The 144,179-nt window shown below is 45.1% G+C and overlaps 4 protein-coding genes and 1 long non-coding RNA gene across 7 annotated transcripts; 2 read left to right on the top strand and 3 right to left on the bottom strand.

The window, feature by feature from the left end:
* Positions 1–1,075: 1,075 nt before the first annotated feature.
* On the top strand, positions 1,076–14,788 carry RAC3 (Rac family small GTPase 3). Its single transcript, XM_056550312.1, has 6 exons — positions 1,076–1,233; positions 8,444–8,515; positions 11,107–11,224; positions 12,156–12,218; positions 12,641–12,800; positions 14,111–14,788. Exons 1-6 carry the CDS (start codon positions 1,199–1,201, stop codon positions 14,239–14,241), a joined length of 579 nt encoding a protein of 192 aa, XP_056406287.1. The 5' UTR covers positions 1,076–1,198; the 3' UTR covers positions 14,242–14,788.
* Positions 14,789–14,925: 137 nt separating this feature from the next.
* Positions 14,926–15,929, bottom strand: LOC130297626 (uncharacterized). Of its 2 annotated transcripts, none has more exons than XR_008849634.1 (2): positions 15,822–15,929; positions 14,926–15,752 (listed from the first exon to the last, which is right to left on the bottom strand). It is a non-coding gene; the product is annotated as an uncharacterized LOC130297626 (long non-coding RNA). The 2 variants fall into 2 exon arrangements; XR_008849635.1 differs by having other exon boundaries at positions 14,926–15,775; positions 15,822–15,913.
* Positions 15,930–17,680: 1,751 nt separating this feature from the next.
* Positions 17,681–25,509, bottom strand: DCXR (dicarbonyl and L-xylulose reductase). Its single transcript, XM_056550311.1, has 8 exons — positions 25,355–25,509; positions 25,189–25,286; positions 22,667–22,821; positions 22,499–22,541; positions 22,321–22,420; positions 21,940–22,004; positions 21,516–21,633; positions 17,681–18,407 (listed from the first exon to the last, which is right to left on the bottom strand). Exons 1-8 carry the CDS (start codon positions 25,404–25,406, stop codon positions 18,304–18,306), a joined length of 735 nt encoding a protein of 244 aa, XP_056406286.1. The 5' UTR covers positions 25,407–25,509; the 3' UTR covers positions 17,681–18,303.
* A 13,861-nt stretch (positions 25,510–39,370) lies between these two features.
* RFNG (RFNG O-fucosylpeptide 3-beta-N-acetylglucosaminyltransferase) lies at positions 39,371–56,128 on the bottom strand. The gene is made up of 9 exons (XM_056550310.1): positions 55,981–56,128; positions 54,227–54,664; positions 51,979–52,027; positions 47,658–47,760; positions 47,396–47,549; positions 45,153–45,238; positions 44,908–45,073; positions 41,884–41,969; positions 39,371–41,811 (listed from the first exon to the last, which is right to left on the bottom strand). Exons 2-9 carry the CDS (start codon positions 54,608–54,610, stop codon positions 41,742–41,744), a joined length of 1,098 nt encoding a protein of 365 aa, XP_056406285.1. The 5' UTR covers positions 54,611–54,664; positions 55,981–56,128; the 3' UTR covers positions 39,371–41,741.
* Positions 56,127–108,983, top strand: GPS1 (G protein pathway suppressor 1). 2 transcript variants are annotated; one of them, XM_056550307.1, is made up of 15 exons: positions 56,190–56,276; positions 79,124–79,276; positions 79,713–79,805; positions 85,439–85,620; positions 86,517–86,681; positions 88,063–88,198; positions 88,311–88,388; positions 91,165–91,225; positions 100,119–100,204; positions 101,013–101,107; positions 101,188–101,293; positions 104,220–104,300; positions 106,330–106,467; positions 106,545–106,679; positions 108,276–108,983. In XM_056550307.1, the coding sequence occupies exons 1-15, from the start codon at positions 56,244–56,246 to the stop codon at positions 108,348–108,350; spliced, it is 1,617 nt and encodes a 538-aa protein (XP_056406282.1). In that variant the 5' UTR covers positions 56,190–56,243; the 3' UTR covers positions 108,351–108,983. The 2 variants fall into 2 exon arrangements, with proteins under 2 accessions (XP_056406284.1, XP_056406282.1); XM_056550309.1 differs by lacking the exon at positions 79,124–79,276 and having other exon boundaries at positions 56,127–56,276; positions 108,276–108,981.
* Positions 108,984–144,179: the final 35,196 nt, after the last annotated feature.

The following is a 144,179-nucleotide window of genomic DNA, read 5'->3' as shown; positions in this document are numbered from 1 at the left end:
GGCTATTTACGTCATTATTCAGACTGGGGGACTCTGCTATTTCCGTCAGTATTCTGACTCGGGGACTCTGCTATTTCCGTCAGTATTCTGACTGGGGGACTCGGCTATTTCCGTCAGTAGTCGGACGCGGCTATTTCCGTGAGTATTCAGACTCGGCTATTTCCGTCGGTATTCAGACTCGGCTATTTCCGTCGGTATTCCGACTGGGGGACTCGGCTATTTCCGTCAGTATTCCGACTGGGGGACTCTGCTATTTCCGTCATTATTCCGACTGGGGGACTCGGCTATTTCCGTCATTATTCTGACTGGGGGATTCGGCTATTTCCGTCAGTATTCCGACTGGGGGACTCTGCTATTTCCGTCAGTATTCTGACTGGGGGACTCTGCTATTTCCGTCATTATTCCGACTGGGGGACTCGGCTATTTCCGTCATTATTCCGACTGGGGGATTCGGCTATTTCCATCAGTATTCCGACTGGGGGACTCTGCTATTTCCGTCAGTATTCCGACTGGGGGACTCTGCTATTTCCGTCATTATTCCGACTGGGGGATTCGGCTATTTCCGTCATTATTCCGACTGGGGGACTCTGCTATTTCCGTTATTATTCAGACTGGGGGACTCGGCTATTTACGTCAGTATTCAGACTGGGGGACTTGGCTATTTACGTCATTATTCAGACTGGGGGACTCTGCTATTTCCGTCAGTATTCTGACTCGGGGACTCTGCTATTTCCGTCAGTATTCTGACTGGGGGACTCGGCTATTTCCGTCATTATTCTGACTGGGGGACTCGGCTATTTCCGTCAGTATTCTGACTGGGGGACTCGGCTATTTCCGTCAGTATTCTGACTCGGGGACTCGGCTATTTCCGTCAGTATTCTGACTCGGGGACTCGGCTATTTCCGTCAGTATTCTGACTCGGGGACTCGGCTATTTCCGTCAGTATTCTGACTGGGGGACTCGGCTATTTCCGTCAGTATTCTGACTGGGGGACTCGGCTATTTCCGTCGGTATTCTGACTGGGGGACTCGGCTATTTCCGTCAGTAGTTGGACTCGGCTATTTCCGTCGGTATTCAGACTCGGCTATTTCCGTCGGTATTCGGATGTGTCAGTTCTCATCGCTCCGGCTCCCACAGCCTTCCCAGCTCCCGGTTTCTCCGGTGTTCTGCCTTTAGCCCCTTCACAGTCGCCCGTGAAATGCAGGCCATCAAATGCGTGGTAGTGGGAGATGGGTAAGTGTCTGTCCAGCAGGCAGCTGTGCGGTGACCCGCCGGGTGTACGGTGATGCAGAGGCGGAGCCCGGGTGTAATGATCCTGGATCCTCCTGGCTGCACCCACTTGTATTCAGTATCCAGTAATGCCCGGGTCATCATGTATGCCCGGGCTGTGTGATCGCACATCTGGGCTCCATCCATAGCATTGTCATCTACACACATTGCACATGGACATCTCACCCTGTGGGATCACTATGGCAGAACACTACAGCCTGCAAATCCTATGCAGACATGAACCTGCTGGAGCTCACTATACTGTCTGCACAGGGGCAGGGGTATCATGTGCTAGGAATATATATATATATATATCATTGGGGTAGGGGTATAATGTGCTAGGGATATATATATATCATTGGGGTAGGGGTATAATGTGCTAGGGATATATATATATCATTGGGGTAGGGGTATAACATGCTAGGAATATATATATAACATTGGGGCAGGGGTATAACATGCTAGGAATATATATATATATATAACATTGGGGCAGGGGTATAATGTGCTAGGAATATATATATATATATCATTGGGGCAGGTGTATAATGTGCTAGGTGCTAGGAATATATATATATATATATATATATATATCATTGGGGCAGGTGTATAACATGCTAGGAATATATAAATATATCATTGGGGTAGGGGTATAACATGCTAGGAATATATATATATCATTGGGGTAGGGGTATAATGTGCTAGGAATATATATAGATAACATTGGGGTAGGGGTATAATGTGCTAGGAATATATATATATCATTGGGGCAGGGGTATAATGTGCTAGGAATACATATATATCATTGGGGCAGGGGTATAATGTGCTAGGAATATATATATAACATTGGGGCAGGGGTATAATGTGCTAGGAATATATATATATAACATTGGGGCAGGGGTATAACATGCTAGAAATATATATATATAACATTGGGGCAGGGGTATAACGTGCTAGGAATATATATATATCATTGGGGTAGGGGTATAACATGCTAGGAATATATATATATATATATATATAACATTGGGGTAGGGGTATAATGTGCTAGGAATATATATATATATATATCATTGGAGGAGGGGTATAACATGCTAGGAATATATATATAACATTGGGGCAGGGGTATAACATGCTAGGAATAGAATATAACATTGGAGGAGGGGTATAACATGCTATGAATACATATATAACATTGGAGGAGGGGTATAACATGCTAGGAATATATATATATAACATTGGGGCAGGGGTATAACATGCTAGGAATATATATATATAACATTGGGGCAGGGTATAACATGCTAGGAATATATATATAACATTGGAGGAGGGGTATAACATGCTAGGAATATATATATATCATTGGAGGAGGGGTATAACATGCTAGGAATATATATATAACATTGGAGGAGGGGTATAACATGCTATGAATACATATATAACATTGGAGGAAGGATATAACATGCTAGGAATATATATATAACATTGGAGGAGGGATATAACATGCTAGGAATATATATATAACATTGGAGGAGGGATATAACATGCTAGGAATATATATATATATCATTGGAGGAGGGATATAACATGCTAGGAATATATATATATCATTGGAGGAGGGATATAACATGCTAGGAATACATATATAACATTGGAGGAGGGGTATAACATGCTATGAATACATATATAACATTGGAGGAGGGATATAACATGCTAGGAATATATATATAACATTGGAGGAGGGATATAACATGCTAGGAATACATATATAACATTGGAGGAGGGATATAACATGCTAGGAATATATATATATCATTGGAGGAGGGATATAACATGCTAGGAATACATATATAACATTGGAGGAGGGGTATAACATGCTATGAATACATATATAACATTGGAGGAGGGGTATAACATGCTAGGAATACATATATAACATTGGAGGAGGGGTATAACATGCTATGAATACATATATAACATTGGAGGAGGGGTATAACATGCTAGGAATATATATATAACATTGGAGCAGGGATATAACATGCTAGGAATATATATATAACATTGGGGCAGGGATATAACATGCTAGGAATATATATATATAACATTGGGGCAGGGGTATAACATGCTAGGAATACATATATAACATTGGAGGAGGGATATAACATGCTAGGAATATATATATATCATTGGAGGAGGGATATAACATGCTAGGAATACATATATAACATTGGAGGAGGGGTATAACATGCTATGAATACATATATAACATTGGAGGAGGGGTATAACATGCTAGGAATACATATATAACATTGGAGGAGGGATATAACATGCTAGGAATATATATATAACATTGGAGCAGGGATATAACATGCTAGGAATATATATATAACATTGGGGCAGGGATATAACATGCTAGGAATATATATATAACATTGGGGCAGGGATATAACATGCTATGAATACATATATAACATTGGAGGCGGGATATAACATGCTAGGAATATATATATAACATTGGAGGAGGGGTATAACATGCTAGGAATATATATATATATATATATAACATTGGAGGAGGGATATAACATGCTAGGAATATATATATATAACATTGGGGCAGGGATATAACATGCTAGGAATATATATATAACATTGGGGCAGGGGTATAACATGCTATGAATACATATATAACATTGGAGGAGGGATATAACATGCTAGGAATATATATATAACATTGGAGGAGGGGTATAACATGCTAGAAATATATATATATAACATTGGGGCAGGGATATAACATGCTAGGAATATATATATAACATTGGGGCAGGGATATAACATGCTAGGAATATATATATAACATTGGAGGAGGGGTATAACATGCTAGGAATATATATATAACATTGGAGGAGGGGTATAACATGCTAGGAATATATATATAACATTGGAGGAGGGGTATAACATGCTAGGAATACATATATAACATTGGGGCAGGGGTATAACATGCTAGGAATACATATATAACATTGGAGGAGGGATATAACATGCTAGGAATACATATATAACATTGGAGGAGGGGTATAACATGCTAGGAATATATATATAACATTGGAGCAGGGATATAACATGCTAGGAATATATATATAACATTGGGGCAGGGGTATAACATGCTAGGAATATATATATAACATTGGGGCAGGGGTATAACATGCTAGGAATATATATATAACATTGGAGGAGGGATATAACATGCTAGGAATACATATATAACATTGGAGGAGGGGTATAACATGCTAGGAATATATATATAACATTGGAGCAGGGATATAACATGCTAGGAATATATATATAACATTGGGGCAGGGGTATAACATGCTAGGAATATATATATATAACATTGGGGAAGGGATATAACATGCTAGGAATATATATATATAACATTGGGACAGGGATATAACATGCTAGGAATATATATATATATAACATTGGAGGAGGGGTATAACATGCTAGGAATATATATATAACATTGGAGGAGGGGTATAACATGCTAGGAATATATATATAACATTGGAGGAGGGGTATAACATGCTAGGAATACATATATAAATAACATTGGAGGAGGGATATAACATGCTAGGAATATATATATATAACATTGGAGGAGGGATATAACATGCTAGGAATATATATATAACATTGGAGGAGGGGTATAACATGCTATGAATACATATATAACATTGGAGGAGGGGTATAACATGCTAGGAATATATATATAACATTGGAGGAGGGGTATAACATGCTAGGAATATATATATAACATTGGAGGAGGGGTATAACATGCTAGGAATACATATATAACATTGGAGGAGGGGTATAACATGCTAGGAATACATATATAACATTGGGGCAGGGGTATAATATGCTAGGAATATATATATAACATTGGAGGAGGGATATAACATGCTAGGAATATATATATAACATTGGAGGAGGGGTATAACATGCTAGGAATATATATAACATTGGGGCAGGGATATAACATGCTAGGAATATATATAAATAACATTGGGGCAGGGGTATAACATGCTAGGAATATATATATATATATATAACATTGGAGGAGGGGTATAACATGCTAGGAATATATAGATAACATTGGGGCAGGGATATAACATGCTAGGAATATATATATATATAACATTGGAGGAGGGGTATAACATGCTAGGAATATATATATAACATTGGAGGAGGGGTATAACATGCTAGGAATATATATATAACATTGGAGGAGGGATATAACATGCTAGGAATATATATATAACATTGGGGCAGGGATATAACATGCTAGGAATATATATATATATAACATTGGAGGAGGGGTATAACATGCTAGGAATATATATATAACATTGGAGGAGGGGTATAACATGCTAGGAATATATATATAACATTGGAGGAGGGGTATAACATGCTAGAAATATATATATATAACATTGGGGCAGGGATATAACATGCTAGGAATATATATATAACATTGGGGCAGGGATATAACATGCTAGGAATATATATATATATAACATTGGAGGAGGGGTATAACATGCTAGGAATATATATATAACATTGGGGCAGGGATATAACATGCTAGGAATATATATATATAACATTGGGGCAGTGATATAACATGCTAGGAATATATATATAACATTGGGACAGGGATATAACATGCTAGGAATATATATATATATATATATATATATATAACATTGGAGGAGGGGTATAACATGCTAGGAATATATATATAACATTGGGGCAGGGATATAACATGCTAGGAATATACATATATATAACATTGGAGGAGGGGTATAACATGCTAGGAATATATATATAACATTGGGGCAGGGGTATAACATTCTAGGAATATATATATAACATTGGGGCAGGGATATAACATGCTAGGAATACATATATATATATATATATATATATATATATATATATATATTCCTAGCATGTTACATCCCTCCTCCAATGTTATATATATTCCTAGCATGTTATATCCCTCCTCCAATGTTATATATATTCCTAGCATGTTATACCCCTGCCCCAATGTTATATATATATTCCTAGCATGTTATACCCCTCCTCCAATGTTATATATATATATATATATATATATATATATATTCCTAGCATGTTATATCCCTGTCCCAATGTTATATATATATTCCTAGCATGTCATATCCCTGCCCCAATGTTATATATGTATTCCTAGCATGTTATACCCCTCCTCCAATGTTATATATGTATTCCTAGCATGTTATACCCTGCCCCAATGTTATATATATATTTTCCTAGCATGTTATACCCCTGCCCCAATGTTATTTATATATATTCCTAGCATGTTATACCCCTCCTCCAATGTTATATATATATATATTCCTAGCATGTTATACCCCTGCCCCAATGTTATATATATATTCCTAGAATGTTATACCCCTCCTCCAATGTTATATATATATTCCTAGCATGTTATACCCCTACCCCAATGTTATATATATATTCCTAGCATGTTATACCCCTCCTCCAATGTTATATATGTATTCCTAGCATGTTATACCCTGCCCCAATGTTATATATATATTTTCCTAGCATGTTATACCCTGCCCCAATGTTATTTATATATATTCCTAGCATGTTATACCCCTCCTCAGTAGTGGGGTCCTCCTGGGTCTCCTGCCATAGCATTTCATTTCATTTAAATGTCTACGGATAGTTTTCACTGACACTGATGCTCCCTGAGCCTGTGGGACAGCTTGAATATCTTTGGAACTTGTTTGGGGCTGCTTATCCACCATCCTGCATTGACACTTTTCATCAATTTTTCTCTTCTGTCCACGCCCAGGGAGATTAGCTACAGTGCCATGGGTTGCAAACTTCTTGATAATGTTGCGCATTAGTGTATGAAATACACTAACTTTACATCCCCTGTAGCACAGTCAAATAAATAAAAATTCTGGTATACCCCTTTAACTTCCTTCTCCACAGAATAGTGACGTATAAGACCACGTTCACATGTGATGCAGTTGTGAAGGTTTCTGTACAATGCATTTGGAAAGTCTTCACTTTGTTTACATTTCCTGCTAAAATGATTCTTCACTCAATACCCCATAATGACAAAGTAAACTACAATTAAAAAACATTTTTATGGCAAATTTATAAAATAAAGCACAAAAATTTGTCATGGACATAAGTATTCAGACCCTTTGCTGACGCGTGTAGTTTAGATCTGGGGCCTTCCATTTCTCTTCATGATTTTTGAGTATTTTTGGGTATTGAGTGCAAAATGATGGGGAAACTATATGGAGGAGATTTCTGAAAACCTGTACAGAGGAAACGTTGCTGAGTTGCCCATAGCAACCAATCAGATCGCTTCTTTCATTTTTAACAAGGCCTCTGCAAAATGAAAGAAGCGATCTGATTGGTTCCTATGGGCAACTGGTCAACTTTTCCTTGATAAATCTCCCCCTATAGTTTTTTTTATTTTTTAAAAGGCTGCAACATAACTTAGGCCGGGTTCACACCACGTTTTTGCAATACAGTTCCCGTATCAGTTTTTTGATAAAAAAAATAAAAATAAAAAAACGATTCCTCAAAACCTGATTAAGGGTGCATGCACACCACGTTTTTACTATACAGTTCCTGTATACGGTTTTAAGTTAAAAACCGTATGGAACCGTATAGAAAACCATATGCATTGACTTAACATTGTAAACCGTATGTCAAACGCATCATCCGGTTTAGTCCGTTTTGTGTCTTATATGGTTTTGTCCAGTTTTTTTACCCGTACCTAAAACCGTAGTCTACCACGTTTTTTGGTCCGGGTGAAAAACCGTATTAAACCGTATACGTTTATTTTTTTTAACATGGGAGTCAATGGGAACCGTACAGAACCGTACGGTTCCATGAGGTTTGCACCATACGGTTTTTGACTTTGCACAGTTTTTTTTTCTTGGAATTTCAATCAAACAAGTGAAACTTTATTCAAAATGGAGTGAAAAGTTAAAACGTATACATTTTTTTCTTATAAAACAGATGCAACAACTTTTCCTCTGGACATGCAATTAAATATAATATTGGGTAATTTGTATGGATGCCAATGCTTGTGTTTGTGTCTCCTCAGAGCCGTGGGGAAAACCTGTCTCCTGATCAGCTATACAACGAATGCGTTCCCTGGGGAATACATCCCGACTGTGTGAGTATTCAGACCCTTCGTGTCAGAGGCTTTGAGGACTGGAAACCCGGCATGTGTAGTCATTTAAAATCGACAAAAATGTTACTCTAAATACCAAACTCCCTTTTGTTACGCTTAAAAGGGTACTCCACTGCCCCAGCGTTCAAAACATTTTGTTCCGAACGTTAGGTGCGGGCAGCGGGGTCGTGAAGTCATGGCCACACCCCTCGTGATGTCATGTCACGCCCCCTCAATGCAAGTCTATGGGAGGGGGCGTGGCAGACGCCACGCCCCCTCCCATAGACTTGCATTGAGGGGCGTGGTCATTACATCACGACCACGTTGCCCACACCTAGCACTCGGAACAAAGTGTTCTGTACGCTGGGGCAGTGGAGTACTCCTTTAATAGGAAACTAAGGTGGGGCCCTCACAATTCAGAGTTGCCTAAACTAACCCCATGCCTCTGCCTGTAATGGAAAAAAACATTGGAAGCAAATGACCTACCATTGAGACCGTAGATTTCAGTCACTGGCGGACAGCATTGATGCTGATGGGTAGATTTCTCTCAGTTTTTGTATAGGGAAAGACCATTAAAGAGGTACCCTGGTGGCAAACTTTTTTTTTTTTTTTATCAACTGGTGTCAGAAAGTTAAACAGATTTGTAAATTACTTCTATTAAAAAATCTTTACCCTTCCTGTACTTATTAGCAGCTGTATGCTACATAGGAAATTCTTTTATTTTTGAATTTCTTTTTTGTCTTGTCCACAGTGTTCTCTGCTGACACCTCTGTCCGTGTCAGGAACTGTCCAGAGCAGGAGAAAATCCTCATAGCAAACCAATGCTGCTCTGGACAGTTCCTGACACGGACAGAGGTGTCAGCAGAGAGCACTGTGGACAAGACAAAAAAGAAATTCAAAAAGAAAAGAATTTCCTCTGTAGCATACAGCTGCTAATAAGTACTGGAAGGGTAAAGATTTTTTTTATAGAAGCAATTTACAAATCTGTTTAACTTTCTGGCAACAGTTGATTAAGAAAAAAAAAAAATTCCACCGGAGTACCCCTTTAACTAAGGCTGGTAGGACAGGCTGGTAGGACCTCCCTGATGACATCTAGTTCAGGTAGCATGCAAGTGATGACAGGATCCCTATAAAGTTTACTGGTCATTTATAGAAACATAGAATGTGTCGATTCAGCCCATTTAGTCTGCCCAATATTCTAAATAGTCCTTGGCCCTATCTTACATGTAGGATAGCCTTATGCCTATCCCCAAAATTTTCATCTTGCAGGGTTTGATCTTGTGAGGCGCTGAGACCCCCACCTGTGCGCAAAACGAGGAGGGTGAAGTGTGTTTTAGCACACTTTACTCCCCAGCTTGCAGTGATCTCATCCACCTTCTCCTGATAGGTGGGGGTCTCAGCACTGAGACCCCGACCAATTAAACATTTTAAACATGTCTCTGTGACACGTTAAAAGTTTGCCGGGGAGGAAAACGTCACACTGCCGCTCAGCCTATCGCTGGCCGAGTCGGGACTTTGCTGTGGCCGGTGATTGGCTGAGTGCAGTATGACTCGCCAACCACCGGCAACCAGGAAGAGGACCGCGGCGGAGGCCGGAGACAGTTGCCAGAGGCACCGGGGGAGCGAAGGAAGGTATGTACCTGCTTATTTTTTTTGTGTCGGCAGTATGAACAATGATTTTTCTTTTCTGGAGTTCTCCTTTAACATCTTCATCTTTTTACTATAACTTTGTTTTGGGATTAGTAATCTTTCTTTAGTCTTCTGCTCCTGCATATCTGAGATTCCGGATTATCTTGAGGATCTGTACAATTGCATTTTACTGTATATTAGATTTCACTTTACTGCATTTATGGTAGAGAAATGAACATTCAAAAAATGCTAAATCTCCATCCCTCATGGGTCGCTCTTTAAAGGGGTACTCTGGTGGAAAACATTTTTTTTTAATCAACTGGTTACACAGATTTGTAAATTACTTCTATTAAAAAATCTCAATCCTTCCAGTACTTATCAGCTGCTGTATACTACAGAGGAAGTTCATTTCTTTTTGAATTTCCTTTCTGTCTGACCACAGTGCTCTCTGCTGACACCTTTGTCCATGTCAGGAACTGTCCAGAGCAGAAGAGCAAATCCCCATAGCAAACCTCTTCTGCTCTGGACAGTTCCTGATACGGACAGAGGTGTCAGCACTGTGGTCATGACAGGAAAGAAATTCAAAAAGAAAATAACTTCCTCTGTAGTATACAGCAGCTGATGAGTACTGGAAGGATTGGGATTTTTTAATTGAAGTAACTTACAAATCTGTTTAACTTTCTGGTGCCAGTTGATTTAAAATAAATTATTTTCCACCGGAGTACCCCTTCAATAAGATCTTGAAGTATTAAAGTAGTACTCCGTTGCTAGACATCTTATCCCCTATACAAAGGATAGGGGATGTTTGATCGCGGGGGTCCAGCCGCTGGGACCCCCCCACGATCTCCGTCCAGCCACCCGGCGTCACGCCACACCCCCTCCATTCATGTCTATGGGAGGGGGCGTGACAGTAGTCAAATTCTTTTTTATTTTATTTCTATAAGTTAAAGTGAAATGTTTCCTAGGTTTGATAACTACTCCGCCAATGTGATGGTAGATGGAAAACCAGTCAACCTTGGTCTGTGGGACACAGCAGGTCAAGAAGATTACGACAGACTCCGGCCCTTGTCCTACCCTCAGACGGTGAGTGAGGCATTGATGTTGCTTAGCGTCCTGCAAGAAGTGTTTAGAGGTCACATAGAGCTTTGTATGACTGACGGGATGTTATTACAAAGTCTGCAATGGAGCAGCAGGAATGGATCGGGAGTTATGTATTATGTGTATGAGACTGTCCAAGGCTTTATTATAAAGAGTTATCTCCCTTCTTAAAGAGATACCGGTGCTGACCCCATGGGTCCAGCTTCTGCTACCATTGGTGATCAGTTGTGATAACTCTTTTATGCTTAAAGGGGTACTCCGCCCCTAGATATCTTATCCCCTATCCAAAGGATAGGGGATAAGATGTCTGATCGCAGGGGGTCCCAGCGGCACCCCAGACATCTGATGTCGGATGACTTGCGATGCAGGGCGGAGGCTCGTGACACCACGGCCACGCCCAGCTCGTGACGTCGCGGTCATGCCCCCTCAATGCAAGTCTATGGGAGGGGGCGTGACGGCCGTCACGCCCCCTCCCATAGACTTGCATTGAGGGGGCTTGGCCGTGACGTTATGAGTGGGCGTGGCCGTGATGTCACGAGCCTCCGACGCTGCTCTAAACGAACGCCAGGTGCAGCAGGGAGATTGCTGGGGGTCCCCAGCGACAAGACCCCCGTGATAAGACATCTTATCCCCTATCCTTTAAATAGGGGATAAGATGTCTAGGGGCGGAGTACCCCTAGCGCTACTTGCTTCAGGTAAATGGCCACCCATGTAATTCTGTATTGGGTCCTCCAGAGCAGGAGTTGCTTTTACAGGCCCATTGGACTGGGGTTCATTTCGTGAGACTACTCCTTTAACTCCACAGTGTGCAAGGAAACAAGTAAACTGTAAATTGAGCTCTAATATTGATCTATTTATTGACTATAGTATTGATCCTCACCAATATATGTCATATTATTAATCTTGTCTCCTCCAGGATGTCTTCCTGATTTGCTTCTCCCTTGTCAGTCCTGCTTCTTTTGAGAACGTTAGAGCAAAGGTAACATGCAGTTAATATACTCCTGTGCTGTATCTTCATGGACAGTCAGATGACATAAACATACATACACATCGTCCCCTGCAATAGCATAAAGTGACAAAAATGGGCAAAAAATTTGTGAAATTTTGCCAGTCTGTGCTGATGCAGGGAATGATAAATTCCCCTTCAGTGTACTGCAATGCAGTGCAGATGGGAGGCAAAGATAGGTCAACTTTACTGGATAGGACAACAGGTTTCGAAGGTAGCATGCGCCTTCTTCAGGTCCACCATTCATTACCTTCCACATGCATATTTTGTGCTAACACAACATTTTGCATTCTGTATTTGGTATAACTTGCATTCTGTATTTGCTCCTAAATATATGTGATCTGAGTGCTCAGCCAATGGGATAAAAGCTTCTAAACAGGCTTATTTATTTGTAGTGGTATCCAGAAGTGCGACACCATTGTCCCAACACTCCTATCATTTTGGTGGGAACAAAACTGGATCTGAGGGATGACAAAGACACCATTGAACGGTTGAGGGACAAAAGACTATCTCCAATCACTTATCCCCAGGGTCTTGCCATGGCTCGAGAAATAGGTAAGATGCACAAAGGAAACTGAAGGTATTCAGGGGGAAAAGGACACACCTGGATTAAAATGAATTATTTGTTTTATCTCGAAGGGGTATTCCAATTAGAGCTGGGTGTATGACCAAAAAATGTGTATCGCGGTTATGGCGGTTCCACGGGACCCCCACGATCAGACATCTTATCCCTATCCTTTGGGGGATAAGGGGCGGAGATGTCTAGGGGCAGAGTCCTCTTTATGATTGAATCTTGGCCCTGCCTACTTGGTAGTTTTCCATTGTAGTTGCGGGGGTCCAGCTCTTCCTACTACCACCCCTTCAACCCCTGTTTCTGAGGCGAATGATTACATGTGAAAGGTTAGCTGGAGACGGTTTTCTCAGTCCTGAGCAAGGATTCCTGAATAATGTGGATCAACGCGTCTTAGGGCCCTATTACACGGCCCAACACAGGCTGGAAACAATCCCCAGTCTCGTAGGGAGAGCCACACAAATGATTGCTTGCCGGATCATGTAACTCATTTGATGACGGTTGTCAATATTCAGCCCGTGTAATAGGGCCTTACTCTTACATACTAGGTTGTGCTAAATTCTTTCAAAATATGCCCAGTCAGCATAAAGTGTTCCCCCTCCAGTCACAAGAACAGACGTCTTTTGTCTTAAATTTAAATGGAGCTGCCATTCCATTTAAAGGGGCACTCCACTGGCCAGCGTTTGGAAGTAAATGTTCCGGGGGTCGGCCACGCCTTTCGTGACATCACGTCCACGCATCCTCAATGCAAGTCTATGGGAAGAGGTGTAGCTGACCCCCGCAGTGCAGAAACAGCTTTCAGAACATTTACTTCCGAACGCTGGCCAGTGTAGTACCCCTTTAAAGTCTATGGGACTCCAACAGTCCTGAGCAGTTTGTATGGAGCCACAGTGCACATTTTCGTCCACCCGTACATTTAGATGGGACAGGAGCTGCCTGTTCTTGTGATCGGTGGGGGTCCTAGCAGATAGACACATCTCAAATCATATTGTTTATGACCATGACAGATATAAGAAATGGCTCAATTGAATTTTTCCCAAAAAATTGATGGGAGGGTCTAGCTAATCTTGAAGTTATGTGTCCTAAAACCTCTAGATCAGTGTTTCCCAACCAGGGTGCCTCCAGCTGTCGCAAAACTACATCTCCCAGCATGCCCAGACAGCCTTCGGCTGTCTGGGCATGCCGGGAGATGTAGTTTTGCAACAGCTGAAGGCACCCTGTTTGGGAAACACTACTCTAGATTTAAACTGCATAACTGGAACCAGATGGTAACTATGACTGTTCTGTGTGTAAGGTTCTGTCAAGTACTTAGAGTGCTCGGCCCTCACCCAGCGTGGTCTGAAGACTGTGTTCGATGAAGCTATTCGTGCCGTCCTCTGTCCTCCCCCCGTGAAGCGACCCGGCAAGAAATGTACAGTTTTCTGAGCACCGATAGACTGGAAGCTGGACCAAACTCATACCATCTCTTTCCAAAGACGTGAAACCCCACCAGAGCAGAACGTGGGGTGGACGGAGACCTGCAGATGTTTTCCGTGGTTTAGTGTTTTGTGAATGTACGGAGCATGGGGTGGGAGGGGGATGGGTGACACAGCGAACCACTCAGAGGTGGGCGACTTCTACTATACTTCCAGTGCGAAGTGGTGGGTCTAGACTTGGGTGACCCCCCTCCGCATGAATATGCCATACCTGACACTGTGTATATGGCACAGCAGTAGGATTCCTGTTGCAGAGATGCTTTATGGGACGGTTCACCACCTGCAAATGAACTTTAGTGGTCCCGGAGGAGGGTGGTCTGCCTGTGTCATGGTGCATTAATAATCACCGGCCATCTATTTCTATTGCATGGGGATAATGTCTGGTTTTCTTGTTCTGTGTCCTGGTTACAAGAAATCTGTGAATCATGTAGTTTATGTTATCAATTTGGTATTAACTTGTGAGTATATAAACACCTTGTTGAGTCATGATGCTTTATGTACAAGCCATGGTAATAGTGTAAGGCGGCCAACGTACCGACAGATAAAACAACATTGCGAGGGTGCAAGCTGTTTGTATAGAAAGGCACACTTTAATATCTATGGGTGTACTTCAAATAACATTTTGTTTAAAAAAAAAAAAAAAAAACGTGGTCTCAACTTTATTGACTCTGATTTTCTGTCCATCTGGTGAGAGTCGTGCTCGGTGGCTATTGGTGCATGGTACGTTGTCACAGCGTACTGAAAAACAAGATCAATGCCACCACCACATGACACGTTGCTGGCCTCCACTCCACATTAAAGGGGGAGATTTATCAAAACCCGTCCAGAGGAAAAGTTGCCCATAGCAACCAATCAGATCGCTTCTTTCATTGTTAACAAGGCCTCTGCAAAATGAAAGAAGCGATCTGATTGGTTGCTATGGGCAACTGGACAACTTTTCCTCTGGACGGGTTTTGATAAATCTCCCCCTTTATGTTTTTCAGAACCAGGCTTGGCCCGTATACTCGTGGTTTTTCGGTGGGAGAAAAGAACCACATCACAGGACTTATGAATTTGATTGAATACATTGAATGTTCCGTATTACCAACCCCATGATGTTTTTAATGGCGTATTCTTCTTTGCTCATATTGATCAATGTAATACAGTGTAATACGGTGGTCTTCAAACTGTGGACCTTTAGATGATGCAAAACTACAACTCCAAGCATGTCCCGACAGCCATTGGGTGTACAGACATGCTAAGAGTTGTTGTTCTGTAACATCTGGAGGTCCACAATTTGGAGACCGCTATATCGGTGATCTATTAACTGATCAATATTTTCTCCCTTCCCCGTGCCACATTATTCTCACCCCTGATCGCCCCCGTGTCAATTTGACACGGGGTCGATCATATTGATCAGTTTGATAGTTGGTCTGCTTGTACAGCCTGCACAGATGACTTATGGCAGCCGCCCCTGATGACCTATGGCAGCCGCCCCTGATGACCTATGGCAGCCGCCCCTGATGACTTATGGCAGCCGCCCCTGATGACTTATGGCAGCCACCCCTGTCCCTCTACTACCACCTACCAAGTGCTGCATAACTGTTTAAATTCCAATGTCAACTCTGACAGTGACATTTAAATTGATAAATAGGCAACAATGAAGAAGTAGCACAGGTGAGATCGGGCGGGGGGGGGGGGGGGGGAATGAAGTGACACAAGTGGGGATCAAGGGGAGGGTAAATTAAGGGTGATCAAGGTGGGGGTGAAGTGGCACAGGAGGAGATCAAGGAGGAATAAAGTTTTAAGGGGGGGGGATCAAGGGGGAGAATAAAGTGGCACAGGGGGCATCAAGGAGGGAATAATGTGGCACGGGGGGAGAATAAAGTGACACTGGGGCATCGAGGAGGGAATAAAGTGGCACAGGGGAGAATAAAGTGACATGGGGCATCAAGGAGGGAATAAAGTGGCACAGGGGGCATCAAGGATGGAATAAAGTGGCATGGGTGAAAATAAAGTGACATGGGGGCATCAAGGAGGGAATAAAACGGCACAGGGGGGCATCAAGGAGGGAATAAAGTGGCACAGGGGGCATCAAGGAGGGAATAAAGTGGCACGGGGGGAGAATAAAGGCACACGGGCGATCAGGGGTGAGAATAATGCGGCACAGGGGAAGGAAAGGGAGAAAATAAAATGGCACAAAAAAACCTCAGCAACAGTTCAGTTCACTGCCTGGTCGGCTGCCAGATCTGACTATTTTGCTCTATTATAGTCTATGGAGTGAATGAGTCTTACAGGGCATCTGGCCAGGCAGTGAAGTGCCCACTTCACCAGTTAACAACTCAGGACTGAGACCTGGTGCTATCCAAACTTTTGAGATGTCTGAACAACATGTTAAAAAAAGTTTTTTTGGGTGACAGTGCCCATTTAAAGGTGTATTCCGAGTTTATACATCTTATCCCCTATCCAAGGGTAGGGGTTAAGATCTATGATCGCAGGGGTCCCGCCGCTGGGGACCCCGGTGATCTCGGTGCAGCCCCCGGCATTCTGTGCCAGGCACTGCTTCAGAGACGGGGACGTGACGTCACGGTCATGCCCCCTAGTGATGTCACGCCAAGCACCCTCCATTCTTGTCTATGAATACCCCTTTAACAACATGCGTGTATAATACTGAGTAGCTTTTGCTCTGGACTGTTTTAAAGCTGAGTAAAAAGAAAATGCCCTTACATTTCTTTCATATGTTACTGTTTATTTGGAATAGCTACCCTAGTTATCATTCTTCATTCCTGTATACAGGCTGGTGTTTGCTGGGGCTAGTTTACTTTTAAGGGTACGTCCATACTAAATAATGTCTGCACGCCGAATTGTACTCAGGGATTCCGCTGCATGAACCTAAACATTGGTGTGAATGGGTTTTCTGCTGACCCAATTACAATATTGAATTTCTGCGGTGTAGAATTCTGCTGCCGAAATTCACACTCCGAAAGAATGAACATGTTCGTTCTTTCGGGGGAATTACACGCGGACCGCATTGCCATTAATGGTAACACTGCAGTTCTGCACAGTCCTAGCGCTAAAAGAATTCGGCGGCGCATGCTCAGACTGAATCTTCAAATAGAATTCCGGATCGGAAATCCATAGTGTGAACATACCGAGATGTATCCTAATGCATTTTATCTGGGCATTAAAGGGGTACTCAGCTGCTCAGTGTTTGGAACAAACTGTTCCGAACGCTGGAGCCGGCGTCGGGAGCTAATGACGTCATATCCCCGCCCCATCAATGCAAGTCTATGGGAGGGGGCGTGACGGCTGTCTCGCCCCCTCCCATAGACTTGCATTGAGGGGGGCGGCGTGTGACGTCATGAGGGGGCGGGGCTGTGGCATCACGGACCGTCGCCCGAACACTCCCCCATCTCTCTGTTCCCTCAGGGGCCTTATGAGGCGCACATTGTGCAATACGGACCGGATGTGTTATTATGTGACTGTAGACACCATTCACCTTCAGTAAAGATAGAGGGGGAGATTTATCAAAGCCTGTCCAGAGGAAAAATTGCTGAGTTGCCCATAGCAACCAATCAGATTGCTGCTTTCATTATTTACAAGGCCTCTGCAAAATGAAAGAAGCGATCTGATTGGTTGCTATGGGCAATCTCTCCCTGTACAGTTTGGAGACAAGAGACAATACATTATAAATCTAACCACGTTGCTCTGGGCTCCTCCCCAAACCCGAGGCCATCTACTCAATTATCCAGGCCCCAGAGTGTTTCCAGTAATGGTTTATTGATCATCTTGTGAGGCGGGCAGAGCTGCGATCCATTCGCTGGTCCTACAGATATATACGTTTTCATTACATAACCTTGTCCTGGCTATAATCACATTTCCTCTCACAGGGAAAGCCTAAAGGACAAACAAATCTATCCAGCATCAGGGGCTGAGCTGAGGCACAATATCTTCTATCTGAAAGCTTCCAGGGTTGTTTTACAGCACAGACACCGCGGTTCTCCGCCAAGCTGAGGAATCAGTTTTCTGTCGGTCAGGTTACCAGGTATCCTCCATCCACAGGGAGACACGAGCCGGTGATCATGGCACTTTTATCACTGAGCAAGAAGAGAATGCTGTGAACCACCTCCTCCACCTCTGAAAGACAGCAAGAAACAGCACATGAGCTGCCCATACAAGGGTTAACAAGGGTAGTTTACCCCGACCCAGAGTACCCTTATTATACAGTGATCCCTCAAGTTACACTATTAAAGGGGTACTCCACTGGAAAACCTTTTTTTTAATGAACTGGTGCCAGAAAGTTAAACAGATTTGTAAATTACTTATATTAAAAAATCTTAATCCTTTCAGTACTTTTTAGCAGCTGTATGCTATAGAGGAAAATCTTTATTTTTTATTTTTTGTGTTGTCCACAGTGCTCTCTGCTGACACCTGATGCCCGTGTCAGGAACTGTCCAGAGCAGGAGAAAATCCCCATAGCAAACCTATGCTGCTCTGGGAGGTTCCTCATACGGACAGAGGTGTCAGCAGAGAGTACTGTGGTCAACACCAAAAAGAAATTCAAAAAGTAAAGAATACAGCTGCTAAAAAGTACTAAAAGGATTACGACTTTTAATAGAAGTAACTTACAAATCTGTTTAACTTTCTGACACCAGTTCATTAAAAAAAAAAAAGGTTTCCACCAGAGTATCCCTTTAACCCTTCCAGTACTTGTCAGCATCAGTATGTTCCAGAGGAAGTTCTTTTCTTTTTAATTTCATTTCTGTCTGACCACAGTGCTCTCTGCTGACACCTCTCTCCATTTTAGGAACTGTCTAGAGCAGGAGCAAATCCCCATAGCAAACCTCTTCTGCTCTGGACAGTTCCTGACATGGACAGAGGTGTCAGCAGAGATCACTGTGGTCAGATAGAAAAGAAATTCAAAAAGAAAAGAACTTCCTCCAGCTGATAAGTACTGGAAGGATTACGATTTTTTAATAGAAGTAACATACAAATCTGTTTAACTTTCTGGCACCAGTTGATTTAAAAAAAATGTTTTCCAGTGGAGTACCCCTTTAATCCGTTCCAGGACGACCATTGTATGTTGAAACCATAACTCTTGTTATTGGTTCTGAAACTCCCAAAATGTCATCCACAAATAGGAAAAATTGAGGATTAATGACAAATAAATAGATAACTAATAGAGATAAATCAAGTCCTTATAAATAAAGGTAATAAAGATCTGCTGGGAGCTGTAATCACTGTGTATGTAGAGGACAGGAGCTTCTTCAGGGTCCTGTACAGAACACACAGGCCCTCATTTACTATTCTAAACCCGACTTGTTTTGTCAGGTTTTTTTGTCGCATCTTTGTCTGCGCCATGTCGCAGACATCGTGCGCCAGTCTGCGACACGATGCAACATTTTTTCCCGGGCGTACCCGATGTGGATTCTCCCAAACCCGGAAAAGGGGCGTAACCCGACATTTCTGAGCTTTCCCACGTATTTATAAAGGTTTCCAACCCGAATTTGTTGAATTGTTGTGGATTTTTTCCGACAACTCAGAGGAGTTGGAAACCAAAACCTACAAAACCCACGTGCGACAAACAGGATGCGACATAATAATAAATACCAGGGGAAAAAAGCAGTCGGGTAAGAAAGCAAGATAGACTTACAACCCGATTTTCTAAGTAAATGAGGGCCACAGTGTCCATAAAAAGGAAAATGGAGCCGCCCTCACCTGGTGACCAAAGGAGCAGCTAACCGTGGTACAGGTAAAGAGTAGTACAGAACATGTAATACCTTCCTGTACTGTAGGGAGGCGCTACCATTGACACATTTTGCAGATCTGGTATGTCTGTACATTGTATAGTGAGTCTGGTTTCAAGTTACAATGGTTCAGAAAAGCCCATTTAACCTGAGGCCATTGTAAGTTGAGGGATCCCTGTACTGCTTGATCAATTTCAACTTCTATCATACACTGAATAAATATAGCTGTCTGGCTGCTCTATAAAATCCATATGCATTAAAGCGCAACTGTCATGAAATTTTGGTGCAATAACCTGCATATAGCCTTTGTACTGTGTGCAGGTGGAGTGTATAGCAATATTTTTACCTGAAATTAACAGGCTTTCATGACGCCAAAAAATGCTTTTATTCAAAGCCACTGACGGTCGGATAGGCGTGGCACGAGGTACGCAATGCCCGCCGCCGCCACGCCCACCCCCACACCTACCCTGTATGTCCGTGCTGGGACCTCTGTGTGATTGACACACAGGTCCCAGTGCATGCGCCCATCAGCTAATCTAACCTGCGCGCCGCTGTGTGTCATCCAGCAAGCGCTCGCTCGCTCCTGCCGCCATCTACCTCCTCAGTGCGCCTGCGCAGTGCTAGGTGCAGAGAGCACGATTCTTCTCTGCACCTAGTATCGAGAACTAACCTGATTGCGCGCTGCTCTGCGCAGGCGCACTGAGGAGGATGATGGCAACGGGAGCGAGCGCTTGCTGGATGACACACAGCGGCGCGCAGGTTAGATTAGCTGAAGGGCGCATGCACTGGGACCTGTGTGTCGGCGGCGGGGCATCGCGTACCTCGCGCCACGCCTATCCGACCGTCAGTGGCTTTGAATAAAAGCCTTTTTTGCAGTCATGAAAGCTGCCAAATTTCAGGTAAAAATATTGCTATACCCACCACCTGCACACAGTACAAAGGCTGTGTGCAGGTTATTGCACCAAAATTTCATGACAGTTGCGCTTTAATAACATATCAGGTGCTGATGTATGGTCCATAAACATTAAAGGGGTACTCTGCTGCTCAGCGTTTGGAACAAACTGTTCCGAACGCTGGAGCCGGGAGCTCGTGAGGTCATAGCCCCGCCCCCTAATGACATCACACCCCACCCCCTCAATGCAAGTCTATGGGAGGGGGCGTGACGGCTAAAGTTGGAATTCACCTGGAGTACCAATTTATTGTTGTCTATATCCTATGGCTCCATTCACACGGCAGAATTTCCGCTTGCGGAATTCCGCCTCCAATGAAAGCCCATAGACTTGTGGAAATTCAGAAGTGTGAATGTGAGTGCGGAATCCAATAGAAGTCTATGGGCTTTCATTTGAGGCGGAATTCCGCAAGCGGAAATTCTGCCGTCTGAATAGACCCTAAAAGTCCTAGATTCTCCTAGGGGAAGTAAAAGTACTAAAATTGGATGTTACTCTACATTTCTTTTGCAAAATCCCTGCGGGTTCTGTGATCATTTGAGACTACTCACCTGCAAAGCGACCTAAGGGGATTCGATTCAGCATCGGAGCAGCTTTGTGAGCGTCACTCCAGTTAGCGCGTCCCATGTTGGTCATCACTACGGTGGGATTCACACAATTTACACGAATCTGAAAACAAATATTGTATAACACAGAGGAGGAATCCGCTGTATTGCAGAGAGACCTGTGAGAGTTGTCCTTCTGGGCAGTTTATATTACGGTAAGTTATTTGTTAGATATACCCTACTGAGGATGTATCCAAGGAACAATCTATACAGTTAATTGTTAAAGGGTAAGTCTGGTGCTTGTCTGGCAGTGGTGGAATAAGTACAGCTGATGACATCACTACAGGATGTGATATCGAAATATGGAATTGTCACTTGTTATCATGGGGAAGGTATCAATTTACACAATTAATTAAAAACAGATACTTACCTTCTTGGGTCCCAGTTCAAGAGCCATCGTCTTAGTTAACATGTCGAGAGCTCCTTTGGTGGCACCTGTGGATATAAAAAGTTACTCTGAATGTTTCATTTAAGGGCTGAGGCTCCTATCTGGCGATTGAAGAAACTGGCGCTTGGTCAGAACAGCCAATTGATAAAAATGGTCATGCTTTTACTCTCGGTCCAATGATGTCCCCCTCTCAAAGTGCGCAAAATGAGCTCATTGTAGAGGCATTTACACTACCCAAAAGTAGCCTCTTACAGATTTCTATACGGCAGTGAAGGAAGCACTTTTTCGCTTTCTTGTGGCAGGACCCCATCCCCCCAAAAAATCCTTTACGCCTATATCCTGAGAGCACAATGTTCTACCTACAATAGACAGAGTGGTTCTGTAACGCTACTTGTGATGCTTGGCTGGACACGTTGACAATGGCTCCACCAACTCCGCGCTCAATCATCTGACGGGCAACAATCTGGAGGGGAATACAAGAGGGATTCACAATGGGGACCTCAATGTCTCTGTACTGAGCTGTACTGTGCCAATGGCTCACCTGTGACACCAAGATGGCCGCTCTCACATTCACATCAAAGCTCCTAGAAAATATCACGTACATGAGAGAAAACATCATAGCGGGAGCTGCCATTACAGTCATCACTTATATGGAGACATGCAGGACATATACTTATGTATATAATGTAGAAACCAGACGAGAATTTACCTGTCAAATGCTTCCTGTGTGACTTCAAGAAAAGGCTGAAGCAAAGCTACCCCGGCATTATTTACCAGAAGGTCCACCGCTCCAATATTACCCAAGGAGGCCTCTGTCGCTGACCAGTCCCCCAAGTCCACGCACACAGTCTCCACTCCTGGGCACTGTGGGTAGAAAAGTCTTCTGTATTGAGCAGTGATCTACAGACTGTGGCTTAAAAACTGTGGTCTACACACTATAGTCTACAAACAGTGGTCTACAAACTGATCTACAGACTGTGGTCTACCAACTATGGTCTACAGACTGTGGTCTACAAACTGATCTACAGACTGTGGTCTACAAACTATGGTCTACACACTGTGGTCTACACACTGATCTACAGACTATGGTCTACAAACTGTGCTCTACACACTGGTCTACCAACTATGGACTACAAAATGTGGTCTACAAACTGATCTACACACTGTGGTCTACAAACTGATCTACAGACTATGGTCTACAAACTGTGCTCTACACACTGTGGTCTACCAACTATGGACAACAAAATGTGGTCTACAAACTGATCTACAGACTGTGGTCTACAAACTATGGTCTACACACTGTGGTCTACAAACTATGGTCTGCAAACTATGGACTACAAAATGTGGTCTACAAACTGATCTACACACTATAGTCTACAAACTGATCTACACACTATAGTCTACAAACTGATCTACACACTATAGTCTACAAACTGATCTACACACTATAGTCTACAAACTGATCTACAGACTATGGACTACAAACTGTGGTCTACAAACTGGTCTACAGACTTTGGTCTAGAAATTGTGGTCTACAAACTGTGGTCTACACACTCAAAGATGCCAAGGAAGTGCCCCTGATACTGCAAGTGCCCTATACCAGCATCACTGGTGCCTTGTTCAGGTATTAGAATCACCTCCTGGACCACTAGAGAGAAGAACCATGTGACTACCACCCAGGCCCTCAAGAGGACAAATATCATATCGAAATTAGATCTGGATCCACTAGAGGGCAGTATAATAATGTGATTACCTCCCGGGCCGCTGGAGGGCAGTATAATAATTTGATTACCTCCCGGCCCACTAGAGGCCAGTATAATAATGTAATTACCTCCCGGCCCACTAGAGGGCAGTATAATAATGTGATTACCTCCCGGGCCGCTAGAGGGCAGTAAAATAGTGTGATTACCACCCGGCCGCTAGAGGGCAGTATAATAATGTGATTACCTCCCGGGCCGCTAGAGGGCAGTATAATAATGTGATTACCTCCCGGGCCGCTAGAGGGCAGTATAATAATGTGATTCCCTCCCGGGCCGCTAGAGGGCAGTATAATAATGTGATTCCCTCCCGGGCCGCTAGAGGGCAGTATAATAATGTGATTACCTCCCGGGCCGCTAGAGGGCAGTATAATAATGTGATTCCCTCCCGGGCCGCTAGAGGGCAGTATAATAATGTGATTACCTCCCGGGCCGCTAGAGGGCAGTATAATAATGTGATTACCTCCCGGGCCGCTAGAGGGCAGTATAATAATGTGATTACCTCCCGGCCGCTAGAGGGCAGTATAATAATGTGATTCCCTCCCGGGCCGCTAGAGGGCAGTATAATAATGTGATTACCTCCTGGGCCGCTAGAGGGCAGTTTAATAATGTAATTACCTCCCGGCCCACTAGAGGGCAGTATAATAATGTGATTACCTCCCGGCCGCTAGAGGGCAGTATAATAATGTGATTACCACCCGGCCGCTAGAGGGCAGTATAATAATGTGATTACCTCCCGGGCCGCTAGAGGGCAGTATAATAATGTGATTACCTCCCGGGCCGCTAGAGGGCAGTATAATAATGTGATTCCCTCCCGGGCCGCTAGAGGGCAGTACAATAATGTGATTACCTCCCGGGCCGCTAGAGGGCAGTATAATAATGTGATTACCTCCCGGGCCGCTAGAGGGCAGTACAATAATGTGATTACCTCCCGGGCCGCTAGAGGGCAGTATAATAATGTGATTACCTCCCGGGCCGCTAGAGGGCAGTATAATAATGTGATTACCTCCCGGGCCGCTAGAGGGCAGTATAATAATGTGATTACCTCCCGGGCCGCTAGAGGGCAGTATAATAATGTGATTACCTCCCGGGCCGCTAGAGGGCAGTATAATAATGTGATTACCTCCCGGGCCGCTAGAGGGCAGTATAATAATGTGATTACCTCCCGGGCCGCTAGAGGGCAGTATAATAATGTGATTACCTCCCGGGCCGCTAGAGGGCAGTATAATAATGTGATTCCCTCCCGGGCCGCTAGAGGGCAGTACAATAATGTGATTACCTCCCGGGCCGCTAGAGGGCAGTATAATAATGTGATTACCTCCCGGGCCGCTAGAGGGCAGTACAATAATGTGATTACCTCCCGGGCCGCTAGAGGGCAGTATAATAATGTGATTACCTCCCGGGCCGCTAGAGGGCAGTATCATAATGTGATTACCTCCCGGGCCGCTAGAGGGCAGTATAATAATGTGATTACCTCCCGGGCCAGGCTCTCCAGGTCCTCAGAGCTCCTGCTCAGGGCGACCACCTCTGCCCCGGCCGCCCGCAGCGCCTTCACTGTGCTCCGCCCGATCCCTGAAGGGAGAAGCCGTAGTCACTCACTGCACTGCCGGCACCTTAGATCCCTCCGGCCCCGCACTCACCCTTCCCAGCCCCGGTGACCAGGGCTCGGTGTCCCGCGAAGCTGATCTCCATCCTGGCGGCAGTGAGGGGAATGGGGGAGGAACCGCGGATGTTTATTAACTAGAGGAGCGGAAAATGGCAACTCTGCAGAAAGTGAGGAAGACCGCCCTGTAACCTGTATACAAGGGGTGTGTTATACCAGGGGACTGCAGGATAAGCCATTGCTTCCCTGTATACAGCCATTGCCTCCCTGTATACAGTCACTGCCTCCCTGTACTGCCCCCCCCCTGTATACAGTCATTGCCTCACTGTACTGCCCCCCCCTGTATACAGTCATTGCCTCCCTGTACTGCCCCCTGTATGCAGCCATTGCCTCCCTGTACTGCCCCCTGTATACAGCCATTGCTTCCCTGTATACAGTCACTGCCTCCCTGTACTGCCCCCCCCTGTATACAGTCATTGCCTCACTGTACTGCCCCCCCCCTGTATACAGTCATTGCCTCCCTGTACTGCCCCCTGTATGCAGCCATTGCCTCCCTGTACTGCCCCCCCTGTATGCAGCCATTGCTTCCCTGTATACAGCCATTGCCTCCCTGTACTGCCCCCGCTGTATGCAGTCATTGCCTCCCTGTATACAGTCATTGCCTCCCTGTACTGCCCCCGCTGTATACAGTCATTGCCTCCCTGTACTGCCCCCTGTATACAGTCATTGCCTCCCTGTATGCAGCCATTGCCTCCCTGTATACAGTCATTGCCTCCCTGTACTGCCCCCCCTGTATACAGTCATTGCCTCCCTGTACTGCCCCCTGTATACAGTCATTGCCTCCCTGTATGCAGCCATTGCCTCCCTGTATACAGTCATTGCCTCCCTGTACTGCCCCCCCTGTATACAGTCATTGCCTCCCTGTACTGCCCCCTGTATACAGTCATTGCCTCCCTGTACTGCCCCCTGTATACAGTCATTGCCTCCCTGTACTGCCCCCTGTATACAACCATTGCCTCCCTGTACTGCCCCCTGTATACAGCCATTGTCTCCCTGTACTGCCCCTGTATAGTCATTGCCTCCCTGTACTGCCCCCCCCTGTATACAGTCATTGCCTCCCTGTACTGCCCCCTGTATACAACCATTGCCTCCCTGTACTGCCCCCTGTATACAGCCATTGCCTCCCTGTACTGCCCCCTGTATACAGCCATTGCCTCCCTGTACTGCCCCCTGTATACAGTCATTGTCTCCCTGTACTGCCCCCTGTATACAGTCATTGCCTCCCTGTACTGCCCCCTGTATACAGTCATTGTCTCCCTGTATTGTCCCCTGTATACAGCCATTGCCTCCCTGTACTGCCCCCTGTGTATACAGTCATTGCCTCCCTGTACTGCCCCCTGTATACAGCCATTACCTCCCTGTATACAGTCATTGCCTCCCTGTACTGCCCCCCTGTATACAGTCATTGCCTCCCTGTATGCAGCCATTGCCTCCCTGTATACAGTCATTGCCTCCCTGTACTGCCCCCCCTGTATACAGTCATTGCCTCCCTGTACTGCCCCCTGTATACAGTCATTGCCTCCCTGTATGCAGCCATTGCCTCCCTGTATACAGTCATTGCCTCCCTGTACTGCCCCCCCTGTATACAGTCATTGCCTCCCTGTACTGCCCCCTGTATACAGTCATTGCCTCCCTGTACTGCCCCCTGTATACAGTCATTGCCTCCCTGTACTGCCCCCTGTATACAACCATTGCCTCCCTGTACTGCCCCCTGTATACAGCCATTGTCTCCCTGTACTGCCCCTGTATACAGTCATTGCCTCCCTGTACTGCCCCCCCCTGTATACAGTCATTGCCTCCCTGTACTGCCCCCTGTATACAACCATTGCCTCCCTGTACTGCCCCCTGTATACAACCATTGCCTCCCTGTACTGCCCCCTGTATACAGCCATTGCCTCCCTGTACTGCCCCCTGTATACAGCCATTGCCTCCCTGTACTGCCCCCTGTATACAGCCATTGCCTCCCTGTACTGCCCCCTGTATACAGCCATTGCCTCCCTGTACTGCCCCCTGTATACAGCCATTGCCTCCCTGTACTGCCCCCTGTATACAGCCATTGCCTCCCTGTACTGCCCCCTGTATACAGCCATTGCCTCCCTGTACTGCCCCCTGTATACAGCCATTGCCTCCCTGTACTGCCCCCTGTATACAGCCATTGCCTCCTTGTACTGCCCCCTGTATACAGTCATTGTCTCCCTGTACTGCCCCCTGTATACAGTCATTGCCTCCCTGTACTGCCCCCTGTATACAGTCATTGTCTCCCTGTACTGTCCCCTGTATACAGCCATTGCCTCCCTGTACTGCCCCCTGTGTATAGTCATTGCCTCCCTGTACTGCCCCCTGTATACAGCCATTGCCTCCCTGTATACAGTCATTGCCTCCCTGTACTGCCCCTGTATACAGCAATTGCCTCCCTGTACTGCCCCCTGTATACAGCAATTGCCTCCCTGTACTGCCCCCTGTATACAGCCATTGCCTCCCTGTACTGCCCCCTGTATACAGCCATTGCCTCCATGTACTGCCCCCTGTATACAGTCATTGCCTCCCTGTACTGCCCCCCCTGTATACAGTCATTGCCTCCCTGTACTGCCCCCTGTGTATACAGTCATTGCCTCCCTGTACTGCCCCCCCCCTGTATACAGTCATTGCCTCCCTGTACTGCCCCTGTATACAACCATTGCCTCCCTGTACTGCCCCCTGTGTATACAGTCATTGCCTCCCTGTACTGCTCCCTGTATACAGCCATTGCCTCCCTGTATACAGTCATTGCCTCCCTGTACTGCCCCTGTATACAGCAATTGCCTCCCTGTACTGCCCCCTGTATACAGCCATTGCCTCCATGTACTGCCCCCTGTATACAGTCATTGCCTCCCTGTACTGCCCCCCCTGTATACAGTCATTGCCTCCCTGTACTGCCCCCTGTGTATACAGTCATTGCCTCCCTGTACTGCCCCCCCCCTGTATACAGTCATTGCCTCCCTGTACTGCCCCTGTATACAACCATTGCCTCCCTGTACTGCCCCCTGTATACAGCAATTGCCTCCCTGTGCTGCCCCCTGTATACAGCCATTGCCTCCCTGTACTGCCCCCTGTATATAGCCATTGCCTCCTTATACTGCCCCCTGTATACAGCCATTGCCTCCCTGTACTGCCCCCTGTATACAGCCATTGCCTCCCTGTACTGCCCCCTGTATACAGCCATTGCCTCCCTGTACTGCCCCCTGTATATAGCCATTGCCTCCTTATACTGCCCCCTGTATATAGCCATTGCCTCCCTGTACTGCCCCCTGTATATAGCCATTGCCTCCCTCTACTACCCCCTGTATACATCCATTGCCTCCCTGTACTGCCCCCTGTATACAGCCATTGTCTTCCTGTACTGCCCCCTGTATACAGCCATTGCCTCCCTGTACTGCCCCCTGTATACAGTCATTGCCTCCCTGTACTGCCCCCTGTATACAGTCATTGTCTCCCTGTACTGCCCCCTGTGTATACAGTCATTGCCTCCCTGTACTGCCCCCTGTATACAGTAATTGTCTTTCTGTACTGCCCCCTGTATACAGCCATTGTCTTCCTGTACTGCCCCCTGTATACAGCCATTGCCTCCCTGTACTGCCCCCCTGTATACTGCCCCCTGTATACAGCCATTGCCTCCCTATACTGCCCCCTGTATACAGTCATTGCCTCCCTGTACTGCCCCCTGTATACAGTCATTGCCTCCCTGTACTGCCCCCTGTATACAGCCATTGCCTCCCTGTACTGCCCCCTGTATACAGTCATTGCCTCCCTGTACTGCCCCCTGTGTATACAGTCATTGCCTCCCTGTACTGCCCCCCCCCTGTATACAGTCATTGCCTCCCTGTACTGCCCCTGTATACAACCATTGCCTCCCTGTACTGCCCCCTGTATACAGCAATTGCCTCCCTGTGCTGCCCCCTGTATACAGCCATTGCCTCCCTGTACTGCCCCCTGTATATAGCCATTGCCTCCTTATACTGCCCCCTGTATACAGCCATTGCCTCCCTGTACTGCCCCCTGTATACAGCCATTGCCTCCCTGTACTGCCCCCTGTATACAGCCATTGCCTCCCTGTACTGCCCCCTGTATATAGCCATTGCCTCCTTATACTGCCCCCTGTATATAGCCATTGCCTCCCTGTACTGCCCCCTGTATATAGCCATTGCCTCCCTCTACTACCCCCTGTATACATCCATTGCCTCCCTGTACTGCCCCCTGTATACAGCCATTGTCTTCCTGTACTGCCCCCTGTATACAGCCATTGCCTCCCTGTACTGCCCCCTGTATACAGCCATTGCCTCCCTGTACTGCCCCCTGTATACAGTCATTGCCTCCCTGTACTGCCCCCTGTATACAGTCATTGTCTCCCTGTACTGCCCCCTGTGTATACAGTCATTGCCTCCCTGTACTGCCCCCTGTATACAGTAATTGTCTTTCTGTACTGCCCCCTGTATACAGCCATTGCCTCCCTGTACTGCCCCCCTGTATACTGCCCCCTGTATACAGCCATTGCCTCCCTATACTGCCCCCTGTATACAGTCATTGCCTCCCTGTACTGCCCCCTGTATACAGTCATTGCCTCCCTGTACTGCCCCCTGTATACAGTCATTGTCTCCCTATACTGCCCCCTGTATACAGTCATTGTCTCCCTGTACTGCCCCCTGTATACAGCCATGGTCTCCCTATACTGCCCCCTGTATACAGCCATGGTCTCCCTGTACTGCCCCCTGTATACAGCCATTGCCTCCCTGTACTGCCCCCTGTATACAGCCATTGCCTCCCTGTACTGCCCCCTGTATACAGCCATTGCCTCCCTGTACTGCCCCCTGTATACAGCCATTGCCTCCCTGTACTGCCCCCTGTATACAGCCATGGTCTCCCTATACTGCCCCCTGTATACAGCCATTGCCTCCCTGTACTGCCCCCTGTATACAGTCATTGTCTCCCTGTACTGTCCCCTGTATACAGTCATTGTCTCCCTGTACTGCCCCTGTATACAGTCATTGTCTCCCTGTACTGCCCCCTGTATACAGTCATTGTCTCCCTGTACTGTCCCCTGTATACAGCCATTGCCTCCCTGTACTGCCCCCTGTGTATACAGTCATTGCCTCCCTGTACTGCTCCCTGTATACAGTCATTGCCTCCCTGTACTGCCCCTGTATACAGCAATTGCCTCCCTGTGCTGCCCCCTGTATACAGCCATTGCCTCCCTGTACTGCCCCCTGTATATAGCCATTGCCTCCTTATACTGCCCCCTGTATACAGCCATTGCCTTCCTGTACTGCCCCCTGTATACAGCCATTGCCTCCCTGTACTTCCCCCTGTATATAACCATTGCCTCCTTATACTGCCCCCTGTATACAGCCATTGCCTCCCTGTACTGCCCCCTGTATACAGCCATTGCCTCCCTCTACTACCCCCTGTATACATCCATTGCCTCCCTGTACTGCCCCCTGTATACAGCCATTGTCTTCCTGTACTGCCCCCTGTATACAGCCATTGCCTCCCTGTACGGCCCCCTGTATAGTCATTGTCTCCCTGTACTGCCCCCTGTATACAGTCATTGTCTCCCTATACTGCCCCCTGTGTATACAGTCATTGCCTCCCTGTACTGCCCCCTGTATACAGTCATTGCCTCCCTGTACTGCCCCCTGTATACAGCCATTGTCTTCCTGTACTGCCCCCTGTATACAGCCATTGCCTCCCTGTACTGCCCCCCTGTATACAGCCATTGCCTCCCTGTACTGCCCCCTGTATACAGTCATTGCCTCCCTGTACTGCCCCCTGTATACAGTCATTGCCTCCCTGTACTGCCCCCTGTATACAGCCATGGTCTCCCTGTACTGCCCCCTGTATACAGCCATGGTCTCCCTGTACTGCCCCCCTGTATACAGCCATGGTCTCCCTATACTGCCCCCTGTATACAGCCATGGTCTCTCTGTACTGCCCCCTGTATACAGCCATGGTCTCCCTGTACTGCCCCCTGTATACAGCCATTGCCTCCCTGTACTGCCCCCTGTATACAGCCATTGCCTCCCTATACTGCCCCCTGTATACAGACATTGCCTCCCTGTACTGCCCCCTGTATACAGCCATTGCCTCCCTGTACTGCCCCCTGTATATAGCCATTGCCTCCCTATACTGCCCCCTGTATACAGCCATTGCCTCCCTCTACTACCCCCTGTATACAGCCATTGCCTCCCTGTACTGCCCCCTGTATACAGCCATTGCCTCCCTGTACTGCCCCCTGTATACAGTCATTGTCTCCCTGTAATGCCCCCTGTATACAGTAATTGTCTTTCTGTAATGCCCCCTGTATACAGCCATTGTCTTCCTGTACTGCCCCCTGTATACAGCCATTGCCTCCCTGTACTGCCCCCCTGTATACAGCCATTGCCTCCCTGTACTGCCCCCTGTATACAGCCATGGTCTCCCTGTACTGCCCCCTGTATACAGTCATTGTCTCCCTGTACTGCCCCCTGTATACAGCCATGGTCTCCCTATACTGCCCCCTGTATACAGCCATGGTCTCCCTGTACTGCCCCCTGTATACAGTCATTGTCTCCCTGTACTGCCCCCTGTATACAGCCATTGCCTCCCTGTACTGCCCCCTGTATACAGCCATTGCCTCCCTGTACTGCCCCCTGTATACAGTCATTGCCTCCCTCTACTACCCCCTGTATACAGCCATTGCCTCCCTGTACTGTCCCCTGTATATAGCCATTGTCTTCCTGTACTGCCCCCTGTATACAGCCATTGCCTCCCTGTACTGCCCCCCTGTATACAGCCATTGCCTCCCTGTACTGCCCCCTGTATATAGCCATTGCCTCCTTATACTGCCCCCCTGTATACAGCCATTGCCTCCCTCTACTACCCCCTGTATACAGCCATTGCCTCATTTCCAGGAGCATGTAAGGGAACCTCCTGCTGCCATTTTTGCTCAGCCCGTGACCACATCCCAGGGGTCCGATGAGCGGTGCAGTTTCCCATAGTACTCAATCACACGTTATAAAAAGTAATAATCTCCGGTATCTTCATCTCCGGGCCCGGCTTGGGACACGGGCAGAGCTTAGTGATGTCATCGCTGCTGCTCCCTGCTGGCTCCTGCTGCTAGAGAACAGCAGCGGTGACGTCACTAAACTCCACCCGGGCCCCAAGTAGGGCCCGGAGATGAAGATACCAGAGAAGATTACCGGAGATCCCCCTGTACGGAAGGGGACAAGGTAAGTACTGTTATCTTCAGTGTCACCTGCATCTACTGGTACCGACAGGTTAGTGCCGGTGACACTGGTGACAGATTTCCTATAATGACAGTGCCCATTTAGGCATGGGGTGTGACAAGCTCCCGGCGACGGCTCCAGCGTTCGGAACAGTTCCAAACGCTGAGCAGAGTACCCCTTTAATGCCACTTTAGCAGAGCGCTCACCTGGCCGCAGGCTATCGTCACTAGGGTGTGAGAGGGATAAAAAATGAATATTGTGTCTCCTGTACGGACCCGGCGCTCACCGCTCACTCCTGAGTAGGATAGGGGGTAAGTTATAGATTGCGGGGGTCCGACCACTGGGACCCCATGCGATCTCCTGAAGGGGCCCCGGCAGTCCGCTGCAAAGGGGCGGGGGTCAGACATACATGGAGGGGGCGTGTTGACCGCGGCTTCCTGCGGGGGTCGGAACGGCGCTTCCAGCAGACTACTGGGGCCCTGTTCAGGAGATCGCGGGGGGTCCCAGGAGTTGGACCCCCGCGATCTATAACTTATCGCCGAACCATTTGTCCTTTATTCTATAGGGTCCGGCGACATCTCAATTCATTACAAAGAGGTGATGTTTAATATTTATTGCACATATGAAGGTAATGCATGGGGTGTTAGTAATGGGTTAAAGGGGTACTCCGGTGGGAATCTTTTTTTTTTTTTTTCTTTAAATCAACTGGTGCCTGAAAGTTAAACAGATTTGTAAATTACTTCTATTTAAAAAAAAATCTTAATCCTTCTAGTACTTATTAGCTGCTGAATACTACAGAGGAAATTCTTTTCTTTTTGGAACACAGAGCTCTCTGCTGACATCATGACCACAGTGCTCTCTGCTGACATCTCTGTCCATTTTAAGAACTGTCCAGAGTAGGAGAAAATCCTCATAGCAACCATATGCTGGTCTGGACAGTTCCTAAAATGGACAGAGGTGCCAGCAGAGAGCACTGTGCTTGTGATGTCAGCAGAGAGCTCTGTCTTCCAAAAAGAAAAGAGTTTCCTCTGTAGTATTCAGCAGCTAATAAGTACTGGAAGGATTAAGATGTTTTAATAGAAGTAATTTACAAATCTGTTTAACTTTCTGGCACCAGTTGATTTAATAAAAAATGAAAAGTTTTCCACCGGAGTACCCCTTTAACCCCTTCAGGACGGAGCCCATTTTGGCCTTAAGGACCGGAGCGTTTTTTGCACATCTGACCACTGTCACTTTAAACATTAATAACTCTGATGCTTTTAGTTATCATTCTGATTCCGAGATTGTTTTTTCGTGACATATTGTACTTTAACATAGTGGTAAATTTTTGTCGATACTTGCATCCTTTTTTGGTGAAAAATCCGTAAATTTGATGAAAAATTTGAAAATTTAGCATTTTTCTAACTTTGAAGCTTTCTGCTTGTAAGGAAAATGGATATTACGAATACATTTTTTTTTGGTTCACATATACAATATGTCTACTTTATATTTGCATCATAAAATTGATGAGTTTTTACTTTTGGAAGACACCAGAGGGCTTCAACGGTCAGCAGCAATTTTCCGATTTTTCACAAAATTTTCAAACTCAGTATTTTTCAGGGACCAGTTCAGGTTTGAAGTGGATTTGAAGGGTCTTCATATTAGAAATACCCCATAAATGACCCCATTATAAAAACTACACCCCCCAAAGTATTCAAAATGACATTCAGTCAGCGTTTTAACCCTTTAGGTGTTTCACACGAATAGCAGCAAAGTGAAGGAGAAAATTCACAATCTTCATTTTTTACACTCACATGTTCTTGTAGACCCAATTTCTGAATTTTTACAAGGGGTAAAAGGACAAAATTTTTACTTGTATTTGTAGCCTAATTTCTCTCGAGTAAGCACATACCTCATATGTCTATGTAAAGTGTTCGGCGGGCGCAGTAGAGGGCTCAGAAGCGACAAGGGGATTTTGGAGAGTACGTTTTTCTGAAATGGTTTTTGGGGGGCATGTTACCTTTAGGAAGCCCTTATGGTGCCAGAACAGCAAAAAAAAACCACATGGCATACCATTTTGGAAACTAGACCCCTCGGGGAATGTAACATGGGATAAAGTGAACCTTAATACCCCACAGGTGTTTCACGACTTTTGCAAATGTAAAAAATAAATAAAAAAATTTACCTAAAATGCTTGTTTTCCCCCAAAAATTTTATTTTTAAAAAGGGTAATAGCAGAAAATACCCCTAAAAATTTGAAGCCCAATTTCTCCCGATTCAGAAAACACCCCATATGGGGGTGAAAAGTGCTCTGCTGGCGCACTACAGGTCTCGGAAGAGAAGGAGTCACATTTGGCTTTTTGAACGCAAATTTTGCTCTGGGGGCATGCCGCATTTAGGAAGCCCCTATGGTACCAGAAGAGCAAAAAAAACCCACATGGCATACCATTTTGGAAACTAGACCCCACGGGGAACGTAACAAGGGATTAAGTGAACCTTTATACCCCACAGGTGTTTCACGACTTTTGCATATGTAAAAAAAATTTTTTTTTTTTACCTAAAATGCTTGTTTTCCCCAAAATTTTACATTTTTAAAAAGGGTAAAAGCAGAAAATACCCCCCAAAATTTGTAACACAATTTCTCCCGAGTACGGCGATACCCCATATGTGACCCTAAACTGTTGCCTTGAAATACGACAGGGCTCCAAAGTGAGAGCGCCATGCGCATTTGAGGCCTAAATTAGGGATTGCATAGGGGTGGACATAGGGGTATTCTACGCCAGTGATTCCCCAACAGGGGGCCTCCAGCTGTTGCAAAACTCCCAGCATGCCTGGACAGTCAACGGCTGTCCGACAATACTGGGAGTTGTTTTGCAACAGCTGGAGGCTCCGTTCTGGAAACAGTGGTGTACCAGACGTTTTTCATTTTTATTGGGGAGGGGAGGGGGGCTGTGTAGGGGTATGTGTATATACGTAGTGTTTTTTACTTTTTATTTTATTTTTTGTGGTAGTGTAGTGTTTTTAGGGTACAGTCGCACGGGCGGGGGTTCACAGTAGTTTCTCGCTGGCAATTTGAGCTGCAGCAGAAAGTTTGCGGCAGCTCAAATTTGCAGCCCGATACTTACTGTAATCCTCCGCCCATGTGAGTGTACCCTGTACGTTCACATTGGGGGGGGGACATCCAGCTGTTGCATAACTACAACTCCCAGCATGCCCGTTGGCTGTCGGTGACTGCTGAGAGTTGCAGTTTTGTAACAACTGTAGGCACACTGGTTATGTATCACGGAGTTTGTGACCTAACTCAGTGTTTCACAACCAGTGTGCCTCCAGCTGTTGCAAAACTACAACTCCCAGCATGTACGGTGCATGGTGTACGGCGACTGCTGAGAGTTGTAGTTTGCAACAGCTGGAGGCACACCGGTCGTGAAACACTGAGTTAGGTAAAAAAAAACTGAGTTTCACAACCAGTGTGCCTTCAGCTGTTGCAAAACTACAACTCTCAGCAGTCACCGACAGCCAACGGGCATGCTGGGAGTTGTAGTTATGCAACCAGCAGATGCACCACTACAACTCCCAGCATGCACTTTAGCTGTTTGTGCAAGCTGGGAGTTGTAGTTATACAACAGCTGAAGGTACACTTTTCCATAGAAAGAATGTGCCTCCAGCTGTTGCAAAACCATAAGTCCCAGCATGCCCATAAGGGAATGCTGGGAGTTGTGGTGGTCTGCCTCCTGCTGTTGCATAACTACAGCTCCCAGCATGCCCTTTTTGCATGCTGGGAGCTGTTGCTAAGCAACAGCAGGAGGCTGTCACTCACCTCCAACGATCCAGATGCTGCAGCTGCTCCTGGGGCCCCGATCCCAACAGGGGCGCCGGGGATCGGGGTCCCCAGCACCCGGGGTGCACGTCCCGCACCCGCTCACGTCCTCCAGAAGAGGGGCGGAGCGGGTGCGGGAGTGACACCCGCAGCAGGCGCCCTGATTGGTCGGCCGGTAATCCGGCCGACGAATCAGGGCGATCGTGAGGTGGCACCAGTGCCACCTCCCCCCTGCACTCTCTGGCTGTTCGGGGCCGTCAGAGACGGCCCCGAACAGCCAGTAATTCCGGGTCACCGGAGACCCGATTGACCCGGAATCGCCGCAGATCGCTGGACTGAATTGTCCAGCGATCTGCGGCGATCGCCGACATGGGGGGGCATAATGACCCCCCTGGGCGATATGCCGGGATGCCTGCTGAACGATTTCAGCAGGCATCCGGCTCCGGTCCCCAACCGGCTAGCGGTGGGGGCCGGAATTCCCACGGGCGTATGGATACGCCCTCGGTCCTTAAGGACTCGGGATTCAGGGCGTATCCATACGCCCTATGTCCTGAAGAGGTTAATTAAGGTTCTTAGTAGAGATGAGTGAATTTACAGTAAACTCGATTCGTCACGAACTTCTCGGCTCGGCAGTTGATGACTTATCCTGCATAAATTAGTTCAGCTTTCAGGTGCTCCGGTGGGCTGGAAAAGGTGGATACTGTCCTAGGAAAGAGTCTCCTAAGTCTGTATCCACCTTTTCCAGCCCACGGGAGCACCTGAAAGCTGAACTAATTTATGCAGGATAAGTCATCAACTGCCGAGCCGAGAAGTTTGTGACGAATCGAATTTACTGTAAGTTCGCTCATCTCTAGTTCTTAGGTTTATTAAGGGTATTGTTATACGGTATCGGCATACAAGACTTCAGGCGGAAGCGATATGGATCATTCACATCGGGGCTACAGGTATTTCTGCTTTTAATGACCGTAATGATTTGTCCTCTTTTGTATTTAGCGTCTGGTTATTTGTCATATGTTCTGGATATCCATGGACTCTTCTTATGTATATTCCTCCTGTTGTCTTCCCTGTCTGGAGATTAAGCGGTTAAGAACCCTCCATCCACATTGAGGCAGGATCCGGTGATCATGGCGCTCTTGTCACTGAGCAGGAAGATTATGGCATTGACCACATCTTCAACCTCTAGGGGGGGGGAGCAAATGTATTAGAGCCATAGACAAGTATGACAAGGGGCGAGGATAAGAATCATAACAGTTTAAAGGGGTACTCCGCTGCCTCAGCGTTCGGAACATTTTGTTCCGAATGCTTGTAGCAGGCAGTGGGGGTTGTGGTGTCACTGCCATACCCCTCGTGACATGTCACGCCCCCTCAATGCAAGTCTATGGGAGGGGGCGTGGCAGCCGCCACGCCCCCTCCCATAGACTTGCATTGAGGGGGCGTGATGTGACATCACAAGGGGCGTGGCAGTGACTTCACAACCCCTGCTGCCCACTCCAAGCGTTCTAAACGAATGCCGGGTACTGCACAGAGATCACGGGGGTCCCAGCGGCAGGACCCCCGCGATCAGACATCTTATCCCCAAGAAGGCTGGAGGGGGCATGTTCTCGAGATCCTGCGGATATGCCATCAATGTTTAAGATGGGAGAACCCCTTTAAAGGAGATATCCAGTGCTGGAAAACGTATCCCCTATCCTAAGGATAGGGGATAAGTTGCAGATCGGGGGGGGGGGGGGTCCGACCGCTGGGGCCCCCCCGCGATCTCCCGTACGGGGCCCTCGCACCACGTAGGAAGAGGGCGTGTTGACCGCTACACGAAGCAGCGGTTGATACGCCCGGTCAATACAACTCTATGGCAGAGCCGGAGCGCTGCCTTCGGCAATCTCCGGCTCTACCATAGCGCTGTATTGATGGGGGCGTATCAGCCGCTGCTTCGTGTAGTGGTCAACACGCCCTCTTCCTACGTGGTGCGGGGGCCCCGTACAGGAGATTAAATATTACCTCCTGAGCCAGGCTCTCCAAGTCTTCTGCAGTCCGGCTCACCGCGATAACTTCGCCTCCTGATGTCCACAGACACTTTGCGGTTTCTCGACCTATCCCTGCAAGAAGAAGCCGCAGCGATCCAGATTGTCCACACATGATGAAGTATTAGCCAAAAAGTTGATCAATAGTTATGTTTTCCAGCTACATTTATCCATTGAAATAGCAGGATGGGAAACCATATTCTTAGAGCTTTGTCTATGGTCTCTTTTGGTAAAAGTGTTTAGGCATGACCTTTAATCCATATCCCTTTAACTTATCAGCAAAACTGACCCATGAGTAAGGTTACTTGGTGCCAATATGTTGGCATACTTACCCTTCCCTGCTCCGGTCACTAGGGCTCGATGTCCTTTGAAGCTGATCTCCATTACGGCAGGATTCACAAGACTGTGATGAAAGTAAAGTGTAATAGGAAGTTGGTTGGTAAATGCTGGAATAGTCATGGAGTAGGTAGCTCTTCCCTCAGGGGTAAACAAAACAGGCGAGTACATGACCTATCAGGAGGCATAATTACAATGCCATAGACCCTCTAGGGTAGCTAACCAATTTCCATAAAAAAGGGGCAGAGCACCATCCCATAGATAAACCCTGAGGACATATGGAGTCTCACCTCAAAAGTTCAAATAATCACATCAATGCAATATGAAAATTCTAGGATTTTTATATGTTGTACATCTTGGCAAAAAAATTCTTTTTTTAATGTATTTAAGAAAAGTTGTTTCTCCTTTTTATAAAAATAAACTAGCTGTGCCTTCAGCCCTGCGATCCCGTTGCTGCTGTGCTTATAAGGCCGGCACGAGTCCAAAATCACTGAGCCGGCACATGTAGGGAGACCCCTAGTGGTCAGTTTTTCAAAGTAAAAATAATTATATTTATAATATATATATACATACATACACACACATACATTTGTTAATCACATGGTATTAGAAACTTGTTTCTAATACATTGATTGTTTATTGGAGAGTGCACAGCTGCAATACTAGACAACTCATGGAAAAAAAAAATCGTTCTGTTTCTAGGAGAGAGAAAAAAAAATACACTTTTTTCTACTTTCGAAAAAGCCACCAATGTACCTTCTGCCCATATTTGATCTGGGAGACAAACTACCCCATAGCAAACATATGCTGCCCTGGACAGTTCCTAAAATGGACAGCAGAGAGCACTGTGGTCGTGACAGGAGAGAAATCCAAAAAGAAAAGCATTTCCTCTGTAGTATACAGCCGCTAAGAAGTACTGGAAGGATTTAGATTTTATAATAGAAGTAATTTACAAATCTGTTTAACTTTCTGGCACCAGTTGATTTAAAAAAATTAAGTTTTCCATCGGAGTACCCCTTTAAATGCGATGTGAATGGCCAGCTTAAAGAGCCACTGGTATGAGACCACAGCTGGACATGAAGCACCTACAGCAGTGTTGGCTATAATATGTGGAGGGTGTTGATCTCTTCTTACTGACATTGCAAAGAAAATAATGAAACTTCTGACAAAAGGGAAAAAATACATTTTTATTTACAATAAATGCTGTACAGATGATTAGATTCAATAAATTACATTATTGACAAAATGACATCAAGTATATTGTACTGAGAGGAAATAAAAATGGACTGGAGTTACAGAAAGTATGACTGGGGGGGGGGCAGCTTTTATTCACCATTTGGGACTATAGCTGCTGCTTCTGAGGATGTGAGGCTGGACCTCCAGCTACTTGTGATATAGGACACATCAGAAAACACAATAATTGGAAAACCATTTAAAGGGGTATTCCAGGAAAAAAAAAATGTATATAGATCAACTGGCTTCAGAAAGATAAACAGATTTGTAAATTACTTCTATTAAAAAATCTTAATCCTTCCAGTACTTATGAGCTGCTGAAGTTGAGTTGTTCTTTTCTGTCTAAGTGCTCTCTGATGACACATGTCTCGGGAACTGTCCAGAGAGTAGAAGCAAATTTCCACAGCAAACCTCTTCTGCGCTGTGCAATTTCCAAGACCAAGCAGAGATGTCAGCAGAGAGCACTGTTGCCAGACAAAAAACAACAACTCAACTTCAGCAGCTGATAATTATTGGAAGGATTAACATTTTTTAATAGAAGTAATTTACAAATCTGTTTAACTTCCTGGAGCCAGTTGATACATAAAAAAAAGTTTTTTACTGAAATACCCCTTTAACATGGAGGATTTTATTTGGGAACATTAAAGGGGAACTCTGCTCTAAACATCTTATCCCCCATCAAAAGGATGGGAGATAAGATGTTAGTTTGTGGGGGTCCCGCTGCTGGAGACCCCAGTGATCTCCGGGCCAACAGCGGCGGTGCCCAGAACACAGAAGCTTGCAGTTTCCACGTTCGTGACATCACACCACGTCCCCTCCATTCATGTCTATGGGAGGGGGCATGACAGCTAGTACATAGCCATCACGCCTTCTCCCATAGACTTAAATGGAGAGGGCGTGGCGGCTGGCATCGCCAGTCATTGGGCACGGAGTGGAGTTCATTCCGTGCACCGAATGGCAAGATCCCCCGTGATCCAACATCTTATCCCCTATCCTTTGGATAGAGGATAAGATGTTTAGAGCGGAGTACCCCTTTAACAGCTGATCAGAGGTCTCTTATGAAAACCCCTCTAGGGAATATGCTCACAATACATCCTATACGAGCCAGATCAAAGACCAGTGCAAAGATCTGCTTTTATCCATTACTCATTAAAGCTCTAATATTTGGCAGTAACAAGGGAAAAGGATTTCTGACATTACAAGACGGTAATATTTTCGATAACCTGAGATAATAAAAAAAACAAACATTACAGAACATGGCTGTCTGAAATGGCTGATAAAAGGGAGCAACAGAGAACACTCAGCCACACACCCGGTGAACATAAGAGACTGTTTAGCAAAGTAGAAAATGGGAAGGAGCCTGCTCTTTCCTAGGACTGTGGGCCAACATAGTACAGAAGTTAAAGGGGCACTCCAAAGGATAGGGGATAAGATGTCTGATTGCGGGTCCCAATGCGATCTCGGCTGCGGCACTCTGTGCTGGATGACTGGCGATGTGGGACGGAGGCTTGTGACCTCACGGCCATGCCCCCTCAATGCAAGTCTATGGGAGGGGGCGTGGTTGTGACATCACAAGCCTCCGGCGCTGCACCTGATGCTCTAAACGAATGCCGGGTGCAGAAGGGGGGGGAGACCGCGATCAGACATCTTATCCACTATTCTTTGGATAGGGGATAAGATGTCTAGGGGCGGAGTACCCCTTTAATGAAGTGGAAGACATAGGAGTCCAGGCTGGGGATCACTTCAAGATGAAGGCTTCTTGTGAGAACACCAGCTTGTGTCTGGATATAACAGACAATGGACCGATTTGAACCTGTAGAAAAGAGATCATATTAGCTCTGTATATTTCAGAGACGACAAATCTGTTTTATATGACTTTACTTACCGAGTGGGATCTTGTTCCAGGTTGAAGGACCCAGATACTCGCACAACATTCCTCCTGTTTTCAGGACCACCATAACTGAGAGTCACCTGAAAAATGGTTAAATTCAGCATTCCTGGACAGCAAGGATTACAGTGAAGCTTTGGAGACTAAGCACATTGAGATGTCTGACGTTTTCGGACAATAGGAGATCCCTTAGGCGAAGTTTCTACTTGGTTTTTTGTCCTGCGTTTTTTGGTTTGAAAAAAAAAAACGCAGGAAAAATTTTTTTTAAAAATTTTAAAAAATTGCCTGAAAAACCCCAGTGCAATTTCCTGCATCTGGCGATTTTTCATTTGTGTGGAAATTGCACTTTTTTGGTATCCAAAATTTGTTGGGTAAAAAAAAAAAAAAATGCAGTAGTGATGGAAACATTTTTATTGAATAAAATGAATATATTTTATAACAACATTTTTATTCATTTTTAATAAAGTGAGTGTGTTTCACTTTTTTTCCCCTCTATTTTTAAAATGTTTAGGTAGTACTACTACTCCCAGCATGGAACAGACTTCCATGATGGGAGTAGTAGTACCTGTACTAATAGACATATCGCCCCGGGTGTCAGTCGTGACACCCGATGTGATCATCCATAATATGGCAGAGATGAGGAGCGGCTTTACACAGCGCTCGCATCTCTGCTCTGTACTCCGGCCAGTGATGTGAATAGAACATCACTCACTCATATTTCCCTCAGAGAGGTGATTGGCTGCAACCATCCGGCCAATCACCGCTCTAAGGGAAATATGAATGAGTGATGTTCTATTCACATCACCGGCCGGAGTACAGAGCAGAGATGCGGAGCGCAGGAGAAAGCCGCTCCATCTCTGCAATAGACAGGACCCCCCAAGGAAACAAGGAAGAATGTGCTGATAATATATCTATATATATATCTAGCACAGGGATAACAAAAAAGTTTCTACATGCAAAGATTTTTTTTTTTATATATAGTCCGTCTCGAAAGTAGCAGCCTGAGTGTTCAGTGGGGGACTAAGGGGGAGATTTATCAAAACCTGTATAGAGGAAGAGTGGTGCAGTTGCCCATAGCAACCAGATTTCAGATTTTTTCATCTTAAAAGAGGTCTGTGAAAAATGAAAGAAGCAATCTGATTGGTTGTTATGGGCAACTGCACCACTCTTCCTCTACACAGGTTTTGATAAATCTCCCCCTAAAAGACTTCACAGGGGAATCCCTATGAGCGCAACCACAGCAATATATCTGGTTAGGAGATGGGTCTTCACCAGACATGACTAGTTCATCTAAGGGGGCTGCCATATTTACTGATGAGCCATGTGACATTCATGCCCTATACATAGCACTGAACAGTATAAGCAATCAAGTGATTGCTATAAATAGTCCCCTATGGGAACTATTAAAGTGTAACAAAAAAAATTTTTTTTTCCCCCATTTTACCCCCCAAAAAAGCGTAAAAAAAAATAAATAAATTCAATAAACATATTTGATATCGTTGTATGCGTAAAAGTCTGAACTATCAAAATATATTGATAAATATACTGTACGGTGAACGGCGTTAATTTAAAAAAAAAAATCCAAAACTGCTGCTTTTTCGGTCACATAATATTCCAAAAAAAATCATAATAATTAAAAGTTTCATATATGAAAATGGGGTACCAAAAAAAAAGAAAAGTACAGATCACGGCACAACAAAAAAAGCACCAAAAATTCCAAAGTCCAAAATAGCGTATTTTTGGTCACTTTTTATATCATGAAAAAATGAACAAAAAGTCTGATCAATACAAAAATTGTATTGTTAAAAACTTCAGATCACGGCGCAAAAATGAGCCCTCATACCGCCCCATACGCGGAAAAATAAAAAAGTTAGGGGTCAGAAGATGACATGTTTAAACGTATACATTTTCCTGCATGTAGTTATGATTTTTTCCAGAAGTGCGACAAAATCCAACCTATATAAGTAGGGTATCATTTTAATCGTATGGACCTACAGAATAAAGAGGTGTCATTTTTACTGAAAAATGTACTGCGTAGAAAGGAAGCCCCCAAAAGTTACAAAATTGTGTTTTTCTTCAATTTTACTTTCTCAAATTTGGGCTTGCGCCTTCCTGGGACTAAATTCCCAAAGCTAGGGAACCCTACAATATAACATTTTACTTTTATTTATCTCAAATAAAATTGTGAATTTTTTGAGAAATCAAAAATAGTGGATTAAAACCACAGACATTGGGTCAGATTAGGGTTATTGTTATTCATTCCCATTTATAATTTTCAGGTAGTTGGATATATAACTCCTCTCATTTGACTCCTCTCATATGACTCCTCCCACTTGACCCCTGATAAAGCCAGTTACGGCCGGCAAAACGTCGGGGGGTGTCAGTGTGTCTAATTTTAACAGCAGCATTGGGACAGTCTATACAATATAATTAATAGAGTTGGATCCAAAAGGAAATTAATCCGATAAAAATAAGAAGTGGCAATCAAATGAGAGGAGTCATATATCCAACTACCTGAAAATTATAAATGGGAATGAACAACAATAACCCTAATCTGACCCAATGTCTGTGGTTTTAATCCACCATTTTAGATTTCTCACAAAATTCACAATTTTAATTGAGACAAATAAAAGTTCAATTTTATATTGTAGGGTTCCTTAGCTTTGGGAATTTAGTCCCAGGAAGGCGCAAGCCCGAATGGGAATTTGAGAAAGTGTCATATATCCCTGGGAGACACCTTATGGGTAATTTTGATTAATATTTTCTTCAAATTTCTTCTTGATTTTTTTCCCGTTTCGTCGTAGATTTTTGGGTAAAATGACTGATGGCATCACAAAGTCGAATTGGTGGCGCAAAAATAAGCCATCATATGGATTTTTAGGTGCAAAATTGAAAGAGTTAGGATTTTTTAAAAGGTAAGGAGGAAAAAATGAAAGTGCAAAAAACGGGAAACCCCCGGTCCTTAAGGGGTTAAGGCGTTAAACACATCCCTAGAACTAAATCAAACAACAAAGTACCTACCTGCTGAAGCAAAGAGTTATGTGGAAGCCGCTGAAGGTTTTCTAGGTGTGAATGGAACAGGTTACTGTGCTGCAGTTTCACTTCCAGCAGCCCCTCAATGATGTAGCCGATAGTGCAGTCATCCGGTAGACGGACCTTCTCCGCTGTGCTGATGAAGTTCCCCATACTAAAGGAGAGGGTGATGGGATTGATTTCATTTTTGTGGAACATCAACCAAAATGCACTGACAGGCTCAAACCACTCACCTAGCCCAGGGACTCATCTTCAGGGCAAGTCCTCGGCTAATACAGAAGCCAGCACCTCCAGTAGCAAACCAAAACTTCAATGATGCCTTAAATGAATAGATCACAATAAGTCACAGGATACGAGCCCGTTTACTAGAGTCACAAATATGAAAACTAAATCTGACCATTACCCTTCAATTGCTTTCAGACCAAGAAAGCTATTCCTAACTAACCTCCCATACATGAGCATGCCACGTTCATGCATGTGTTGTCAATAGGGAGAGGAGAATATGCCGCTGCCAGTCACTTGTGGCAGCAATTAAGGATCAGGCAAATCCACTAAATGCCAAATAAATGTCTATCAGACATTTCCGAACTCATGCCAGTCTAGCTCATGTTGGCAGATTTACGTTTTGTGTATGGCACTTTAAAGGGGTACCCAACAAACCGTTCCAAACGCTGGAGCCGGATGCTCCTGACGTCATAGCCCAGCCCCCTCATGGAGTCATGATCCGCCCCCTCAATGCAAGTCTATGGGAGGGGGCGTGACAGCCGTCACGCCCCCTCCCATAGACTTGCATTGAGAGGGCGGGGCGTGACGTCATGAGGGAGGCATGGCTATGACGTCAGGAGCACCCGGCTCCAGCGTTCGGAACAGTTCGTTCCAAATGCTGAGCTGCGGAGTACCCCTTTAAAACAATCTGAACATTATTATAGCTGGAGGCCGCTACCTTATACCCTGATTACTATTTACTGCTGATTTATATGCAATTCAATGGCCTCAGCTGCCTTTCACAGCTGTACACAATGGCCCTGGTTTACTAAAGTCCAACCGACTTTTTTTCTCGGTTTATGCACCTAAATTTTTGTCGCACCATCCGTGCGACTAATTCTGCGCCCAAATTTTACACTGCACAACCTATGCTTCTGATAACACCCGGAATGTTTTCTTATTACAAGAAAATGGGCGTGGTTAACAAAAAAAAAAAAAATGGAGCGTGTTCCCGACAAAAAGTAGTTTCAAAATCACTCCAGAAAGTGTGTGAGTTTGGCTCACAGAATAACCGACAGCCAAGAGGATGTGTAAAAACTACCAAAAGCGAGTGATTTTGGCAAAGGCACAGCTTAACGTGGTGATGATAACCGGACTCTGGATAACCGGCCCCGGTTGTTTTGTAGGGACATAGGGAAGATTTAATCAAAACCTGTACAGAGAAAAATTTGACCAAAAGGCCTCTGAAAAATTAAAGACGTGATCTGATTGGTTGCTATGGGCAACTGGTCAACTTTTTCTCTGCACATGTCTTGAAAAATCTCCCCCATGAGGTTTGGATCTCCACTGAGGACCTATCCAAAAGGAAATTCCGTCATCTGAAAGTCCCACTTTATCCCTTTAGGACTACCGTATTTTTCGCCGTATAAGACGCACTTTTTCTTCCCCAAAACTGGGGGGGAAAAGTTGGTGCATCTTATACGGCGAATACACCCCTATTGCGGCGGTCCCTGCGGCCATCAACGGCCGAGACCCGCGGCTAATACAGGATATCACCGATCGCGGTGATGCCCTGTATTAACCCTTCAGACGCGGCGATCAAAGCTGACCGCCACGTCTGAAGCGAAAGTGACACTAACCCGGCTGCTCAGTCGGGCTGTTCGGGACCGCCGCAATGAAATCACGGCATCCCGAACAGCTTACAGGACACCGGGAGGGACCTTACCTGCCTCCTCGGTGTCTGCTCCGTGCCGGGATCCCCTGTATGGCGGCGATCTCCTTCGACGTCATCACGCACGCCGTCCCTTCATCCAATAGGAGCCGCGTGCGTAGCGACGTGATGATGGCGACGTGATGACGGCGACGGAGAGCGTGGATCCCGGGGAAGAAGATGTCCGGAGCGTTGGGGACACCCCGGGGATGCGGCGACAGCGATGGGAGTGACAACCAGGGCAGCGGTGACGGGTCCGGAGCGCCAAGTACACACGTGTATTACCTCCTATCCAGTGGTCTTCAACCTGCGGACCTCCAGATGTTGCAAAACTACAACTCCCAGCATGCCCGGACAGCCAGCGGCTGTCCGGGCATGCTGGGAGTTGTAGTTTTACAACATCTGGAGGCCCCAGTTTGAAGATCACTGTTGGGTGCAGAATCTTTTTTTTTTTCTAGATTTTGCACCTTTAAAATTGGGTGCGTCTTATATGCCGGTGCGTCCTATAGGCCGAAAAATACGGTATATAGCTATAGATCATCAATAAAAACGTATGCTTACTGAACCATCTCCTTTCACTCTGTCCAGGGTCTCTACAGGATGATCTAGACTCGGCCGTCCCACGTAGATGTCAGCATTGTGAGGGAACGCAGACAGAAGGTTTAGCAGGGCTCTCAGGTTCAGATAATTGTCATCATCCAAGTGACAGAACCACCTGCAACAAGAAAGTATGGGATTTATATCGAACCAATCACCCTGATTTATCAATCTGCCTAAAACCAATCACATTTTGCATAAACCTGATCTACAGATCAGTTCTTACTTTTTGGATGACAAAACAAACTTGTCGTACTCCACCGACATCTTACAACAAAGAGCTTGGCGAGTGTGAACTGCAGTACAGTTGGTGTTCACCATCTGGTTCCCTGCAAATGACACAAGATCATGACAACTGTGTCCTTACAATAAAATATTACAATTGTTAAAGTGTATGTGTCCACTCTGTGTCTTAACCCCTTAAGGACCCAGCCCATTTATACCTTAAGGACCCGGCCAATTTTTTAACATCTGACCACTGTCACTTTAAGCATTAATAACTCTGGAATGCTTTTACTTTTCATTCTGATTCCGAGATAGTTTTTTCGTGACATATTCTACTTTATGTTAGTGGTAAATTTTCGCCGATACTTGAATCATTTCTTGGTGAAAAATTCCCAAATTTTATGAAAAAATTTTTTTTTTGAAAATTTAGCATTTTTCTAACTTTGAAGCTCTCTGCTTGTAAGGAAAATAGACATTCCAAATAAATTATATATTGATTCACATACACAATATGTCTACTTTATATTTCCATCATAAAGTTGACATGTTTTTACTTTTGGAAGACACCAGAAGGCTTCAAAGTATAGCAGCAATTTTCCAATTTTTGTCAAAATCGGAATTTTTCAGGGACCAGTTCAGTTTTGAAGTGGATTTGAAGGGTCTTCATATTAGAAATACCCCATAAATGACCCTATTATAAAAACTGCACCCCCCAAAGTATTCAAAATGACATTCAGAAAGTTTGTTAACCCTTTAGGCGTTTCACAGGAATAGCAACAAAGTGAAGAAGAAAATTCAAAATCTTCATTTTTTACACTCGCATGTTCTTGTAGACCCAGTTTTTGAATTTTTACAAGGGGTAAAATCCCCCCAAAATTTGTAACCCAATTTCTCTCGAGTAAGGAAATACCTCATATGTGTATGTCAAGTGTTCGGCAGGCACACTAGAGGGCTCAGAAGGGAAGGAGCGACAATGGGATTTTGGAGAGTTTTTGGGGGGCATGTCGCATTTAGGAAGCCCCTATGGTGCCAGAACAGCAGAAAACCACCTCATGGAATACTATTTTGGAAACTACAACCCTCAAGGAACTTAACAAGGGGTCCAGTGAGCCTTAACACCTCACAGGTATTTCACGACTTTTTGTTAAAGTTGGATGTGTAAATGAAAAAAAAAAAAAAGGCGCTCCTTCTCATCTGAGCATTGTAGTTCACCCGCAGAGCACTTTACATCCACATATGGAGTATTTTCTTACTCAGAAAAAATGGGGTTATAAATTGGCGTTTTTCCTATTTTCCCTTATGAAAATGAAAAATTTAGGGTAACACCAGCATTTTAGTGAAAAAAAAAATTCTTCTTCATTTTCCCATCCAACTTTAATGAAAATCTGTCAAACACCTGTGGGGTGTTAAGGCTCACTATTCCCCCATGTTACGTTCCGTGAGGGGTGTAGTTTCCAAAATGGGGTCACATGTGGGTATTTATTTTTTTGCGTTTATGTCAGAACCGCTGTAAAATCAGCCACCCCTGTGCAAATAACCAATTTAGGCCTCAAATGTACATAGTGCACGCTCACTCCTGAGCCTTGTTGTGCGCCCGCAGAACATTTTACGTCCACATATGGGGTATTTCCGTACTCAGGAGAAATTGCGTTACTAATTTTGGGGGTCTTTTTTTGCTATAACCGCTTGTGAAAATAAAAAGTATCGGGCAACACCAGCATGTTAGTGTAAAAAATTTTTTTTTTTTTTTTTTTTTTTTTACACTAACAGGCTGGTGTAGCCCCCAACTTTTCCTTTTCATAAGGAGTAAAAGGAAAAATGCCCCCCAAAAATGTTAGTGTAATTTCTCCCGAGTACGGAAATACCCCATATGTGGCCCTAAACTGTTTCCTTGAAATACGACAGGGCTCTGAAGTGAGAGAGCGCCATGCACATTTGAGGACTAAATTAGGGATTGCATAGGGGTATTCTGTGCCAGTGATTCCCAAACAGGGTGCCTCCAGCTGTTGCTAAACTCCCAGCTTGCCTGGACAGTCAGTGGCTGTCCGGAAATGATGGGAGTTGTTGTTTTGCAACAGCTGGAGGCTCCGTTTTGGAAACACTGCCGTACGATACGTTTTTCATTTTTATTGGGGGGCAGTGTAAGGGGGTGTATATGTTGTGTTTTTTTTTGTGTTAGTGTTGCATTTATTTTGTGTTAGTGTAGTGTTTTTAGGGTACATTCACGGTGAGTTTCCCGCTAGGAGTTTGCGCTGCGGCAAAAAATTTGCCTCAGCCCAAACTTGAAGCAGAAAACTAACTAAACTCGCCCGTGTGAATGTACCCTGTACATTCACATGTGGCCCTCCAGATGTTGCAAAGCTACAAATTCCAGCATGCCCAAACAGCTGTCTGTGCATGCTGGGAGTTGTAGTTTTGCAACATCTGGAGGGCTACAGTTTAGAGACCACTGTATAGTGGTCTCAGACTGTAGCCCTCTAGATGCTGCTAGGCAACTCACCAGCTTCCGTAGGATCCAGGGAGTCGCATAGCCATCCTCTTTTGCCACCACCTATCACTGCCATCGCTGATGGGTGAGTGGACTTCGCCCCGGTCCCCAGTCGGTTTCTCAGTCCTGCCCCGCCTATTGTGGGTGGGCAGAACGGAGAAACCGAAAGTTACCCCCCCGCCCCCGATCTGCTATTGGTCATCGCGTCTAGACCACCAATAGCAGGGATCAGTTGAGTTCAGGGGGATCGAGGATGTCATGGACAACCGCGATCCCCCTTATATTCCGGGTCACCATAGACCCGTATGACCCAGAATCGGCGCAAATCGCAGGTGTGAATTCACGATTTACGCCAATCGCCAACATGGGGGGGGGGGGGGTCTGGTGACCCCCCTGGGCATTTGCGCGGGGTGCCTGCTGATCGATATCAGCAGTCACCCTGGTCCGGTCCCCGCAATTCCCACGGGCGTACAAGTACGCCCTGGGTCCTTAAGTTCCAGGGACCGAAGGCATACCTGCACGCCCTGGGTCCCTATGTGGTTAAAAGGGGTACTCCAGTGGGGGAAAAAAAAAAAAAATTTTAATCAAATTTGAGCCAGAAAGTTAAACAGATTTGAAAATTACTTCTATTAAAAAATCTTAATCCTTCCAGTACTTATTAGTGGCTGTATACTACAGAGGAAATTATTTTCTTTTTGGATTTCCTTTCTGTCTGTCCACAGTGCTCTCTGCTGACACCTCTGTCCATGTCAGGAACTGTCCAGAGCAGGAGAGGTTTCCTATGGGGATTTGCTCCTGCTCGGGACAGTTCCTGACATGGACAGAGGTGTCAGCAGAGAGCACTGTGGAAAGACAGAAAAAAAAATCCCAATAAAAAAAATAATTTCCTCTGTAGTATACAGCTGCTAATAAGTACTGGAAGGATTAAAAAAAATTTAATAGAAGTAATTTACAAATCTGTTTAACTTTTTGGCATCAGTTGATTTAAAAAAAAAAAAAATTTATATATATATATATTTCCACCAGGGTACTCTGCCCACAGATATCTTATCCCCTATTCAAAGGGCCTCCGTCTCCGTGCAGCACTCATCACACCATGCCCCCTCCATTAATGGCCATGGTAGGGGCGTGACATACTGTTTAGAATGCTGGGTGCAGCCAAAACTTGCTACCATGACTACTTACCGGGACCCCGCAACATTTTTAAACTATGAATATTTTGAAACCCACGTGAATATCCAGAGTAATTTGTTGTGTTCGGGCATCATGCTGCCTGCACCAGTTCTTTACTGCCTGCGATATGAGCAGCATAAAACCAATGACAATTTAATACAATAACATACCCAACCTAAGCAATGGTAATTGATAGGAAAACCCTAAGGCTATGTTCACATGGGTAGTATCCATACAGAAAATGTCCGCAAAGACATTGCCCCAGCACAACATGGCAGCACTAGGACCGCCCTGTCACATAGATGGCAATGCATTTCCGTGTGAAGTCCACAGAGAGAATAGACAAGTCTATTATTTCGGCAGACACAGGAATTTCCGTGTCAGATGTTTCCAACGCAGAAATTCTGTTGCTATGTGAACAGGTCCACAGAATCCCATTAAAATTCCATCCTGTGAACATAACCTAAACCATGTTACGTCTAGTGAAAAGTTTTCCCATAAAAGTGGATGATACTATAACTGAATGATGGAAGAACACTATGGATGTGCTGATCTGATCTATACAAGATTGGTCACGTGGCGCACACACACACGCACACGCACGCACGCACGCACACACACACGCACACACACTCACACTAGCCATCATCTAAAGTCTTACCCACTTTCTGCCGCAGTTCTTGGTCTTCCCAATCCGTAAATATGAAGGTCTGTTAGAACAAGGTTTCATTATAAACTTGCTATTATATATTAATTTACTACGTTATGTAATACAGTTGGCAAAGTTTAAAGCGTTACTATCATTAAAACAAACTTTTGCCATGTTATAGGGGTACTCTGCTGCTCAGAGTTTGGAACAAACTGTTCAAACGCTGGAGCCGGGAACTCGTGATGTCATAGCCCCGCCCCCTCATGACGTCACGCCCCATCCCCTCAATGCAAGTCTATGGGAGGGGGTGTGACAGCCGTCAGTATCGCTGATGTGCGCCATTACCGGCGGGTCCCTGGCTGCTGATAGCAGCCGGGACCTGCCGCGCATGACATGAGCACCACTCTGGTGTTCGCAGTCATGTACAGGATGTACATGTACGTCTTGGTGCGTTAAGTACCAGGGCACCAGGATGTACATTTTAAGGGGTTAAAATCACAGACTGATCATTATAACTCTTTCCTTTACTGTAACTGATTACATGTCAAAAGGTTAAAAGGGGTATTCCAGGAAAAAAAACTTTTATTTTTTATATCAATTGGCTCCAGAAAGTTAAACAAATTTGTAAATTACTTCTATTAAAAAAATCTTAATCCTTCCAATAATTATCAGCTTCTGAAGTTGAGTTGCTCTTTTTTGTCTGGCAACATTGCTCTCTGCTGACATCTCTGCTTATCTCGGGAACTGCACAGAATAGAAGAGGTTTGCTATGGGGATTTGCTTCTACTCCGGACAGTTCCCGAGACAGGTGTATTCAGAAAGCACAGAAAAGAACAACTTAACTTCAGCAGCTCATTAGTACTGAAAGGATTAAGATTTTTTAATAGAAGTAATTAATATCCAAATCTGTTTAACTTTCCGGAGCCAGTTGATATATATCTCACACACACACACACAGTGATCCCTCAACATACGATGGTAGTTTGTTCCAAATGAACCATCGTTAGTTGAAACCATTGTCACTCTTCATTGTAGTCATCACGCCGCTGCGCACGCCGCTCCTATTGGATGACAGGACAGCGCGTGGGGCGACGTGATGACGACAAAGGAGAAGAGGACGGTCCGGAGCGCCGGGGACAGGTAAGTGATCATCACCGGACCACACTGGGCACCGTAAATGGCTACCCGGTGGCAGCTGAAGCAGTCTGCGCTGGCGGATAGCCGTTTATGCGATGGCCCCGACATACAAAAGCATCGTATGTTGATGCTGCCTCTGAGAGGCCATCGTATGTTGAAATGATCGTATGTCGGGGCCATCGTAGGTCAGGGGGGTTCACTCTGTGTGTGTGAATATATATATATATATATATAATATGAGAAAAGTGTGCGCCGGACTACTCCTTTAATAGCCAGCCGCGGATATAGATATATAAATAGAGATATCTCTCTATCTATATATCTATATCCGCGGCTGGCTATTAAAGGAGTACTCCGGCGCACACTTTTCTCATTTTATCCCGTCCGGGCTGCAAAATAAAAGAAAACACACTTTCTCTTACCTGCCAACGAGCCCCCGAAGCTCCGGTACACTCCGGTACAGGTGTTCGGTCCCCGGGCTGTATTCTTCTTACTTCCTGTTAGCCCGACACGTCACACGGAGCTTCAGCCTATCACCGGCCGCAGCGATGTCCCGCCTCAGCCAGTGATAGGCTGAAGCTCCGTGTGACGTGCCGGGCTAACAGGAAGTAAGAAGAATACAGCCCGGGGACCGAACACCTGTACCGGAGTGTACCGGAGCTCCGGGGGCTCGTTGGCAGGTAAGAGAAAGTGTGTTTTCTTTTATTTTGCAGCCCGGACGGGATAAAATGAGAAAAGTGCGCGCCGGACTACTAGATCGCCGCTGTCAAAGCTGACAGCGGCGTCTATTGGGATCTATGAATGCTCCCAGGTGGGCGATGTATCGGGATATATCGTCACCTAGGCGGTATCGCGATATATCGGGATATATCGAATCGCCACACTGGTATCGCGATTCGAATCGTATCGCCAAATTCTTGGCGATTCACACCCCTAATATAGTGCGTGTGTGTGTATATATAAAAAATAAAAAAAGTTCTTTCCAGGATAACCCCTTTAATGACAGGAACGCTTTTAACAAAAGACTTCAAACAAGAAAAAAATAATAAAAAAAATAAATAAATTAAAAAAAAAAAAAAGAGAGAGTTAAAATGCATTTTGGGTAGAAACACTTGTCCCTCACCTGCTCCTTAGCTTCGGAGATCCAAGTTTGCAGGAGGAGGTCTAAGCGACTTCTGTGATATTTCCTTGTGGTCTTTACTGCAATAAATACATCTCCAATCTGTAGACGTTCCTTTACATGACGGACGTCTTTCCGGCCACTTCCGGTACTGTACTTCTTCCATCCCTGGAGACGATGGCTTTGGTTGTGGCCATGGGGGGACAGTCTGACTACTTCCAGCTGAGACACAAAGTACCTGTTGCTGCAGGTGAGGTTACAGGCCAGGAGCGGCTGAGGTGTCAGGGACCCGTACCTTATCCATGGCATAAAGAGGAAGAACACAACACATACAGACACAGAGAGCACGAAACACATCTTAGTCCCCCCAATACAGGAGATCTTCATTCTTCAGGCCATTAGGGGTTGGGCCCAGGTCCACCAACTCCAGCATTGCAGACACTAGAAAATATTACAATATTCGTTTTTTTTCCCCACAGCTTTCACGTATCGAACATTTAGTTTTGAGTATTTCTATCTTAAAGGGGTATTCCAGGAAAAAAAAACACACACACACATATATATATATATGTTTAAAAATGTGAATAAGCCCCTCCACAGAAAAAAAAAGAAATATATATAATTTTATATATATATATATATATATATATATTTATATATTTTCTTATTTTTTTTATTATTATTTTTTTTATCATAATAATAATAATAACCTCTTTTTACAAATAAAATAAAAAATGTAATAAAACAACATAAACATATTTGGTATCGCCACATGCGTAAATGTCCAAACTATTCAAATATAATGATCCCGCACGATGGAACAGCGTAAACGTAAAAAATACAAAGTCCAAAAGTGCTGACTTTTGGTCAATTCACATTTCAGAAAAAAATGAAATAAAAAGTGTTCAAAAAGTCACATATACGCAAAAGCGGTACAGATTACGATGCAAAGAGCCCCGTGTATGAAGAAATAAGATGGTTATAGGGGTAAGAATGGGGAAATAAAAAAATGTATTTCCTTACAAAATGTTCGACTTTCATGGACACCATGTTCTCCGCCCACTATACCAGTGGTCTACAAACCGTGGACCTCCAGCTGTTGCAATACTATAACTCCCAGCATGCCCGGACAGCCGAAGGCTGTCCGGGCATGCTGGGAGTTGTAGTTTTGCAACAGCTGCACGGAATGTTCGGTCTAAGACAGTGTTTCCCAACCAGGATGCCTCCAGCTGTTGCAAAACTACAACTCCCAGCATGCCAGGACAGCCTTTGGCTCTCTAGGCATGCTGGGAGTTGTAGTTTTGCAGCAGCTGCACGGAATGTTCGGTCTAAGACAGTGTTTCCCAACCAGGATGCCTCCAGCTGTTGCAAAACTACAACTCCCAGCATGCCAGGACAGCCTTTGGCTCTCTAGGCATGCTGGGAGTTGTAGTTTTGCAGCAGCTGCACGGAATGTTCGGTCTAAGACAGTGTTTCCCAACCAGGATGCCTCCAGCTGTTTCAAAACTACAACTCCCAGCATGCCAGGACAGCCTCTGGCTCTCTAGGCATGCTGGGAGTTGTAGTTTTGCAGTAGCTGCACGGAATGTTCGGTCTGAGACAGTGTTTCCCAACCAGGATGCCTACAGCTGTTTCAAAACTACAACTCCCAGCATGCCAGGACAGCCTCTGGCTCTCTAGGCATGCTGGGAGTTGTAGTTTTGCAGCAGCTGGAGGTCCGCAGTTTGGAGACCACAGCAGGACACACATAGACATACCTGCGCCCTCACACCGTACACAACGCCATGACAGCAAAGCCTCAGGAAGCCCGGGTCACACAGCTGAGCCGGCCCGGTGACGTCATCCCTGCGATAAAAAATGACGCAGCTGGCGTCACGTGACGAGCGCCGCTCTCCGAGTCGGGACCTCACGTCATGACGTCGACACGCTCGCCTCTTGACAGGCTACGCCGGAAGTGTACTTTGCGCATCCCGGAAGTAGTTCGAGGGTCCGGGCCGGAGGAGCGGAAAACGAGGGGAAGATGCCTCTCCCGGTGCAAGTGTTCAACCTGCAGGTCAGAAGCCGTCCTGGGTGTATGGTGGTGCCAAGTCACACTGTGCGGAACCTGACGTGCGGTAGTGTGCTGGGCATGAGACTGGCATGTCACTCGCTGATCTGTCACTGATCTTCCTAACAGGCAGAGCAGGGCTGGTAATCGATCACCGAGACGGGTGCATAGTATAGAGTGACTGAGCAGGGAGCATGCAGTCCTCTTATATGTTTATATATGACCTTAGGAAACGCACAGTGTGAACAGGCTTCAGTGGAAAGGAATGCAGCTTTCTCATAGACTTCTTCTTGTTTCAAGGTCTTAGTTTGATCACTGTGAATGTAAATATTGCTTATAGGATGGATTAAAGTTTTATAAATGTTGCTGTCCTGACTGCTGAATGAATGATGGTCGGGAGCCCTCCACAACAAATGATCCTAAAGGGGTTATTAGGAATTACCAATGGGATGGCTTGTCCGCAGGATGGGCTGGTAATATGAGATCAGTGGGGACACCTCAGAATAGTCCGACAGGATTAGATCAGTGGGTCCTCATGATAGACGGGCAGTATGAGATCAGTGGGGTCCCTTGGCATAGACCCGCAGTATGAGATCAGTGGGGTCCCTTAGGATAGACCTGCAGTATGAGATCAGTGGGGTCCCTTAGCATAGACCCGCAGTATGAGATCAGTGGGGTCCCTTAGGATAGACCCGCAGAAGGAGATCAGTGGGGTCCCTTAGGATAGACCTGTAGTATGAGATCAGTGGGGTCTCTTAGGATATACCTGTAGTATGAGATCAGTGGGGTCCCTTAGGATAGGCCTGTAGTATGAGATAAGTGGGGTCCCTTAGGATAGACCCGCAGTATGAGATCAGTGGGGTCCCTTAGGATAGACCTGTAGTATGAGATCAGTGGGGTCTCTCATGATAGACTGGCGGTATGAGATCAGTGGGGTCCCTTAGGATAGACCTGTAGTATGAGGTCAGTGGGGTCCCTTAGGATAGACCCGCAGTATGAGATCAGTGGGGTCCCTTAGGATAGACCTGTAGTATGAGATCAGTGGGGTCCCTTAGGATAGACCTGTAGTATGAGATCAGTGGGGTCCCTTAGGATAGACCTGTAGTATGAGAGCAGTGGGGTCCCTTAGGATAGACCTGTAGTATGAGATCAGTGGGGTCCCTTAGGATAGGCCCGCAGTATGAGATCAGTGGGGTCCCTCATGATAGACTGGCAGTATGAGATCAGTGGGATCCCTTAGGATAGACCTGTAGTATGAGATCAGTGGGGTCCCTTAGGATAGACCTGTAGTATGAGATCAGTGGGGTCCCTTAGGATAGACCTGTAGTATGAGATCAGTGGGGTCCCTCATGATAGACTGACAGTATGAGATTAATAGGGGTCTCTTAGGATAGGCCAACAGTATGAGATTAGTGGTTTTTTTTCAGGAAAGGTCAGCAGTATGAGATCAGTGGGGTCCCTTAGGATAGACTGGCAGTATGAGATCAGTGGGGTCCCTTAGGATAGACCTGTAGTATGAGATCAGTGGGGTCCCTTAGGATAGACCTGCAGTATGAGATCAGTGGGGTTCCTTAGGATAGACCCGCAGTATGAGATCAGTGGGGTCCCTTAGGATAGACCCGCAGTATGAGATCAGTGGGGTCTCTCATGATAGACTGGTGGTGTGAGATCAGTGGGGTCCCTTAGGATAGACCTGTAGTATGAGATCAGTGGGGTCCCTTAGGATAGACCTGTAGTATGAGATCAGTGGGGTCCCTTAGGATAGACCTGTAGTATGAGATCAGTGGGGTCCCTTAGGATAGACCTGTAGTATGAGATCAGTGGGGTCCCTTAGGATAGACCTGTAGTATGAGATCAGTGGGGTCCCTTAGGATAGACCTGTAGTATGAGATCAGTGGGGTCCCTTAGGATAGACCTGTAGTATGAGATCAGTGGGGTCCCTTAGGATAGACCCGCAGTATGAGATCAGTGGGGTCTCTCATGATAGACTGGTGGTGTGAGATCAGTGGGGTCCCTTAGGATAGACCTGTAGTATGAGATCAGTGGGGTCCCTTAGGATAGACCTGTTATATGAGATCAGTGGGGTCCCTTAGGATAGACCTGTAGTATGAGATCAGTGGGGTCCCTTAGGATAGACCTGTAGTATGAGATCAGTGGGGTCCCTCATGATAGACTGGCAGTATGAGATTAATAGGGGTCTCTTAGGATAGGCCAACAGTATGAGATTAGTGGGGGTTTTTCAGGAAAGGTCGGCAGTATGAGATCAGTGGGGTCCCTTAGGATAGGCACGCAGTATGAGATCAGTGGGGTCTCTCATGATAGACTGGTGGTATGAGATCAGTGGGGTCCCTTAGGATAGACCCGCAGTATGAGATCAGTGGGGTCCCTTAGGATAGGCCCGCAGTATGAGATCAGTGGGGTCCCTCATGATAGACTGGCAGTATGAGATCAGTGGGGTTCCTTAGGATAGACCTGTAGTATGAGATCAGTGGGGTCCCTTAGGATAGACCTGTAGTATGAGATCAGTGGGGTCCCTTAGGATAGACCTGTAGTATGAGATCAGTGGGGTCCCTTAGGATAGACCTGTAGTATGAGATCAGTGGGGTCCCTTAGGATAGACCCGCAGTATGAGATCAGTGGGGTCTCTCATGATAGACTGGCGGTATGAGATCAGTGGGGTCCCTTAGGATAGACCTGTAGTATGAGATCAGTGGGGTCTCTTAGGATATACCTGTAGTATGAGATCAGTGGGGTCCCTTAGGATAGGCCCGCAGTATGAGATCAGTGGGGTCCCTTAGGATAGACCCGCAGTATGAGATCAGTGGGGTCCCTTAGGATAGACCTGTAGTATGAGATCAGTGGGGTCCCTTAGGATAGACCCGCAGTATGAGATCAGTGGGGTCCCTTAGGATAGACCCTTAATATGAGATCAGTGGGGTCCCTTAGGATAGACCTGTAGTATGAGATCAGTGGGGTCCCTTAGGATAGACCTGTAGTATGAGATCAGTGGGGTCCCTGAGGATAGACCTGTAGTATGAGATCAGTGGGGTTCCTTAAGATAGACCCACAGTTTGAGATCAGTGGGGTCCCTTAGGATAGGAAAGGGGTATAAGATCAGCGAGTGTTCCTCAGGATAAGCTCAGTGGGGGGGGTCCCTCAGGATAGACCAGCAGTATGAGATTAATAGGGGTCTCTTAGGATAGGCCAACAGTATGAGATTAGTGGGGTTTTTTCAGGATAGGTCGGCAGTATGAGATCAGTGAGGTCCCTTAGGATAGGCCCGCAGTATGAGATCAGTGGGGTCTCTCATGATAGACTGGTGGTATGAGATCAGTGGGGTCCCTTAGGATAGACCTGTAGTATGAGATCAGTGGGGTCCCTTAGGATAGACCTGTAGTATGAGATCAGTGGGGTCCCTTAGGATAGACCTGTAGTATGAGATCAGTGGGGTCCCTTAGGATAGACCTGTAGTATGAGATCAGTGGGGTCCCTTAGGATAGACCCGCAGTATGAGATCAGTGGGGTCCCTTAGGATAGACCTGTAGTATGAGATCAGTGGGGTCCCTTAGGATAGACCTGTAGTATGAGATCAGTGAGGTCCCTTAGGATAGACCTGTAGTATGAGATCAGTGGGGTCTCTTAGGATAGACCCGCAGTATGAGATCAGTGGGGTCCCTTAGGATAGACCTGTAGTATGAGATCAGTGGGATCCCTTAGGATAGACCTGTAGTATGAGATCAGTGGGGTCCCTTAGGATAGACCTGTAGTATGAGATCAGTGGGGTCCCTTAGGATAGACCCGCAGTATGAGATCAGTGGGGTCCCTTAGGATAGACCTGTAGTATGAGATCAGTGGGATCCCTTAGGATAGACCTGTAGTATGAGATCAGTGGGGTCCCTTAGGATAGACCTGTAGTATGAGATCAGTGGGGTCCCTTAGGATAGACCCGCAGTATGAGATCAGTGGGGTCCCTTAGGATAGACCTGTAGTATGAGATCAGTGGGGTCCCTTAGGATAGACCTGTAGTATGAGATCAGTGGGGTCCCTTAGGATAGACCCGCAGTATGAGATCAGTGGGGTCCCTTAGGATAGACCTGTAGTATGAGATCAGTGGGGTCCCTTAGGATAGACCCGCAGTATGAGATCAGTGAGGTCCCTTAGGATAGACCTGTAGTATGAGATCAGTGAGGTCCCTTAGGATAGACCTGTAGTATGAGATCAGTGGGGTCTCTTAGGATATACCTGTAGTATGAGATCAGTGGGGTCCCTTAGGATAGGCCCGCAGTATGAGATCAGTGAGGTCCCTTAGGATAGACCTGTAGTATGAGATCAGTGAGGTCCCTTAGGATAGACCTGTAGTATGAGATCAGTGGGGTCTCTTAGGATATACCTGTAGTATGAGATCAGTGGGGTCCCTTAGGATAGGCCCGCAGTATGAGATCAGTGGGGTCCCTTAGGATAGACCTGTAGTATGAGATCAGTGGGGTCCCTTAGGATAGACCCGCAGTATGAGATCAGTGGGGTCCCTTAGGATAGACCTGTAGTATGAGATCAGTGGGGTCCCTTAGGATAGACCTGTAGTATGAGATCAGTGGGGTCCCTTAGGATAGACCTGTAGTATGAGATCAGTGGGGTCCCTTAGGATAGACCTGTAGTATGAGATCAGTGGGGTCCCTTAGGATAGACCCGCAGTATGAGATCAGTGGGGTCCCTTAGGATAGACCTGTAGTATGAGATCAGTGGGGTCCCTTAGGATAGACCTGCAGTATGAGATCAGTGGGGTCCCTTAGGATAGACCCGCAGTATGAGATCAGTGGGGTCCCTTAGGATAGACCCGCAGTATGAGATCAGTGGGGTCCCTTAGGATAGACCTGTAGTATGAGATCAGTGGGGTCCCTTAGGATAGACCTGTAGTATGAGATCAGTGGGGTCCCTTAGGATAGACCTGTAGTATGAGATCAGTGGGGTCCCTTAGGATAGACCTGTAGTATGAGATCAGTGGGGTCCCTTAGGATAGACCCGCAGTATAAGATCAGTGGGGTCCCTTAGGATAGACCTGTAGTATGAGATCAGTGGGGTCCCTTAGGATAGACCTGTAGTATGAGATCAGTGGGGTCCCTTAGGATAGACCTGTAGTATGAGATCAGTGGGGTCCCTTAGGATAGACCTGTAGTATGAGATCAGTGGGGTCCCTTAGGATAGACCCGCAGTATAAGATCAGTGGGGTCCCTTAGGATAGACCTGTAGTATGAGATCAGTGGGGTCCCTTAGGATAGACCTGTAGTATGAGATCAGTGGGGTCCCTTAGGATAGACCCGCAGTATAAGATCAGTGGGGTCCCTTAGGATAGACCTGTAGTATGAGATCAGTGGGGTCCCTTAGGATAGACCTGTAGTATGAGATCAGTGGGGTCCCTTAGGATAGACCTGTAGTATGAGATCAGTGGGGTCCCTTAGGATAGACCTGTAGTATGAGATCAGTGGGGTCCCTTAGGATAGACCCGCAGTATAAGATCAGTGGGGTCCCTTAGGATAGACCTGTAGTATGAGATCAGTGGGGTCCCTTAGGATAGACCCGCAGTATAAGATCAGTGGGGTCCCTTAGGATAGACCTGTAGTATGAGATCAGTGGGGTCCCTTAGGATAGACCCGCAGTATAAGATCAGTAGAGGTCTGACACCTTTCACCCATAATGATCAGCTGCTTGAAGAGGCTGCGGTGTTCAGTAACTTTCCCACCTTGCAGCAGTGGTGTCCCCTCTGTGCCTGACTTTAGATCGGGAGGGAGAAGTTGGACGACCCCTTTAGGATGTATTCACATGTACAATATCCTGCACATAGTTGAAGCTGCAGATTTACATTAAAATATACCGGCAGATGTCAATTTCTGACTTGATTTCTAGGCTGTATCTCAGGCTTGGTTGCAGCTAGAGCCAAGAATCTTCAAAAACTGTAGCTGCAGCCTAGAGATAATCATAAGGGAGCAGAGGGGAAGACAGTCTGCAGAGGTGTGTGTGATATACAGTCTGTAGAGGGGGGTGTGATATACAGTCTGTAGAGGGGGGGGTGATATACAGTCTGTAGAGGGGGGGGTGATATACAGTCTGTAGAGGGGGGGTGATATACAGTCTGTAGAGGGGGGGTGATATACAGTCTGTAGAGGGGGGTGTGATATACAGTCTATAGAGGGGGGTGTGATATACAGTCTATAGAGGGGGGTGATATACAGTCTATAGAGGGGGGTGTGATATACAGTCTATAGAGGGGGGTGTGATACAGTCTATAGAGGGGGGTGTGATATACAGTCTATAGAGGGGGGTGTGATATACAGTCTATAGAGGGGGGGGGGTGATATACAGTCTATAGAGGGGGGTGTGATATACAGTCTATAGAGGGGGGTGATATACAGTCTATAGAGGGGGGTGTGATATACAGTCTATAGAGGGGGGGGGTGATATACAGTCTATAGAGGGGGGTGTGATATACAGTCTATAGAGGGGGGTGATATACAGTCTATAGAGGGGGGTGTGATATACAGTCTATAGAGGGGGGTGTGATATACAGTCTGCAGAGGGGGGGGTGATATACAGTCTGTAGAGGGGGGTGATATACAGTCTGTAGAGGGGGGGGGGTGATATACAGTCTGTAGAGGGGGGGTGTGATATACAGTCTGTAGAGGGGGGTGTGATATACAGTCTATAGAGGGGGGGTGTGATATACAGTCTATAGAGGGGGGTGATATACAGTCTATAGAGGGGGGTGTGATATACAGTCTATAGAGGGGGGGTGTGATATACAGTCTATAGAGGGGGGTGTGATATACAGTCTATAGAGGGGGGGTGATATACAGTCTATAGAGGGGGGGGTGATATACAGTCTATAGAGGGGGGTGTGATATACAGTCTATAGAGGGGGGTGTGATATACAGTCTATAGAGGGGGGGGGGTGATATACAGTCTATAGAGGGGGGGGGTGATATACAGTCTATAGAGGGGGGTGATATACAGTCTATAGAGGGGGGTGTGATATACAGTCTATAGAGGGGGGTGTGATATACAGTCTATAGAGGGGTGTGATATACAGTCTATAGAGGGGGGTGTGATATACAGTCTGCAGAGGGGGGGGTGATATACAGTCTGTAGAGGGGTGTGATATACAGTCTGTAGAGGGGGGGGGGTGATATACAGTCTGTAGAGGGGGGGGTGATATACAGTCTGTAGAGGGGGGGGGGTGATATACAGTCTGTAGAGGGGGGGGGGGTGATATACAGTCTGTAGAGGGGGGGTGATATACAGTCTGTAGAGGGGGGGGGTGATATACAGTCTGTAGAGGGGGGGGGTGATATACAGTCTGTAGAGGGGGGGTGATATACAGTCTGTAGAGGGGTGTGATATACAGTCTGTAGAGGGGGGTGATATACAGTCTGTAGAGGGGGGGGGGTGATATACAGTCTGTAGAGGGGGGTGATATACAGTCTGTAGAGGGGGGTGATATACAGTCTGTAGAGGGGGGTGATATACAGTCTGTAGAGGGGGGGTGATATACAGTCTGTAGAGGGGGGGGGTGATATACAGTCTGTAGAGGGGGGTGATATACAGTCTGTAGAGGGGGGTGATATACAGTCTGTAGAGGGGTGTGATATACAGTCTGTAGAGGGGGGTGATATACAGTCTGTAGAGGGGGGGGGGTGATATACAGTCTGTAGAGGGGGGGTGATATACAGTCTGTAGAGGGGGGTGTGATATACAGTCTGTAGAGGGGGGTGATATACAGTCTGTAGAGGGGGGGTGATATACAGTCTGTAGAGGGGGGTGATATACAGTCTGTAGAGGGGGGGGGTGATATACAGTCTGTAGAGGGGGGGGTGATATACAGTCTGTAGAGGGGGGGGGGGTGATATACAGTCTGTAGAGGGGGGTGTGATATACAGTCTGTAGAGGGGGGGTGATATACAGTCTGTAGAGGGGGGGTGATATACAGTCTGTAGAGGGGGGTGATATACAGTCTGTAGAGGGGGGGGTGATATACAGTCTGTAGAGGGGGGGTGATATACAGTCTGTAGAGGGGGGGGTGATATACAGTCTGTAGAGGGGGGGGGTGATATACAGTCTGTAGAGGGGGGGGCGGTGATATACAGTCTGTAGAGGGGGGGCGGTGATATACAGTCTGTAGAGGGGGGGGGGGGCGGTGATATACAGTCTGTAGAGGGGGGGGCGGTGATATACAGTCTGTAGAGGGGGGGGTGATATACAGTCTGCAGAGGGGGGGGTGATATACAGTCTGTAGAGGGGGTGTGATATACAGTCTGTAGAGGGGGGGGGGGTGATATACAGTCTGTAGAGGGGGGGGTGATATACAGTCTGTAGAGGGGGGGGGGGGTGATATACAGTCTGTAGAGGGGGGGGGGTGATATACAGTCTGTAGAGGGGGGGTGATATACAGTCTGTAGAGGAGGGGGGTGATATACAGTCTGTAGAGGGGGGTGATATACAGTCTGCAGAGGTGTGTGTGATATACAGTCTGTAGAGGGGGGTGTGATATACAGTCTGTAGAGGGGGGGGTGATATACAGTCTGTAGAGGGGGGGGTGATATACAGTCTGTAGAGGGGGGGTGATATACAGTCTGTAGAGGGGGGGTGATATACAGTCTGTAGAGGGGGGTGTGATATACAGTCTATAGAGGGGGGTGTGATATACAGTCTATAGAGGGGGGTGATATACAGTCTATAGAGGGGGGGTGTGATATACAGTCTATAGAGGGGGGTGTGATACAGTCTATAGAGGGGGGGTGTGATATACAGTCTATAGAGGGGGGGTGTGATATACAGTCTATAGAGGGGGGGGGGGGTTGATATACAGTCTATAGAGGGGGGTGTGATATACAGTCTATAGAGGGGGGGTGATATACAGTCTATAGAGGGGGGGTGTGATATACAGTCTATAGAGGGGGGGGGTGATATACAGTCTATAGAGGGGGGTGTGATATACAGTCTATAGAGGGGGGTGATATACAGTCTATAGAGGGGGGTGTGATATACAGTCTATAGAGGGGGTGTGATATACAGTCTGCAGAGGGGGGGGGTGATATACAGTCTGTAGAGGGGGGTGATATACAGTCTGTAGAGGGGGGGGGGTGATATACAGTCTGTAGAGGGGGTGTGATATACAGTCTGTAGAGGGGGGTGTGATATACAGTCTATAGAGGGGGGTGTGATATACAGTCTATAGAGGGGGGTGATATACAGTCTATAGAGGGGGGTGTGATATACAGTCTATAGAGGGGGGTGTGATATACAGTCTATAGAGGGGGGTGTGATATACAGTCTATAGAGGGGGGTGATATACAGTCTATAGAGGGGGGGGTGATATACAGTCTATAGAGGGGGGTGTGATATACAGTCCCTATAGAGGGGGTGTGATATACAGTCTATAGAGGGGGGGGGGGTGATATACAGTCTATAGAGGGGGGGGTGATATACAGTCTATAGAGGGGGGTGATATACAGTCTATAGAGGGGGGGTGTGATATACAGTCTATAGAGGGGGGTGTGATATACAGTAGTCTATAGAGGGGGGGGTGTGATATACAGTCTGCAGAGCGGGGGGGGTGATATACAGTCTGTAGAGGGGGGTGTGATATACAGTCTGTAGAGGGGAGTGGGGGGTGATATACAGTCTGTAGAGGGGGGGGGTGATATACAGTCTGTAGAGGGGGGGGGTGATATACAGTCTGTAGAGGGGGGGGGGTGATATACAGTCTGTAGAGGGGGGGGTGATATACAGTCTGTAGAGGGGGGGGTGATATACAGTCTGTAGAGGGGGGGGTGATATACAGTCTGTAGAGGGGGGGTGATATACAGTCTGTAGAGGGGGGGTGATATACAGTCTGTAGAGGGGTGGTGATATACAGTCTGTAGAGGGGGGGTGATATACAGTCTGTAGAGGGGGGAGGGGGTGATATACAGTCTGTAGAGGGGGGGGTGATATACAGTCTGTAGAGGGGGGTGGTGATATACAGTCTGTAGAGGGGGGGGTGATATACAGTCTGTAGAGGGGGGGTGATATACAGTCTGTAGAGGGGGGGTGATATACAGTCTGTAGAGGGGGGGGTGATATACAGTCTGTAGAGGGGGGGTGATATACAGTCTGTAGAGGGGGGGGGGTGATATACAGTCTGTAGAGGGGGGGGTGATATACAGTCTGTAGAGGGGGGGGTGATATACAGTCTGTAGAGGGGGGTGATATACAGTCTGTAGGGGGGGTGATATACAGTCTGTAGAGGGGGGGGTGATATACAGTCTGTAGAGGGGGGGTGATATACAGTCTGTAGAGGGGGGGGTGATATACAGTCTGTAGAGGGGGGGGTGATATACAGTCTGTAGAGGGGGGGGTGATATACAGTCTGTAGAGGGGGGGGGTGATATACAGTCTGTAGAGGGGGGGGTGATATACAGTCTGTAGAGGGGGGGGTGGGGGTGATATACAGTCTGTAGAGGGGGGGGGTGATATACAGTCTGTAGAGGGGGGGGTGATATACAGTCTGTAGAGGGGTGTGATATACAGTCTGTAGAGGGGGGGGGCGTGATATACAGTCTGTAGAGGGGGGGGTGATATACAGTCTGTAGAGGGGGGGGGGTGATATACAGTCTGTAGAGGGGGGGGGGTGATATACAGTCTGTAGAGGGGGGGGTGATATACAGTCTGTAGAGGAGGGGGGGTGATATACAGTCTGTAGAGGGGGGGTGATATACAGTCTGTAGAGGGGGGGGTGATATACAGTCTGTAGAGGGGGGGTGTGATATACAGTCTGTAGAGGGGTGTGTGATATACAGTCTGTAGAGGGGTGTGATATACAGTCTGATAGAAGGGGGGGGTGATATACAGTCTGTAGAGGGGGGGGGTGATATACAGTCTGTAGAGGGGGGGTGATATACAGTCTGTAGAGGGGGGGGTGATATACAGTCTGTAGAGGGGGGGGTGATATACAGTCTGTAGAGGAGGGGGGTGATATACAGTCTGTAGAGGGGGGGGTGATATACAGTCTGTAGAGGGGGGTGTGATATACAGTCTGTAGAGGGGGGGTGATATACAGTCTGTAGAGGGGGGGTGATATACAGTCTGTAGAGGGGGGGGGGTGATATACAGTCTGTAGAGGGGGGGTGATATACAGTCTGTAGAGGGGGGGGTGATATACAGTCTGTAGAGGGGGGGGGTGATATACAGTCTGTAGAGGGGGGGGCGGTGATATACAGTCTGTAGAGGGGGGGGCGGTGATATACAGTCTGTAGAGGGGGGGGGCGGTGATATACAGTCTGTAGAGGGGGGGGCGGTGATATACAGTCTGTAGAGGGGGGGGGCGGTGATATACAGTCTGTAGAGGGGTGTGATATACAGTCTGTAGAGGGGGGTGTGATATACAGTCTGTAGAGGGGGGGGGGTGATATACAGTCTGTAGAGGGGGGGTGATATACAGTCTGTAGAGGGGGGGGGTGATATACAGTCTGTAGAGGGGGGGGGGTGATATACAGTCTGTAGAGGGGGGGGGGGTGATATACAGTCTGTAGGGGGGGGGGTGATATACAGTCTGTAGAGGGGGGGGTGATATACAGTCTGTAGAGGGGGGGGTGATATACAGTCTGTAGAGGGGGGGTGATATACGGTCTGTAGAGGGGGGTGTGATATACGGTCTGTAGAGGGGGGGGGTGATATACGGTCTGTAGAGGGGGGGGTGATATACGGTCTGTAGAGGGGGGTGATATACGGTCTGTAGAGGGTGGGTAATATACGGTCTGTAGAGGGGGGGTGATATACAGTCTGTAGAGGGGGGGGTGATATACAGTCTGTAGAGGGGGGGTGATATACAGTCTGTAGAGGGGGGGGGTGATATACAGTCTGTAGAGGGGGGGGGTGATATACAGTCTGTAGAGGGGGGGTGATATACAGTCTGTAGAGGGGTGTGATATACAGTCTGTAGAGGGGGGGTGATATACAGTCTGTAGAGGGGGGGGTGATATACAGTCTGTAGAGGGGGAGTGATATACAGTCTGTAGAGGGGGGGTGATATACAGTCTGTAGAGGGGGGGGGTGATATACAGTCTGTAGAGGGGGGTGATATACAGTCTGTAGAGGGGGGGGTGATATACAGTCTGTAGAGGGGGGGTGTGATATACAGTCTGTAGAGGGGGGTGTGATATACAGTCTGTAGAGGGTGGGGGGGTGATATACAGTCTGTAGAGGGTGGGGGGGTGATATACAGTCTGTAGAGGGTGGGGGGGTGATATACAGTCTGTAGAGGGTGGGGGGGTGATATACAGTCTGTAGAGGGTGGGGGGGTGATATACAGTCTGTAGAGGGGGGGGTGATATACAGTCTGTAGAGGGGGGGTGATATACAGTCTGTAGAGGGGGGTGATATACAGTCTGTAGAGGGTGGGGGGGTGATATACAGTCTGTAGAGGGTGGGGGGGTGATATACAGTCTGTAGAGGGTGGGGGGGGTGATATACAGTCTGTAGAGGGTGGGGGGGTGATATACAGTCTGTAGAGGGTGGGGGGGTGATATACAGTCTGTAGAGGGTGGGGGGGTGATATACAGTCTGTAGAGGGGGGGGGTGATATACAGTCTGTAGAGGGGGGGGTGATATACAGTCTGTAGAGGGGGGTGATATACAGTCTGTAGAGGGGGGGGTGATATACAGTCTGTAGAGGGGGGGGTGATATACAGTCTGTAGAGGGGGGGTGATATACAGTCTGTAGAGGGGGGGGGTGATATACAGTCTGTAGAGGGGGGTGTGATATACAGTCTGTAGAGGGGGGGTGTGATATACAGTCTGTAGAGGGGGGGGGGTGATATACAGTCTGTAGAGGGGGGTGATATACAGTCTGTAGAGGGGGGGGGGTGATATACAGTCTGTAGAGGGGGGGGGGGTGATATACAGTCTGTAGAGGGGGGGGTGTGATATACAGTCTGTAGAGGGGGGGGGGGGTGATATACAGTCTGTAGAGGGGGGTGATATACAGTCTGTAGAGGGGGGGGGGTGATATACAGTCTGTAGAGGGGGGGTGATATACAGTCTGTAGAGGGGGGGGTGATATACAGTCTGTAGAGGGGGGGTGATATACAGTCTGTAGAGGGGGGGGTGATATACAGTCTGTAGAGGGGGGGGGTGATATACAGTCTGTAGAGGGGGGGGTGTGATATACAGTCTGTAGAGGGGGGGGGGGTGATATACAGTCTGTAGAGGGGGGGTGATATACAGTCTGTAGAGGGGGGGGGTGATATACAGTCTGTAGAGGGGGGGGGGTGATATACAGTCTGTAGAGGGGGGGGGTGATATACAGTCTGTAGAGGGGGGGTGATATACAGTCTGTAGAGGAGGGGGGGTGATATACAGTCTGTAGAGGGGGGGTGATATACAGTCTGTAGAGGAGGGGGGTGATATACAGTCTGTAGAGGGGGGGTGATATACAGTCTGTAGAGGGGGGGTGATATACAGTCTGTAGAGGGGGGTGATATACAGTCTGTAGAGGGGTGTGTGATATACAGTCTGTAGAGGGGTGTGATATACAGTCTATAGAGGGGGGTGTGATATACAGTCTGTAGAGGGGGGTGATATACAGTCTGTAGAGGGGGGGGGGGGTGATATACAGTCTGTAGAGGGGGGTGATATACAGTCTGTAGAGGGGGGTGTGATATACAGTCTGTAGAGGGGGGTGATATACAGTCTGTAGAGGGGGGGGTGATATACAGTCTGTAGAGGGGGGGGTGATATACAGTCTGTAGAGGGGGGGGGTGATATACAGTCTGTAGAGGGGGGGGGTGATATACAGTCTGTAGAGGGGGGGGGTGATATACAGTCTGTAGAGGGGGGGGGCGGTGATATACAGTCTGTAGAGGGGGGGCGGTGATATACAGTCTGTAGAGGGGGGGGGGGCGGTGATATACAGTCTGTAGAGGGGGGGTGATATACAGTCTATAGAGGGGGGGTGATATACAGTCTGCAGAGGGGGGGGTGATATACAGTCTGTAGAGGGGTGTGATATACAGTCTGTAGAGGGGGGGGGGGGTGATATACAGTCTGTAGAGGGGGGGGTGATATACAGTCTGTAGAGGGGGGGGGGTGATATACAGTCTGTAGAGGGGGGGGGGTGATATACAGTCTGTAGAGGGGGGGGTGATATACAGTCTGTAGAGGAGGGGGGTGATATACAGTCTGTAGAGGGGGGGGGGTGATATACAGTCTGTAGAGGGGGGTGTGATATACAGTCTGTAGAGGGGGGTGTGATATACAGTCTATAGAGGGGGGTGATATACAGTCTGTAGAGGGGGGGTGTGATATACAGTCTGTAGAGGGGGGGGGTGATATACAGTCTATAGAGGGGGGTGATATACAGTCTATAGAGGGGGGTGATATACAGTCTGTAGAGGGGGGTGTGATATACAGTCTGTAGAGGGGGGGGTGATATACAGTCTGTAGAGGGGGGGGGGTGATATACAGTCTGTAGAGGGGGGGGTGATATACAGTCTGTAGAGGGGGTGTGTGATATACAGTCTGTAGAGGGGGGTGTGATATACAGTCTATAGAGGGGGGTGATATACAGTCTGTAGAGGGGGGTGTGATATACAGTCTGTAGAGGGGGGGGGTGATATACAGTCTATAGAGGGGGGTGATATACAGTCTGTAGAGGGGGGTGTGATATACAGTCTGTAGAGGGGGGGTGTGATATACAGTCTGTAGAGGGGGGGTGATATACAGTCTGTAGAGGGGGGGGGTGATATACAGTCTGTAGAGGGGGGGGTGATATACAGTCTGTAGAGGGGGGGGTGATATACAGTCTGTAGAGGGGGGGGTGATATACAGTCTGTAGAGGGGGGGTGATATACAGTCTGTAGAGGGGGGGGGTGATATACAGTCTGTAGAGGGGGGGGGTGATATACAGTCTGTAGGGGGGGGGGGTGATATACAGTCTGTAGAGGGGGGGGGTGATATACAGTCTGTAGAGGGGGGGGGTGATATACAGTCTGTAGAGGGGGGGTGATATACAGTCTGTAGAGGGGGGGTGTGATATACGGTCTGTAGAGGGGGGGGTGATATACGGTCTGTAGAGGGGGGGGTGATATACGGTCTGTAGAGGGGGGGTGATATACGGTCTGTAGAGGGGGGGGTGATATACGGTCTGTAGAGGGGGGGTGATATACGGTCTGTAGAGGGGGGGTGATATACAGTCTGTAGAGGGGGGGTGATATACAGTCTGTAGAGGGGGGGTGATATACAGTCTGTAGAGGGGGGGGTGATATACAGTCTGTAGAGGGGTGTGATATACAGTCTGTAGAGGGGGGGTGATATACAGTCTGTAGAGGGGGGGGGTGATATACAGTCTGTAGAGGGGGGTGATATACAGTCTGTAGAGGGGGGGTGATATACAGTCTGTAGAGGGGGGGGGTGATATACAGTCTGTAGAGGGGGGGGTGATATACAGTCTGTAGAGGGGGGTGTGATATACAGTCTGTAGAGGGGGGTGATATACAGTCTGTAGAGGGGGGGGTGATATACAGTCTGTAGAGGGGGGGGGTGATATACAGTCTGTAGAGGGGGGGTGATATACAGTCTGTAGAGGGGGGGTGATATACAGTCTGTAGAGGGGGGTGATATACAGTCTGTAGAGGGGGGGTGATATACAGTCTGTAGAGGGGGGTGATATACAGTCTGTAGAGGGGGGGGTGATATACAGTCTGTAGAGGGGGGTGATATACAGTCTGTAGAGGGGGGTGTGATATACAGTCTGTAGAGGGGGGGTGTGATATACAGTCTGTAGAGGGGGGGGGTGATATACAGTCTGTAGAGGGGGGGGGTGATATACAGTCTGTAGAGGGGGGGGGGGTGATATACAGTCTCTACTCCTTCTGTCTGCTCTTTTATTTACTCCATGACCTGGACACTTACCAGCGTCTTGTTGCCGGTGTCGAATAAGCTGGAAGATATATTTTTGCAACAGCTGGAGGCACCCTGGTTAGGAAAACTAGGTATAGAATAATGGAAAATGATATAATATACAATTATATATGACCTCATCACATCTTAAAGGGGTACTCCGGTGGAAAACTTTTTTTTTTTTTTAAATCAACTGGTGCCAGAAATTTAAACCGTTTAGTAAATTACAATATGTATAAAGACAAGAGAGGGGAGAGCACTCTAAGGGTATATATCACCTGGACTGGAGTGCGGCCAAACCCCGGTACCTATCTTCGTATCTCCTGCGGGGTGCACACATACAAGCATCAAGTATCAGAAAGATTCAATAAAGAAAAACGTAGGTGCACTCACCGCTAGGCGGAGACTACTGCATGTCGGGGTCCGGTACACGGGGAGCTGGGTCTCAGCAAAGGCGCAGGAAGTGTGGCGCTCGGAGGCTACGCTGGCAGTTTCGCACGTAAGTGCGGGCTTCTTCCGGCCTATAAGTGACGTCATCGCCAGGTATTTATCACGGTTTATCAGATTAGTAAATTTCTTCTAATAAAAAATCTTAATCCTTCCTGTACTTATTAGCTGCTGAATACTACAGGGGAAATTGTTTTCCTTTTGGAACACGGAGCTCTCTGCTGACATCTCTGTCCATTTTAGGAACTGTCCAGAGCAGCATATGTTTGCTATGGGGATTTTCTCCTACTCTGGACAGTTCTTAAAATGGACAGAGATGTCAGCAGAGAGCACTGTGTTTGTGATGTCAGCAGAGAGCGCTGTACTCCAAAAAGAAAATAATTTCCTCTGGCGCATACAGCAGCTAATAAGTACTGGAAGGATTAAGATTTTTTAATAGAAGTAATTTACAAATCTGTTTAACTTTCTGGCACCAGTTGATTAAAAAAAAAAAATAATAATTTTCACCGGAGTACCCCTTTAATGTTTTCTCAACAATACATTTTTTTTTCACAAGCCTCTTAAATACGTCCTTTAGCTATTTCTAATGTTTTTTTTCCTATTCAGTGATCCCTCAACTTACAATGACCTTAGGTTACAATGTTTTCAACATATAATGGTCTTTTCTGGACCATTGTAACATGAAACCAGACTCACCATACAATGTACAGACAGTCCAAATCTGTGAAACGTGTCACAACTGGAGGAACTGACCAATCAGAATGGACGAATCAATGGTAAAGCCCCTGTATTACTGAAGTGTATGCACTGACTGGTGTCTGGTAGCGCCCCCTACAGTACAGGGAGGTATTACCTGTTCTGTACTCTTTACCTGTACCACGGTTAGCTGCTCCTTTGGACACCAGGTGAGGGCGACTCCATTTATTTTTTTTAGGACATTGTGTGTTCTGTACAGGACCCTGAAGAAGCTCCTGTCCTCTAGATAGACAGTGATTACAGCTCCCAGCAGATCTTTATTACTTAGGATTTGTTTTATCTATATTAGTTATCTACTTATTTTTCTTTAATCCTCACTTTTTCCTATTTTTGGATGACATTTTGGGGCTTCAGAACCAATTACCAGGTTTCCATAGAGTTCTGGTCTCAACATACAATGGTCGTCCTGGAACCAATTAATATTGGAAGTATACGGACCACTGTATCTGATGCAATGTTGCATAAGGGTGATTTAGTATAACAACATTTTTTTATTTTTTTTTATACGTGGTATGCTGTACAATCTCAAAACATTTACATTTTGGTAGCTTACAGTGGGGATCAAAAGTTTGCCCCCCCCCCCCCAGGTAAAAACTTGTATTAATGTACATAAAGAAGTCAAGGAAAGATGGAAAAATCTCCAAAAGGCATCAAATTACAGATTAGACATTCTTATAATATGTCAACAAAAGTTAGATTTTATATCCATCATTTACACTTTAAAAATAACAGAAAACAAAAAAATGGCGTCTGAAAAAGTTTGGGCACCACAACTCCAGTGTCTGTCAGATATTTCTGGGAGGGATTGTGCAGTCAAACGTGGGTTTTGAATAGTTTTTCTCACAATCCTGCGAGCTGTTCTGTCTGATATTTTTCTTGGTCTTCCAGATCTTGCTTTATCTTCCACTGTTCCTGATGACTGCCATTTCATAATTACATTCCGAACAGAGGATTTTGACATCTGAAAACGTTTTGCTATCTTCTTATAGACTTCTTCAGCTTTGTGAGCATCAACTATTTTCAGTTTCAGATTTCTAGACAACTGCTTAGTAGAACCCATGGTGCTGATTGTTGGGGCAAGGTCAGATGAGTCTGGGCATTTAAAACCTTTGAGATTGACATCACCTGGTCTTCTCAGAGGATGATTGAGAACAATCCATGACACTGGGGAAGGTCTCAGCTTTGCAAAGGAGACAGTGCATGCTATAAATTCTGCAGGGTGCCCAAACTTTTGCAAACGCCATTTTTTTGTTTTCTGTTATTTTGAAAGTGTAAATGATGGAAATAAAATCTAACTTTTGTTGACATATTATAAGAATGTCTAATCTGTAATTTGATGCCTTTTGGAGATTTTTCGATTTATAGCTTGTACCCCACTGGGTCCCTATAGATCCCATTAGCTTAAAGGGGTATTCCAGGCAAAAATATTTTATCCCCTATACAAAGGATAGGGGATAAGATGTGTGATCGCGGGGGGCCCGCTGCTGAGACCCCCTGTGATCTCCCTGCTGAATCTCCAGTTTCGGAAACCTCCAGGTTTCTGGGACTGGGGACATGAGGTCACACCACGCCCCCTCCCATAGACATGAATGGAGGGGGCGTGGCGTGATGTCACGTCCCCGGAAACCCGGAGGTTTTCGAAACTAGAGATGCAGCACCTGCATAGAATGCGGGTGCTGCAGGGAGATCGCAGGGGGTCTCAGCAGCGGGCCCCCCGCGATCACACATCTTATCCCCTATACTTTGGATAGGGGATAAAACTTTTTGTCTGGAATACCCCTTTAAATATGATCTGTCTGGATCCGGTATTTTACCAGAAAAATAAAAATAGCACCTACAGTATTTTATTTTTTTTTCTGCTGAACTCCCATCGTTTTGACGGACTGACTGTTGGAGCTCCATGTACCGGCGCATGACGACAATGTGAACGCGCCCTTAAAGGGGTACCGAACGCTGGAGCTGGCCCCAGGAGCTTGTGATGTCCTAGCCCCGCCCCCTCATTACATCACCCCACCCCCTCAATGCAAGTCTATGGGAGGGGGCGTGACATCCGTCACGCCCCCTCCCATAGAGTTGCATTGAGGGGGCGGGGTGACGTCTTGAGGGGGCGGGGCTATGACGTCACTAGCTGCCGGCTCCAGCGTTCAGAACAGTTTGTTTCAATGTACCCCTTTAAAAACAGGTTTGTGCCTTTGACCGTTCCGGTGGCTTTTCTGAAGATGTGTGCAAGACATAGGACAAAGTGATATGTAGAAACTTGTATGAAACTGTTGAACTTTTGTTATAAGGACATGTGGAATATATAACTTTCTACTCGGCTCACACTTTTAGCCCAAATCATCAATTGTTATTAGGGATGTTTCGATACCGATTCTGGTATCTGTATCGGTGCTGATAGCGGACCGTACTTGTACTCGTGCAAATGTCCCTGCTCCTGTAGATCACACGGAGGCCACATGATCAGAGGGCAGAGGGATTTACATTCCCCCATAGATAAAAATAAAAAAACTCCCTCTCCCCTTTCTTCATCCTTTGTTCTTTTATCTGGAGTCCTGCAGGACCTGCCACTTGATAAAATGACATCATTGCACGGCAGGTCCTGCAGCACTAACAGCGCAGGATGCGGAGGCCGGAGTGCAGGAGGGAAAGGAAGGTGAGTAGTTGTTTTTTCTTTTCTTTTGGAGGTGACTTACTGAGGAAAACTAATGAATTGGGGCATTTATCTAATAGGAGGTTCTACCTACCTACCTAACTACTGGGGGCTTCTACATAAAAGGGGCAGATTCCCTACCTACCCATCTTCTGGAGACTTGTACCAAATGGGGGGGGAGATGTACGGCAGATAGCAGCCGGGACCTGCCATGCATGACGCGAGCTCCACTACGGTGCTCACAGCCATGTACAGGACGTAAATGTATGTCCTGGTGTGTTAAGTACCAGGGCTCAGGGACGTACATTTAAGTTCTGTTTCATTAAGGGGTTAAAGGGGTTAAATGTTTTCAAATCAACTGGTGCCAGAAAGTTAAACAGATTTGTGAATTACTTCTATTAAAAAAATCTTAATCCTTCCAATACTTATCAGCTGCTGTGTACTACAGAGGAAGTTGTGTAGTTCTTTCCAGTCTGACCACAGTGCTCTCTGCTGACACCTCTGTCCGTGTCAGGAACTGTCCAGAACAGAAGAGGTTTGCTATGGGGATTTGCTTCTGCTTCATATTAGAAGTACTACAGAATTTTGGCACATACTGTGCCACATTTAGGCCACTTCCATTTTGTCATACTCGGCTGTAAAGTGTCTTAAAATTAAAAAACAAATTAATGTGGCGCAAGTCATGTAAGGCAGGGTTCACACCACGTTTTTGCAATACAGTTCCCGTATACGTTTTCAATTTGAAGACCGCACATAACCGTATTGAAAACCGTATGTCAAAGATGCATCAGTTTGTGTCAGTTTTGCATCCTGTACGGTTTTGTCAGTTTTTTCCCGTACCCAAAACTGTAGCCTACCACAGTTTTTGATCCGGGTGAAAAACCGCTTTGAAACGTATACATTTTTTAATTTTTTTAACCTGGGAGTCAATGGGAACCCGAACAGAACTGTATGTGCGTACGGTTCCATCCGGTTTTCACCAAACGGTTTTTGACTTTGCACAGTTTTTTTTTCAAACAAGTGAAACTTTATTCACAATGGAGTGAAAAGTAAAAAACGTATACTTTTTTTTTTCTTAAAAAATGGATGCAACCGGACATCAGTTTTTTAAACTGTATACGGATTTACATTTGTACACACGCTTTGATACAGTTTAGTAAAATTTTGAGGAATCCGTTTTCTATCAAAAACCTGATACGGGAAATGTATTGCAGAAATGTGGTGTGAACCCGGTGTTTGTTTTTTTCAGGGCTGTGGAGTCGGTAGATAAAGGTTCCGACTCAGACTCCGGAGTTTCTTGTACTTCCGACTCCTCTGTATTAATATGTGAATGTATTTTATACATTCCTTGAAGGAAAGAAAGGTAACATACCGTATTTTTCGTCCTATAGGACGCACCGGTGTATAAGACTCACCCTATTTTTAGGTGCAAAATCTAAAAAATTAAAGATTTTGAACCCAATAGTGGTCATCAACCTGCGGACCTCCAGATGTTGCAAAACTACAACTCCCAGCATGCCCGGACAGCCAACGGCTGTCCGGGCATCCTGGGAGTTGTAGTTTTGCAACATCTGGAGATCCGCAGATTGAAGACTACTGCATAGAAGGGAATACTCATCTGTCCCCGCCGCTCTGGACCCGTCACCGCTGCCCTGGATGTCGCTCCATCGCTGTCGCCGCGTCCCCGTCGCTCCAGAACGTCTCTGCTGCCGGCCGGGTATCCTCGCTCTCCGTCGCCGTCATCACGTCGGTACGCACACCGACACACGTACGCGACGACGTGATGACGAGGAAGGAGAGCACCGGCCATACAGGGGATCCCTGAACGGAGAAGACACCGAGGAGGCAGGTAAGGTCCCCCCCGGTGTCCTGTAAGCACTAACCCGGCTATTCAGTCGGGCTGTTCGGGACCCCCGCGGTGAAATCGCTGCGGTCCCGAACAGCCTGACTGAACAGCCGGGTTAGTGTCACTTTCCCTTCAGACGCGGCGGTCAGCTTTGATTGCCGCGTCTGAAGGGTTAATACAGGGCATCACCGCGATCGGTGATGTCCTGTATTAGCCGCGGGTCCCGGCCATTGATGGCCGCAGGGACCGCCGCGATAGGGGTGTATTCGCCGTATAAGACGCACCGACTTTTCCCCCCCAGTTTTGGGGAAGAAAAAGTGCATCTTATACGGCGAAAAATACGGTAACTGTCATTACCACAGGTCTACTGGCTGGGAAGCCAACAGTCTACTGTAATGAACAGTTTAAAGGGGTACTCCGTTACCTTGCTGTCGGCGCTCCGCTTTCCAGTGTCCGGAAGTTATTGTTCTGAACGATGTGTGTGCGGGCTTCCGTGTCCAGGGCCGCCCCTCGTGACGTCACGCCCGCACCCCTCAACGAAAGTCTATGGGAAGGGGGCGTGACGGCACTAGGGGGCGGCCCTGAACACGGAAGCCCGCACACACATCGTTCAGAACAATAACTTCCGGACGCTGGAAAGCGGAGCTCCGACAGCAAGGTAATGGAGTACCCCTTTAAGCAAATGACAAACACAATGAAAACAAAGTTTTATATTCATTTTTTTAATTAATTTAATTTTAAGTTTTTCCAATGGTTTACAGCTTCAGTCTTGAACTATTGACCTTCCATTCCCTTCACTTATACAAGTGTCTCTAGTCCTGCAAAAAAACATATTTACTTAACCCCTTATCAGTGAGAGGCTAGGTTACCCATGGGTTCCCTGTAACAGCAGGACACAACACCATGGAAAGTATAAGTATTACCGCTCCTAATTGTGCGTTGCGTGCCATATAGTGAAGCACATGAAAAGCTTCTTCACAGTCACTTAACGTGTTCGTTTTGCGGTTACGTGAGGCACTGCGTGCATTGGTCTTTTAGTCATTAATTATAACTTTTTGTGAATTGAGACATTTAAACTTGCTTTTTTTTTTTTTAATTCCAATCTAAATTTAGTAGGAGTCGGTGCATTGTTTGCCGACTCCAGGTACCCCAAATTTCGTCCGACTCCTCGACTCTGACTCCACAGCCCTGTGTGTAAACGTGTACAGCTGTGTTTGCTTCCGGCAGGAATGGATAAAGAACTCACACAGTCAGGACAGAATGAGACCTAGCCCAAGTCCGAGCTTGTCTTCTTTGTCAGGGACAGGTCCCTCCATGCAGGGGGCTTCTGGAGAATGGACCCCGAGCGCCGGCCAGCCCAGCTGCACACTGATGTTGGAGGTATCAGGGAGGGACAGGCTTTAGGACCACCTGCAGTTAGCTCAGTACTGATATGTACAGAAATGAAAATCTGTACAATGAAATCCTTCTTTGCTTAGACTGGGTTCACACTGCAGAATTTCTGCCAGAGATCAAGCCGGCGGCGCTAGGACCGAGTAGACTGCAATGCATTTCTGGGTGGATCTTTTGGGAGATCTGCTCAGAAATGCATTGCCATCTATGGGGACGGCAATGTAGTCCGTGCGGTCCTAGTGCCGCCGGCTCGTTCTCCGGCAGAAATTGTGCCTGGAAATTCCACCGTGTGAGCCCAGCCTTACATTGTTTCCTTCTGTCTTTCCTACTCTACAGGGCTGTAAGGTTTGCTCTGTTGAATTATGTAAGCTCAGGTATGGGCTAACTCCTAACATTTCTTGACAATTCTGTATTGTGCCACCAGGGGGCTGTAGAGCCTATGCAGATTGATGCTGACCCCCAGGATGACCAGCAGAACGTCCCAGACATCAATTACGTGGTGGAAAACCCTACCCTGGTGAGTGTGTGCCGACAGCTGTTACCTATTGATATGGTGTATAGGTCCGTGTTTCCCAACCAGGGTGCCTCCAGCTGTTGCAAAACTACAACTCCCAGCATGCTGGAAGTTGTAGTTTTGCAACAGCTGGAGGAACCCTGGTTGGGATACACTGGTATAGGTACATGCAGGGATTATATAACACTGGTATAGGTACATGCAGGGATTATATAACACTGGTATAGGTACATGCAGGGATTATATAACACTGGTATAGTACATGCAGGGATTATATAACACTGGTATAGGTACATGCAGGGATTATATAACACTGGTATAGGTACATGCAGGGATTATATAACACTGGTATAGTACATGCAGGGATTATATAACACTGGTATAGGTACATGCAGGGATTATATAACACTGGTATAGTACATGCAGGGATTATATAACACTGGTATAGTACATGCAGGGATTAGATAACACTGGTATAGTACATGCAGGGATTATATAACACTGGTATAGGTACATGCAGGGATTATATAACACTGGTATAGGTACATGCAGGGATTATATAACACTGGTATAGTACATGCAGGGATTATATAACACTGGTATAGTACATGCAGGGATTATATAACACTGGTATAGTACATGCAGGGATTATATAACACTGGTATAGGTACATGCAGGGATTATATAACACTGGTATAGTACATGCAGGGATTATATAACACTGGTATAGTACATGCAGGGATTATATAACACTGGTATAGGTACATGCAGGGATTATATAACACTGGTATAGTACATGCAGGGATTATATAACACTGGTATAGTACATGCAGGGATTATATAACACTGGTATAGTACATGCAGGGATTATATAACACTGGTATAGGTACATGCAGGGATTATATAACACTGGTATAGTACATGCAGGGATTAGATAACACTGGTATAGTACATGCAGGGATTATATAACACTGGTATAATACATGTAGGGATTATATAACACTGGTATAGTACATGCAGGGATTAGATAACACTGGTATAGTACATGCAGGGATTATATAACACTGGTATAATACATGTAGGGATTATATAACACTGGTATAGTACATGCAGGGATTATATAACACTGGTATAGTACATGCAGGGATTATATAACACTGGTATAGTACATGCAGGGATTATATAACACTGGTATAGTACATGCAGGGATTAGATAACACTGGTATAGTACATGCAGGGATTATATAACACTGGTATAGGTACATGCAGGGATTAGATAACACTGGTATAGTACATGCAGGGATTATATAACACTGGAATAGTACATGCAGGGATTAGATAACACTGGTATAGTACATGCAGGGATTATATAACACTGGTATAGGTACATGCAGGGATTATATAACACTGGTATAGTACATGCAGGGATTATATAACACTGGTATAGTACATGCAGGGATTATATAACACTGGTATAGTACATGCAGGGATTATATAACACTGGTATAGTACATGCAGGGATTATATAACACTGGTATAGTACATGCAGGGATTATATAACACTGGTATAGGTACATGCAGGGATTATATAACACTGGTATAGTACATGCAGGGATTATATAACACTGGTATAGTACATGCAGGGATTATATAACACTGGTATAGTACATGCAGGGATTATATAACACTGGTATAGTACGTGCAGGGATTAGATAACACTGGTATAGTACATGCAGGGATTATATAACACTGGTATAGGTACATGCAGGAATTATATAACACTGGTATAGTACATGCAGGGATTATATAACACTGGTATAGTACATGCAGGGATTATATAACACTGGTATAGTGCATGCAGGGATTATATAACACTGGTATAGTACATGCAGGGATTATATAACACTGGTATAGTACATGCAGGGATTATATAACACTGGTATAGTACATGCAGGGATTATATAACACTGGTATAGTACATGCAGGGATTATATAACACTGGTATAGGTACATGCAGGGATTATATAACACTGGTATAGTACATGCAGGGATTATATAACACTGGTATAGTACATGCAGGGATTATATAACACTGGTATAGGTACATGCAGGGATTATATAACACTGGTATAGTACATGCAGGGATTATATAACACTGGTATAGTACATGCAGGGATTATATAACACTGGTATAGTACATGCAGGGATTATATAACACTGGTATAGGTACATGCAGGGATTATATAACACTGGTATAGTACATGCAGGGATTAGATAACACTGGTATAGTACATGCAGGGATTATATAACACTGGTATAATACATGTAGGGATTATATAACACTGGTATAGTACATGCAGGGATTAGATAACACTGGTATAGTACATGCAGGGATTATATAACACTGGTATAATACATGTAGGGATTATATAACACTGGTATAGTACATGCAGGGATTATATAACACTGGTATAGTACATGCAGGGATTATATAACACTGGTATAGTACATGCAGGGATTATATAACACTGGTATAGTACATGCAGGGATTAGATAACACTGGTATAGTACATGCAGGGATTATATAACACTGGTATAGGTACATGCAGGGATTATATAACACTGGTATAGTACATGCAGGGATTAGATAACACTGGTATAGTACATGCAGGGATTAGATAACACTGGTATAGGTACATGCAGGGATTATATAACACTGGTATAGGTACATGCAGGGATTATATAACACTGGTATAGGTACATGCAGGGATTATATAACACTGGTATAAGTACATGCAGGGATTATATAACACTGGTATAGGTACATGCAGGGATTATATAACACTGGTATAGTACATGCAGGGATTATATAACACTGGTATAGTACATGCAGGGATTATATAACACTGGTATAGTACATGCAGGGATTATATAACACTGGTATAGGTACATGCAGGGATTATATAACACTGGTATAGTACATGCAGGGATTATATAACACTGGTATAGTACATGCAGGGATTATATAACACTGGTATAGTACATGCAGGGATTATATAACACTGGTATAGTACGTGCAGGGATTAGATAACACTGGTATAGTACATGCAGGGATTATATAACACTGGTATAGGTACATGCAGGGATTATATAACACTGGTATAGTACATGCAGGGATTATATAACACTGGTATAGTACATGCAGGGATTATATAACACTGGTATAGTACATGCAGGGATTATATAACACTGGTATAGTACATGCAGGGATTATATAACACTGGTATAGTACATGCAGGGATTATATAACACTGGTATAGGTACATGCAGGGATTATATAACACTGGTATAGTACATGCAGGGATTATATAACACTGGTATAGTACATGCAGGGATTATATAACACTGGTATAAGTACATGCAGGGATTATATAACACTGGTATAGTACATGCAGGGATTATATAACACTGGTATAGTACATGCAGGGATTATATAACACTGGTATAGTACATGCAGGGATTATATAACACTGGTATAGTACATGCAGGGATTATATAACACTGGTATAGGTACATGCAGGGATTATATAACACTTGTATAGTACATGCAGGGATTATATAACACTGGTATAGTACATGCAGGGATTATATAACACTGGTATAGTACATGTAGGGATTATATAACACTGGTATAGTACATGCAGGGATTAGATAACACTGGTATAGTACATGCAGGGATTATATAACACTGGTATAGGTACATGTAGGGATTATATAACACTGGTATAGTACATGCAGGGATTATATAACACTGGTATAGTGCATGCAGGGATTATATAACACTGGTATAGGTACATGCAGGGATTATATAACACTGGTATAATACATGTAGGGATTATATAACACTGGTATAGTGCATGCAGGGATTATATAACACTGGTATAGTACATGCAGGGATTATATAACACTGGTATAGTGCATGCAGGGATTATATAACACTGGTATAGTACATGCAGGGATTAGATAACACTGGTATAGTACATGCAGGGATTAGATAACACTGGTATAGTACATGCAGGGATTAGATAACACTGGTATAGGTACATGCAGGGATTATATAACACTGGTATAGTACATGCAGGGATTATATAACACTGGTATAGTACGTGCAGGGATTATATAACACTGGTATAGATACATGCAGGGATTATATAACACTGGTATAGTACATGCAGGGATTAGATAACACTGGTATAGTACATGCAGGGATTATATAACACTGGTATAGGTACATGCAGGGATTATATAACACTGGTATAGTACATGCAGGGATTATATAACACTGGTATAGTACATGCAGGGATTATATAACACTGGTATAAGTACATGCAGGGATTATATAACACTGGTATAGTACATGCAGGGATTATATAACTCTGGTATAGATACATGCAGGGATTATATAACACTGGTATAGTACATGCAGGGATTATATAACACTGGTATAGTACATGCAGGGATTATATAACACTGGTATAGGTACATGCAGGGATTAGATAACACTGGTATAGTACATGCAGGGATTATATAACACTGGTATAGGTACATGCAGGGATTATATAACACTTGTATAGTACATGCAGGGATTATATAACACTGGTATAGTACATGCAGGGATTATATAACACTGGTATAGTACATGCAGGGATTATATAACACTGGTATAGTACATGTAGGGATTATATAACACTGGTATAGTACATGCAGGGATTAGATAACACTGGTATAGTACATGCAGGGATTATATAACACTGGTATAGGTACATGTAGGGATTATATAACACTGGTATAGTACATGCAGGGATTATATAACACTGGTATAGTGCATGCAGGGATTATATAACACTGGTATAGGTACATGCAGGGATTATATAACACTGGTATAATACATGTAGGGATTATATAACACTGGTATAGTACATGCAGGGATTATATAACACTGGTATAGTGCATGCAGGGATTATATAACACTGGTATAGTACATGCAGGGATTATATAACACTGGTATAATACATGTAGGGATTATATAACACTGGTATAGGTACATGCAGGGATTATATAACACTGGTATAGTACATGCAGGGATTAGATAACACTGGTATAGTACATGCAGGGATTATATAACACTGGTATAGTACATGCAGGGATTATATAACACTGGTATAGAACATGCAGGGATTAGATAACACTGGTATAGTACATGCAGGGATTATATAACACTGGTATAGTACATGCAGGGATTATATAACACTGGTATAGTACATGCAGGGATTAGATAACACTGGTATAGTACATGCAGGGATTATATAACACTGGTATAGTACATGCAGGGATTAGATAACACTGGTATAGTACATGCAGGGATTATATAACACTGGTATAGTACATGCAGGGATTATATAACACTGGTATAGAACATGCAGGGATTATATAACACTGGTATAGTACATGCAGGGATTATATAACACTGGTATAGTACATGCAGGGATTATATAACACTGGTATAGTACATGCAGGGATTATATAACACTGGTATAGGTACATGCAGGGATTTTATCTGCTTTCTGTCTCCTCAGGATCTTGAACAATATGCTTCTAGCTACAGCGGCCTCATGCGCATTGAGAGGCTACAGTTTATTGCAGACCGGTGCCCTCAGCTACGAGTTGAAGCGCTGAAAATGGCTCTGTCGTTTGTGCAGCGAACTTTTAATGTTGATGTGTATGAGGAAATCCATCGGAAGTTGACAGAAGCATCCAGGTGACTAAAGATAAGGCGACCTGAGAAATAAATGGGGCTATCCCTGTAATTCTCTTATTCCTCCTTTATAATTATCCCCCCCCCCTTCTGTTCCCTGTCCCTGGTATACAGCAGCCTCCTCCTTTGATACCTTCTCTCCTCCTTCTTCAACATTTCTTCTCTTGGTCCTTCTGCAGCTCTTTGAGTCCTCTGCCTAACACCTTAACTGCGACTTCTGTCTTGGTCATACAACATCCACCTTGTTTTATCCACTAAGGGTCCTTAGTCTTAGTCTGGTTGTGCAGCCAGGGCCACATGAATGATTGAAGTCCTTCACTTAACATCAGTGTTCCCCAACCAGTGTGCCTCCAGCTGTTGCAAAACTACAACTCCCAGCATGCCCGGACAGCCTTTGGCTGTCCAGGCATGCTGGGAGTTGTAGTTTTGCAACAGCTGGAGGCACCCTGATTGGGGAACACTGATTTACATCATTGCCAGCTCCACATCCCCTGTTTACATAGGGAGATGTGCAGCCGACAAGTGATATTTTAAAGCCTTACAATCCCAGTGATCAGCCAAACAACAAACTTTGCTCAATTGGCACTCTTACACAATGCAGTTTTGAAATAAGATGATATAAAGAACAGATGCTACTTCTATTTTTTTTTCTCTTTTTGATTCCGTTCCAAACCAGAGTAGAAGTAGCATCTGTTCAGTATTTATTTTATTTTTTTCATTATGATCAACACCTTGTTTTGGCTGCAAAACTGTATTGTGGAAGAACAACCTTACACAGGACAGTAATTGGCCTGTTCAGCCAATGATCACCCTGTGTTAACATTTCTGTCACCTCACGCTTTCAATTCATCTACAATATTTCTACTTTCTAAACCACTCACACATTGTCTTTTGTATAGGGAATTGCAAAATGCACCGGACGCTTTGCCTGAGGGCTCCCTGGACCCCCCTCCACTGGACACGGCCTGGGTGGAGGCAACACGCAAAAAAGCACTTCTAAAACTGGAAAAATTGGACACTGATCTCAAGAATTACAAAGGGAATTCCATTAAAGAAAGCATCAGGTACCAACTAAACCTTCTGCAGATTAGTGACAGGAGCAAAGGTATTGAAAGAACTTTATTCATCATTCAGTCGTCATTACAAGTCGTACAAGGAATTACAATCGCACAAAACATGACCGTACAATATTCAGCACAGGTTCCCTAAGCTATACACCGTACCACATGCTACACTAACATTCCACTCCATCACTCGATATCGAAGAAACAAAGTAAAAAAACAACATCACATTACAGTCTGTGATCGGGGAGGGCATGGGATCAATCAATATTTATGGGTAAAGGTATTGAAAGAACTTTATTCATCATTTAGTCTTCATTACGAGTAGTACAATAAATTACAATCACACAAAGCATGACAGTCCAATATACCGCACAGGTTCCCTAAGCTATACACAGTACCACATGCTACACTAACATTCCACTCCATCACTCAATATCGAAGAAACAAAGTAAAAAAACAACATCACATTACAGTCTGTGATCGGGGAGGGCATGGGATCAATCAATATTTATGGGTAAAGGTATTGAAAGAGCTTTATTAATCATTTAGTCTTCATTACAAGTAGTACAATAAATTACAATCGCACAAAGCATGACAGTCCAATATACCGCACAGGTTCCCTAAGCTATACACAGTACCACATGCTACACTAACATTCCACTCCATCACTCGATATCGAAGAAACAAAGTAAAAAAAACAACATCACATTACAGTCTGTGATCGGGGAGGGCATGGGATCTGGGCAAACGTATGGGGAGGTAGGGGAAGCAGAGGGGCGTTAATCCTCTTCTTCATCGATGTCCAGACAGTCTATGATGGAATAGTCTCTAAACCGGCTGTGGACCAGCATGCGGCAGTCCTGGACGGACATGTCCTCCCTGTTGTAGATGAGGTGGTTCCTGGCCAGCCTTAAAACAGTTCTTAAGGTGCCAGTCCTTCTGGATGGCCTCCACGTCGTGAACCCCAGAAAAAAGTCTGTACAGCACCGAATGTTACCATAGGTTGCTCCTGGTTACCAAGTCTCTTAGTTCAAGTTCCAGGTCGTTCAATAGGCCCTGCCCAAAGGGGCACTGTCAAAAAAAAAATGCATAGATGTTTCCTCCACATAGGGGCACCTGGGGCAGTACCTGGTTTTGCACAGGCCACGGACCTCAGAGATAGTCCCCCCCCCCCTTAATGGCCATCCACGACAAGTCCTTGTGTCAATAGGTTAGCCTGGCAGAGGCTACATTGTCTCAAACAGTCTCTGCAGTGTCCTTAGGGAGACCTGGAACGAGCTCCAGCAAGTCCTTAGCTCTGATGAGCTTGACAATATGTAAAATGGCAGGAAGAATGCAGCTACTACAATCTATTTACAACTACTTGACATTGTCTTACAGGAGGGGCCATGATGATCTGGGGGATCATTATCTGGATTGTGGAGACCTGAGCAATGCACTGAAATGCTATTCCCGTGCTAGAGACTACTGCACCAGTGCTAAACATGTCATCAACATGTGCCTGAATGTCATCAAGGTGAAGACCTACCCGTGGGGGCCATGGAGATCTTCTCTGCTTATTGTCATTTATTGCTAGAAGTTTTTCTTTTCCTATTGTCTCCATTCTTTTCTTTACAATTTCTCCACAGGTCAGTGTGTATCTCCAGAATTGGTCTCATGTTCTCAGTTATGTCAGTAAAGCAGAATCCACTCCTGAAATCGCTGAGGTGAGCCATTTCATGTGCTTAGTAATAACATTAGGCCCTGTTCACATCTTGTTTTTGTCTCTATTTAGTGTATATATTGGGAAAAGCTCCTGACTTTTATGTTATATTGAGACTCTAATGCAGTGTTTCCCCACCAGGGTGCCTCCAGATGTTGCAGAACTACAACTCCCAGCATGCCTGGACAGCCGTTGGCTGTCCAGGCATGCTGGGAGTTGTAGTTTTGCAACACCTGGAGGCACCCTGGTTGGGAAACACTGCTCTAATGAATCCCATACAGTCCTATCTGTCTCCTATAGACTATAGTGGTATCTGTTTAAAGGGGTACTCCGGTGAAAACCTTTTTTCTTTTAAATCAACTGGTGGCAGAAAGTTAAACAGATTTGTAAATTACTTCTATTAAAAAATCTTAATCCTTCCTGTACTTATTAGCTGCTGAATGCTACAGAGGAAATTCTTTTCTTTTTGGAATGCTCTCTGATGACATCACGAGCACAGTTCTCTCTGCTGACATTATTATAATAACGCTTTATTTATTGTTGTCCTTAGTGGGATTTGATCCCAAGCCCCCAGCACTGCAAGGCAGCAGTACTAACCACTGAGCCACCATACTGCCCTTAGCATACATCTGCTATTCATGGTTGCTAAAATGGACAGAGATGTCAGCAGAGAGCACTGTGCTCGTGAGGTCATCAGTGTTCCAAAAAGAAAGGAATTTCCTCTGTAGCATTCAGCAGCTAATAAGTACTGGAAGGATTAAGATTTTTTAATAGAAGTAATTTACAAATATGTTTTAACTTTCTGCCACCAGTTGATTTAAAAGAAAAAAGGTTTTCACAGGAGTACCCCTTTAACCCCTTAAGGACGCAGGACGTAAATGTACGTCCTGGTGAGGTGGTACTTAACGCACCAGGACGTACATTTACGTCCTAAGCATAACCGCGGGCATCGGAGCGATGCCCGTGTCATGCGCGGCTGATCCCGGCTGCTGATCGCAGCCAGGGACCCGCCGACGCCCGCGATCTCGCGGGCGTCCGCCATTAACCCCTCAGGTGCCGGGATCAATACAGATCCCGGCATCTGCGGGAGTTCGCGATTAAAATGAACGATCGGATCGCCCGCAGCGCTGTTGCGGGGATCCGATCATTCATAACGCCGCACGGAGGTCCCCTCACCTTCCTCCCTGCGGCTCCCGGCGTCTCCTGCTCTGGTCTGTGATCGAGCAGACCAGAGCAGGAGATGACCGATGATACTGATCTGTTCTATGTCCTATACATAGAACAGATCAGTATTAGCAATCATGGTATTGCTATGAATAGTCCCCTATGGGGACTATTCAAGTGTAAAAAAAAATGTAAAAGTAAAAAAAAAGTGAAAAATCCCCTCCCCCAATAAAAAAGTAAAACGTCCGTTTTTTCCTATTTTACCCCCAAAAAGCGTAAAAAACTTTTTTTATAGACATATTTGGTATCGCCGCGTGCGTAAATGTCCGAACTATTAAAATAAAATGTTAATGATCCCGTACGGTGAACGGCGTGAACGAAAAAAAATTTTAAAAGTCCAAAATTCCTACTTTTTTAATACATTTTATTTAAAAAAAAATTATAAAAAATGTATTAAAAGTTTTTTATATGCAAATGTGGTATCAAAAAAAAGTACAGATCATGGCGCAAAAAATGAGCCCCCATACCGCCGCTTATACGGAAAAATAAAAAAGTTATAGGTCATCAAAATAAAGGGATTATAAACGTACTAATTTGGTTAAAAAGTTTGTGATTTTTTTTAAGCGCAACAATAATATAAAAGTATATAATAATGGGTATCATTTTAATCGTATTGACCCTCAGAATAAAGAACACGTCATTTTTACCATAAATTGTACGGCGTGAAAACGAAACCTTCCAAAATTAGCAAAATTGCGTTTTTCGTTTTAATTTCCCCACAAAAATAGTGTTTTTTGGTTGCGCCATACATTTTATGATATAATGAGTGATGTCATTACAAAGGACAACTGGTCGCGCAAAAAACAAGCCCTCATACTAGTCTGTGGATGAAAATATAAAAGAGTTATGATTTTTAGAAGGCGAGGAGGAAAAAATGAAAACGTAAAAATTAAATTGTCTGAGTCCTTAAGGCCAAAATGGGCTGAGTCCTTAAGGGGTTAATGAATGCATTACTTTACAGATTCCTTGCAGCTCCCGAGAGAGTGGTAGTCAGTGATGTTTTAAAGGGGTACTCCGCTGGAAATTTTTTTTTCTTAAAATCAACTGGTGCCAGAAAGTTAAACAGATTTGTAAATTACTTCTATAAAAAAATCGTAATCCTTCCAGTAGTTATCAGGTGCCGTATGATGCACAGGAAGTTGTTTTCTTTTTGAATTTCTTTTCTGTCTGACCACAGTGCTCTCTGCTGACACCTCTGTCCATTTTAGAAACTGTCCAGAATAGGAGCAAATCCCCATAGAAAACCTCTCCTGCTCTGGACAGTTCCTAAAATGGACAGAGGTGTCAGCAGAGAGCAGTGTGGTCAGACAGAAAGGAAATTCAAAAAGAAAAGAACTTCCTGTTGATCATAACAGCAGCTGATAAATACTGGAAGGATTAAGATTTTTTTAATAGAAGTAATTTACAAATTTGTTTAAATTTCTGGCACCAGTTGATTTTAAAAAAAAAATGTTTTCCAGTGGAGTACCCCTTTAAGGGGGATTTATATATGATATTGGGTCCTTGCTATACCAGTCATTTCCATGGTCTGACTCTTGTTTCTTGTGGTTTTACAGCAACGAGGAGAAAGAGACAGTCAGACTCAGGCTGTGCTAACCAAACTGAAATGTGCTGCAGGTTAGTCTCATTCGTCCTATAGTAACCAAACTGAAATGTGCTGCAGGTTAGTACCATTAGTCCTATAGTAACCAAACTGAAATGTGCTGCAGGTTAGTATCATTAGTCCTATAGTATGAAATGTGCTGCAGGTTAGTCTCATTCGTCCTATAGTAACCAAGCTGAAATGTGTTGCAGGTTAGTCTCATTCGTCCTATAGTAACCAAACTGAAATGTGCTGCAGGTTAGTACCATTAGTCCTATAGTAACCAAACTGAAATGTGCTGCAGGTTAGTATCATTAGTCCTATAGTATGAAATGTGCTGCAGGTTAGTCTCATTTGTCCTATAGTAACCAAGCTGAAATGTGTTGCAGGTTAGTCTCATTCGTCCTATAGTAACCAAACTGAAATGTGCTGCAGGTTAGTATCATTAGTCCTATAGTAACCAAACTGAAATGTGCTGCAGGTTAGTCTCATTCGTCCTATAGTAACCAAACTGAAATGTGCTGCAGGTTAGTATCATTAGTCCTATAGTAACCAAACTGAAATGTGCTGCAGGTTAGTATCTTTAGTCCTATAGTAACCAAACTGAAATGTGCTGCAGGTTAGTATCATTAGTCCTATAGTAACCAATCTGAAATGTGCTCCAGGTTAGTACCATTAGTCCTATAGTAACCAAACTGAAATGTGCTGCAGGTTAGTCTCATTCGTCCTATAGTAACCAAACTGAAATGTGCTGCAGGTTAGTCTCATTAGTCCTATAGTAACCAAACTGAAATGTGCTGCAGGTTAGTATCATTAGTCCTATAGTAACCAAACTGAAATGTTCTGCAGGTTAGTCTCATTCGTCCTATAGTAACCAAACTGAAATGTGCTGCAGGTTAGTACCATTAGTCCTATAGTAACCAAACTGAAATGTGCTGCAGGTTAGTATCATTAGTCCTATAGTATGAAATGTGCTGCAGGTTAGTCTCATTCGTCCTATAGTAGCCAAACTGAAATGTGCTGCAGGTTAGTACCATTAGTCCTATAGTAACCAAACTGAAATGTGCTGCAGGTTAGTATCATTAGTCCTATAGTAACCAAACTGAAATGTGCTGCAGGTTAGTCTCATTTGTCCTATAGTAACCAAACTGAAATGTGCTGCAGGTTAGTATCATTAGTCCTATAGTAACCAAACTGAAATGTGCTGCAGGTTAGTATCTTTATTCCTATAGTAACCAAGCTGAAATGTGCTGCAGGTTAGTATCATTAGTCCTATAGTAACCAATCTGAAATGTGCTCCAGGTTAGTACCATTAGTCCTATAGTAACCAAACTGAAATGTGCTGCAGGTTAGTCTCATTCGTCCTATAGTAACCAAACTGAAATGTGCTGCAGGTTAGTACCATTAGTCCTATAGTAACCAAACTGAAATGTGCTGCAGGTTATTATCATTAGTCCTATAGTAACCAAACTGAAATGTGCTGCAGGTTAGTATCTTTATTCCTATAGTAACCAAGCTGAAATGTGCTGCAGGTTGGTATCATTAATCCTATAGTAACCAAACTGAAATGTGCTGCAGGTTAGTATCATTAGTCCTATAGTAACCAAACTGAAATGTGCTGCAGGTTAGTATTATTCGTCCTATAGTAACCAAACTGAAATGTGCTGCAGGTTAGTATCATTCGTCCTATAGTAACCAAACTGAAATGTGCTGCAGGTTAGTACCATTAGTCCTATAGTAAAATACTATATGGCATTTATAGGTATTTGTTTAATGGATGATACCTTGGGACACTAAGATGTTTCGTCCTACATATTTTGCATTACCATGCGTGTCAGGTAGGTGTCAGCAGTACCACCACGCTGGAGGGAGCTCAGAGATGAAGGATTACTACACAGACAAACTAACCAGCTTCCCCAGGGAAACCTTGATGATGTATGGTTGTCCATGTATAGTAACATTACATATAAGGACAGTTCAATCATTGCGCCTTCTCCCTGCCAACAGCCAACCCACCCCCCCTGTGTTGTAGGTGTTTGTTGGGAGTCTTCCTAATGTTTACAGCAGTGTTCCCCAACCAGGGTGCCTCCAGCTGTTGCATAACTACAACCCCTGAAGGCTGTCCGGGCAGATAAAATCCCAGCATGTACCTATACCAGTGTTTCCAAACCAGGTTGCCTCCAGCTGTTGCAAAACTACAACTCCCAGCATGCCCGGACAGCCGAAGGCTGTCCGGGCATGCTGGGAGTTGTAGTTTTGCAACAGCTGGAGGCACCCTGGTTTGGAAACACTGGTTTACACAATGACAGAATGCTGCAACACTGTGGACTCGGCTCAAGTTAAAGGGGTTATCCAGGAAAAGAGAACTTTTTTTTTATATATATCAACTGACTCCAGAAAGTTAAACAGATTTGTAAATTACTTCTATTTAAAAAAAATCTTAATCCTTTCAGTACTTATGAGCTGCTGAAGTTGAGTTGTTCTTTTCTGTCTAAGTCCTCTCTGATTACACGTGTCTTGGGAACCGCCCAGTTTAGAAGCAAATCCCCATAGCAAACCTCTTCTACTCTGTGCAGTTCCCGAGACAAGCAGAGATGTCAGCAGAGAGCACTTGTTGTCAGACAGAAAACAACAACTCAACTTCAGCAGCTGATAATCATTGAAAGGATTACGTTTTTTTTTTAATAGAAGTCATTTACAAATCTGTTTAACTTTCTGGAGCCAGTTGATATAAAAAAAAAATGATTTTTTTTCCTGGGATACCCCGTTAAGAACTAGGTGTTAGCATACCTTGGCATTGGGATTTTTTTTCTCTGCACCATGTGGCGCTGTGAGCAGTGGTTGTAAAGCCTCAGAATGTGTGGAGAAAGGTTATATTGACAAGGACCAATTCCAAATGCTGAGAATTATTATTTTTATTTTTTTTGCGGTAATAAAAAATTGAAGAAAATAATCCATTTACTATAGATAGGTCTTATGGGAACGTGTTTGCGCCTGGAGATAACCTGCTATAACCCGACCTATCTGTGTCACTCCTTTCATTTATATTCACACCCGGCCCCACAATAATGACAGAAAACTCTTCACTAGTTCTGTCCTCTCTGCCCTCCTCCTTTACATCTCCGAGACGTAGCTAGAGGCGTCTCATTAAATGCTGCACATCCTATCTGTCCAGTACATCTTATCGCTGACAAGGAGTGGATCTAGCTGGTGAAGCGTGTCTGTTCTTACAGGAGTTATTCAGTGCGGGGAATGTAAACATATTAGGATGTACAGAGACGCTTTCTGTATTCTGTTCTGCATAGCCAAAAACATATCGAAGTGAGATTAGGGAACATTTCCCAAGATGATCCATAAACATAGCCCCTTAACGACGCAGGACGTAAATGTACGTCCTGGTGAGGCGGTATTAACGCACCAGGGTGTACATTTACGTCCTATACATAACCGCGAGCATCAAAGCGATGCTCGGATCATGCGCGGAAGGTCTCGGCTGCTGACAGCAGCCAGGGACCTGCCGGTAATGGCCGACATCCGCGATCGCGCGGATGCACGCCATTAACCCCTCAAATGCCGTGATCAATACAGATCACTGCATCTGCAGAAGTGCGGCACTTAAAGGGGTTGGGCGCTGCCCTGCAGTTCGGAGCTCAGCTTACAGCCTCCGGAAGTTCATTACTCCGAACGCTGTGTGCGGGCTTCCGTGTTCGCCGGGCGTGGCGTCACGCCCGGCCCCTTCGTGACGTCTTGCCCGCCCCCCTCGTAACGTCTCGCCCGCCCCCTCAACGAAAGTCTATGGGAAGGGGGCGCGACCGCTGTCACGCCCCCTTCCCATAGACTTTGGTAGAGGGGGCGGGTGAGACGTCACGAAGGGGTCGGGTGTGACGTCACGCCCGGCGGCTGCGAACACGGAAGCCCGCACACAGCGTTCGGAGTAATGAACTTCTGGACGCTGTGAGCGGAGCTCCGAACTGCAGGGCAGCGCACAACCCCTTTAATGTGGACGATCGGATCGCCTGCAGCGGGGATCCGATTATCTGTAATGGCGGGCGGAGGTCCCCTCACCTGTCTCTGTCCGTCTCCCGGCGTCTTCTGCTCTGGTCTAAGATCGAGCAGACCGGAGCAGAAGATCGACGATAACACTGATCACTGCTACACTGAACAGTATTAGCAATCAAATGTAGTGTAATCAAGTGTAAAAATGTAAAGAATAAAGAAGTAAAGAATAAAAGTTAAAAAAATGTGAAAAATCCCCTCCCCCAATAAAAATGTAAATTGTCAGTTTTTCCCCATAAATAAATAAAAAATGTTTTTAATAAACATATTTGGTATCACCGCGTGCGTAAATATCCAAACTATTAAAATATAATGTTAATTATCCCATACGGTGAATGGCGTGAACGTTAAAAAAAATAATAATAATTGCTGCTTTTTATAACATTTTATTCCCAAAAATTCCCAAAATTGATTAAAAATTTTTTTTAAAGTTTTATATATGCAAATGTGGTATACAAAAAAATTACAGATCACGGCGCAAAAGAATGAGCCCTCATACCGCCGCTTATACGGAAAAATAAAAAAGTTATAGCACTAATTTGGTTAAAAAGGTTGTGATTTTTTTTTTTTTTAAGCGCAACAGTAATAGAAAAGTATGTAATAATGGGTATCATTTTAATCGTATTGACCCTCAGAATAAATAACACATGTCATTTTTACCATAAATTGTACGGCATGAAAACAAAACCTTCCAAAATTTGCAAAATTGCTGTTTTCTTATCATTTTCCCCACACAAATAGTATTTTTTTGGTTGCGCCATAAATTTTATGGTAAAATGAGTGATGTCATTACAAAGGACAACTGATCACGCAAAAAACAAGCCCTCATACTAGTCTGTGGATGAAAATATAAAAGAGTTATGATTTTTAGAAGGGGAGGAGAAAAAAACAAAAACATAAAAATAAAATTCTTTAAGGCCCAAATGGGCTGAGTCCTAAACGGGTTAAAGGGGTACTCGACTGCTCAGCATTTGGAACAAAATGTTCCGAATGCTTAGAGCGGGCGCCGGGAGCTTGTGACGTCATAGTCCCTCATGACATCACACACCACCCCCTCAATGCAAGTCAATGTGAGGTCCTCCCATAGACTTGCATTGAGGGGGCGGGACTATGACGTTGCGAGCTCCTGGCACCGATTCTAAGCATTCGGAACATTTTGTTCCAAACCCTGAGCAGCGGAGTACCCCTTTAAAGCACCTGTGTTATTCCTTTTATACAGCAAGGACCTTTCCGCTCTGTGGCTGAGGCAGACACCACCTTGGCCATTAATTGACCGAGCTGGAAGGCCCTTGTGTGACACAGGCGCAAAAAAATACAGTGCAGCAGGGACCAAAATGGAGATAGCAGGTGCGGCAGAGAAGTGAAGAAGGAAATCTAGTTTTTACCTGCACCCAAAGTACAGTGAGATAGACAAGAAATGATCTGGTAAACCTCTTTTTAACCTTGTTACTGTCACTTTAGAAAAAGCAAGACAGGTAGAGAAGTGCTGAGCTGCGTGCTTCTCCTGTCTCATTTTAGCAATCAATGGTGGTCTTAAAGTGGTACTCTGGTGAAAAAAATTTTTTTTCATATCAACTGGCTCCAGAAAGTTAAACAGATTTGTAAAATTACTTCTTCTAAAGAAAACTTCATCCTACCAGTACTTATCTGCTGCTGAAGTTGAGTTGTTCTTTTCTGTCTGACCACAGTGCTCTCTGCTGACACCTCTTTCTGTCTCAGGAACTGTCCGAAGCATTAGATGTTTGCTATGGGGATTTGCTCCGACTCTGGACAGTTCCTGAGACAAGCAGAGATGTCGGCAGAGAGCACTGTGGTCAGATGGAAAATAACAACTCAACTTCAGCAGCTAATAAGTACTGGAAGGATTAAGATTTTTTAATAGAAGTAATTTGCAAATCTGTTTAACACCGGAGTACCCCTTTAACACTCAGACCACAACTGATGAAAAATGTTGTCATGTCTCTTTAAAAGTGACAGTAGCACTCTAATGCCCCATTAGTCTGCTAGCATCTAAGTTGAGGCCACTGGTATACACTGCTATATGTTTATTTTGCTGTATTCAATATCATAGCAGACCACACAAGAAAATAACGTTTACCAGTGGGAAGGGGCCCAAAATGAGCCCCTAGCTGAGTGAATTCACCCTTATACTTTGCACCACATGTTGGCATCCCTATAGACATATAGCTGGGACAATGATGTTGTGTGAACCCACATGGTACTCTCATCTGGACCTGCCAACTATCTGATGTGTTTGGGAACCCTCCCCTTATTGAGATGCTGTCCGGGGAAAGAAGGATCGGGCTTGTATAATTCTTAATAACCCGACATCTTGTTCTCCCTGGAGATAAGCCGCCAGCAGAGGTGTCTCCCCATTGAAAATAAATGCAGGCTCAGGCAAGTGTGTTTGGGAGAATAGGGAGGGGATAGCTGTCAGTGCAATGAGCATTGGGCAGAGAGCTAGGGAAGGTTTATGAGCATCTTAATCCAGCAATAGGGATAGGAGGGAGAGATCGTCACCCCGTGATCATATGACACTGCGAGGCTGAGAAAAGAATATGGGGGACAGAAAAGTCAGCATCATGAGAATTAAAGGGGTATTCAAGGAAAAAAAACTTTTTTTTTTTTTTTTTTAGATCAACTGGCTCCAGAAAGTTAAACAGATTTGTTAATTACTTCTATAAAAAAAAAATCTTAATCCTTCTGACCACAGTGCCCTCTGCTGTCACCATGTCAGGAACTGTCCAGAACAGGAGGGATTTTCTATGGGGATTTTCTCCTACTCTGGACAGTTCCTGAGACAGACAGAGATGTCAGCAGAGGGCACTGTGGTCAGACATCAAAGGACTCCACTTCAGCAGCTGATAAGTACTGGAAGGATTAAGATTTTTTAATAGAAGTAATTTACAAATCTGTTAAACTTTCTGGAGCAAGTTGATATGAAAAAAAGTTTTTCACTGGAGTACCCCTTTAAAGTCAATAGGGTTGTAAAATCGGATCAACTTCTGTGCAGATTGCACGTGGATTAAGATTTCTGAATGTTCCGCCGACATTGCTGCTACTGTGATACTCTATGGATTTTCCACACACCAGTCTGCAGAATATCTGCGTCATGGGTATTATTTAGGGCTGCACGATATATCGCAAAAGCAATCAAATCGTGCTTTTTTGCAATATAGCGATACACCCCTCCCCCCCCCGGGAAAACTTGCGATTATCTGCTCAGGCCGGCTCCTGTTAGCTGCTGCAGGTGGGGGGCCGACCAGAGCAGGTAAAAAAACCAGGGTGCCTCCAGTTGTTGCAAAACTACAACTGCCAGAATGCCTGGACCGGCAAAGGCTGTCTGGGCATGCTGGTAGTTGTAGATTCACAACAGCTGAAGTCACCCTGGTAGAAAAACACTGAGCTAAGTAAAAGGGCGCAAGGAGAAAAAAAAAAAAAAACTTCTGCTCCCTTCCCGGTCCCTGCAGATGACGTTTTCCCTCCGTGTAGTCCGGTGTCTCCTCTCTTCACCATCCACTTAGTAGGAGCTTTCCCTTCTCAGCCAATCACTGGCCTCAGCAGTGTCACGTGTCAAGCCAGTGATTGGCTGATGGGGAAAGGTCTTCAGCAGCAAACACGCTGGGTTTCCCGGATCCGGTGGGAGATTTGAAAACCGCCCGGGAAACCCAGTGTATTGCTGCAGTACAAAATGTGATGGTGAGTGACAAGGGGGGGAAGATAGTGACAAGGGGGGAAGTTTGTGACAAAGGGGGAAGATTGTGATGAGGGAATGTGACAGGGGTGGTGGAATGTAACAAGGGGGGAAGATTGAGACAGGTGGGGGAGAATGTAACATGGGAAGAATGTGACATGGGGGGGAAGATTGTGACGGGGGGGGTGAGATGTGATATGGGGGGAATGTGACGGGGAGAAAGTGACATGGGGGGGAAGATTGTGACGGGGAGAATGTGACATTGGGGGGTGGAGAATGTGACTGGGGGTGAGATGTGATCTGGGGGGTGAGATGTGATATGGGGGGAGAATGTGACGGGGAGATAAGTGCATGGTTAACTCTTATCCAATGTGTATGGAGGTTATTACTGGTAAAAGGAAAGTATTGAGTTAGTATTAGAAGATTCTGACACTTCTAACCCAACCTATATTCCCTGCCTTGGATGGGGTATGGAAAAAAGCCGCATTCAAAGCGCAAACCACTTCAGACGTCACTTCAAGGGTATTTCAAATTTATTACAGCCACATACAACGTGTTTCGAGGCACTGCCTCTTCATCAGGTAGCAGGCTTATATCAGGTAACCGGCTGAGATAAGCCTGTTACCTGATGAAGAGGCAGTGCCTCGAAACGCGTAATAAAGTGTGGCTGTAATAAAGTTGAAATACCCTTGAAGTGACATCTGAAGTGGTTTGCGCTTTGAATCCGGCTTTTTTTCCATACCCCATCCACTATATCCATCGGCTGGAGTCCTGATCCACGCTGACGCCGTAAGAGCAGCACCGCTTTCTATCCATACGCTGAGAGTAGTTGTGAATTCTTCACAACCCATCCAGGTGAGGACCTTCACTTAAAACCTGTCTGTGCGCCACCGACTGTATTGGATCTACTATCCCATGGGAAGCTCTGCCTTTATCTTATAGAGACATAGTATATCCCCTGCCGGGAAGACTTCAGAGGACATGTTCTGGTTAGTGGCAGCCTGTATTCTGTCAGCATACAATTGGCAGAGCCCGCTGTAATGCCTGGCAGCATCAGACCTCAGTAGATAGTGTTTTTCTGGGTGAGGAAAGCAGGTTGAAAGACATAAGTATGAAGTTCAGGAAATACAATTCCTTGCCTAGGACAGAGATTTTAAAAACGTTTTCTATCCTTGCAGGGTTGGCAGAACTTGCCGCTCGAAAATACAAGCAAGCCGCAAAATGCTTTCTCCTGGCATCATTCGATCACTGTGATTTTCCTGAGGTAGGGGCCCAGCTCAGTGTCCTTTTAAAGGAGTACTCCACTGGCCAGCATTAGGAACATTTAGTTCCGAACACTGTGCACGCGAGCTGCGGAGGTCGGCCACGCCCAGTTGTGACGTCACAATCCGACCCCTCAATGCAAGTCTATGGGAGGGGGCGTGGCGAATGCCACGCCCTCTCCCATAGACTTGCATTGAGGGGGCTGGACATGACGTTACGAGGGTGTGTGGCCGACCCCCGCAGCTTGCACGCACACAGCGTTCGGAACTAAATGTTCTTAACGCTGGCCAGTGGAGTACCCCTCTACCTTTTTTTTTATTTTTTATAAATTTTTTTTAAATCATCTCATGCTAGAAAGTTAAACGGATTTGTAATTTACTTCTATTTAAAAATCTTAACCCTTCCAGTACTTATCATCTGCTGTATGTTCCACAGGAAGTTCTTTTTCTTTTTGAATTTCTTTTCTGTCTGTCCACAGTGCTCTCTGCTGACACCTCTGTCCATTTTAGGAATTGTCCAGAGTTAGGAGAAAATCCCCATAGCAAACCTATCCTGTTCCTTAAATGGACAGAGGTGTCAGCAGAGAGCACTGTGGTCAGACAGAAAGGAAATTCAAAAAGTAAAGAACTTCCTGTGGAGCATACAGAAGCTGATAAGTACTGGAAGGATTAAGATTTTTTTAATAGAAGTAATTTACAAATCTGTTAAACTTTCCGGAACCAGTTTTTCCAGGGGGGAGAACCCTTTTAAACCTTCATAATATCTTCTCCAGAGTCCCTCACTTTGTCTGTTTCTCCTCCCCTTCGCAGCTTCTTTCCTCTAATAATGTGGCAGTGTATGGGGGGCTTTGTGCCCTGGCCACTTTTGATCGGCAGGAGCTTCAAAGGAATGTCATCTCAAGCAGGTGAGATAAGGGTGGCGTATGAAGGAGGGGTGGGCGACGGCATTGTCTGGCTACAAGATGCTATTATGTTTTATCTGCAGTTCATTCAAGCTGTTTCTGGAGCTGGAGCCTCAAGTCCGTGATATCATCTTCAAATTCTATGAGTCCAAGTACGCATCCTGTCTAAAGATGCTGGATGAAATGAAGGTGAGTGGGAGGACAAGCTTATTGTCAGGGTTTTTTTTTGTTTTGTTTTGTTCTATAGAAGTAAAAAAAAATAAAAAAATAAAAAACATTCAAGCTAGTTTGATTTTTTGATTTTTTTTGCTATGTTATTTTGGAACTGAAGGGGTTAAGGGGTACGTTCACACTGCGGAGTAGAATTCCGCCTAGTGATCAGTACCATCTGTGTGAATGTGCACTAGTATAAGAAAGGAAGAAGAAAAGAGGCCGGTGCCTCGTGTATAATTCAGATATAGGTAGGATAGGAAAGTTGGGTGGTCGCTCACCTGGTGCTAAACTTGTGTTCAGGCAAATAACCCCAGGATGCGGGGTGTCACAGGGATTCTAGGTTATGCAGCCGACAGATCACCGGACAGTGTCCATGAAAGGAGACTGTAGGGAGGAGTATAGAACAAAAAGAACTGCACTAGGCGCTACCGTAATTGAATCCAGATAGAAGCGGATGTGAAAGGATCACAATTTATTTGACACTGCATAAAAAACAATAAAAGGTACCATAAAAGCAAGACGCGTTTCGGGAGTGATATCTCCCTTTTTTTAATTGCATGAATAAAGGTGTCTGTACAGCCAAGGTAAAATGGAGTTTAAATACCCAGTTCACTGGCGCCAAATTTAAAGGGGTTATCCAGGAAAAAACTTTTTTTTATATATCAACTGGCTCCAGAAAGTTAAACAGATTTGTAAATTACTTCTATTAAAAAATCTTAATCCTTTGAGTACTTATGAGCTTCTGAAGTTTAGGTTGTTCTTTTCTGTCTAAGTGCTCTCTGATGACACGTGTCTCGGGAACCACCCAGTTTAGAAGAGGTTTGCTATGGGGATTTGCTTCTAAACTGGGCGTTTCCCGAGACACGTGTCATCAGAGAGCACTTAGGCAGAAAAGAACAACCTCAACTTCAGAAGCTCATAAGTACTGAAAGGATTAGGATTTTTTAATAGAAGCAATTTACAAATCTGTTTAACTTTCTGGAACCAGTTGATATATAAAAAAAGTTTTTTTCCTGGAATACCCCTTTAAGGGGGCGTGATCATTATGCAAGATACGATTAGCAAGATAATGGTTAAAAACAAAATGAAAGCAAATCCTATAACACATACTAGAGAAGCGGTTTACATGTGTGAAGGAGGTAGAGAAGCATCTATAGAGTATTCAAAGAAAAGAGTACAAATGACATCCATTCATAAAATGTACTTGTAGTAATTTTAAAGCGAGGCTTGGAGTAATTAAGGGGGCGTGATCATTATGCAAGATACGATTAGCAAGATAATGGTAAAGACAAAAGTAAAGCACATCATATAACACATATTAGAGCAGCGGTTTACATCCTGGTGACCTTATCCCCCCCCTACATACTTATTGTCTTCCTCTAGTGATAGCGCTTCCTCTAGTGATAGCCTAGTATGCCCTTCCTCTAGTGATAGCCTAGTTTGCCCTTCCTCTAGTGATAGCCTAGTATGCCCTTCCTCTAGTGATAGCCTAGTATGCGCTTCCTCTAGTGATAGCCTAGTATGCGCTTCCTCTAGTGATAGCCTAGTATGCCCATCCTCTAGTGATAGCCTAGTATGCCCTTCCTCTAGTGATAGCCTAGTATGCCCTTCCTCTAGTGATAGCCTAGTATGCGCTTCCTCTAGTGATAGCCTAGTATGCCCTTCCTCTAGTGATAGCCTAGTATGCCCTTCCTCTAGTGATAGCCTAGTATGCGCTTCCTCTAGTGATAGCCTAGTATGCCCTTCCTCTAGTGATAGCCTAGTATGCGCTTCCTCTAGTGATAGCCTAGTATGCCCTTCCTCTAGTGATAGCCTAGTATGCCCTTCCTCTAGTGATAGCCTAGTATGCCCTTCCTCTAGTGATAGCCTAGTATGCCCTTCCTCTAGTGATAGCCTAGTATGCCCTTCCTCTAGTGATAGCCTAGTATGCCCTTCCTCTAGTGATAGCCTAGTATGCCCTTCCTCTAGTGATAGCCTAGTATGCCCTTCCTCTAGTGATAGCCTAGTATGCCCTTCCTCTAGTGATAGCCTAGTATGCCCTTCCTCTAGTGATAGCCTAGTATGCCCTTCCTCTAGTGATAGCCTAGTATGCCCTTCCTCTAGTGATAGCCTAGTATGCCCTTCCTCTAGTGATAGCCTAGTATGCCCTTCCTCTAGTGATAGCCTAGTATGCGCTTCCTCTAGTGATAGCCTAGTATGCCCTTCCTCTAGTGATAGCCTAGTATGCGCTTCCTCTAGTGATAGCCTAGTATGCGCTTCCTCTAGTGATAGCCTAGTATGCCCTTCCTCTAGTGATAGCCTAGTATGCCCTTCCTCTAGTGATAGCCTAGTAGATAGCCTGTTTAGGGTAGGGTCACACGTAACGGATCCTCAGCGTATTTTACAGATCCGCCATTGACCCGACCCATTTTGTGCATCCAGCGGTTGCCACCCCTTTTCCCCCGCCTTGCTCCGCCCCTGGCCTGCTCGCAGCGGCAATCCGGGGGCCTGCGAGTCGGTGCAGGGTACTCAAACATTGCATGTCTGAGTTGAGGCCATGTGCAGTGTACATGTTATTACAAAGTAATGTGCAGTGTACTCAGTCATTGCAGCTGCTCCGCCATCTCAGAACGCACTCGCCCACTCGCAGGCCCTCTGTGTGGCCAGGGGCTGAGCGAGGTGGGGTAATGGGGGTGGCAACAGCTGGGGGCACAAAATGGTCAGGTCACTGGCGGACCTGCAGTGTAAAATGAGCTGCGAATCCGTTACGTGTGACCCTACCCTTACTGTTGCACTTAGCTGTTTTCCCATAGAAGTCAATGGAGAAGTGTCCATGTTTTCCACTACTTAAACTGAGCTAAACACATGCAGCCTCATGTTGTGTACCGTCATCAGTCTTGCACATGTGATTTATTTCCCACAGGATAACCTCCTTCTGGACATGTATCTTGCCCCTCACGTTCGGACCCTGTACACTCAGATTCGGAACCGTGCCCTTATACAGGTATCCTATATGTACTGCTCTGTCTTCTAATGTCCTCTACACTAGCTGATTGCTGTTCTGATGCTCTCTGCTGGGTTTCTGCTGCCTGCTGCTCCTTATGTTACTTCTGCTGCCACCTGCTGTGCCCGCTCCTAACATATCACCATGTTATGCTTCATTCAGCTCGCCTGCTGTTACTTTGTATTTCTCTTCCTGCCATCCTGTGTCTGCTTTACCTTCGCTGGTAATTCGTGACTGTGCTCAGTTGTTCACTGATTTAAGCTTTTCATGCATTATGAATATTGTTTATTTTTTTGATTATAGAATTTTTTAATATATATTTCTAGTGGAGATTTCTGTTAAAGGAAAACTGTCACGTGTTCACTCCCGCACTAACCACAGGTACTGACTGTGCAGGGGACGCTGATTCATATGATCCCTACTAGAGATGAGTTACAGTGATTCCATTCATCACGAGAGAGTCTCCAAGGACTGTATCCACCTTTTCCACCCCACCGCAGCACCTGAAAGCTGAACTCATTTATGCAGGAAAAGTCATCAACTGCCGAGCCGAGAAGTTCGTGATGAATCGAATTACTGTAACTTCGTTCATCTGTAATCCCTACCTTGCCCTGATCCGTCCGGCCGTTCGCCCGCAATCTTATTTTTTCTATAAATATGCAAATGTGGCTGTAACTGGCACAGGCGGGGTTTTCATGAGCCTAGTGGCACTGTGACGTCAGCGCCGCCCGTCCACAGCGCCGCCCTCTTATGAATATTCATCCCCTTTCCCTCCGGCTCTCCCCGCTGCTCCTAACTAGTCTTCACTGCACATGCGCAATTTTTTGGGGGGTTTATTAAAGGGGTTATCCAGGAAAAAAACTTTTTTTTTTTTATCTATCAACTGGCTCCAGAAGGTTAAACAGATTTGTAAATTACTTCTATTAAAAAAAATTGTAATCCTTTCAGTACTTTATGAGCTTCTGAAGTTGAGTTGTTCTTTTCTGTCTAAGTGCTCTCTGATGACACGTGTCTCGGGAACCGCCCAGTTTAGAAGAGGCTTGCTATGGGGATTTGTTTCTAAACTGGGTGGTTCTCGAGACACGTGTCATCAGAGAGCACTTAGACAGGAAAAAACAACTCAACTTCATCAGCTCATAAGTACTGAAAGGATTAAGATTTTTTAATAGAAGTAATTTACATATCTGTTTAACTTTCTGGAGCCAGTTGATATATAAAAAAATTTTTTTTTCCTGGAATACCCCTTTAACTGAACAATAACGGATACAAATGGATAACATCCGTGTGCATCCATTATTGCCGTGTTTTTTGGACTGGAGAAGAACGGGACGGGTCTAGACGGCCATGTGAACGCCGCCTTACAGAAAGAGCTGCTGTTTGTTTAGCTCTTTCTCTTCTCAGTTCCATTCAACGAAGACTGCACCTAGCTGGAATTATAGCTTATGCCAGTGTTTCCCAAACAGGGTGCCTCCAGCTGTTACAAAACTGTCCAGGCATGCTGGGAGTTGGTTTTGCAACAGCTGGAGGCACACTGGTTAAGAAACACTGCTCTGATAGAAAACCACTATTATTTTTTATTTTATTTACAGCCAGCTTTAGAAATCTCTTTATTTCTGATTTTATTATCAGGAAAGATAGGAACATGTCCTGCCGAAGTGTTACAATTTACTGCAAATATGCAATAGTGTAAAAAAAAAAAGGTTATATAGAGATTCTAAATGGAACAAAGTATTAGATTTTACAAGATATAAGGTGTCGCAACGCGTTCTATATGGTACAAATCTTCATTCTCACTACTGAGCTGCTATGTGAATGCAGTGCTGGGCACCGAGGGATACGTCATGGCTTTCAGGATATATATATTATATATATATATATATATATATATATATATATATATATATATATATATGTGTATAGGATTTGTATATTGATTTTCTTCAGGTCTGTTATATATTGTGTGTTACATTTAGAACACTGTAGCAGAATTCCCTTGTACCTGTTTAATGTTTTCCTGTATATCCCGTAGTATTTCAGTCCATATGTATCAGCGGACATGTATAAAATGGCGATCGCATTTAACACAACTGTGTCGGCGCTTGAGGATGAACTGACTCAACTCATCCTCGAAGGATTAATAAACGCTCGCATTGACTCTCATAGCAAGGTACGGTCTGCGAAAGGTAAAGTACATTTCCCGGGTCTCCAGCCGTCACCTCTTATGACATTGCCTGTTACTTACAGATCTTATATGCGCGAGACGTTGACCAGCGCAGCACCACATTTGAGAAGTCATTACAGATGGGGAGAGAGTTTCAGAGAAGAGCTAAAGCAATGATCTTACGAGCTGCTGTCCTGCGTAACCAGATCCATGTCAAGGTAAAACACAAGAGTACATGTAACCTAAAGCAGTTATTCAGGACTGTAAGTTTTATAGTCTGCCAGGAACAGGTTTCTACATTGTTAGAGGCTGGAATTGCAGCGCAGTCCTATTCAAATGAATGTGGCTTTACCGCAGTACTAGGTACACCCACTACTAAAAATACAAAGCTGTTTCCGGAAAAGGAAACTAAACGAAAATACACATGAAAGGAAACATTTTTTTTATAGAATCCAATTACAAAGTTCATCTATATATATTAAACTATAAAATATAAAAATAAAAACTTTTGATGAGGTACTCTTTTAACGTTTGCCATGTCTGGACAACATGTCACAAATTGAAGTGACAGTGACAATTTAAAGGGTAACTCTCATTAAAACGAATTTTTGCTATTGCACTCCTTATGGTAAATATATATATATATATATATATATATATATATATATATATATATATATATATATATATAATATTTCTAATATACTTTGTTTAAAAAAAATTAAAAAAAAGTTTTCTATGTTTTATTTGTGCTTAAAAAAAGCTTAGCAGCATCTTCTCCCCCATCTCATCCACAGACTTTGGACCAAAGCCCAAACACAGAAAGTGCAGCCTGGAGTGCTGTGGGGGGGGGGGGGGGTGTCCATCCTCATCCAATCATAGCTCCTCTCACACTTAACTGCCATATGCGGTTGGTTGGACTCCCCCCCCCCCCCAGCACTCCAGGCTGCACTTCCTGTGTTTGGTCCAAAGTATGTGTATGAGATTGGGGAAAATGTGCTCTAGAGCTTTTTTAAGCACAAATAAAACATAGAAAACTTCATTTTTTTTTTTTTAAACAAAGTATATTAGAAATATTTTTTATTTACCATAAGGAGTGCAATATCAAAAATTAGTTTTAATGAGAGTTACCATTTAAATAATTAAACAACTAATAATATTAGCAACATATACAGTTTGTGTGAACATATACATGAACATAGACCTTGCATTAGACATAATGCTGTGTACCTCTGATAAGGGTGGACCGAGTGGGGGCTTTCAAATATGATTTGACTGTGCTGCTATATATTTTGCTAAGTGTCGACATAAAAAATATACACCACACAGAGGATATTGGTATACACTCTTTCTTAGCAGGAAACTCAGACGTTCCCAAAATAGTTCTGGTTTATTACAGGGAGTAGATTTGGTTTTTACATTGTACAAAGAAGTAGGGTTAATTATGACCTCACAATTAGCATGTTACATTTTTGATTGGTTTTTCGATTGTGTCCGTATATATTAGCATATCTAGTGTCCATTAATTTCTTGGCCAAAGTTCTCTGTTCGTCAGATGTTTAGTCTTTCTACTCCCGCATGGAGTCATTTCAAGGCTTATATTCAGAGTCACGAGCAGATAGCATTCTGATGTATATGGGTTAAAGGGTAGGTAACAGATATATTTTTCCAGCAGCAATGGCATTTTAGTATTAGTATATTGATCAGTCATTAGAAACATAAGGGTCATCCCTATCACCGCTACTTGTATTAGATGCATTTCTTTTCAGATAATTTGCCACATATTTACTAGACTTCTATCTCTTTCTATTCAGTCACCTCCCAGGGAAGGAAGCCAAGGAGAACTGACACCAGCTAACAGTCAGTCCCGACTCAGCACCAACATGTGACCACACTGCTCTTCTGCACTCCCGGCCCTGTCATCTGCACAGAACTACGCAGGGCGATCAGATAATACTGCAGAGACATTAACCACCTGCTTACGTTACCTTCCCATAGGCCGCTGTGTTTTTTGTGAGAGCTTGACAGGAGCTGCATGGTTTGTCTCAGTCTATTGGACATGATCGCCTTGCTCTCTCCGGTGGAATTAGAGGAGTAGTGATGTAACGCTGAATCTATATCTGGATGGTTTCCAGGTAGTGGCTGCACAGGGGCAGAACAGAAAAGTAATTGTGATGTAGTTGGCGGGGTACAGTCACAAGATCATCTTCCTTTGAATGTTACCAAGTGCATTCAGCAGCTTACGTGTTACCATGTTCTCAGGTCCTCGCTCTTCCCCACCTTTCATTTCCCAGACCCAACTCTTCCCTGGTTCTGATTCTGCCGATCTGAACCCGGCCCCAGAGACATTAACACTGCAGTGACTGCTACCGTCTCACTCTACAGACAAGATGCTGGCTCTTCCCATTTTTCCTTTGTGAAGACAGGACATATGACTGCATTATTATCCCGTAGGAAAGAAAGAAAGAAAGAAAAAAAAACTCCTGCCTCTTTAAAAAAAAAAAAAAGCATTGCAAGTTACACGTTCCTTGTTTCTTCTGGTTTGGAATTAAACATGTTCCTGTTTTTGCGTATATATATATATTTTTTTTTCTTCTCACTGTGACCTTTTTACTTTGGTTTTCAGGGTTTATTATTGTTTAGCCGCTATAGCAGGGGATCTGCCTTGGCAAAGTTGGTCTGTATCTGATCTGGGGACACTGGCTGTCCGGACCCCACAGACCTGCCACCATACGTGCATTGTAAGAGAGCAGTGTCTTCTCCAATGCATCAAGCAGAATTACTCTGGGAAGCCTGGCACGCACAGTCCTAAGGCAAGCCGGCATCAGGGGGCAGCTACTTTGGTAAGTATATGTTTTTTTTAGTCTGAATTTTGATTTAGGATCTGGTCCGGCTATCTCACTAATAAATATTACATTTATTTTTAAATAAATAATTCCAAGAAGCAGGGGCCATATAGCTACAGTGGCGATCCAGGCTATTGCTAATACACTGTTTCCCAACCAGGGTGCCTCCAGCTCTTGCAAAACTACAACTCCCAGCATGCCCGGACAGCCAAAGGCTGTCCGGGCATGCTGGGCGTTGTAGTTTTGCAAGAGCTGGAGGCACCCTGGTTGGCAAACACTGTCCTAATATGTTGTTACCTATTGTATTTTCATAAATCGGTGTCCAATATTAAGTTTTGAGAACATCAAATTCCCATATTTCCTGCCACTTTTGCATTCTGGATTGCCATGCCCTAGTGAGCAAGCTAGGTCTAGGTAAGAATTCCATTTACAGGACACAAGGCTGATTTGAAGGGGTATTTTATTATAATTTTTTTTCAACTGGCTCCAGAAAGTTATACAGATTTGTAAATTATGATAGAAGAATAAATGAATAGTCGGCAACTCACCACGCTGGTTCTTGTGAGATCCTTCTTTATTTACGGCATACTCACATACAACAAACAGGGGAGAGACAGACTGTGGGGGGGGTACAATAAGTCGGCAACGGAACCGTTTCACACAGTGAACGTGCTTCTTCGGAGGCCCGAAGAAGCACGTTCACTGTGTGAAACGGTTCCGTTGCCGATTTATTGTACCCCTCCCCCCCCACAGTCTGTCTCTCCCCTGTTTGTTGTATGTGAGAATGCCGTAAATAAAGAAGGATCTCACAAGAACCAGCATGGTGAGTTGCCGACTATTCATTTATTCTTCTATCAAGATTCATTGAACTGTCTTTATTTAGTCTGAGCACCACCCGAGTTCATACAGCAGTCTACCAGTGGTCCCTTCCCCACCTAACAGTCCGTAGTACATTCTCAGCAGTGCCGAGTTAGCTTTGTCTTTTTGCTTTAGATTTGTAAATTACTTCTATTAAAAAATCTTAATGCTTCCAGTACAGTCCAGGAAGTTGAGTTGTTCTTTTCTGTCTGACCACAGTGCTCTCTGCTGCCACCTCTACCCATGTCAGGAACTGTCCAGAGTAGGAGCAAATCCCCACAGCAAACCTTTCCTGCTCTGGACAGTTTTTGACATGGACAGAGGTGGCAGCACTCTGGTCGAACAGAAAAGAACAACTCAACTTCCTCTGTAGTATACAAGTATACAGCAGCTGACAAGTATTGGAAGGATTAAGATTTTTTAATAGAAGTAATTTATAAATCTGTAGAACTTTCTGGCGCCAGTTGATTTAAAAAAAAAAAAAAAAAAAGTTTTCGACCAGAGTACGCCTTTAAAGACTATGGACAGCTTTGCAAAGAAAAAAAATGAAGAAACTTTCTAAATAGTCTTCATTAAACATTTCCTAGCATTTAGAGAAAGATAAGATAAAGCCGGTAAATAAGATAAAGACTATGGACAGCTTTGTATAAAAAAAAAAAGAAATTAAGAAAATGTCTAAATAGTCTTTATTAAAAATTTCCTACCATTTAGAGAAAGATAAGATAAAGCCGGTAGATGGACTTTCTGCTCTCTCAATATTAGAGATAGCAGCAAGGATGGGATTACAGACCAGGCTCTGATGGGGGAGAAAAACCTTGGAGGACCGCTTCACAAAGGTTGTAAATAGAGAGAAGAGTAGATACAAATCAGTCTGCAAGGAAGAATCCTATAGGTTGGGTACAAATGTATTGAGAAAATAGAACTCACACAGCAAGCTGTAGAAGTACCGTATATACTCGAGTATAAGCCGACCCGAGTATAAGCCGAGACCCCTAATTTCAACCCAAAATCCCAGGAAAAGTTATTGACTCGAGTATAAGCCTAGGGTGGGAAATACCTCATCCCCCCCTGTCATCATCCAGACCCGTCATTAACATCCTCATCATCCCCTTGTCATCATCCCACACATCCCCACTTCATCATCCCACACATCCCCTTATCATCCCACACATCCCCCCTTCATCATCCCCTTGTCATCATCCCACACATCCCCCCTTCATCATCCCCTTGTCATCATCCCACACATCCCCTTATCCCACACATCCCCCCTTCATCATCCCCTTGTCATCATCCCACACATCCCCTTATCCCACACATCCCCCCTTCATCATCCCCTTGTCATCATCCCACACATCCCCCCTTCATCATCCCCTTGTCATCATCCCACACATCCCCTTATCATCCCACACATCCCCCCTTCATCATCCCCTTGTCATCATCCCACACATCCCCTTATCATCCCACACATCCCCCCTTCATCATCCCCTTGTCATCATCCCACACATCCCCTTATCATCCCACACATCCCCCCTTCATCATCCCCTTGTAATCATCCCACACCCCCCCCCTTCATCATCCCCACCCCCCTTCATCATCCCCACACCCCCCCCCCCCCCTTCATCATCCTCTTCTCATCATTCGCCCTCAGTGGTCTTCAACCTGCGGACCTCCAGAGGTTTCAAAACTACAACTCCCAGCAAGCCCGGGCAGCCATCGGCTGTCCGGGCTTGCTGGGAGTTGTTGTTTTGAAACCTCCGGAGGTCCGCAGGTTGAAGACCACTGCGGCCTTCAACATGCGGACCTCCAGAGGTTTCAAAACTACAACTCCCAGCAAGCCCGGGCAGCCATCGGCTGTCCGGGCTTGCTGGGAGTTGTAGTTTTGAAACCTCCGGAGGTCCGCAGGTTGAAGACCACTGCGGCCTTCAACATCATCCAGCCCCCTCTCACCCCCTTTAGTTCTGAGTACTCACCTCCGCTCGGCGCTGGTCCGGTCCTGCAGGGCTGTCCGGTAAGGAGGTGGTCCGGAGAGGAGGTGGTCCGGAGAGGAGGTGGTCCGGTGAGGAGGTGGTCCGGGCTGCTATCTTCACCGGGGTCGCCTCTTCTCCGCGCTTCCGGCCCGGAATAGAGCCGTTGCCTTGACAATGACGCATCTGCGTCGTTGTCAAGGCAACGTGACTATTCTGAGGCCGGGCCCGAAGCGCTTAGAAGAGGCCTCCCCGGTGAAGATAGCAGCCCGGACCACCTCCTCACCGGACCACCTCCTTACCGGACAGCCCTGCAGGACCGGACCAGCGCCGAGCGGAGGTGAGTACTCAGAACTAAAGGGGGTGAGAGGGGGCTGGATGATGTTGAAGGCCGCAGTGGTCTTCAACCTGCGGACCTCCGGAGGTTTCAAAACTACAACTCCCAGCAAGCCCGGACAGCCGATGGCTGCCCTGGCTTGCTGGGAGTTGTAGTTTTGAAACCTCTGGAAGTCCGCAGGTTGAAGACCACTGCGGGTGGGGGAGTTCACTCGAGTATAAGCCGAGGGGGGTGTTTTCAGCACGAAAAATCGTGCTGAAAAACTCGGCTTATACTCGAGTATATACGGTAGTAAGAAGTGGCGATACCTATGGAGAAAATGTATTTTTTCACCATCACTAGCTAAAAGAAAGAGTAAAAAGTGCTTTTCAGAGCCTTTAAAGGGGTTGTCCTAAACAAATTTTAAAGCATAAACCCGGCTGTATAGAAGCTGCTTAGATAAATCTCTAGGGCTGAAACAAATAATTGATTGATCGAGTGTCAACTATTTTCATAATCGATTAGTTGGGTGGACATTCAATTTCTAAAGTTCTCGTATACATAGGGATTTTCTTTATTGATATGACTGAAGTCCCCAGCAGCCTGTGTAGTGAAGAAGGGGCCCAGTGGACAAGATCGTCCGCTTCCTGATGTAATTAACGGGAGTCCCTGACTGTCGGGCTCCGTGTGACAGGCCGGACTCGCACTAGTTGCAGAGAGGATGTGGAAAATCATGTGCTAGGCTCCCGCTTTACTAAATGATGGCTGATGGGAGCACACTGGACAACCAGAAAATGTACTGCTCCCCCCTCTCTGGCCACAGGTACAGACCTTATAAAGAAAGAAAAAATTATAATAAAATTATATAAAAAAAAACCTTAACGACCACGGACGTAAATGTACATCCTGGTACGGAGGTACTTTGCGCACCAGGACATACGTTTACGTCCTGTAGGAGCGCTGCTTGTGTCATGCACTGCAGGTCCTGGCTGCTCTCAGCACCCGGGGATCCACTAGTAATGGCAGACATGAGCGACCGCACTGATGTCAGTCATTAACCCATCAGATGCCGTGATCAATACAGATAATGGCATCTGCGGCTATGCGCAGGGATCCGATCATCTAAAATGGCGTCCGGTGGTCCCCTCACCTGGCTCCAGCCTTCTCCAGGGGGCTCTGGTCTGAGATCGAGCAGAAGATCGCCTCTGTTATATCCTACAAACTCCCTTCCTCTGGTACATAATGGGGTCCGCTCCCTTCCACCCTCTGGTACATGGGGTCCCCTCCCTCCTACCCTCTGGTACATGGGGTCCCCTCCCTCCTACCCTCTGGTACATGGGGTCACCTCCCTCCCTTCCGCCCTCTGGTACATGGGGTCACCTCCCACCCTCTGGTACATGGGGTCACCTCCCACCCTCTGGTACATGGGGTCACCTCCCACCCTCTGGTACACTGTCCCTTCCCTTCCGCCCTCTCGTACATGGGGTCACCTCCCGTCCTCTGGTACATGGGGTCACCTCCCTCCCACCCTCTGGTAAACGGGGTCACCTCCCTCCCACCCTCTGGTATACGATCCCTTCCCTTCCACCCTCTGGTACATGGGGTCACCTCCCTCCCACCCTCTGGTACACGGTCCACTCCCTCCAAACCTCTGGTACAGGGTCCGTTCTCTTCCACCCTCTGGTACAGATCCCTTATTAAAGAGGTTGTCCAGTGAAAGACAACTTATCCCCTATCCATAGGAAAGGTGATGTGTCTGATCGCAGGGGAGTCAGACTGATGAGACCCCACTGCAATCTCCTGAAATGGACCCCAGCTCTTTGAGCGGAGTTTGTGCTGCAGACGGCACAGGCTCCATTCACTCTTTATGGGAGCGCCAAAGAAACCCCCTGCAATCAGAAACTTATCCTCTATCCTGTGAATGGGGGTGTAAGTTGTCTTTTATCTGGGGGCACACTGGTTGGGAAACACTGCTGTAGTCAGTCAACACTTTTCTTTATAGACTTTCAGAAACTACTCTATTGGTAATGTTTCTTTGGGTATTTCTTGAATAAAAGTGTGAATCGGCGTGCACCTTGGTATTTTCTGTAACAATCACGTCAGACGGATGCTGTGAACAGTGTTTATGCAAAAAAGGTAAAAATAGCCCTCCTTTCTCTTTGCTTAGAGAAGAAACCTCTGGGGGGTCCTGTCGTTTCCTAGTCAAACTATTACCACCTGCTGTTTATTCTGTACATTTTTAGATACCGTTCTTGTTACCATGGTTACGTTTATGCGTAACGTCGCCTAGTGTGTGTCAGGATTGCACGCTTGTCTGTACGCTTTCCCGCTCCCTTTTACTGCTCACCCCATGACTAAATTTTTCACAGATCAATAGTCTGCTCAGATTTTCGTCCGCGTTCGCCCATTGTGGAGTTTTACATGGAATTGATAGCGGTGGCTGAAAAGACTCGTATTACAAGTCAATTACACCTATTCAAACGTTTACTATGGGAAATTGACTTGTCTAATGATTTAACATTGTGGAAAAAAGGCATGTTTAGGGACAATTCATTCTTATAGGACACTTAAAGCAAAACCGCAAATGACTCTTCAGGGATTCCAGGACCTCAGGGGGAGCATGGCCCAGGGGTATTCTATCGTGTTCCATGCCTCACCTCTGCACAGCCTGTACTTACATTGCATACATTTTGCCTGGAATGTTCCTTCGAATAACATACTTTTTATTGGTGGTGGTAGGGTATCATCAGGAAGTCAGGGTGACAACCTATGTGCCTGACCTTACAGTTTATAAAGGTTGTCCATATGGTTGGACAAATCATAGGAGCCTATTGTAGTTATCCAGCATCTCACAAAAATCTCAGCTGTTACTACTGTATTTTCACGCCCTTTCCCCTCAGTTACTATGCAATATGCCTGATAAGGTGGTGCTTAGCCAAATTATAGCCAAATCCAACATCAAAGAAGTAGGGGAATAAAGAATGCGGCACTCACCAGCTGGAGCTACGGCCGTTTCACACGACTGTGTAACAGTCATGTGAAACGGCTGTAGCTCCAGCAGATGCACCTGCCTGTACACCCACAACATAAAAAATAGTGCCGCATTCTTTACTCTCCTACTTTCCAAGTGTAGTTCTGTGACTAGTGGCTATGTCTCTATTATTCAGGACAAGCATAAGTAGATTGTATTTCTTATGAAATATATAAAGTATATTAAATGTGAAATATATATAGAAGCCTCCACAGTGCTGTATAACAGAACATGTAAGGTGGTTTCCATCAAAGACAATAGCACCAGGCTGAACATGCCCAGTACATGCTGGTCTAATACTTGATAAAGCATTGCTGGATAGCCTGTGCCAAAATGCTGTTGTTGGCATCGGGTGACCATTAGGGAATGTGAACATGGATAGCAGAAGAACTTCTATGGGCTGAGACTCATTTTTGGTTTTTAAAGGACTAAATCCTACTATCCTTTGGGCAAAAAGGGGTGGTGCTAGTAGAGAAGATGTTTTATTAATGTTTAGAGACAAAGGGGGCATGTTTAACCCAGGGAATCCACTGTAAGACAAGCCACAGAGATTGTTGGGCAAGTGGAGGCAGTGGCTAAGCCCAAAAAGAGGGCGGCATGGGGGAGGAACCCAGAATACTCACCTTTTACACATCAAGCTGTCAATAAGGGGGGTGGGGGGAGGGAAGGATCAGGAGGGAATATCAGGAGGAGGACATGTCTTACGAGTTAAGATGGGAATACCCTACTTTAAACCTATGTGCCTCCCCAAGAAGTGTAGCTTGTTTTAAGTTTGACCCCCACCTACTTTGGAGTCGTGCAGGCTTAATGTATAGTCCTCTGTGAGTTAATGGAGTTTTAGCCAGAGAACAAAGCAAGTCCATATTCTATATTAGCGGTAATGGACATTATGACGGTGGGTCTGTAACGTGGGGGTCCATTTGTTAAGAGTGGACCCGCTATGATAGACTTGGCATGTGTTTGCATTACATGGTTGAGCATTTAATTGGTACACATGTAATTCATGGCCAGATGCAGCTTCCCCTGTGACAATCTGAATTCTTATATTACCGAACTGTATTGGTTTAGGAATATAATGCAAGAACAACCAGACTCCAGAGACACAGGAACAATGCGTAACAACGAGTGGGGCTGCCATGTGTCCTACTGTCCATCTCTAAGCAGCAGACTCCTATACATGTGCTCCAGTGTTTAAACCTAATATTTGGACGTCTAATCTAATAGTTGGACGTCATTGATCTGGACCTTGTATCTACATCTTTAAAGAACCAGAGGAGCCCGAGTCTGTTTTTATCCCAATGACAACACAAAGTTATGTAATTTGTAGTGGTTCCCGGCAGGAGAGCACAGAGGCGTTATTCTCCATGCTTGTTGCTGCAACAATTTCTCTATTATATAAGAGACATATCTTTTATATCGTCAGTGCACTATTGTGATGAATGAAAGGTCTTTGTTCACTTTTACTCTTGGAAGGATTCAATGGACACTAACCAACCTGCTCCAAAGGGTTCCAACAACTACATAATAGTGGGAGCCTCCTTTAAAGGGCAATACACAATTCTTTACGGTTTGGACAGTGTGTTCATTCAGGCCCTATGCTTGTGTATACATTATGTTCTAGCCCTAGCTCATTAAACCAGTGTTTCCCAACCAGTGTACCTCCATCTGTTGCACAACTACAACTGCATGCCCAGACAGCCATAGACCGTTCCTCAAAGTGCAGCATTAGCACTCCATGGGAGCCAGTCAGATTGCCCATGCCTGCTGTACTCTAGTACAGTAGGGCAAAAAAGTATTTATTCAGCCACCAATTGTGCAAGTTCTCCCACTTAAAAAGATGAGAGGCCTGTAATTTTCATCATAGGTATACCTCAACTATGAGAGACATAATGAGAAAAAAAAATCCATAAAATCACATTTTCTGATTTTTAAAGAATTTATTTGCAAATTATGGTGGAAAATAAGTATTTGGTCAATAACAAAAGCTCATCTCAATACTTTATTTACCCTTTGTTGGCAGTGACAGAGGGCAAAGGTTTTCTGTAAGTCTTCACAAGGTTTTCACACACTGTTGCTGGTATTTTTGCCCATTCCTTCATGCAGATCTCCTCTAGAGCAGTGATGTTTGGGGGCTGTCGCTGGGCACCACAGACTTTTAACTCCCTCCAAAAGTTTTCGATGGGGATGAGATCTGGAGAATGGCTAGGCCACTCCAGGACCTTGAAATGCTTCTTACGAAGCCACTCCTTCGTTGCCCGGGCGGTGTGTTCGGGATCATTGTCATGCTGAAAGACCTAGCCACGTTTCATCTTCAATGTCCTTGCTGATGGAAGGAGGTTTTCACTCAAAATCTCACCTTACATGGCCTCATTCATCCTTTCCTTTTACAGGGATCAGTCGTCCTAGTCCCTTAACAGAAAAACAGCCCCAAACCATGATATTTCCACCCCCATGCTTCACAGTAGGTATGGTGCTCTTTGGATGCAACTCGGCATTCTTTCTCCTCCAAACACGACGAGTTGAGTTTTTACTAAAAAGTTCTACTTTGGTTTCATCTGACCATATGACATTCTCCGAATCCTCTTCTGGATCATCCAAATGCTCTCTAGCAAACTTCAGATGGGCCCGGACATGTACTGGCTTAAGCAGGGGGACACGTCTGGCACTGCATGATTTGAGTCCCTGGCGGTGTAGTGTGTTACTGATGGTAGCCTTTGTTACTTTGGTAATATCTCTCTGCAGGTCATTCACTAGGTCCCCCCGTGTGGTTTTAGGATTTTTGCTCACTGTTCTTTTGATCATTTTGACACCATGGGGTGAGATCTTGCGTGGAGCCCCAGATCGAGGGAGATTATCAGTGGTCTTGTATGTCTTCCATTTTCTAATAATTGATTCCACAGTTGATTGCTTCAAGCTGCTTGTCTATTGCAGATTGTCTTCCCAGCCTGATGCAGGTCTGCAATTTTGTTTCTGGTGTCCTCCTCTTTGGTCTGGCCATAGTGGAGTTTGGAGTGTGACTTTTTGGGGTTGTGGACAGGGGTCTTTTATACTGATAAGTTCAAACAGGTGACATTAATATAAGTAACAAGTGGGGGACAGAGGAGACTCAAAGAAGTTGTTACAGATCTGTGAGAGCCAGAAATCTTTGCTTGTTTGTAAGTGACCAAATACTTTTTTCCATCATAATTTACAAATAAATTCTTTAAAATCAGACAATGTGATTTTATGGATTTTTTTTTCTCATTCTGTCTCTCATAGTTGAGGTATACCTATGATGAAAATTACAGGCCTCTCTCAACTTAAGTTGGAGAAGTTGCACAATTGGTGGATGACTAAATACTATTTTTGTCCCACTGTATATAGGTAGAAAGCATACCTGTACTTTTATTAGTAAAAAATGGTTTTATTAGATTGGTGACAAGGTAATTTTAGTGTTCTTCTGTCTTTGAGCACCTGAGAGCCCTCTCCATTTCCCATTTTCTACATTTCAGGGAGGTGGGCCAGAGCTTGACTGTGTGCCAATAGTTCACACACACACACACACACACACACACACACACACACACACACACACACACACGGACTTTCTTTCCCTTATTTGTCTGACCAATCACAAAACAGCATTTACTCATGCTTGCTATACTATGACAGTGACTAGACTAAACAAGATAGAACTCTGGTGATTTTACACTACTAAAGATAATGTGGAGGGAGAAGAGGATTGTGCTACATGAGTGGAACAGAAAGAAGCAGCAGCACAGCAAAGGGTTAAACTAAGCACTAAGCTACTGAGCTAGCACTGCGTATTGTACAGTAATATGAACACAAGTGTTTAAACAAATGACAGCTGCCCAGACATTTATGGGTGATCAGAGATGAGTTTAAAGTCTTAGTTTACCTTTAGGGTAGGGTCACACCTGCTATATTTTGCTGTTGCGTATTTTCCTACCCATTGAAGTCAATGAGTAGCAAAATATACCGCTGTTTTTGCTACCCTGAGCCTACCGGCAGTGGACAGCAGATTGCAGAGAAGTGAGACACCTAGTGGTGACTGTGCATAGTGAAAAAGCGGTCACTCGATAGCAGGTGGACATGGACATGGTCAGTGGCCTCGGATGAATATCTCTGACCGTTCTTTAGCAGCTCATGGTAACTTCTCTACAGTGTAGGTACAGGCCGCTGGAAACAGTGGGGGAGATTTAACAAAACCTGTCCAGAGGAAAAGTTGCCCATAGCAACCAATCAGCTCGCTTCTTTCATTGTTAACAAGGCCTCTGCAAAATGAAAGAATAGATCTGATTGGTTGCTATGGGCAACTGGGCAACTTTTCCCCCATCCTCCTGCTTGTTTATCACGTCACGCTGTGGAGCCCGGGAAACCGCTGGGCTGTTGGAATAAGCTACCCCCCCCCCCCCCCCCCCCCCCCCAAGATACCAAGACACTACCTTGAGATATAGCCCTGGAACCTACCTGCGTCCTGGCGAGGAGAATGGAGAGGGAGCGCGTGCTGCGTTTTACATGCTGGGACATGGGGGCCAAGTGAGGGTCTGGTGCATAGGTTGCAGGTGCTGGCCGGGCTGCCTGGTGTGCCGGAGGTGAGAAGTGTCGGAGGTCCAGTGAGAGGTGTGCTCTGCTGCTGCGGTGAAGAGACGGGTGTCCGGCTGGAGGCTCCAGGGTGCAGCGTGGAGCTGCTGCTCTGCATGGGGATCACGCGGCTGCAGTGGTGTGGACACTGAGTGGGAGCAGAGGCCCTGGGGCTGGTGTGCCTGACGAGAGGAGAATACCCGGAGACTTTCGGCCGGCTGGCAGAGAAGGAGAAGGGAGCTCCACGGTGAAAGCCTGGAGCTCGATGAGGAGGAGAGGCTGCCTTGGAACGGGACCCCCTGCAGTGGAACATGCGCCTTCCGTGGTGAAAGCACGGCGGGGAGGAGAAACGGAGCCGAGGTTTGGGGCAAAAAGTCTGCAGGATGGGTGAGATCGCTCCTTTTGCTCCCTCTATAATGTTTAGGGCCTGAAAAATTTTAAAAATATAGACCCTCAACTGACCCCCAGGCTGATAAGTAGAGGGGCTAATTAGTTTTATGCCTTGAAGGTTACCTAATTAGTTTTATGCCTTGAATTGCGAATATCTATTAAGTGTAATTGTCACAAAGATTTACTACGCTTTAACTCAGTAATTAACTAACGCATTATTAGTAGAAATATTAATTTAATGGCGCAAGTTGTAGAACTGTTTGAGACATTGAATTTTCAACACGGATGGAGTACTACAGGAGGAGAAGACCTGTATTACATTTAACATCATATTGTATTATGTGACAGGACTAAGCAACCCTTTGCATCTGCTGTTTAAGCAATACCCCTGTCTACCACTGTATAAGTTGTGGTAACCACGATGTTTGTCGTAGGGATCGGCGGTATGACCAAATATGTATCGCGGTATTTTAGTAACTTATGGCGGTTCCACGCTATATAACGGTATTATTTCCCCCCCCCCCCCCCCAAATTAATTATTAGCCCAGCACTGCGCTGTCCACCTCGGGGTAAATGCTCACATCACCCGCAAGTGCTGCTCTCCTCATCCTCCTGTTTGTTGTGGGCCGCCAGCGCTGACACTCTATAGCTGTATCCCTATGCCCAGGCTGCAAAAGGTAAACAAAAATAAACTTTAACCCATGTTCCGACGTTGGCCTTACGCTCTTCCTGGGTGATAGGCTGAGCCCACTGTCATGTAAGATGCCGGCTTCTTACATGACAGTGCGCTCAACCTATCACCGGCCGAGGCAGAACATCGCTGTGGCCGGTGATAGGCTGACGGCTTTCCGATGTTCCATTCACTAGGAGGCTGGTCCGGACCGACGGGGAAGGTGAGTTAAAGTTTATTTTGTTTACCTTTTGCAGCCCGGGCATAGGGATACAGTATAGAGCAATGGTCTTCAACCTGCGGACCTCCAGATGTTGCAAAACTAGAACTCCCAGCATTCCCAGACAGCCAACGGCTGTCCGGGCATGCAAGGAGTTATAGTTTTGCAACATCTGGAGGTTGAAGACCACTGTTATAGAGTGTCAGCGCCGGCGGCCGCAACAGCCAGGAGGACGAGGAGGGCAGCGCTTGCGGGTGATATGTGAGTAGTACCCCGATGGGGACAGCGCAGCGCTGGGCTAATAGTTAATTGGGGGGGCCAGAACAGCGCTCACGGGTCACATATGATTAGTTCCCCGATGTGGGTACAGCGCGCTATGGCTGATAATTCATTCCCAAGGGGGAGGGGCCAAACCGGTATTGCGGTATAGGTTAAAATTCATATTGTGCAGGGGAAAAAAATCGCTATTCGGTATGAACCGGTATACCGCCCAGCCCTAATTTGGTGTAAATTAAGGGAGGTTTGTTAGGGATGGTGAAGTGGTGGTCTTTCTTGCTTTTGTAATTGGGGCTTGGTAAAATACGCAAAAGACCCATTGTTTCGCTGGATTAACTGACTAGAGGTGAAGTAATCAGGAAGAGTGGGTTAAGCGAAACTGACAAAATGCCCCCTAAAAGGAAGTCCAATAGCCCAGTAAAAGAAAGTAAGAATATGGGAAGAATGGACAGGTATATGGCCTCACCAACATTAATGCAGGGAAAACAACATTTACAGGAAAATATGGTGGGAGAGGATGAAGCTGGCTCAACAGTAACAATGAAAGTGATACTTGAGGCAATAGGTAAATGTAATGCTTCTATTGAGGAGTTAGCTGGTCAAATAGGAAGTATAGGAGCCGATGTTTCATTAATTAGGGAAGACATGAGGAAAGTGTCAGATTTACAGGACGAAACACAAATATGGGGGAAAAAATTGTGGAAAAAAATACAGGAAGAGAATAAATTCTTAATCCAAAAAGTAAGAGAGATGGAATATAGATCCAGGGGAGGAAACCTGAGCTTGCTGAGGGGAAGGATTCGGTGGGCTTTATACAAAAATGGATAATTTATGAATGTGGTAAAGAAAAACTGTCCCCCACATTCTGTGTTGAGAGATCCCACCGGGTCCCAATGCGGCCGCTTCCACCGGGTAGTAATCCCAGAACAATACTAATGAAGTTATTAAATGAAGGGGACAAGGAAAGGATTCTGTGTGGTATTATGTATAACAACAATAGGATAATGGCATTTCCGGATTATTCATTTGAGACACAAAAAAAAAATGGGAGGTCCTGCAATTTTTTTTAATGTTTGCCCTCTCTTTTCTCTCTTTCTCACCCCTCTCCAGAAGAATCCATGAATAAAAGGGGAATATAGGATGTGCACGAGCATCTTGGTATGGAATGTAAGGGGTTTAGGGGACAAACATAAAAGAAAAGTTAAAGGTGAAATAAAAAAAAAATAAAAAAAACACTTACCAGGTATAATTTGTATACTTGAAACACATTTAATGAAAGAAACATCACAACGAATTAAAAAATATATATATTTTTCACATTATTCTTATCACTCCTTTTTCACTCCATGTTCTATGGGGGGGGGGGGGGGGTCACAGTAATGATACACGGTAAAGTTAAATGGGAGTTAAACGATAAATTAATTTATACAGAAGGAAGATTTGTAATTTTATATGGGAAGCTGGAGAAATTAATATGCACTTTAGCATTTGTATACATACCACCGCCGTACACATCCGATGTTCTTAAAATTATAATTGAGTTTGGCAAGGGAAGAGGGAATGTCCTTTATTTATTAAAGGAGATATAAATTGTGTGATGAATGAAAACTCAGAAAGAGTAGCTCCCACAATCCTTTATTTTTTTTTATTTTTTTTTTTCTGTCCCAGCCTATTGCCCACCTATCCCCCTAACCCCCTCCCTGCCTTAAAATTTTTTTTTACTATCTGAGAAATGCCTTTTTTTGTGTGCTCACGTACCAGGTAGACTTCCCCCAACAGGCGCAACGTCACTGATGCCTGCTGGGGGAGGGCTGACTTCCGCCCTTAGCTCACCTATACAGGGTGCCTCCAGTTGTTTCACCACTACAACTCTCAGCTTGCCCTGACATCTATTGGCTGTCAGGGCATGCTGGGACTTGCAGTGGTGAAACAACTGGAGGCACCCTGTGTTGAAAACAATAACTTTGGCGCTAACCTGAACCCCGCTCTGACCCCCCTCCCCCCCCCCTGTTGAAAACAATAGTTTTGTTAGGGCCGTGGCGCTACCCCGAACCCCGCTCTGCCCCCCCTTGTTGAAAACAATTCTTTTGTTAGGGCTGCGGCGCTACCCCAAACCCTGCTCCCCCCCCCCCCCGTTGAAAACAATAGTTTTGTTAGGTCCGCTGCGCTACGCCGAACCCCGCTTTCCCCCTCCCCTGTTGAAAACAATAGCTTTGTTATAGCCGCAGCACTACCCCGAACCCCCCTCCCGTACATAAGTACTACAACATATAAAAAAATGAGTTTGGTGACAGTGCCCATTTTAGAATGGGAAAAGTAAGAAAGAGCTATGGACAAACCCCCTTGAAGAAATGTTGTGATGAAGTAGGATTGATAGACATATGGAGAGCTCGTAACCCAGGGAAAAATATATATTCATGTTGGAATAAAACTAGTATGTCGCGTATAGACCTATGTCTTGGTAGCGAACGAGGGAGTGCAAAGATTAAAAGGATTCATTACTGTACTCGCTGCATTTCTGATCACTCCCCGTTGAGTATTAAGATTGATACAGGGATGGAAAATTTAGCAAGTACATGTAGAATCAATGCATATTGGTTCGAATTACTAGACAATGAGGCAATAAAACAACAGTTAGTGGATTTTTTTGTTAGAAATTTGGACACATCTTCAGATCAAATCGTGTGGGGAACGGGGAAAGCTTTTTTACGAGGGGAATTAATATATGCAATTGAAAAAAAAATTCAATAAGACAGGAAAGAATTTAATGGAGGCAGTAAAAGAAGCAGAGGAAAAATTTGTAATAGATGGCTCAAAAGAGAAAAAAAAGACTGCGGAGAAAAACAAGAAAAGTTAGAAATTTACTTAAAGGAGACGAGTAGGAAAAAGCAAATTTCTAAGGTCAACGGAGGTTTATGGATATGGGGAAACCTAATAAAAGATTAACGGCCTTAATTAACAATCAACAAGGGAATAGAATTATTAATGCTATTAAAAACAGGGAAGGGGAGATACGGAATAACCCTGAGGACATAATCCAAGAGTTTGACAGATATTTTGAGTTATTATATAAATTGGAATCTGAATTTAGTCAGGAGGAATTAAAAAACTATTTGGATGTATTGAGTTGCCCAAAGTCCCAGAGGAAGAGTTGGAGGTACTTAATGGTCCATTAACAGTTAATGAATTATATGGAGCTTTGGAAACAATTGGAGGGAATACGTCTCCAGGAGGATACAGATTCCCTTTTGAAATGTATCGTAAGATATGGGGAGATTCTCCTACCGGCCCTGTAAATAGTGGAGTATTGGAGTATTGCCGAGGTCAATGAAAGAGGTCAACATAATATTACTGTTGAAATCGGATAAGAAAGAGGAGGAAATAGAGTCTTGTAGACCAATATCTTTGTTGAATACTGATATTAAAATTGTAGCAAAAGCCTTAGCTAATAGAATACAGAAAATGATACCAGGATTAATAATCAAGGATCAGTGCGGATACCAGGAAGAACAACAAGACACAATATTCATAGGGTATCACGAATATTCAGAGTGATGGGGGGGGGGGGATCCCAGCGTTCGACAGGATGGAGTGGTATTTCCTTTGGTGGGTATTGGGAAAGTATGGATTGGGAGGAGATTTGATTAAAATAATTAAGCTGATGTATTCAAAGGCCAGGGGGAAGATAAATATAGATGGTAGAAAGGTTTTATGTTATCTAGGGGCACCAGGCGGGGTTGTCCCCTCTCACCCCTGCTATTTGCGATGGTCATAGAGCCACTGGCTGAATGTATAAGGGAGGACGGATCAATAGTGGGATTCGGATTGGGGAATGGAGGGAACAAGATTACAATGTATGCAGATGATATTTTGCTGTTTCTGGAGGATCCTAAAAAATCTCTGTTAAGAGTAATAGAAATTATCAATAACTATTGTAGATTTTCTGGACTGGTAATGAACTGGTCGAAATCGGTCATTCTGCCACTAGGAGAAGAAAATCTAGTGGAGACATACGGGTTAAGGGTGATAAATAAGGGGGGAAATTTAAATTTCTAGGGGTATACTTATCAAGTGAGAGAGGAAAATATCACCAGATAAATACCCTAAAATTAATTAAGGAAATAGAAAAGAAGGTGAACATATGGAATGATAAAAATTTGTCAAAAGCAGAAAAAATAATAAGTCAGTTTTGAGGGCAAACATATTTTGTATGTATTTGGGTTGGCACCAATGGGGGGTAAGGGGTATCTTTTTTTATACTTTTTTATACTGATAAGGATTGGATGTGATTGATTATGTTTTTTTCTAATTGAATAAAAACAATAAAAGATTTTTTTATATATATATATATATATATATATATATATATATATATATATATATATATATACACATACACACAAGAATTTACACAAATGATTGCTGCCCAGAAATTTATGGGTGGTCAGTGATAAGTTTAAAGTGTTAGTTTACCTTTAGGGTAGGGTCACACCTGCCATATTTTGCTGTTGCGTATTTTCCTACCCATTGAAGTCAATGGTGGACATTTCCTAATCTAGTCTATTCTGGGTATGCTTATAGACCAGCGTATGTGGTAGTCTCCTGTCTATTGTGCTCCTAATTTATCAAAGGTCTCACAGCCCTTGATAAATTCTGTGCTCAGACTTCAAGGTCTACAGCTTAAACTGCATTTAGACCTGCTCCAACATGGTCTGACATTTCAGCGTATTTTGGGCAGATTCTACTTGTCGCACTTGATAAATTCAGCACCAATGCATTTTCCAATGCATTTAAGTCTAAAATAGACTTGCATGCATCATGTTCTAAAAATCCTCTACAGCAAAAGTCGCAGAAAAGTCGCACATATTTAGACTGCGACTTTCTGTGAGACAAATTTAGACAGGAAAAAACAGTCTAAATCCTTTGATAAATCTCCCCCAATGAGTAGCAAAATACACCGCTGACAGGCAGTGTACAGCAGATTGCAGAGAAGTGAGACACCTAGTGGTGAGTGTACATAGTGAAAAAGTGGTCAGTCGATAGCAGGTGGACAGGGTCAGTAGCCTCAGATGAATATTAGAGATGAGCGAATTTACAGTAAATTCGATTCGTCACAAACTTCTCGGCTCGGCAGTTGATGACTTATCCTGCATAAATTAGTTCAGCTTTCCGGTGCTCCCGTGGGCTGGAAAAGGTGGATACAGTCCTAAGAGACTCTTTCCTAGGACTGTATCCACCTTTTCCAGCCCACCGGAGCATCTGAAGGCTGAACTAATTTATGCAGGATAAGTCATCAACTGCCGAGCCGACAAGTTCGTGACTAATCGAATTTACTGTAAATTCGCTCATCTCTAATGAATATCTCTGACCGTTCTCTAGCAGCTCATGGTAACTTCTCTACAGTCTAGGTACAGGCCGCTGGAAACAATGGGGGAGATTTAACAAAACCTGTCCAGAGGAAAAGTTGCCCATAGCAACCCACTTGTTTCATTTTTCATTTCATCAGATTTTCTTCTTTCATTGTTAACAAGGCCTCTGCAAAATGAAAGAAGCGATCTGATTGGTTGCTATGGGCAACTGGACTTTTCCTTTGCACAGGTTTTGATAAATCTTCCCCAATGTGTCTGTTGCTATGTTGTTCTGCCCTTAGCAAGGGCCGTATAACTAACCTGACAGGTTCCTATTAAAGCCTAGATTGTACTCTAGTGCTGTATTCACAATTTGGCCGGTTGCTATTGGAAACTGTCAACAAGCTTCTGTTCAGAGTTTTTTCATGCCGTTAACTCTTCCTACCTCATATAACTATAATGTAATATATCCTCGGCAGCAGCTGATTTTACTGTCAACAAAACAAAAAGTCCTTTTTCATGTCCGTTTTACCCAGTGTTTTTCCATTTAATTAGTAGCCTTGGCCTGGATATCCCCTTCTCTAGAACTTGACCTTTCATTTATCAGTGTTTGGCTGTGATGTACACAGCGGGGCTTCTACCATCAGGCAACTTGGAATTAGTAGCCTCGGGCTGCGCCATATGCTGTCCGAAGGGGGGCCCACAGAGATGACAAAGAAAACCCAGGACTTGCCACCGACAGTGGCACATCCAGAGCTGGTTTTCCTTACTGATGCTGGCAGAGTCACAAACCTTCTGATTGGGCGGTGGATGGGCCCATAGAGTTTAACCCCTTTCTGACCCATGCCGTACATTTATGGCATTGGCTGGGTGAGGGAGTATGTTACTTCAGGGTTACTTCAGAGTATGTTACTAGTGCTTCATGTTCCCTTGTGCTGTAAACCAGTCTTCTCCCAGTTTTGCAGCACTGTTGCCTTAGTTCCTTTTCTCAATACAGGATTTCTAACAAGGCTGAGATCATTATTTAAAGCGTGACTTTTCAGGATAAGCTGCCCTGTATGTGTACATGAGAAGCAGCAGTAATTCTGGCCATGAAATAACATGTATGTGGGAATTTTTCAGCCGATTTCTGCTCTGCATGCTTAATCTATAATTCTCAGTTCTCCTAAAGCTGGTGGGCAGGACAAAAGTGAGCTGATTTATTCAGAGGGGAATCAGTCTATCAGGAGGGGAGGGGGTGAAGAAGCTTAATAACAGGAGAAAGTCTAATCCGATATATTAAAGTTTCTTATCATTGTTGCATTATTGATCTATGCAGATCCCACCCATTGTTCTCCCTGGTGGTCTGCGATTGTTTCCAGGGACATTACTGCAGCAGCAACATGTACTGGGGCTCAGCAGTGCTATGTACTTAGTAGTTTGACAAGCAATAGAGTCAGCCTTTGAAGTTATATTAACCTCTTGGGGAAGCAGGGAGTACCCGTATATCCTGCGCCCGCTCCAGCGATACAACGCGGGATCACGCTGTGTCCCAGCAGCTAACGGTAGCCGGGACTGGGGGCTTAAGCCAAAGTTGAACGCCACGTCTAAAATGTAAAAAAAAAAAAGCATTCCCGGCAGCTCAGTCAGGCTGATTCGGACCACCGCGGCGAGACTGAGAGGTCCCGATCAGCTAGGACGCAAACGGAGGGTCCCTTACCGATCGGCGATTGATTGCTCCAAGCCTGAAATCCAGGCTTGAGTAATCAACCACCGATAACACTGATCAATGCTATCCTATGGCATGGCATAGCCTTGAACAGTGCTGGCAATGTACTGCATGTTATAGTCCCCTATGGGGGCTATAACATTGCAAAAAAAATGTAAAAACAAAAGTTAATAAATTTGATTTAATCCTAATAGTTCAAATCACTCCCCTTTTCCCATAAAAAAATTAATATAAACATATGTGGTATTATTGTGTGCGTAAATGTGTGAAAATATATAGTTAATTAAACCGCACATTTAATGGCGTACAAGTAAAAAAGTTCTATAGCTTATTTTTGGTCACTTTTTATACCATTAAAAAAATGAATAAAAAGCTATCAAAAAATCCAATCAAAACAAAAATGATACCGATAAAAACTTCTGATCACGGCGCAAAAAATGAGCCCTTATACATCCCCGTATGCGGAAAAATTTATAAGTTATAGGGGTCAGAAGAGGACATTTTTAAATATATAGATTTTCATGCATGTAGTTATGATTTTTTCAAGAAGTACATAATAAAGATAAGGTGTCATTTTTACCGAAAAGTTACAAAATGGCGGGGTTTTTTCAAATTCTGTCGCACAATGATTTTTTTTTTTGTTTCGCCTTAGATTTTTGGGTAAAATGACTGATGTCATTACAAAGTAGAATTGGTGGCGCAAAAAAAAGCCATCATATGAGTCTGTAGGTGCAAAATTGAAAGGGTTATGATATTTAAAAGGTGAGGAGGACAAAAACCGAAAATCCCCGAGTCCCCACGGGATTTTTTTTTTTTTTTTTCGGTTTACAATTTTGTAAAAACAAAAAATATATATAAATCTACTCACTCTGGATTACGCCTTTAATTATGCCATGCTGCCCTTGATAGATCTATCCCTATACTAGAACAGGGGTGGTGATGGGTTCCCTTTATAAGAAGGACCTGTGGTCATAAGGGGGGGAAAAAAAGTTTCAAAAAGGGGTGTAAATGCTAGGCCTGATCCACACCCCTCAGCCTCATATTCACACCCCATGGAGATAACCTTCACCTTACCTTTTTTTAAAGTTTACACCCACCTGACCATCCAGGGAATTTTCTTATATCTCAGGATTGGGGTGGACTGCAATATAAAACATTGTTAAAAGACCAAATATCAAAAAACATGGTAATTTAACAAGTAACTTATAATACTGTGGTCACTATTTCCTAGGTGTCGCCCAGTAAATAGTAAAGGGAAATTTGTCAGCTCTAAATCGTGTTTTCAAAGTTATAAAATCATGTTCTCCTGTTAAGCTGAAGTGTCATAGAGGCAATGCTGAGCTGCAGCCTGCACGTCTTTTCTCTCCCCCAGCACTTTCTGCTTTACATTTAAAGTACAGGGCTCAGTGTTGTAAACAAAACAGAGAGAGGTGGGAGAAGAGGGGAGTAATGCATGCTTCAGCTCCACACCGCCACTTGAGCTTAGAAGGAAAACATGATTTTATAACTTTGCAAAGTCTAAGAGACCAGTATAATAAATTTTGTTTTATCTCTGCCCACCCATGGCTACACCTTTAAACACTAAATAGATCAAGAGGATTTCCTTTAAAAAGTACCCTTCACCAAATAAACTGTTCTAAACTACCTCAGGCTATGTTTCCTAACTACTCCTAATACCCCTCCCACCCTTAAAAACAAAAAAAAAATTTCACCCCTAGTCCACCTGTTTCTAGCGTGTGACGTCACCGGTTGTATCAGTATATAAGGTACATTCTTTGTCTCTAACATTGACCATGATTAAGACTTGTTAACAAGTCGAAACGCGTTGGTGCGTTTCGTTTGTGCTTTTAGCCATCCACCCATTTTTTCTATTTTGGATTTTAATATGATTCAATAAAGCTACTATTTTTTATCCAGTCCTGGGAGCCGGATTTCTTTCTCCATTTTTGCTTACTTGTTGCACCTGGGAACACGGCCCTTGTCTTCACTCCAAAGCTTCCGCTGGAGGGTGTGCTGAATTCAACGATGTTTTGGGTCTGCATGCTACAAACGGTGAGCTGAATCTTACTATATCTATTTGGGCTTAAAAACTATTTCAAAGCTTTTGAAAAGTATCTGTATCTTACCTTTCTTCTTGCTCACATTTCCCAGCAGGAATGACGTCACTGAAGCCTGCTGGGTGACCACTTCCACCCTCACATGGTTGCAGTGCTATGAATAGAAGACCTCAGGTTCTGTGCAGGTTTCAGTCTGTGCAGCTTCCTGTGAGAATCTGTGGAGCTTTCACTTTCTGTGCAGCTGTCAGTCAAGCTCAGTGCAGAGAAACACTTCCTGTGTTTGGTCTCCTGCCAGGCCGGGTGGAGACCAAACTCACTGTATTAATTGTGGCTGGGAACAGAACAGAGCCACCTAGTGGCTGTTTTTTTTTATTTATTTATTTATTACAACATGTTTATGTTGATAATTTTAAAAGCAAGTGAATGGGAAAGTGTCTGCTAATTACACAAGGAACATTATATTAAAAGTTTTATTTGGTGACAGGTACTCTTTAAGTCCAAAAGGGCACACTTTATTGCTCAAACTGCTCAATGAAGAATTCATTCCTATTTCTGTCCATATTTATTCATTGGCCCAGTGTTTCCCAAACAGCGTGGCTCCAGCTGTTGCTAAAACTACAACTCCCAGCATGCCCGGACAGCCAACGGCTGTCCGGGCATGATGGAAGTTGTAGTTTTGCAACAGCTGGAGCCACGCTGGTTGGGAAATACTGCAATAGGCTTGGATAATGCTCGGCCTCTGTTTGCCAACGCTGGAATAATGATCGTACGCTGTGTTTTTCGCCACCTACTTGAATGCGTCCTATACAGACCAGGCAGAACGAGGATTACTCTATGCAGAATCTATGACTAAGGACCATCTGGCTTGGAGCGGGTCATATTCACCATTCTGTAGCCTTATTTAATCAGAAATGACTTTATCTATCATTTCAAAGTTACCCTCCTCCTCCCAAAGCTTCTTACACATAACTGTATGTGGGAGTTATACAGATATAGAAACATTACTCTTCAGGCTTACGCTTTGTTTAGCTTTCCAAAAAGATTAAAATCACCCTTGTAACGCTGAGAACACTGTATATATCTATTAGATATAGTCACGTGTATACTGTCATACTGTACAAATAAAAAGCCAGCAGAGGGTAACTGTATAACCTGCAGTAGTTTTAGGCTATTTCGGGTCGGCGGCAGGGTCCCGTTGCTGTCGATAGGTTTCCGCTTCCACAGCGCACACTACGAAATTTCAGCTTCTGCCACTGGAAGAATGATCATGCTTAAAGATCTTATCCCCTAGCCACAGGATAGGGGATAAGTAGCTGATCGCGGGGGTCCAACCGCTAGGACCCCCTGCGATCTCTGGGATGGGACCCGGGTGTCATCTACTGCACGCTCCATCCATTTCTATGGGAGTGCCGAAAAGACCCGAGTACAGCACTCGGGCCTCATCGGTGCTCCCATAGAAATGCAATTTTCCAGTAGAGAAAACCCGGGTCCCATCCCAGATATAGCAGGGGTCTCAGCGGTCCGTCCCACCGCGATCAGCTACTTATCCCGTATCCTGTGGATAGGGGCTAGGTTAACTTTCACAGGAGTACGCCTTTAATCTTGCAGTTTATGGGGACCGGCAATGTCTGTGCGTTTCTAGGGACGACTCTGAAGTGCCAGTCAAAATATTTCCATCTGGAGATTCCATAGTCCGGACATGTCCTGGTGGGCTAGGGCAGTAAAGTAGTTAGTGATAAGGATACTCTAATGTAAAATGTTTTAAATCAACTGGTGCCAGAAAGATATATAGATTAGTAAATTATTTGTATTTAGAAATCTTAATCCTTCCAGGACTTATCAGTTGCTGTATGCTCCAGAGGAAGTTGTGTACTTCTTTCCAGTCTGACCACAGTGCTCTCTGCTGACACCTTTGATCATGTCAGGAACTGTCCAGAGCAGAAGCAAATCCCCATAGGAAACCTCTCCTGCTCTGGACAGTTCCTGACATGGTCAGAGGTGTCAGCAGAGAGCACTGTGGTCAGACTGGACAGAACTACACAACTTCCTGTAGTATAAAGCAGCTGATAATTACTGTAAGGATTTTTTAAGAGAAGTCATTTACAAATCTGTTTAACTTTCTGGCACCAGTTGATTTAAAAAAAAAATTAAAAATCCACCGGAGTATCCCTTTAAAGGGGTACTCCGCCCCTGGGATCTTATCCCCTATCCAAAGGATAGGGGATAAGATGTTAGATCGCCGCGGTCCCGCTGCTGGGGACCCCAGGGATCGCCGCTGCGGCACCCCGCCATCATTACTGCACAGAGCGAGTTTGCTCTGTGCGTAATGACGGGCGATACAGGGGCCGGAGCAGCGTGACGTCATGGCTCCACCCCTCATGACATCACGGCCTGTCCCCTTAATGCAAGTCTGTGGCAGGGGGTGTGACGACCGCCACGCCCCCTCCGATAGACTTGTATTGACAGGGCGGGCCGTGACTTAGCGATGCTCCGGCCCTTGTATTGCCCGTCATTACATGCAGAGCGATCTCGCTCTGCGCAGTAATGATAGCGGGGTGCTGCAGCGGCGATCCCTGGGATCCCCAGCAGCGGGACTGCGGCGATCTGACATCTTATCCCCTATCCTTTGGATAGGGGATAAGATGTCTAGGGGCGGAGTACCCCTTTAAGGTGAAAACCGGCTGCAAATCAGTAGAAAAATTTGTATGTGAAACCTGTCACAGATCTGTTGTCGGAGTTTGTTCACAACATCTGGGCCTATCCTGCCACTCTAGACAAATCATTTTGGGACTGAAGAGGCTTACAGTGAGCCTAGAGGCAGAACAAGGAGAACTTTAGGCAGTTGACTTTCTGGTGGCACATGACACGATCATCTGGGTGTAATGTAAGGAAGGATCTAGACTATGAGCCTCCTTGACATTGCAGTAGCATCGAGGACTTTATGGCGTACAGCAGAGAAGGCGGGGCCAGTGGGCGTACAGCCCCTGACAGCGGACACCCATACAGAGCTTGGCCAAAATGGTGTCTATTGCAGAGTTCCAAGACCAAAACCACTTCTGACCAAAAAGAACACAAAAGGCTCATCTCACCTTTGGCAGAAAACATCTTGATGTTCCCCAAGACTTATAGGAACATTTTCTGTGGATTGAGGAGACAAAAGTTTAACTTTTTGAAAGGTGTGCACCCCATTACATCTGGCATTAAAGGGGTACTCTGCTCGGATCGCTACTTTCATTTTTTGGAAGGCCTCTGCAAAATGAAAGGGATCTGATTGCAACTTCCCCCCTGCACAGGTTTTGATAAATCACCCCCTTATTGCCTGTTATCACAAACGCTTGGTTCGGATGCCTTCCCTCCCTCATTACATTACAATTGTGCAAAAAATAAACGATCAGGAAAGGGGCAAATACTCTTCCCTCCCCCACCCTTCTCTGCAGTGACTGATTGATGTACAGGGATTCACACACATATCCTGAAAGTCAATCATCCAAGGCATAATGGGAGAGGAGGGAGGAGGCGTGCTTTTATGGTTTGGCACCACCTCTATGACACTTCACATGGTAACAAAAGATGATTCTTAGTTTTAAAAAAATGGCGGCTGCCCATGTGCAAGGTAACCGCTTAGCTTCACACATGCAATGTAACATGTTGGTTGATTGGTATGTATAACTTTTCTATAACCATCACAAATATTAATATATGAAGTAATTGCAGGCACTATGGGGGGTCTTTGGCGCAGTGTCTTTTTGCGCCAAAGTTCGGCACATTCTCTCCACTGTCATTTTTTAAACTTTCTCATAATCACACAGTCCTGTGTGTGATTTTTACTTTGGTCAGTAATTCATCATTTGCGCCAATCGATCTTTGGTGCAATTTTGTGCCTTTTTAGGTTTATTTTTTTTTTTTTTGGCGCAATTCACCGCCAAGAAATGTTGTACATCGAAAATACACATAGCATTGTCAGAAAATGTAAAGGTGTCAAAATACATGAAAAACATTTTTTGTGAAAGCATCGACACCTCCGGAGCTGCGCAATACTATCCTGCGACATAGTTGTGTCTCAGGGACCTTCACCCTCCATTGAGCCAGCATTGGACATGGCCACACAGGTTCAGGAAAGTTAAGCACTAAAACAACCAAAATTTCAACATTTGCACCAAAATTACTAACAACGTGCACCAAATAATAAATTTGGTGCATGTCCACAAAAACCAAAGTGAAAAAAAAAGGGTAAAAAGAAACTGTCAACAGGCAAAATGGATAAATACCCCCTAGGTATACACCTCTTGCACTGTGTACTAGGGTCAAATAGTGAACCAGTACTTACTTAGGGGTTTTTCAGGAAAAATGTATTCATGACCTATCCTCAGGGCAGGCATCAATATCAGAGCCGTTAGGGCCATGTTCACACTTGGGAATTTCCGTGCATAATTCCACTTGGAATTCTGCGTGTTAATTCCGCTGCAGTAGAGTCCCGTTAAATTTGAAGGGATTCTGCTGCTCTGACCAGAATCCGATTGAGCATTTCACTTTCTGAATACAAAACTGAAGGGAAAATGCCCCAAGAACAAGCAGGAACTGAAGACAGTTGCAGTAGAAGCGGCAGAACATCACCAGGGATGAAACCCAGAAATGGCTGTTGATGTCTATGCGTTCCAGACTTCCGTAATTGACTGCAAAGGATTTGCAACCAAGTATTAAAAAGTGAAAGTTTGATTTATGATTATTATTCGGCCCCATTACTTTTGGTCCCTTAACAAGTGGGAGGCACATATACAAACTGTTGTAATTTCTACACCGTTCACCTGATTTGGATGTAAATACCCTCAGATTAAAGCTGACAGTCTGGGGCTAAAGAACAACTGTAGTGGTACACATTTATATGTGCCCGGGCCTCAAAAATAAACTCATACAAACCTTCCTACGAGCCTCCGTTGGTCCGGCACAGGCCTCACGGTCTGGCAGTATCACCGGCCATAGCGATGTCCCGCCCCGGCCTGTGATAGGCTGAGCCCACTGTCATGTAAGGAGCTCTGGCTGGCTTCTTACATGACAGTGGGCTCAGCCTATCACCGACCGGGGCGGGACATCGCTCGGTGATACGTTGACGGCTCTGCGGCGTCCTCGTCCCCAGGAAGTGGAATGACGTCAGCACTGCCGGACCGTGAGGCCTGTGCCGGACCAACGGAGGCTCGTAGGAAGGTTTGTATGAGTTTATTTTTGAGGCCCGGGCACATATAAATGTGTACCACTACATTTGTCCTTTAAAGCACATCTTGTTTGTTTCATTTCAAATCCATTGTGCTGGTGTATAGAGCCAAAAATGTTATAATTGTGTTGATGTCCCTATATTTAGGGGCCTGACTGTATTAATCCATTACTTTTGGTGGTGGACAGGTGTCGGCATGAGAGCTCTGACTGGTTTGCAGGACCTCATCCACAGCAAGCTGCAATGCCCTGTGTGATCTGACTCCTTTCTATCATAGACAGCAGGGACTTATTTTTGTAAAAACTATTTGCTCTTCAACAGCTGTTCTGTGAGATCAGACCAGGGGGCCTAGCCTTTACCCCCGCACACATCAATGAGCCTTGGGCTCCATAATCCTGTTGCCAGTCACCGGTTGTCTTTCCTTGGAACACTTTTGGTAGGTACCATCCACCATTTGCTGGAAACACTCCACAGAGAGAAGCTCTGACCCAGTCTTTTAAAGGGGTATCCAAAGAATAGGGGATAAGATGTCTGATCGTGGGGGGTCACGCCACTGGGACCCCAGTGATCTCCCTGCTGCACCCGGCATTCATTTAGAGCGCCTGGTGCAGCGCTGGAGGCTTGTGACGTCACGGTCATGTCTCCTCAATGCAAGTCTATGGGAGGGGGCGTGACAGACAGTCATGCCCATCAGACATGTGGATAGGGGATACCATGCCTAGGGGCAGAGTGCCCCTTTAAGTGTCAGAACTGCTCGTATCCTTAAACTTGCCAATTTTGAAAACAGACTGGTCACATGACCTTTTTCAAGCAAAAAGACTGAGACCAAGTTGAAATGTTGCACTTCGCTTTCTGCAATAAACTATGTGAAGTTTAATCATGAAGGATGTGCTGTGGCTGCTACTTTTTCTCCAATAGCAAAGGTCATCCTTAGGTCTGGAACCTGTGGTCTGTGATGTCATGTTTACCAAACGGAAACCCATGTTCAAGACTCCTAGTGGTCAAAGAAACCCGTGTTCTCTGCCCTTTGAAAATGGCCAACAGTAATCTTTATCTCGCTTACCGCAAGACGTCCAAAAGTTTGTGGGAGAGCTTGATATCAGCTCCTCAATGTAGTCACCTCACTTGGCTGTCAGATGTTTTTGTAAAGTTTTAGATCTAGGAACATTAAAGCCCAGTTGATCCACCTCTTCATCAGCATAGGTCACCCTCAGGTCTGGAATGTGTGGTGCATGAAGATTAGTCCTTTAGAATCTAAATGTCTTGTTTACTGAAATCTCCAACCTACTAATGGGTATCATGATAGTTCAGGGGATATCTGCTCTGCCTCTCATGCTGGAGACCCAGGTTCAAATCCCCATAAGATCACTTTATCACTTGTATCTCAGCTGTAGAAAAAGCCCTACAGCTGAGGTTACCACCAATACCTAAAAATGGTGGATTTTGTTATAACCAGCTGTCTGGTGGGGAGACAGCTGGTTATATTATGTATAGTAATTAGAGTCCCAACTAATAGGGACCGAGCTACTATTCCACAGAGCCAGCACTGGGATGTGAACCAGGGTCTACCAGCATATACCATCCAGTTCTCCCTGAAAAGAAAATTAGTTTTTTCTTTATATAGTTTTGAATATAGCATTTACATGTCTTGATTACTGTAAATCTCCAACCTATTAATGGGCATCATGATAGTTCAGGGGATATCTGCCTCTCATGCTGGAGACCCAGGTTCAAATCCCATAAGATCACCTTCTCACTTGAATCTCAGCTGTAGTAATAAGCCCTACAGCTGAGGTTTCTACCAAGCTTAAACAATGGTGGATTTTGCTATAACCAGCTGCCTCCCCACCAGGCAGCTGGTTATATTATGTATAGTAATTAGAGTCCCAACAAATAGGGACAGAGCTACTATTCCACAGAGCCAGCACTGGGATGTGAACCAGGGTCTACCAGCATATACCATCCGGTTCTCCCTGGCCCTTTACCCCCTAAGCCAGCTCGTGCTCTGAGGAATAAGTGAAGGTTTCTTAATGTCATTATCGAGAGGGAAGAGAATGATACACAAGGTTGTGGTCAAAAAGAATGGGAGAGAGCAGGATTTGAACCCTGGACACCCACATATAATGTATACTGACAACTCATTGAGCTACATGCAGAACTGGAAGCTGTGGATGATATTTCTCAGTGTCATCAGTTAAAAAAAAAGAGCATTACATAACACTGATCACAACCTTGAGACCCATCTCCCCTCTGTCTCTACTATAATGACATTAAGACACTGCTTATTTCTCAGAACAAGAGCTGGCTCAGGGGGTTAAAGAGCCAAGTCTGTATATATTACATGTGGGTGTCCTGGGTTCAAATCCTGCTCTCTCCCATTCTTTTTTTTACCACAACCTTGTGAATCATTCTCTTCCTTCTCGATAATGACATTAAGAAACCTTCACTTATTCCTCAGAGCATGAGCTGGCTTAGGGGGTAAAGGGCCAGGGAGAACTGGGTGGTATATGCTGGTAGATCCTGGTTCACATCCCAGTGCTGGCTCTGTGGAATAGTAGCTCTGTCCCTATTTGTTGGGACTCTAATTACTATACATAATATAACCAGCTGTCTCCCCACCAGACAGCTGGTTATAACAAAATCCACCATTTTTAGGTATTGGTGGTAACCTCAGCTGTAGGGCTTTTTCCTACAGCTGAGATACAAGTGATAAAGTGATCTTATGGGGATTTGAACCTGGGTCTCCAGCATGAGAGGCAGAGCAGATATCCCCTGAACTATCATGATGCCCATTAATAGTAGATAGATTTCGGTAAAGAAGACATTTAAATTCTAAACGACCTAAGCTGTTGAAGAAGAGGTGGATCAACTCATCCCATGATGTTTCATGTTCTTACATCTTTAAAGCAAATTGCCCTCCATTTCCCCAACACTGCAAGTTACTTATAGTAGCATTAGGCAACCAGAGCCAACAGCCATATGGGGGAAACTTCAGATATCGATAGAGCACAAACAGGAACTTTACTAACAAGTTTTGGACATCTTGCATTAGCCATAGCATAGTAATGAATTTTAGAAAAGTAACTACATTGGAAATCAAGGGTTTGTACTACAACTAGGATACATGTGACCTTTGGAGATTTGAACCTGGGTCTCTAGCATGAAGGACAGAGCAGATAACCCCAGAGCTATCATATCTGCCCTTAATATACCACTGTGTTTTGGTAAACAAGACATTTCTAAAGGAATGATAATTTTGGATTATATGTTCCAGACCAGAGAATTACCTATGCTATCGGAGAAGATGGAGAGGTGGATCTCTTGGGGGGGGTGCTCCTATATTTATAACAGTATCACAAGGAGATATGAAACTTCCAACCTTTCCCAGATCTACTCACTCAACAAATTAGCCTAACCACAGGTCATACTATGTTCTGTCCACATCCTATGGATGCTCTAGTTCATGATGAACCAATGAATTAAGAAGAATACTGTAAGAAATTAAAAAAAAGAGGAGGCCTGGGATTGGAAACAAGGATACAATGCTCAGCCAAGCCTGACATCTAACCCTCTAGGGGACAACCACCTCAGATATTAATACTGATAATTTGATACAAGTTCATTAATGTATCATAAATAGATCATGGCAGCTACAACCAACATGATGGGCGAGTTCTGTGTGCAAACTGGATCAAGAACTTAGATGATGACAATGTTTCTTAATAATAATCTCATAGTGCAAGAATATAATGTACAAAACAAGAACCAAGGGGGCAGTGCTCCTCCTTGCACAAAGGCGGAGGTAGCAGTCCTGCTGCTGGGTTGTTGGCTTCCTCCCACATCTCCTGGTGGTGCCTCCATGCTTTGTACACTACGCTGACAGACAGAGCAAACATTGATGTGCCATCCTGGATGAGATGCACTACCTGAGCCACTTGTGTGGGTTGTAGACTCCATCTCATGCTACCACTAGAGTGAAAGCACCGCCAGCATTCAAAAGTGACCAAATCATCAGCCAGGAAGCATAGGAACTGAGAAGTGGTCTGTGGTCACCACCTGCAGAGCCACTCCTTTATTGGGGGGTGTCTTGCTAATTGCCTATAATTTCCACCTGTTGTCCGTTCCATTTACACAACAGCATGTGAAATTGATTGTCAATCATTGTTGCTTCCTGAGTGACATTGTGATTGACTTGGAGTTACATTGTGCTGTTTAAGTGTTCCTTTTATTTTTTTGGGGCAGTGTATATACATACACACACAAACATGCTTACCCTCATTGCTGAATACACAGTTTTCTCAAACAACAGGATGGTAGCTCATGACCAGTTACATAAGTCAATGGGCTGCAAAAACTGCAAGGGGGACACAGTACAGCAGAGAAGGGGGGCACAGTGCAGCAGAGGAGGGAGCACAGTGCAGCAGAGGAGGGAGCACAGTACAGCAGAGGATGGAGCAAAATACAGCAGAAGAAGGGGACAGTACAGCAGAGGGGGGGGACACTACAGCAGAGGAAGGGGACACTACAGCAGAGGAGTGGGACACTACAGCAGAGGAGGGGGACACTACAGCAGAGGAGGGGGACACTACAGCAGAGGAGGGGGACACTACAGCAGAGGAGGGGGACACTACAGCAGAGGAGGGGGACACTACAGCAGAGGAAGGGGACACTACAGCAGAGGAAGGGGACACTACAGCAGAGGAAGGGGACACTACAGCAGAGGAAGAGGGCAATACAGCAGAGGAAGGGGGCACTACAGCAGAGGAAGGGGACACTACAGCAGAGGAAGGGGACACTACAGCAGAGGAAGGGGACACTACAGCAGGGGAGGGGGGCACAGTAAGGCAGAGGAGGGGGCAGGGCCGGACTGGGTGTGAAAACCAGCCCTGGAAAAAATTACAGACCAGCCCCATAGTGTTGCGTCATTATACCAGCACTTCGTCATTTTCTTGTTCATGAAAGGTAAAATCATGCATTTTAAAGCATATTTGAAGAGTGCCTTATTTATAGATAACACCTACATAAAGAGCAAGCCTTCAATGGCAGATATAGATCAACAAACACATTTGGTGCAGTATAGTTCCCCCACATTTGGTGCAGTATAGTTCCCCCATATTAGGTGCAGTATAGTCCCCCCACATTAGGTGCAGTATAGTCCCGTCCCGTCCCCCCCACATTGGGTGCAGTATAGTTTCCCCACATTGGGTGCAGTATAGTTTCCCCACATTGGGTGCAGTATAGTTTCCCCACATTAGGTGCAGTATAGTTCCCCCACATTGTCACGATGCCGGCTGGCAGGTAGTGGATCCTCTGTGCCAGAGAGGGATTGGCGTGGACCGTGCTAGTGGACCGGTTCTAAGCCACTACTGGTTTTCACCAGAGCCCGCCGCAAAGCGGGATGGTCTTGCTGCGGCGGTAGTGACCAGGTCGTATCCACTAGCAACGGCTCACCTCTCTGGCTGCTGAAGATAGGCGCGGTACAAGGGAGTAGGCAGAAGCAAGGTCGGACGTAGCAGAAGGTCGGGGCAGGCAGCAAGGATCGTAGTCAGGGGCAACGGCAGAAGGTCTGGAAACACAGGCAAGGAACACACAAGGAACGCTTTCACTGGCACTAAGGCAACAAGATCCGGCAAGGGAGTGCAAGGGAAGTGAGGTAATATAGGGAAGTGCACAGGTGATTACCCTAATTGGAACCACTGCGCCAATCAGCGGCGCAGTGGCCCTTTAAATCGCAGAGACCCGGCGCGCGCGCGCCCTAGGGAGCGGGGCCGCGCGCGCCGGGACAGAACAGACGGGGAGCGAGTCAGGTAGGGGAGCCGGGGTGCGCATCGCGAGCGGGCGCTACCCGCATCGCGAATCGCATCCCGGCTGGCAGCGGGATCGCAGCGCCCCGGGTCAGAGGACGTGACCGGAGCGCTGCAGCGGAGAGAGTGAAGCGAGCGCTCCGGGGAGGAGCGGGGACCCGGAGCGCTCGGCGTAACAGTACCCCCCCCCTTGGGTCTCCCCCTCTTCTTGGAACCTGAGAACCTGAGGAGCAGACTTTTGTCAAGGATGTTGTCCTCAGGTTCCCAGGATCTCTCTTCAGGACCACAACCCTCCCAGTCTACTAAAAAAAAATTTTTCCCTCTGACCTTTTTGGCAGCCAAAATTTCCTTGACCGAGAAGACGTCCGAGGAGCCGGAAACAGGAGTGGGAGGAACAGATTTGGGAGAAAAACGGTTGAGGATGAGTGGTTTGAGAAGAGAGACGTGAAAGGCATTAGGGATACGAAGAGAAGGAGGAAGAAGAAGTTTATAAGAGACAGGATTAATTTGACACAAAATTTTGAAAGGACCAAGATAGCGTGGTCCCAACTTGTAGCTAGGGACACGGAAGCGGACATATTTAGCGGAGAGCCATACCTTGTCTCCAGGGGAAAAAACGGGGGGAGCTCTTCTTTTCTTATCCGCGAACCTCTTCATGCGTGAAGAAGCCTGTAAGAGAGAATTTTGGGTCTCTCTCCATATAATGGAAAGGTCACGAGAAATTTCATCCACAGCGGGCAGACCAGAGGGCAAGGGGGTAGGGAGGGGGGGAAGAGGGTGACGGCCGTACACCACGAAAAATGGGGATTTGGAGGAAGATTCAGAGACCCTGAAGTTATACGAGAATTCGGCCCATGGAAGGAGATCTGCCCAGTCATCCTGGCGGGAGGAAACAAAATGTCGCAAATAATCACCCAAGATCTGGTTAATTCTTTCTACTTGTCCATTGGACTGGGGATGATATGCAGAGGAAAAATTTAATTTAATCTTGAGTTGTTTACAGAGAGCCCTCCAGAATTTAGACACGAATTGGACACCTCTATCCGAGACAATCTGCGTAGGCAACCCGTGAAGACGAAAAATGTGTACAAAAAATTGTTTAGCCAACTGAGGCGCAGAAGGAAGACCAGGAAGAGGGATGAAATGTGCCATTTTGGAGAATCGATCAACGACCACCCAAATAACAGTGTTGCCACGGGAAGGGGGTAAATCAGTAATAAAATCCATACCAATCAGAGACCAAGGCTGTTCGGGGACAGGCAGAGGATGAAGAAAACCAGCGGGCTTCTGGCGAGGAGTCTTATCCCGGGCACAGATAGTGCAGGCTCGCACAAAGTCCCCAACATCCGTCTCCAGAGTCGGCCACCAATAGAAGCGGGAGATGAGTTGCACAGATTTCTTGATGCCCGCATGACCTGCGAGATGGGAGGAGTGACCCCATTTGAGGATTCCGAGGCGTTGGCGTGGAGAAACAAAGGTCTTCCCTGGAGGAGTCTGCCTGATGGAGGCAGGAGAAGTGGAGATCAGGCAGTCAGGTGGAATGATGTGTTGCGGAGGGAGATCAACTTCTGAGGCATCCGAGGAACGAGAGAGAGCATCGGCCCTAATGTTCTTATCAGCAGGACGAAAGTGAATCTCAAAATTAAATCGGGCAAAGAACAGAGACCACCGGGCCTGGCGAGGATTCAGCCGTTGGGCAGACTGGAGGTAGGAGAGGTTCTTGTGGTCGGTGTAGATAATAACAGGAGAACTTGATCCCTCCAGCAGATGCCTCCATTCCTCAAGTGCTAATTTAATGGCTAGAAGCTCTCGATCCCCGATGGAGTAGTTCCTCTCCGCTGGAGAGAAGGTCCTAGAGAAAAAACCACAAGTGACAGCATGCCCGGAAGAATTTTTTTGTAGAAGAACAGCTCCAGCTCCCACTGAGGAGGCATCAACCTCCAATAGGAAGGGTTTGGAAGGGTCAGGTCTGGAGAGGACGGGAGCCGAAGAAAAGGCAGACTTGAGTCGTTTAAAGGCGTCTTCTGCTTGAGGAGGCCAGGACTTGGGATCAGCACTTTTTTTGGTTAAAGCCACGATAGGAGCCACAATGGTAGAAAAATGTGGAATAAATTGCCTGTAATAATTGGCGAACCCCAAAAAGCGTTGGATAGCACGGAGTCCGGAGGGGCGTGGCCAATCTAAGACGGCAGAGAGTTTGTCTGGATCCATCTGTAGTCCCTGGCCAGAGACCAAATATCCTAGAAAAGGAAGAGATTGGCATTCAAACAGACATTTCTCAATTTTGGCATAGAGTTGGTTGTCACGAAGTCTCTGAAGAACCATACGGACATGCTGGCGGTGTTCTTCTAGATTGGCAGAAAAAATTAGGATATCGTCCAGATATACAACAACACAGGAGTATAACAGATCACGAAAAATTTCATTGACAAAGTCT

This window comes from Hyla sarda, chromosome 13, assembly GCF_029499605.1.
Source record: "Hyla sarda isolate aHylSar1 chromosome 13, aHylSar1.hap1, whole genome shotgun sequence".
Taxonomy (NCBI): Eukaryota; Metazoa; Chordata; class Amphibia; order Anura; family Hylidae; genus Hyla; species Hyla sarda.
This window is presented reverse-complemented; position numbering and strand designations above follow the sequence as displayed.

Coding starts and splice junctions, on each gene's coding strand:
- RAC3 (XM_056550312.1), top strand. CDS start 1,199: ATGCAGGCCATCAAATGCGTGGTAGTGGGAGATGG. Junction 12,219..12,640: donor TTGAGAACGTTAGAGCAAAG/GTAACATGCAGT, acceptor ATTTATTTGTAG/TGGTATCCAGAAGTGCGACA. Junction 12,801..14,110: donor TGCCATGGCTCGAGAAATAG/GTAAGATGCACA, acceptor TCTGTGTGTAAG/GTTCTGTCAAGTACTTAGAG.
- DCXR (XM_056550311.1), bottom strand. CDS start 25,406: ATGGAGATCAGCTTCGCGGGACACCGAGCCCTGGTCACCGGGGCTGGG. Junction 22,822..25,188: donor TGGAGAGCCTGGCCCGGGAG/GTAATCACATTA, acceptor TTCTACCCACAG/TGCCCAGGAGTGGAGACTGT. Junction 22,542..22,666: donor ACACAGGAAGCATTTGACAG/GTAAATTCTCGT, acceptor GATATTTTCTAG/GAGCTTTGATGTGAATGTGA.
- RFNG (XM_056550310.1), bottom strand. CDS start 54,610: ATGAAGATCTCCTGTATTGGGGGGACTAAGATGTGTTTCGTGCTCTCT. Junction 52,028..54,226: donor TCTCCGAAGCTAAGGAGCAG/GTGAGGGACAAG, acceptor TTGTTCTAACAG/ACCTTCATATTTACGGATTG. Junction 41,970..44,907: donor ATAACTCTTTGCTTCAGCAG/GTAGGTACTTTG, acceptor ACCATTTTTCAG/GTGACTCTCAGTTATGGTGG.
- GPS1 (XM_056550307.1), top strand. CDS start 56,244: ATGCCTCTCCCGGTGCAAGTGTTCAACCTGCAG. Junction 86,682..88,062: donor TCCATTAAAGAAAGCATCAG/GTACCAACTAAA, acceptor ATTGTCTTACAG/GAGGGGCCATGATGATCTGG. Junction 101,108..101,187: donor AGGAATGTCATCTCAAGCAG/GTGAGATAAGGG, acceptor TTTTATCTGCAG/TTCATTCAAGCTGTTTCTGG.